A 126355-nucleotide genomic window follows, 5' to 3' on the forward strand; every position below is an offset into this window, starting at 1 on the left:
ACAAAGAGATCATTCTCAATTTCTCCATAAGCAAGAAACTTGTTTGAATTTAAATATAATCTTGTTACTAAATAAAATAAAATAAACATCCTTGCATAACTTAGAGAGAAATCAAATTTCTCCTAAGTTGATTAACATAGACAATCTTTAAGTGTAATGGTACATGTACTAAAATGTAAAACTATTATTCCTATAGTAGTAGCTACAACTATTGTAAATGTACCCATGTAAAGCACGACCTTGTCATTAACCAGTCTTCTTCTTTCTTTCAACCCTTGTAGAGTATTACAATGCATGAATAAAAGCCTTAGATTTAATACACTAACAAGCAGAAGTTGACACATCTTAGGGTGTACCCATTTTTATAAATTTGTTATATTATTTATCTTTTATAAAAAAACATGTATATATATGATGAAAATAGTTAATAAGATACTTGCATTTTTTTTGTTTTTCTTTATTTAAATTGTTATACTTTTTTAATAATTTATTACTTTTTAAAAAGTTAAATTGGATCAGGTCATATCTGAATATCTAACTTCCTCATTGGATTCGAATTTGAATCCCGATTTGTGAGATCCGATCAAATCTTCAGATCAGATCTGGTCTATTTTTCATAATATCAAATCAGATTCGGATATACCATGATTCAAATCCGATCCGATCCGTTTGCATCAACACACCCAACTGCACTTGGTGTCTTGTGTGGTGTGTCACGATGCAAGGCATGTACACACCCAATTGCACTTGATGCCTTGTGTGGTGTGCCTTGGTGCGAGGTATGTGCACACCACAATGCCATTGATGCCCATGTCATGCACCATGATGCATGGTTTGTGCACACCCACAATAACTTGTGACTTTTGTTACTCTTTCATCATCTCACCCATACACCCCATGTTACCACTTTGTTGACCTATCCCCAACTCATCTTGGTGTGTCATTCTTGCCCAAAATTAGCTTACCTTTTCATAGAAGTGTTGTGTGAGTGTCCCCTTTAGATTCTATGCAATCCTATTCCACAAAATCATTTTCTCCCAATTTTTCATAATTTTCTTCATTTTTAGTAATTAAAAATTAATATTAACCCATTTTTATCAATACTTTTGGCAATAAAAGCAGCTTATTTTAGTGTCCAAATTTTGTGTGGTGTTCTCTTAGGTTCCATGTAATCCCCTCCAAAATTATTTTTCCTGATTTTCCAATTTTTAGTCACTTTTAGTAATTAAAATTTAATAAAAATATTATTTTTGTCAAAAATTTTATTTTAATTCATTTTATCAATTGTCATGCCTAATAATTATTTCAAGATAACCCCCAATATGATTTTTCAAAAAAGTATTATTTCCTTTTCCGAGACCCCAAAAGTTTAACGTCCTCTTTAAAAGGGTTGATGCTTGAAAAGAATGTGGAGAATTATTAAAGACTTGAAAAGCATGTAGGCAAGTCTGGATCCAATGATGGGCGGTTACTCCTGGTTTTGGTAGCATGTGGGCAGTTCAGAGTTCAGACTTGAAGAGCAACTATAGGGCACATGTAAGCATGTATCTCCATTTTCTCCGGTCGATCGAGACGGAAATTGGAAACCCAAAAATATACCATTTTAACCAATGATTGCTGGGTCGCATTTCATATTCTTTCCTCTTTGGTCATCTTCCATGGTCCAGTGACTCCAGTCCATCTACAATCAAGGTTCAAAGTATCAATACGATACGAGTTTTGGCCATATCATATCGATATTTGGAAACAGCCGAAATTCTATATTTTTAGTTTTTTTTTTATTTTAGTTTTTTTTAGAAGCTTTTAGCATGTTTTTTATTATTAAAAAAATTGGGGTCTGAAACACCTGGAAACAGGTGTTTCGGACCGTATCGTTTTCAAAAGATACGTTACGATATGCCCGATATCGTACCGATACTTTGAACCTTGTCTACAATCATAGATCTCTCTGTTGATTCAACAGAACATGAATCACAGTTCACCCCAATGTTTTTAAACCGCTGTTGACTGGAAGGTTGGACCGAAAACTGTCTAGGTAATTGGTTCCGTTTTACTCCAAATCCAGTCTTCACCTAAAAACCATTAAATTGGTCAATGATCCATTGACTCATATAGCCGAACCATTAACCTGTTGAACCTATTAAGAGGTTTTTGACTTTTTTTTTTTATTTTTATCAAAACAGGCTATCCATTTAAACCGAGTGGTCTAACCGTTAACCCAAAAACCAATGACTAGAACGATTCCAATTCCAGTACAATTTTTAAAACATTGATTCACCGTAACTGAGCAATTATAAACTTTCTTTATTTACAACCTAAGCATAAGCATGACGTGATTTCCATCTACCAACTATGGAAACCAAAGCCAAATACAATCTGCATTGACGCGGCTTCCACCTTGAATCTCCTTGCTTAATCAATTTTATTTCGTCCTTGAAGGCAAAATTTCCCAATATAGTGCTAGCGTTGCTGGCTAGAATTGGTAATACAGTTCACTTGTAGTTGCAGACTAATTCAACGCTGAAAAGTTACCCAAATAATTGTCCCACCAATCTGTTGTGATGATTCCTTTTTCTATAATGGGTGAAAGACTTAAACCTCCCTTAATATTTCTCCTAAATACAAATTTCCCTTCTCTTTTAATTAAATTGGACTAAGGTCTTTCTTTTTAAAGTTATATCTAACTAAATTATTAAAATGTCTCTTTTATCCTTGCTAATTCTTCAAATTTTTGAAAATAGTGGAATCCGAATCCGAGAGGATGCAAAGAAAGACTTGTGATTTGTTAATTCATCAAATTCTTCAAACTATCGTTGCCATAGCAATTTCACTCTTTCTTCCCAGTTTGAAGAAATGAAAAAAAATAAATAAATAATAACAATAGTAACAACAACAACAACAATAATAATAATATATGATCAAGTTTCTCATTGTAGTTTCACAAGAAGTGAGATTGGGGCATAATTCTTCATGTATCACAAGAGTTTTCTCACATTGTACTGGCCTTCGATTGATTTATCCCTTGGAACCATCATAGAAGTTGTATGTGATTTTATCAATAACAATCAATTATTTCCCAACTTTTAGTTAGGGGTGTCACTTGGATCAGGTCCAGTCCAATCCTAATGAATATTTTGGATCATTTTGAACTGATCCAATTTAATGTATGGATCATCCAATCCATTCAAATATGTTTTAATTTAGATTGATTTCTACCCAAAGAGGCCACGGGTGTGCCTCCACTGATCAAAGGTCCGGGATCCACCATCGGCCCATCAGGGATGGGGTTTGACCCATCATTTAGAATTGGCTTTTCAAAATTAGCTTTTTCAAAAAAAAAAAATCAGTAACATATAATGTTTTTGTCTGCAACCCACATTTTCTACCACAGTGACATGGCCCTGCAATGAAATAAGTAAATCAAAGCCTTTACGTTGCTGGCATGGCCCCACCCTGAATTAGATGAAGTGACTTCTTGGTGGAGCCACTTTAGTAGATCCAAGGCCATGCTTTTATAAAAGTACTTTTATAAAATATTTTTATAAAAATGTTTTCATAAAAATTCTTTCATAAAAGTGCTTTTATAAAAGTAATTTAATAAAAATGCTTTCAAATGGTATATTTTAAAATTTTGAAAGAAAATGAAGGATAAAATAGTCACTAATGCTTATTTAAGTGTTTATTGGAGAAATAGACTACCAAACACCCAATATAATAAGTACTTATTTTTAACTTAAGCACTCCCAAACATGGCCTTAGCCAATTGCAAAAGGAATAAGATGATAAGGGCAAAATTGAGTTTTTCATATGATGCCATATGCTAACTGATCCTAACAGAATGCCAAGGGGGAAGGGAGGTTTTTGTCTGATGATGTCAGACAACAGGGGTGATCTTAGTCTAATTCCAAATTTGAGGGAAGATTTTAATATTTATGAAAAATATGAAGGGAGGATTAAGTCGTTTATAGTTTTAATTACCCATAATACTTTCCTCACTGTATTTCCTTTTTTGTGTGGGTTATTTTCATGGTTTCAAACTTAAAGAAGTTTGTCTCATTCGGTGGAAACTATTAAAAAACTGAAAAAGATTAACGAAAAGGAGGGTAGAACTTTTTCTTTCATGTCTTTTTCAGTCCAAGATGGTGCCGTCGCGTGATCTTGTTCTTCCAGAGTCTTTCATCTAGGACCATTAACATCTTTGGCGCATCTTTCTTTTCCCTGAGACTCAAAAGAGAGGGGATTGAGGGAGAAAGATGGAACCACCATCGACCCAAGAGATGGGCTCAAGAAACAATTTCTCGGCAGGCGAAGATGAGCAAGACAAGATTGTCAACGAATGGTAAGTTGTAATGAACCCAATTCTTCATTTCTCTTTTGTCCGTTCCTGTTTCATTAGATCTATATTTGTTATTATTCATTCTTTTTTTTTCATTGAATGTTTTAATGCAGTTGTTCGTGCTTCTACGACTGCTTGGAGAGCCTCTTCGATTTCTTGTGCTGCTCCTATCTCTGTTAGCTCTATAGTCTTAATGTAGCTCTGTCTTCTTTTTTTTTTTTTTTCTTCCTGATTTCTCTGCAAATCGGAACTCAAGTACTGATCTAACTGATGCTATTTAGTACTCAACTGGTCATTGTGTTGATATTGTTCTTTTCCCTGTGTATGTTTGCTGTCCACCTTCTAAAAGCAAAGATTCAGATTATACAATTTAAGGACCTGAGAAAAGGATGATAAACAAACGATGGAGCAAAACTCTATGGGAATTCCGATCTGGTTTTTGAGTTCTGTTCCATCCATTCTATTCGATCAAAAATGTGAGCCAGGTTGAACGCCGTCGGTTGATAAGCAAGAGAATGCATTTGTTGGTATGACTTGGGAGATTGAAGAAATCATATAGAATACAGAGAGTTCGGCTTCAGTCGGTGTAAGCCTGTTCAAACAGCCTTTACAGCTTAGCATTGGGAATATATCTGTACTTCTGTGTTTTATTTCATGGGGAGATATTCCCCATGTAAAATTGCAAGAGGCTGTTCTGAATGGTGTGAACACGGACTTGCACTGACTGAAGTTGATCTCATTTCTTACTCACTTTCTCTACCCACAGTACACTGCAGCGGCACATCACGGAAAACAAGATGGAGATGTGCGGTTATAATTCAAAGTAGGTAGAGTGTGGGTAGGGAGTTGTGGGCAGGAAATCCAGATTGCAAAAATACTTGGGAGTCCACGGGCTCCGCCTCGTATGTTGATATATAGCCTATGGGTTATGCTAAATGAATCCTGTTCAGTGTATAACATCTTTAAATCGTGAGTGCTTAAATCAGGAGATTGGCTTCAGTCAGTGAAAGGCCCCGTTCGAATAGCCTTTACAGCCTTACAGTGGGAATATCTCCATACTTCTGTGTTTTATTTCATTGGAAGATATTCCCGATTCCGGATCTCCTGCCCACAAGAACTCTGCCCACACCTACCTACAATACACTATCCTCGTGAATTGGAAACATCTCTCCTGCATAATAAATACTATACAGAGGATGAGATGTTCTCCATGTATGACTGAGATAAACATAGGCAGAGTTGTGGTGGGCAAAAGATCCAGACACGATATTCCCAATACAAGGCTATAATGGCTGTTGGAACGGGTTCTGCACTGACTGAATCCGGTTTCTTAAATCAGCTATTACTACTTCAACCCATGTCGTTTCCACTCAATCCCTTCTTTTGGATCATTAAACTTGTAACAGATCACTTCTTCCCATGGGTGCTGCTGTAGAGGATTTTCTTTATGATTTGATGAAGCTATGAAAGTTGGTTTGGTGGCAAAGGGACTCGATCCCAAGTCTCCTGCAAGGCTACAAGTCTACAACAAAGCCGAAATCCTCATATCTATTGGGCCACCAGCCAGTTTAAATTACTAATGGATGTTGAGAAGCACAACTGCACAAGACTCATCTATCAACAACATTAATTGTTTTGAGTCATGGAATACCTTTCAGGTATTGCTATCCCCCATTTAGTGTAATTATTCTCCCTTGTACAACCAAAAGAAAAAGTTCCAAACTTCTCACTCGAGCAAAAGCTTATGGGTTATGAGTTAGGCTTCATGATTTGTGAGATAATTTGGTGCCAAAACCTTTCCACTTCTCCTTCGTTATGATGAGACCGAATCAGCCCCCCACAACATCCTACAGCATCTCCCCGTCGTGTATTTGAAACATCTCCCGATGATGATATTATCATCGGAAGATGTTCTCAATACACAGTGGGGATGTGCTGTGGGAGTTGTGAGGGACAGTCTTGTGGGGGCTGATTTGAACTCTGTTATGATGGTATCAAATTAAACCACTATTCAGTGAGTCCAAACCATGGCTTTCAAGGCTAAAAAAATGAGCTCAGATCTCTTGCAAGCAAAAACTTTGCATATTTGGCATTCAATCAAACATTGGAATCTCTCTCATACATGTATGTTAGATTTATGGGGAGACGTTCCCAATGTGCGTCTGGATATCCCTTGCTTGCAAAGTGTGTAGAGTTTTTGTTCATAGGAAATACCGTAGCCAAATAAACATACTTTTGTTGCATGTCACTATGGTGGATAAAAATCTATTAGAAATTAAAAAGTCTAAGGCCATGTATGAGAATGCTTATGTTAAAAATATGTGCTTAAAAACAATTGCTTATTCCCATAAGCACTTTTTTGCATTTACCATCCAACTTTTTCAAGTGCTTATATTTTAAAATAAGCGCTTATTTCATATTGGGTGTTTGATAGTCTTTTTCTCCAATAAGCACTTAAATAGGCATTTGTGACTTTTTATCCTTCATTTCTTTCAAATTTTCAAAATATACCATTATGAAAGCACTTCTATTAAATTGTTTTTATAAAAACACTTTTATGAAAGTATTTTTATGAAAGCACATTTATAAAAGTAATTTTATGAAAAATACTTCTATACAAAAGCATTTTTATGAAAACACTTTTACGAAAGCACTTTTATAAAAGTACTTTTTATGAAAGCACTTTTATAAAAGTACTTTTACAAATGCACTTTTATGATAGCACTTTTACGAAAGCACTTTTATGAAAGTACTTTTATAAAATTAACTAGGGATAATTTTGAAAGAAAATTTGAATAAGTGCTTATTGTATAAGCACTTAAAAAAATCTGGAAATTTGGGCTTAAAAAATAAGCCCTTATTTTTAAAATAAGCACTTATTTTGGGCTTATTTCCCAAACACTAATATGTGTTTAATAGTATGGTCCTAGCCCAAATAAGCACTTGTATTCAAGCACTCCCAAACATGGCATTAATATAATGAACATTTGAATATTTATTAATTTACTTATTTGTTTCACATTGAAAGTTATATAGAATAGGAAGACAGGGGGAGGCTTCTCCATTCCATAAACCTCCCCCCTCCCCCTACGAAATCAGCGTGAAACAGTGACCCTCGTATTTCTACCTCTTTTTTCTCTGTTTGGAGGAAACAGTGAATGAATAATTAATTTACTATATATTACTACTAATCAATAGAAATTTCAATATTTTTTTTGAAATTTCAATAATTAGTTATAGAAAATTATTAGAATTGTGGAGATGACAATTTTCTCTACAAAATTGGGGCCTTACCCAACCCCAAACGGGGCAAGTTTTCTCAAATCTTAAATGGAGATGGGGCAGAGATATAAAATATTTTTGCCCCAAATTAGGGATGAGGTTTGCATATAATTCCCTGAACCCGATGGTAAATTAGTAAAATATTTGTAGATTTAATATTGATTTTTAAAATACCTCTAAGTTTTCCTCATATTCTTATAATCCTAGGATCCCATAATTTGATTTATAAAATACCCCCAAATTGTCATAATCCAATTCCTAAAATGCCCCCAAATTACACATGTCAACTCACATTTTCTTGGTTGAAAAAGTCGGAAAGAATTTCAAGGCCTCTGTTCTAATCACAATCGGATCCGACAATTGGAAATTCTATAGAAAGGGTTGTATTGCTAAAACGAAGATGGAAGATGCAACTAGGAAGCCGGTCAAAAAAATAGTAGACAGAGCTACGCTCGAAGTTGCGCCTGTCAACTCCCATATTATTGGTAGAACAAGACAAGAAATATTTTGAGGCCTTTGTTCTTATCACAATCGGAGCCAACGATTGCGCATGTCAACTCCCATATTCTTGGTTGAAAAAGTCAGAAAGGATTTCAAGGCCTTCGTTCGTATTACAATTGGAGCCGACAATTGCGCATGTCAACTCTCATATTCTTGGTTGAAAAAGTCAAAAAGGATTTCAAGGCCTCCGTTCGTATCACAAACAGAGTTGACAATTGAGCATGTCAACCCCCATATTCTTAGTTGAATAAGTCTGCAAGGATTTCAAAGCCTTCGTTCTTATCAAAATGGTAGCCGAGAATTGTGCATTTCAACTCCATATTCTTGGTTGAAGAAGTCAAGAAGGATTTGAAGGCCTTAGTTCTTTCCATAATCGGCGCTGACAATTGGAAATTCTATGAAAAGGGATGTATTCATAAAAAGAAGATGGAACAAGATGCAGCTAGGAAGGCAGCCAAAAAATAGTAGACAGATCTGTGCTCCAAATTGCACATGTCAATTCCCATATTATTGGTTGGAGAAGGTGATGAGTGTTTCACATGACAAACAAGAGTTTGTTCTTACTCAAGAGGCCTATCCTAATTAATTACAAAGAAATGATTTAAAAGCTCCAAAATTTCTTGAATGAAGTCTATGTTGATGACAACATTTGCAAGTTTGCAACATAACATTGAATTATGGGCCATTTTCTATTGTGTGTGATGTAGGCACATCTGGTTGGGCCAATTGCAAGCTTACACCGTCAGGCAGCGAAGCACATAGCGGAACCAATTGGGTTGCGGGTAGAGTCAGTGCCCGCCCCTCACCTAGTGCTCCCAAACAATCACACCCTCAGTACGGACTACATCCAGGCCGTTCGAGGTCACCCACCCCCTGGTGGCCTCAAATACAAATAAGAGGTGATCTCCACAAGGTAAAAGATCTCAAAACTTAGCTCTCAAGCACTCTTCTTGCTCTCTGAGAGCTCTTGCTCTTTAGTGGCCTTGTCCTTGGTGTCCGCACCCAAGACCTCATCCACCTTCCACCTCCTGTTACTTACTTGACTGTCAAAGTCTCCACCTCAGGTGCCAACCCAAGGCCTCTAACGAGTTCTCTCACCTCACAGGATTGATCTACCCACCCTCAACCACCTTAGACATTTCGACTTCGGGCACCTCGTTCCTCGGCTTAGGAGCGAACTGATAGTGTTGACCTCGGCCAATCGAAACATCAACAATAGGTGCCATCTATGGGAACGTCGCTAGACTTCCATCAATCTAACTTGCAACCAAGACTTCTTTTAACATGGTACAAAACACCAGGAATGCCCAAAACTTGGTCACCAACATGCAATTCCAAGCGGTCCTAGACCGACTGGACCACCTCACCCAGTGTGTCAGGGAGGCATGTCCCTAGGCAGGAAGCCACCCTTAGGGTGTCCACCCCGCCCGGGCATCAGGCCAGTGGGGGCAGCACATCTACGGACCCGCTAGCCCTCGGCTCCGTCGACTCACACCAGGCCGAGCCCTTTGAACCTGGTAGCAGCCGACATGCAAGCCAACCCCCTTGGCATGCAAGACCTCCTAGCCGAAGGGAGAATGAGCAGTACAGTCTTGCAACTGACGCCAAAGCCAAGGACACCGCCGCCGATAAGAAACGCCACCTCCACATCGCACCTCGGACATTCGAGGCTACCTCGACGACAGATGGACCAAAAGGAACCAAGACGTAGCCAGCCCATCCCACCGCCGAGGAGGACGAAAGGAAACTAAGGTACCCACCAGCCAGCAGAATGCTGATATACAGGCACGGCTTGGCGCAGTAAAGAGACGAACTTCGGTCCAAGGCACATGACACTCGGAGGTCGTATGCCTAGTCGTTGGTCCCCCACCTCGCTCGACAGCCTGGCCATGGTATACAACCTTTACCAAGGTTACATGTCCGAACCAGATGTCAGGCCAAGGCATACGGCCCGCTGGAGGTCACTGAAGGGATGGGAGATCCATCATATGGATGGTCGAACCATGCATGGTGGTTGGGCGAAATTTCAAAAAAAAATTCTCTTCCATCCGGAAATTGTATTCCCATAATTTAGAAAACAGCATTTTCAAGGTTCGTTCTTGAAATAGAACCGAACCATATTTGAAGATGACATAGCTTTTGGTGAGGCAGGATCAATAAGGTGGCTCTACAACAAGAACCATATTCTTGATCAGATCAAAAGTGGAAATCGAACTGGGTAGGGGCAACGAACTGGAGGAGAATTCTACAAATTTTCCAAGTGTATAAAATTGGTGAATTCGCCCCCTATTTATAGCCTTCTTTGGATAACCTTCCTAATCCAATTAGGAAGGAGTTTCTTCATCCAAATTTGATATTTGAATCTAGACTTATAAATGGATAAGACATATCTTATCCTCTTGTTGATCCTAATCAATTTATAAACCAAATTTTCCCCATTTAATTAAGTCACTTCAGCCTAGTTCGAATATCAAGTTTGGATAAAGAAACCTCAGCCTAGTTCGAATATCTTATCCTCTAGCATTTATCTTCACATAAGCCATATGGGTTTGACCCGGCCTCTATTACAAGACCTGGTCGAATTCACTGTTGAAGGCAGTGAGCCCCTGAGCCCATTAATATGGGCTCTTAACAAGCCCAACATTTACAGTCACCTCATGAAGGCGCAAAGACTATGGACTTATGTGAGATTAGCTCATCTGGTATAACCCTAAATGGTCTTACACTTAACCACTCAACCCATAATGATCAAACATTGCCCTACAAGAAATGACATCTCCCTCGGCTACAAGGTACAGTGTTGCACTCTCTACTCACGTGGATCCCAGGAATTATAACATTTTGCAAACATTTTGTGAAACCAGAATATATAAGTATATCTATATTTAAATTTATTTTGCAAAAAAAATTTTAACAAGTTCAAAATTAATTGCCGGAAATTTAGGATTCTATCAGAAATAGTGCATTCCCTGACCATTCACTTTGTTTGACAAAGGGGTTGATCCTATCACTATGAACACCCACTCAGGTGAATTCTCGAACTGCCCCAACATACCCAGGTTTTGACCCTCGCTAAGGATCTTACTAATTGACATATTAAAAATAGCTCAATCTGACACCTAGTGCAGTACCATAATCAAGTCTAGGGGTAAGGTCTAACATTCCAGTTTTGCACATCTATCTCCAAGGTCCAATGCAATATTGGAATTTGGTCTAGTTCAAAGTTTTAATCTAACCCACACTACATGTACTTTAGGTCTGTCCCTGGCAGCTGAAGCCACCCCAACCTTCTTGGCAGCACATTAGTGTCAACCTTGGCAGGATATACCTCCCCAGGTTTATCCATTGGCTGTGAAGATTCTAAACTAACACGAGTCTCATAAGTGTCCAGTTTAAGGGTATTAGACAGAAAACACACCATAATAACATGAATCGATTATGCACTTTATTCAATTACAATAAATGTCAATAAGTACATCAATCTGATTGGAGCTAAGGGCATAACTGTCTAACAACTCCCACTTGCACTTAGGTCAAATCGAGTACAAGTCAGAGTCTCATACTTTCCACGTGTTTTTCAAACACTTTTTGTGTGAGTGCCTTAGTTAATGGGTCTACTACATTTTTCGCTGATGCTACCTTCTAAATCTAGATATCCCCTCTACCAACAATCTCCCATAGTACATGGTACTTCATTTTGACACATTTTGACTTCGAGTGGGCTTATGGCTCCTTAGCCTGAGCAATCGCTCTAGTGTTGTCACACAAAAGTGGAATGGGTGATGTGCTTGATGAAACTACTCCTAATTTCTGAATGTTCTTCATCCAAATGGCTTCCTTGACAGCTTCACTTGTGGCAATGTATTCGGCTTTGGTTGTGGAATCTGCAGTGGACCCCTATTTGCTACACTTCCAGCTAACTACACAGGACCCCATCGTGAAGATGTATCCAGATGTAGAATTTTATCATCTGGGTTTGACTGGAAGTCGGCATCGGTATACCCTTGGAAATTAATTCCCTAGCCGCTTCGGGTGTCTTGTTCACTAAAACTCCTCCACTAGCTGCATCGACCATACTTCTATCCATGGGCTGAAGCCCTTCATAGAAGTATTGGATCAAAAACTGTTCGGGTGTTTGGTGGTGTGGACAGCTAGCAACAAGTTGTTTAAATCTTTCCCAATATTCATATAGCGTCTCACCACCAAATTGTCGAACTCCACATATTTCTTTTCTTATATTTGTAGCCTGGGATGCAGGGAAATATTTATCTAGAAATATCCTATTCATCTCATCCCATGTGCGTATTGAACCGGGAGGAAGAATATACAACCAATCATTTTCTTTATCACGTAAAGTAAATGGAAAGGCTATAAGTTTTACCTGGTTCTCAGTCATACCGTGGGGCTTCATGCTCGAACAGATGACATGGAATTCCTTTAGATGCTTATGAGGGTCCTCACCTAAAAAACCATGAAAGATAGGCAATAATTGAATCAAACTAGATTTCAGTTCAAAACTTACCTCAAAAGTGGGATACGTGATGCATAGGGGTTGTTGATTCATAATTGGCGCAGCTAACTCTCTCAATGTCCTTTCTCTGTCAGCCATTCTTTCTTCTCCTTCGATGATGGGTAGATCACAATCTGAATTCACCTTCTTTGGTGAATGATCCTTCCTTTGTTTTGCCTCCTTCCTTAAATGACGGGTAGTCTTCTCAATTTCGGGGTTGTACTCAAGTTCACCTTGTTGAGAAGCATGAGTCATAAAACAAAAGAGGTTAACAAGAGGAAGGTAATAGCTAAGAAATTAAATTTGCTCCCCGGCAATGGCGCCAAAATTTTGACAGGTTTGTCGAAGCCCTCAAAATTAATACTAGTCCCACAATAAAATATTTGTTGTAAAAGTGGTACTAGGTCGAATCCCACAGGGAGCAAATTAGTAATCTCTTAGTTGAATGGATAAAGTAATTGTTTAGGAAAATTTAATAACTAAAATTAAAAAAATAACAAACTAAGCAAACAAGAGAAAATCAGTCTTATCGGATTCTAGTTCAAGGGTTCGGGTTGAATCGATTGGCCATCGATCCTAGGTACATTTCAGCATTCTTGCAATTCAAGCATTTAACCTTAGATTTATTATGATAGCCATAATAAACCTTGTGTTTTCCTAATTCAGTTGACCAAACCCAGTATTCAATCAACACTTATCACCACTCAACTGGGTACGATAACGTTCCATGTTAAACAATGATAGCATTAAGATTTGTAAAAATAATTAAACCAAAATAACAATAATTGAGATAGCTGCAATTATTGAATTTTGTTCCATCGATTCCTTTAGGTTGAACCATGATAAAACATTGGTCAAAGGATGTCACAAACAATTGACCCAAAAAGATATCAACCTAATTGCTACTTGTACCATTATTCGTGACAATTACGGATCACCGAAATCATGGATAGCAATAGGAAAATCAACATTAATTCAGTTTGTCAAGCTAATTAACATCAACATCCATAAAAATATGCACAAGAATCAATGAATACTTGAATTAGAAATCAAGAAAATAAAGTAACTACAGAACCTCACAATGACACAATCGAACCTCCCCCCTTGAACCAGAAAAAGAAGCTTAGCTACTCATGATCTGCGCAATCTTCATGCCTTTCTTCTCCATAGCCGAACTGCTTCCTTGATCTTCTTGGCCTCTTGATGATCTCTTGGATCTTGGAATGAATGATGCTAGAGCTGGTTCGCCCCCCTCTTTTTATAGCCAAAGGAGATGGCTGTTTTCCAACTCCTCCTAGGAGATCATCTTATCTTTAGGGAGTCTTGATTCTATCCTATCTCTAATTTAATCCCCAACTTCTTATCCTTATAGGATTACATTCAAAGTTTAGATCTAATAAGACTCTCTCCCTCTTGGGATATTACATTCGAATTAGGACTCTAGACTATTGCATCCGAGTTGGGCTTCTCTGCTACTTGGGCTGCTTCCAGGTTCTTCTGCGAGTTAGGCTTCAGTTGTTAAATGGGTCTGGCTGCGAACTTGCTCTGACTTCGGGCCTGGTTTCGTACTCGATGCACACCGAATCAGTCAAAACCAAAAACACAAAAGTTATGGGCCTTTCTTTCTTCTTTCTAATGCTTCTTGAATTGTCCAATTCGGGGTCCGGAATTGTGAGTTAGGCCTAGATCACTGACTGTCGCCGAAACTGTGCAAAATCACCCGAATTTGCCAGTTTCCTTCCAATTGCCTTCTTTATTGCCCTGAATCGAAATACAAGAGTAATGAGTGCATTTAAGTGCTAAGTTAGTATAAAAGGATGAAAATTAGGGGACAAAAATAGGGTTCTTTTCAGCCTTATCATAGGGCGAGCTTGGCCTCCATGATGTCTGTCGAACGGAGATCTACCCGCAAGAAGCACCGAGCTGAGCATAGGCTGTTGCAGCGTGCTTCCTCTTCCAGGACCCCCCTCCCTGTTGACCTGGAAGGGGAGGGGGACCCGATGCATGCTGAGCCAGATTCTACTATCCTTGAGCCTATGCATGAAACAGGCCCTTATCTTTCCAATGTTCCTCCTTTTACTCCTTGTATTCCAGATGTCAAGGTGATTGACCAACTAAGTGATGCTTGGGTGGCATTCCAGATCAGTAGGGGGATACTTCTTCCAGTGGACATGTAGCAGATTGCCAAGATGGAGCTTATGGAGGTTGGAGCTTGGATAACCCAATGTATCATACAGGTGCGTTCTCTTCTTTCCCATTCTCTCTCTCTCTCTCTCTCTCTCTCTCTCTCTCTCTCTCTCTCTCTCTTGTCCTTACCCTGGTTTTTCTTTTCTTATAGGCGAACTCTTATGGCCAAGCCTTGATGGATCATGCCTATTCCAGTCAGAAGGAGCTAGTTGGTCTACATGTGAATGTCGGCTTGCTCAATTCTAAGGTGCAGAAGCTCAAGTTGGACTTGAAGGGGGAGCGTGAAGAGTGTCAACATTTGCAACACGAGTTGTCTGAGGTGAGGTCAAGGTGTTTTCTGAAGGAATGCCCAGGGGCTGAGCGAGCTAGGGTGGAGGCGGTGGCTTCTTACCTGAAGTCTCATGAGTATGAAAGTTAGCAGGCACTGGATGGAGTCCCTTCAATGAAGAGGGGTTTTGAGCTGTGCCGCCGCTATCTTAAATCTCTCTACGCCAATATTGACGTCAGCTCCACACTTCTCAGAGAGTGCCGCCCAAACTTGTCACCCAGGTGGATAACAAGCTGCTAACCCTGGAGGAGGAGGAGGAGGAGGAAGACGATGAAGAGCAGTTTGTTAGGGGAGAGGGCGAAGAGGCTTATGACGGCTCTGACGGTGACGAGTAGCCTGCATCTCAACTCGGCTGAGGTATTTGTTGTGGTGTCTGGTGGATCTTCTTTGTTGTTTTCGGGGGCTTTTTTAAGCTCTTGTCAAGATTTTGGGGCCTACGTGCCCCACATTAGTCCAAACTAAAGAAATCCTTCCCAGTTCGGACTGAGTTTCCCTACTCTAGGCACAAGTGCCATGATTTTCCATAGCACTAGGTCGTCGACTCTGAAATTTCATTTCCTAACTCCAGCGTTATAGTATTGCGCCATATGTTATTGGTACGCTACAGTCCGAATGTGGGCGAGTTCTCTTGTTTCTTCTAGTAGGTTGAGGTTAGCTCACAGCTCCTCCTCATTTGTTCCTTCGATGTACGCTTCAGATCCCAGGGTTGAAATTTCTAACTCTGTTGGTATCACAACTTTAGTCTCATAGGTTAGGTTAAAGGGGGTATCACCTATTTCTATTCGAACGGTAGTCCTGTACGCCCATAGCACGATAGGTAGTTCATCTACCCATAGTTCTTTGGCTCGAGATAATCGAGCTTTGAGTCCTTGTTATATTGCTCTGTTGGTGACTTCGGCCTGCCCATTAGCTTGGGGGTGTGCCACCGATGTGAATCTCTGTTCTATTCCCATTTGATCACACCAATCTTGGAACTTAATGTCTTTGAATTGTTTTCCATTGTTAGATATTAACACACTTGGCAGACCAAACCTACACACTATGTTTTGCCAAAAAAATTTTGGACGCTGTGAGTTGTTATTGTCACTAGGGATTCTGCTTCCACCCACTGAATGAAGTAATCCACAGCTACCACCAAAAACTTTTTTTGTCCCATGGCTGGTGGGAAGGGCCCCGATAGGTCTATGCCCCACTGCGCAAATGGCCATGGGCTGGTCAAGTATCTTAGGTCGGCAACGAGTTAGTGTAGGATGTTCACATTGAAGGGATGAGAGATCCATCATAGGGATGGTCGAACCCTACAGGTAGGTTGGGTGAAATTTCAAAAAAATTATCTCTCTCATGTGGGAATCACATTCCCTATTTTAGAAAACTGCATTTTCAAGGATCAATCTAGAACCCAAACCAGACCAAATCTGAAACCAAAAGAGAGTAGAGGGTTATACCTGATACGAAGTAATAGTAACCACCAATGAAGGTGTTCACGCCCAAGGATGAATCCAAAGACTACTTCTACCGAAGATGACACGGTGCAGGATGAAGCAGAATCAGCAGGATGGCTCTTCAGTAAGAACCTGATTCTTCAGCAAGAATCCGATGGAGGGCGAGTGAGCACGACTTCATATCACCTTTTCTCCCAAAAGATGATATCAATAACCCTTTTTTTATCGCTCCCAGAGTGGAGATCGAACTGGTTATGGCAACAATAGCAGGAGAAGGCAGAGCAGAAGATAGAGGCAGTCCAACTGTATGCTATCTTCTCTCTTGAATCAATACATTGAAGGTTGAACTAGAGGTTCTCCCTGCTCATCTATTCATAGACTTAAAAGGAGCATTTCCTAATCCCACTAAGAGTTTCCTGATCCAAATCTTGTATTTGGATTTAGACTATCTTTAAAAGATAAGGATAATCCCTTATCTTATCACCAGATAAAGATCAGCCCTCCTAATCTAATTAGGAGTTTCCTTATCCAAATCTCTATTTGGATCTAGACTCTCTGAGTGGATAGGGATAATCCCTTATCCTATCTGCTGATCTAAATTCCAGAACTGCCCCTCTTTAATTAATCTTTTTAAGCTAGTTCGAATTGGGCTTTAGGCCCATTAAGTCCATTTTCTCACTTATACTCCAAACTACTATCCAACCTCTATTACAAGGCTTGGCCAAATTCATTGTAGAAGAAAGTAAAGCTGGAGTCCATCACCATGGGCTCTTAATGAACCCAACATTTATACTAAATGGTCCTTGGGTCAAGCCACCTTATAAAAACCCAAGGACTGTGAGCAGATGCAAGATTAGCCCATAATGATCAAACACTGCACGACAAGAGATGACCTCTCCCTCGGCTGCAAGGTATAGTGTTGCATTCTCTACTCACATAGATCCCGGGAACTAAAACCTTTTGCAAACATTTTGAAACCATAATATATATTTATATTTCTATATAAATATATTTTGCAAAACAAATTTCAATGGTTGAAATCGACTGTCGACAGTTTTGGTTTCCTTCAGAGAGAGTGCATCCCCGACCATTCACTTTGTCCGACAAAAGGGTTGATCCTGTCACTATGTTCACCCACTCAGATGAATTCTCGGGTTGTCCCAACATACCCAGATTTTGACCCCCTTTAAGGATCTCACCGAGCCCAATCCGACACTTAGTGCAGTATTATAATCGAGTCTAGGGGTCAGTGTAATATTCTAGTTTTGCCCATCTATCTCCAGGGTCCAGGGCAATACTAAAATTCTGGTCCGCTTCAGGGTTTCAAGAAAACTCACACTGCATGTACCTCAGGTCTCACCCTGGTAGTTGAGACAAGCCACCCCAACCAACTTGGCGGCACATCAGTGTCAGCCTTGGTAGGATAAATCTCCCAAGATCTATCCAACGATTGTGAAGACTCTAAACTAACACGAGTCTTATATGTGTCCAGTTTAAGGGTATTACATAGAAACACACTATAATAACACAAATCAAATATGTACTTTATTAATTTACATTAAATGTCATAAGTTACATCATTCTGATTGGAGCTAAGGGCATACACTGTCTAACACGCATGTCGTTGGCACTGGTTACACCATTGGACTAGCTTGACTACGTCTACTTTAATGGTGGGCCAGTAATATCCTCTTCACATGGCTTTTTGGGTGAGGCCCCTGCCCCCTAAGTGTCCTCCATAGAGGCCCTCATGTATTTTGTAGAACTTGATTTGCCTTAGCTTGTCTTAGGCATCGTAAGTAAGGCATCATGAAGGACCTCCTATAGAGCAGCTCGCCTACTATCATGTAGCGGGTTGCCTATCTCTTTATCCGATGAACTGCATTTCTTTCCGCTGGTAGCATGCCATGTTTTAGGTAATTGTAGAGTGGTCAAACCAACTTGGCCCAGCGGTAGTAATGTTAGTGACCTCCTTATTCGCTTTTTCTATCAAGGGTCGTGGTTGTTCTTCTATGTAGATGGTTCGTTTTGCCAAGTCAGTTGTGCTTGCTAATCTGGAGAGGGCGTCAGCCCCTATATTTTTTTGATCTCGGGATTTGTCGGAGATACCATGATTCAAAAACTGGTAGGAGTTCTCTGACTTTGGTGAGGTATGCCATCATGGAGGAGTCTCAGGCCTCAAAGTCCATCCCCATTTACCTAGTTTACGACGAGTTGTGAGTCGCTGCATATTACCATGTGTTTGGCCCCTACTTCCTTTGGTAATGCCAATCCTACTAGTAGGGCTTCGTATTCAGCTTCGTTATTTGATGCTCGGAATAGAAGTCGGAGCGCATATTCTAGCTTTATTCCGCAAGGTCCATATAATATTAAACCAACTCCACTTCCGCCCCTGTGAGGTGAGCCGTCTACATGAAGTATCCAGGGCTCCTTGTCCCAGCTCGCTATCTCACGAAGTGGGGGTGCCACGCTGGACAAGGCTTTTGTTGTTAGCACCATCTGCCTGGGCAATGGCAAGTTGAAGGTACACTCGGCGATAAAATCTACCAGGACCTGCGCTTTGATCACTGTGTGCGGCTCAAATCAAATATCATATTCACTGAGTTTGCTTGCCCATTTGGGGAGTCTTCCCGAAATCTTTGGCTTCAGGAGAATTTGCTTCAGCAGCTGGTCTGTTAGCACCACTATAGAGTGTGCCTAGAAGTAGGGTCTCAGCTTCTGAGCGGGACATCTGGTTTTGGCGGCCTAGAGAACTTTTGCAAAACTTCAAATACAAGATTTAAGTCAGAAACCAATTCTTCTGAAAACATAGTCTTTACAACCATATCATACACATAGCACTCCACTTTATTACCAATTAACTTTGAAAAAAAACTATTCACTAATCGCTAGTAGGTCGCTCCAGCATTCTTTAGACCGAACGGCATGTCCTTGTAATAGTACAGGTTTGTCTTAGTAGCAAATGCAATCTTCTCCCGATCTTCAAGGTCCATCAGGATCTGATTGTATTCTGAATAGCCATCCATAAAGCTAAGCAGTTTGAATCCTGATGTCGCCCACCAGACGATCTATGCTGGGTAGGGGGAAGCTATCTTTTGGGCAAACACGGTTTAGGTCCGTAAAGTCTACACACATCCACCACTTGCCATTTGCTTTTTTCACTAGGACTAGGTTTGCTACCCAGCTCAGATACTGGACTTCTTTTATGAAGTTCGCAGTTAATAGCCTCCCCACTTCTTCATTTACTACGACCCACCTTTCTAGGGCATGGTTTCTCTTCCTTCGTCGAACTGGTCTAATTGTAGGGTCCACATTAAGTTTACGAGTTATTAGTTTAGAGTCTATTCCAAGCATTTCAGCTGCCGACCAAACGAAAACATCTAGATCATTTAATAAAAAACTTACCAATTCAGATCATAGGGGATCTTTTAGGTAAGCTCCTATCTGTAGCACTTTCTTAGGGTCGGTCTTGGAGTCTTGTACTGCTACCGTGTAATCGGTTGGGCGAGCTCTTTCCTCTGTATTTTTTGGTGGAGGGTCCTGGTTGATGTCGACTATCATTTTTCGCTTAGTTTTCAATGAGGCCACGTAGCACTTCTGAGACTCTAGCTGATCAATGGTATCTGGACACCACAGCTCATCCAAAGATTGCATTATAAGGCGATGATGCAGCTACTACTAAGAAATCATTTTCCAGGTGAACCGTGTGGGGCAGGGAGCCGGCTTCAATAGGTAACCCGATCCTTCCAATCGGGCGAACTACTTCCCCGCTGAATCCCACCAAAGGTATATCAACGGGCTACAAGTCAGTCTTACTCAACTCTATTCTCTTAAAGGCCTCGGCAAATAAAATGTCAATCGAGCTGCCTGAATCTACCAAAAATCTTCTTACCTTGAAATCATTGATTAGCAATTTTACCAACAGTGTGTCATCATGAGGGTATTTGATACCTCGCATATCATCCTCCATAAAATAAATGACCTCTTTCATTCTAGGGCATTTGTGGGGCTGGTCATCCTCCTGTTCCAACTCGCGTATCGCATTTCTTCCAGCAAATGAGGTGTACCCCGCTATAATGGAACCTCTCGTGGTTGAAAGGATGAGAGATCCATCATATGGATGGCCGAACCTTGTAGGAAGGTTGGGCAAAATTTCAAATGTTTATTTACTCCCATCCAGAAATCCTATTCCCAATTTAAAAAATTGCATTTTAAAGGTCCGTTCTTGTAACCAAACCAAACCAAATCTGAAACCAAATTAAGGGAGGGATATACCTCTCACGGAATCTATGCAAGAATGTTCCTCCCAACGTATGTGTTCACGCCCAAAAAGATTATGAAATCCTCCATACATTGAAGATGACACACCTTAGGGTGAGGTGGATCAACAGGTAGTTCTTCACCAAGAACTAGTGATTCTTCAGCAAGAATCGAATGGGACAGTGAGCATAACTTCTAAATTGTTTCTTCTGGCAAAAACGATATTAGGATCCAATCCAAGAACTAGAGATCGAACAGGGTGGGGGGCAAGAGCAGGAAGAAATAGAGCAAAAGAGTCTAACTGTGTTGTTTCTCTCTGTATTCAACGAATGTGTTTTGAAAGTTCTCCCTGCTCTCTTATTTATAGCCTTAAAGAGATAATTACCTAATCCCATTAAAAGTTTCCTAATCCAAATATTTTATTTGGATCTAGACTCTTTAAGTGATAACGATAATCCCTTATCTTATCTATAGATAAAGATCAACCTTCCTAATCAAATTAGGAGTTCCTTTTATCCAAATCTTTATTTAGATCTGGACTCTTTAAGTGGTCAAGAATAATCCTTTATCTTATCTGCTGATACAAATCCCAGATATGCCCCTATTTAATAAATCTATTTAACCTAGTTTGAAATGGGCTTTTAGGCCCATTAAGCTTTCAAGCTCACTTCCTCTTTAATGCTGGTTAGCTTGGCTCTCTTTGTATGGCGTGGACCCTATCATTGATCTAAACATCAGCCACATTGGTTCAGCCTATCCTCTGTTACAAGGCCTGGCCAAATTCACTACTGAATGCAGTGAACCCCGGAGTCCATCACTATGGGGCTCTTAATGGGCCCAACATTTACACTAAATGGTCCTTGGGTCAAGCCATCTTATGAAGGCCCAAGGACTGTGGGCTGATGTAAGATTAGCCCATCAGGTATAATCATCAATGGTCTTACACTTAACCTCCCAGCCCATAATGATCAAACACTGCCCGACAAGTGAGATATTTACTCACATTGATCCTGGGAATTAAAACCTTTTGCAAACATTTTGAAACCGTAATATATATGTATATCTCTATATAAATATATTTTGCAAAACAAATTTCAACGGTTAAAATCAATTATCGGCAGTTTAGGTTTCCATTACAGAGAGTGCATCCCCGATCATTCACTTTGTCCGACAAAGGGGTTGATCCTGTCACTATGATCACCCATTCAGATGAATTCTCGGACTGTCCCAACATACTTAGATTTTGACCCCCTCTAAGGATCTCACTGATTGACATATTAAAGATAGGCCAATCCAACACCTGGTGCAATATCATAATCAAGTTTAGGGGTCAGATGTAACATTCCAGTTTTACCCATCTATCTCCAAGTTCTAGGGCAATACTGGAATTTTGGTTTGGTCAGGGTTTCAAGAAAAAACCCACACTACATGTACCTTAGATCTCACCTTGGCAGCTGAGATAAGCCACTCCAACCAACTTGGCAGTACATCAGTGTCAGCCTTGGCATGATAAATCTCCCCAAATCTATCCAACAGCTGTTAAGATTCTAAACTAACACGAGTCTCATATGTGTCCAATTTAAGGGTATTATATAGAAACACACCATAATAATATGAATCAAATATGTACTTTATTCATTTACAATAAATGTCATAATTTACATCATGCTGATTGGAGCTAAGGGCATACACTGTCTAACAACTCCCACTTGCACTTAGGTCCAATCAAATACAAGTTAAAATCTCATACTTTCCACGTGTTTCTCAAACACTTTCTGTGTCAATGTCTTAGTCAATGGGTCTACTACATTTTTTGCTGATGATACCTTCTGAATTTGGGTGTCCCCTCTTCCAACTATTTCCCGTAATACATAGTACTTCCTCTCGATGTCCTTTGACTTCGAGTGGGCTTGTGCCTCCTTAACCTAAGCAATGGCTCCAAGGTTGTCACCCATAATGGAATGGGTGACAACCTTGGATGGAACTACTCTTAATTCCTAAATGAACTTCTTCATCCATATGGCTTCTTTGGCAGCTTCACTTGTGGCAATGTACTCGGCTTTGGTTGTGGAATTTGCAGTGGACCCTTATTTGCTACTTTTTCAGCTAACTGCATAGGACCGCACCGTAAAGATGTATTCAGATGTAGATTTTCCATCATCTGGATCTAACTAGAAATTGGTGTCGGTATACCCAATGATCTGTAGTGAACTACCATAGAATACCAGACAAAACTCTTTTGTCTTTCGAAGGTATTTCAATATGTTTTTCACAACGATCCAATGCTCTTGTCCTAGGTTAGACTGGTATCTACTTACCACACTCACGGCTAGAGCAATGTCTGGCCGAGTGCATAGCATTGCATACATGATGCTCCCTATGGCAGAGGCATAAGGAACTTCCTTCATGCCCTCAATCTCCTTAAGTGTTTTGAGAGACATACCCTTGGAATGAGTGACTCCATGCCTGAAATGAACATTTCCTTTCTTGGAGTTCTCCATACTATATCTTTTAACTATGCTGTCAAAATATGGCTTCTAATCTATGTACATAAATATGGCTTTTAATCTATGTTCCATTTCCATTTGTTCATCTCGGAGATTTCCCTCCTATCTCAGTGACGGAGACTGCGAACTATGTCTCTAAAAATGTGGAAAACCACATAGGGTGCATGGAGCCAACTGTTTCAACTGCATAACCCCACCACCTTTTGTGAATGATCACATCCACTTATTTCATGAGCTTTCCCTTTGGTCTCTGTCAGACAAAATTCATTGCCATTTTATGTTAAACCTTTCTATCTAGATAGTGCTTACCCATCATATCCGTGAACGCCAAGGTACCATGAGAGAGACTTCCATTTTAGGATAGGCCTCTCTCACATCGGTCTATGACGCCCCTATCATCTTATGAAACAATCCAACAGATCCGACAGCAATAGAAATCGTAGGGTGTGCCAACCTTGGCCCCATAAAGCCTTAATCTCCATCACATGTGCAGCCCAAAAATTCAAAAAAAATATCATAGAACAATTCTATAAATTTTAGAGAATAATAAAGATTTATTTTCTAGACCATCTACTCATAATATGGGAACCAATTCCTAGAAAAAATGCTAATTGCGTAAATCGAGTAGAACGCCTTCTGCCCATTTGTGCAGGTTTAGATCTGTTCTATTTTGGTTCAAGACTGGAACCTGGCTCTGATATCACTGACAGGATGGGAGATCTATCATATGGATAGTCGAACCTTGAAGGAAGGTTGGGTGAAATTTCAAAAATTTCTTTACTCCCGTCTAGGAATCCTATTCCCAATTTAGAAAGTTGCACTTTCAAGGTTCGTTCTTGTAACCAAACCAAACCAAATTAAGGGAGGGATATACCTGACACGGAATCCATACAAGAATGCTCCTCCCAAAATAGGTGTTCACGACCAAAGAGAGTACCAAATCCTCCATTCACTGAAGATGACACAATTTAGGGTGATGTAGGATTAGCAGGTAGTTCTTCACCAAGAACTAGTGAATGTTCAGCAAGAATCGAATGGGACAGTGAGCACAACTTCTAGATTGTTTCTTCTGGCAAAAATAATATCAAGATCCAATCTTGATCCAGTCCAAGAATTGGAGATTGAATAGGGTGGGGTGGCAAGAGCAGGAAGAAATAGTGTAGAAGGCAAGATCAGTCTAATTGTGTTGTCTTCTCTACTCTCTTATTTATAGCCTTAAAGAGACAATTTCTTAATCTCATTAAGAGTTTCTTAACCCAAATCTTTTATTTGGATCTGGACTCTTTAAGTGATAACGATAATCCCTTATCTTATCTTTAGATAAAGATCAACCTTCCTAATCAATTTAGAAGTTCCTTTGATCCAAATCTTTATTTGGATCTGGACTCTTTAAGTGGTCAAGAATAATCCCTTATCTTATCTGTTGATCCAAATCCCAGATCCGCCACTATTTAATTAATCTAATTAATACAGATCGAAATGGGATTTTTGGCTCATTATGCTTTTAGGCTCACTTCCTCTTTAATGTTGGTTAGCTTGGTTCTCTTTGTATGTCATGGCACCCTATCATTGATCTACACATCAGCCACATGGGTTTAGCATAGCCTCTGTTACAAGGCCAGGCCGAATTCACTACTGAATGCAGTGAACCCCTGAGTCCATCACTATGGGCTCTTAATGGGCTCAACATTTACACTAAATGGTTATTGGGTCCAACCATCTTATAAAGGCCCAAGGACTGTGGGCAGATGCAAGATTAGCCCGTTAGGTATAATCCTCAATGGTCTTACACTTAACCTCTTAGCTCATAATGATCAAACACTGCCTGACAAAAGAGGACATCTCCCTCGGCTACAAGGTGTAGTATTGCACTTTCTACTCACATGGATCCCAGGAATTAAAACATTTTGCAAACATTTTGAAACCATAAATATATATATATATATATATATATATATATATATATATATATATATATATATATGTATGTATGTATGTATGTATATCTCTATATAAATATATTTTGCAAAACAAATTTCAATGGTTGAAATCAAATGCCGGCAGTTTAGGTTTGCATCAGAGAGAGTGTATCCCCGATCATTCACTTTGTCCAACGAAGGGGCTGATCCTGTCACTATGATCACCCACTCAAATGAATTCTCGGACTGTCCCAACATACCCAGGTTTTGACCATCTTTAAGGATTTCATTGATTGGCATATCAAAGACAGCCCAATCTGCCACCTAGTGCAGTATCACTATCGAGTGTAGGGGCCAGGTGTAACAATCCAGTTTTGCCCATCTATCTCCAAGGTCCAGGGCAATATTGAAATTTTGGTATGGTTTTGGGTTTCAAGAAAACCCACACTCCATGTACCTCAGGTCTCACATTGGCAGTTGAGACAAGCCACCCCAACCAACTTGGCAGTACATCAGTGTCAGCTTTGGCAAGATAAATCCCCCAAGATCTATCCAACGGCTGTGAATATTCTAAATTAACACGAGCCTCATATGTATCCAATTTAAGGGTATTACACAAAAACACACCGTAATAACATGAATCAAATAAGTATTTTATTTATTTACAATAAATGTCATAATGTACATCATGCTGATTGATGTTATGGGCATACAATGTGTAACAGTGGTCACGTTGATTGTTCCCCTTACCTGTCTTTATAGAGCTTGTTGGATTCTAGCCAGTGGTTCCTGTTGCCTAATACTTTGCAGTGCTTCTCTATTGGCTTCTGTTCCTTGAGTTCGCTCATCCTTGATAAAGCATTGGTTGCCTCGCTCGATGAGGTCCTCGATTTCAATCTTCAAGTTCCAACAATTCTTAATGTTGTGCCTGTAGTCCTTGTGGAAATGACAATACTTGTTCGGATTCCTGGTACTAGGGTTCCCCCTCATCTTGGGAGGCCATTTTACGTAATCATTTGATTGGATATGCATGAGAATTTCTTTTCTGTGAGCATTTAGCAGTGTAAATATTCTGTTGTATGTGGGGGGGTGTTCCCGGTCATCGTCCTGCTCTTCCCAGTTTTTCATGGACCCTGGAGCCAATCCCAAATACCATAACCAAGCTTCTTCTTTCAAGGTGGTGGGGAACGCTATGCACATACTAGCATCATTAGCTCGATGAAGGAGGATTAAAGCTTGAAAGTTGTTAACGTGCTCTACCGGATTCGACTTTCCTCGGTAACATTCCAAGGTAGGTGCCCGAAAGTTTTTAGGATGTGGAGCTTTGAGGATTTCCCGGTGCAAGGGGGTTTCCCTAGTCAGATCGGGTTGCTCAGATAAAGAGATTATTCTCCTCGTTGCTGAGATACATTCTCCCGGTTGAGCTTTGCTCCTCACCCGGGCGAACTATATCTTTCTTCCTGCATGGTGCTTTTTCTTTCTCCTGGTACCTTTGGTGGAGCTCGCCACATTAGATTTGATGGGGGCTTCCGCCTGGCTTTCTGTTGGTCCCTGTTCATTTGGTGCCGCAATGCCTTCTCCATTTGGAATGTGGATCTGGCTATGCATTCATGATTGTGGCAAGTCTTCTTGATTCAGGTGGTTGGATAGGGGAGGTTGTCGATTGTTGTGAGGTTGGCTGCTCCTGGGTGTTGGTAGTCCAGACATCACTGGGTGTCGAGGTTGACTTCGTTGGTGAGATTGTTGGTGAGTTTGTTGGGATTGCTGATGGAACTATTGCTGAGGCTGTTATTGGTGTGGCTGTTGTTGGGATTGTTGATGGAGTTGTTGCTAAGGCTACTGCTGGTGTGGCTATTGTTGGAACAACCGTTGAGGTCGTTGTTGATATGGCTGCTAGGATAGCTGCTGCTACTGTCCAATGATAAATGCGAACATGTTTTCCCATGATCGCATTTGTTCAGTCACATTATTGACACATCATACCATGTCATTAAACTGTCGCACATCCACTATTGTAGGAGGTGTTGTTGGCTCCACAGATGGGGGGGGGGCATACTCACATTCTCTGCTTGCGGTAGTGGAATGTCGATTTGACCAATAGTGACGGTCGGGATTTGTCCATTGATGTTGGTGGAGGGATTTCCCAAGAGTGCCATTTAGAGAGCTTTCTTTCTGGAGTGATAGATGATAAAATAAGAGGTAAATAGGAGGGAACACTAGCTTTTTGCTGCATTTCCCACAAACGACGTCAATCGATAAAGCCAAAAATGGGCCCACCAATAAATGAGGCACAGAATCTATTCACTCCCTCGTGTTTGATGAGGTGGCTCGGACTGAGTTTAGTTTGCGGTGTGAGGCGAGCTATTATGCCGAGCTGTGAGGCCGACCTGGAATTTGAGCTAGGAGCTGAAAGGAAAAGAGGTTAGAGTGCCTGGGTAAATTTTTACCCAGGAGGACACTCTAATGCTTATGTCAATGAGTGGTTCTTTGAGAGATAAAATACAACAGAGTGAGAGCTTATGTGCGCTTACCCCTTGGGAGTTGTCTTGGGGTCCTTTTATAGCTTCTTGAGGTTTAGGTGTTGTAAGGCAACGTCTCTAAGCCTTGTACAGAGCCGTTTCCTAAATCCCGGGGTGTATTGGTAAGTTAATTGCTAGATCCATGCTATGGTTACAAGTCGCTTGCTGGTTGGGAGGCAGTCAACTAGGTGGTCCATTTTCCGAGTTACGGTTGCAGCGTTATCACAGGCGTTGTCCGCGGGGCTGTTTCGGGCAAGATGGGGTTGTTAGCGGATAGAGCTCGCCCTAGCTAGACCGCGTGTCTGATGTCGATTGCCATGTGTTACTCTAGCGAGCTACTCTACTATATTGGACATCGTGGGACGAGCTTATTCCAGCTCGACTGCATACCTGGTGTTAGCTGCCACGTGTCGAGCAGGTGATCTAATTTGTTGAGGGGGATGTTGTGTTGTTGACAACACCCACGTGTCTATCATTAGGTGGGTTGACCAAAATGCCCCTCATCACAAAGTAACTTGATTAAGAAAATAAATGAATAACATCATGATTTTCTTGAAACATAAGTACATGTCATCAGGGTAAATCCAATTTGGAGAGCAAAACCTCTATTTCATCAATAGTAAGCAAACACGAGGGAGTAACAGTTACCTAGACAAATAACTTGTTATTTTTTTTTCCTTTTGAATGGTTTGTTCTATAACCGACTGTACAATGAACTCTAAATTGGAATGGGCATGTGAAACGACCGAATTGTTTAAACTCCAAATCCAAATCCAAATCGATAGTACTCTATCACTTTGTCCCTTTTGTAGGGAAGAAATCTTAAAGGAAATGACATAGAAGAAGAACTGAGTTTGTAGGGAAGAAAAGGAATGGATTTATGAAGGAACTTTTTGTCAGCCATCGGTTGGTGTTGGTCGCCGGTAATCTGGTAACAGGCTAGGTTCATATGAAAGGGTGGCAATAGAGCTTAAGTCTGAGATGGGAAGGGTAAATTGTGTTTTGGAAGCTTCAAGAAAAGGCACATTTTTTTATTTGTTAGTGGCTGGTTCAACCAACCAATGAATTTAGCATCCAAACCCTGTTAATTTGTTGTTAAAACCAATAGGGTTAGTAGCAAATAAGGGCAACTTTTGGGCCTTAATATCAATAAAAGCAATATTTATAATAAAATTTTGAAAATGAATTAATTTTTTAAAATTAATATCAATTAAAAGCAAAAATACTGTTCATCTTCTTCCTCTTGCAATCTATTCAGAGCCACTGTCCATCGCCGCCCGCCATTGCCTCTAACAATGACTCCGTCTACCTCTGCCACCACCGCCCACCTCATTTCGAAACACTGCCGCTTTAAGAAACTCGGGAAGAGGATGAAGAACCTAACAATAATGTCTGCTGATCCGAAATATTATTGTTCTCAGTGATCTTATTCAGCAAAAGCAGCTGCTCCCATGAGAAACCACATTATCTTTTGAAGTACAGGATGGTCTGTGCCATGGAGAATTCACCAGCACCTGCATCAGTTGTTGTCGGTTCAACCCACCGAGCTCAAAACCGACATTTCCTGGTAGCACCTCCCACTCGATGCTCGACTAACATGTTATGGTCTACAGTGCTCTAAGTTGCGCCTTTAGGAATTCTATGTACTTGTACGCCTCTTTCCAGCAACGTTGCCATGCTCATCTTCTTGTCCCATGGCATCAGCTTCAGCAAGCACCTCGTCCTGTCGCCGATCTTCTTCTACCGGTGACGGAGGGCTTCGCTTTGGCGCCTGTAGCCAAGCAATGGAACTAAGGTTCAGTAACGTGAAGTTTCTCACTATAGTTTCCAGTGTGTAAGAGTTGGTTGATGACGATGACTGGAGATTTACCTGAGGAGAAGATTCGACGATGGTGAGCTCGTTTTGCTGCATATGAGAACTAGTCGAAATTACCGGATCCTTAGAAGCTTGTTCGATAGAACGGAGCTTCCATAACCAACGAAATCTCCAATTGCAAAGAGGTAGAGTCTGATCAAAGCTTTCTGATTTGAAGATGCACATTTCGATAGGATTGTCCATCATCAGTTGCTCATCGAATGGCTCGGGTTTGGGAAGTATTATCTTCTGCGAGTTGATGAAGCTGATAGAGCATTTCGGTGGTTGACCTCTGTCTGCATCGCAATCGATCATATTTTTGTTCCGAGGAGGCGTGAGAGAGTCACCGAAGAAGCTGAAAGCCACAGGATCTGACGTCGAATTTAGTGGAATTCCGATATTTAATGGAGTAATTCCTTGATTTATGCCAGATGCAGCGGGGAAATGGAAACCCGCCACCCCTGGGATGTTAAGGTTGAAGAAACCATCTTCGTTTCCTGATCCAGTGAGCGGTAGGCAAAAGAAGGCCAGATGCTTCAGCAACAGAATTTGATGAAATATCTCTCTCCATGTTCCTTGTTCACACTTCACACAGTTCGTAGATGTTGCAGGCGACAAAACCGAAAATACATAAACTTTGGGAAATCAAATGAAGAGATGAACAAGGGATTGTTAGAACTTATTCATATAGCTTAAGATGAATCAACAAACTGGGACCAGTAGTGTCTAGAACTAGCTGCCGAAATGGCAAGCTGTTCTAGAAGCCCACCTAAGGCTCCCATTGAGAGAGGGAGTACATGGTTTTATATCCAATGGTTTGTAAAACAAAGGATGATGGAGCTTCTGGTTTTACAGTTCTTTAATCATGAAGGAAGGCCCCTCTCTAGGCGGTTCGGGCTCTACAAATAGAACTCTATACACACCCACACTAGCCATCCATCGATTGAGAGCAACTGTGACTAGAGAGAAGAATCTCCATTATGCTCTATTTTTTAGACTTTGCAGTTCAGCAAGGAGCAAAGTGTTATCTGGTTCATTTTCTTATAGAGAAAGAGAGAGATTAACAAAGCTAGAAGAGGTGTTTTTTAAGGTCTCTAATGTCGAAATAGAGCCATGGATGCCAACTTCACGTCAATAGCTCAAGATCGGTTTTACTTTCTAGAGCAAATGCTTCTATAGTCATCATTATATCTAACAGAGATATCCTCCTTACTCCTTCCAATCGTATTCATTGTTGAGATTTAAAGAGAGCGGAGTACAAATTGACAATAGAGGGATAGAAAGCAGTGCTAGGAGAAATGGGATAAGTTGATGGTAGAGTACAAGGAGGTTTCTTTGATGAATCTTCTCCGACAATGTTGCTGGAGGCGAAGGCGGAGGTAGGTGGAGGCATTGTAGGAGGTGGGTAAAGGTGACAGAGGTATTGACGGAGGTGACGGCGGACGGTAGTACCCATGAATAAATTGGAAGAGGAAAAATATAAACAGTATTTTTGCCCTTAATATTATTTTAAAAAAATTAACCTATTTTTAAAATTTTGTTAAAAATATTACTTTTGTTGAGTTTAGGGCCAAAATTGCCCTTACATGCTATTAACCCAATCCAACAAGGCGACGTTTGCACTCTGCACCCACACCCACCACGACTCTACGAGCGTTTAAAACCCCAGTTCCCGCTTTAACTCAGTGAAATACTCATCGTCTTCGCGGGAGCTTGAGAGAGAGAGAGAGAGAGAGAGAGAGAGAGAGAGAGAGGAGCTCCTAAAAGCTCGTGGTGGCATTTCATGGAATGGATGGCGTGAAGATCGTAACGATAGCGGAGCTTCTAAAACGCTCTCGCCCCCTCACAGGGGCTTCTTCGATTCACCTCTCTTCTTCCTCCACCACATTTACGAACGGTACACCGACTTCTCGTATTCCATCCGAAAGAAACCGTGAATTCCAACTTCTCGTCGAAGCCCCAACGACGTCTTTTCCATGTCAAAAACCCAACCCTAACGTACTTAGCTCTCTCAACCATCCCACACTTATCATTGGAAATCTAAATCTTCCCTCCAGTGATGGTGGTTCCACTTCGATTCCGCCCTCTTGTAGCTCTAGATACAGTTGCTTTATATTCTCTGATGGCTCATCTACTGTTTGTTGTGATGTTCTGGACATAGATTTTAATATTATCGGAAAGCAAATCCATGTTCTCGCTTGGAATTTTGTTCCTTTCAAGTATGGTGACTGTGGATTTTTGGAGATAGTTAGGTGGAGTCTTCCAGACACCACCGTATCAAACCTGGATGCATTTCCCTTGGGTTCAACTTCTTCTGTTTGCAAAGAGCACTTCAAGGCTGGTTCTCGTATTTTTGGCAGATTAGAATCAGTCAGTCCTGTTTCTGTCGTTCCCTGTATTGTCCAGAATCGTACTTCTGATTCTGAAAGCAATTGTGGCCAAAATTCCAGCAGTCGAAGAAACATGAGTGGATTCCTTGTGGAAATGATGCTCTGTGAGTGTCCCTTGTGTGGTTCCAAAGCTTTGGAAAATGCTCTTCATGACTCAGTTCAAGGAAAGAGTTGTCATGCTTTCCTTCGACCCGTATTTGTGTACCTATTTGGCTCTGCTTCTTCTTGGCATCCTGCACTATATAAGTTGATTGGGAATGTAGTTTTATTTACAGGCCTGAAGAAGAAGTTGATTTTTACAGGGAAAGAGTCTTATGCGATGTTCACAACTACTGACAAAGCTTTATTGCATCTACCAAGGTTACCCGCACTATGGTTGCCATTTCGAAGTACCTTAATGAGGGGGAAGGGTGAGTTGGGTTTGTATACTGGCATTGTCACAGGGGTTTACATGCAAGGCATGGTTGTTGAATTGGACGGGAAAGTGTGGCTTTTGCTAACAGACCTTCTACTTGTCCCACCACATTCTCTAAGGGTGGGTTCTCTGGTATGTTGAGCTTCTTTTCCCTCGTTGTAGAATTTGCATGTATATATTTATATTTGTACATCCGTATATAATGAACATGGCAAAGTTGTAAACAAGGACATATAAAATGCTTACATATCTTAGTGTCAGATTTCTTGTAGATCTCTCTGAAAAATGTTCATTTTGTACAACCAAAATTTTCTTGGACAAAAGTTCTTTTGCTTGGGGCCTGCTATAAGACTTGCATTAATGTGAAGTCTTTTTCTCTATTGGAACCTCTGTGAGTATTACTAACTTGATCGTTCCCCCTTTTTACCGTTTCTGCTAACATAACGTTTCTAATGTAATTCAAGCATTTCTTTTTTACTTTGTGATGAGAAATTATTTGTATGGCAAAATCTACTTTTCTGTTTCAGGTGCCATATCCAGGCTCAGAAACAGAGCTTGTTGCGGAAATTTATAGATTCCTTGGTATTTTCTGCTAGATTATGGTAAAGGGTTGATGATGAGGATTCTAAAATTTTGGATTTACTGATATCTGTTACTGTCCCTCTCATCCAACTGGTTTGGTTTCAGGTTATTACTTATGGTCTCAAGTTTCAGGAAAAAATTTTCAGGGATCTTATCTGAGAAGGATATTTTGGGATCTAAACATGTAACATTCTAAATTGGCTTCTTGTTGAAGTGGGTTAATTCAATGAGAGCTTCTTGATTCATGCGGAAGCTTTTTTTTTTCTTTGTTTCTGCCAAGTTGATATTGGATTTGTGCAATGTGCTAACAGAAAGTGGGACTGGTTCAGATGTATGCTACCTCATACTTACCTCCATGTGTATTTCAACCTCGGGTAAGTTGGTAATAACAGTTGCTTTAAGATCCATGTAGACATATATGACATATATGTTGGGTTTCATATATTTTTTATTTTCGTTTTTCCCCTTTTGGCAGCATGGGGTATTCATGGAATTCTGCAAGCATGATGAGTGTGGCTGTGGCAGTGAATCAAATTATGCTGACTTGAAATTGGTAAATTCTTAAAATTCCCTTTTAAAAGATATGGTATAAAAGCATCCTCAGTTTTGTAGAGTACGAAGCATGGAATTATGCCTTTTGTGTTGGGTTTCCTCCTTTCTGGGAAACACGCCCTTGATTTCTTCTTTATATACAATACAATAATGTCACTTTTTTATTGAGATTAGTTTTGTTTTTTTTAATAATTTGAAATTGAATTAAATAGGTCACCCAGCCAGCAACCTTTAACTTCAATTCCTTTTGTAATAAGCTAGTTATGAACCACATAGCGACTGACCAAGATTTGCATATGGTTGTTACTATAAATCTCAATTTGTGACTTTTAACATTGGAATACAAATAGAATAATGTACCCACTGGCATGACAAAAATTTTGACACATGTAGTGTTGCAAGGACTTATCTCAATTACAAGAATGCCAAAGAGTCATTCTGCTAATACTTTTTTCATGCTTTTAGGTTGTACCCATATCCAATCTTGTTGGCTATTGTGAGGCCATGTGGGTAAAATTGCTCGTGCAAATGGATTCTGATTCTGACATCATGGGGAATAGCAGAAACATTAGTTTATCATGTGAAGGGAAATCTTATGGCAGGTTGATCAGAAGGATTTTTTCAAGTAAAGATATTGGTGTTGTTTTGATGGGCAATCTACAGGTTAAAGTCACTAACAACATATGTTTCCTTTCTTTTTGTTGCTGTTCTTAATCCTTTCAACTACATGGACCTCTTCCTTTGTCTAAAATTAGTTATATCTTTTATTTGGACACTGGGGATATTTTTTTATTTATGTTGCACATACATGCAGAGATGTGCATATAATACTTCTTTTGCACCGCAAACATGGATGCAAAATGGAGATTAAGACCTACTAATTTGCCTTTCAGAATAATAGATGATTGGGCAAAGTATTCAAGATGGACTTCCTGTATTGTGTATCTGTGACTAGATATGTGAATGTGTTCATTTGCCCTTTATGGAAGGAGGTTTTGTGAAGTTGGAATACGAATACCCTAGAACTAGTAACAAGTTTTTCAAGTGTTGGATCTTGGTGTGTCAATGAGGACAAGATAAGTTGCATGATCACTAATTGAAATATAATCGTGCTTATTGTTTTCATTCAGATTTCTCCATCTTCTGGGAGATTGCAACTGAGTGATGTGACTGGTAGCATTGATGTTGTAATACCAGATTTTCCATCAAATTGGGATGTCAGCAGCATATATGAGGTGATATTTTCTGACAAATTCATTACCTGTTCCAAGCCCTATTTCATGTCATTTTTTTTGAATGGGGTAATGGTTTCAGGACAGCTTTTCTGCTGTCCTTGTTAAGCCTCAAAAGTACTCATGACTTCTTAATTTCCTTTTCTTGCTTTTCAGGTTCAAGACTATAGTCTTGTCTTTGAAGGTTTACCCACACAAACTGATTCTTTGGGCTTGCTTAAGGGTGATCCGTTTTCATGCAACAATATATTTCACCATGTTCCATTTACCAGAAAAATAGATAAATTGGCAATTTATGCCCACTTTTATCTGAAAGATGCAAATCGTGTGAATGTTCCCTTACACACTCCATCAATGGGTTGGAGTGGTAATCTCAAAGGACTTGAAAGTGGATTGTTCCACTTGCTTTTTATAACACACAAGTTTCCTGCAATACAACATGTATGGTTTAAATGAATCTGCATATGCAATTGCTGATAATTACATTTCATGTTTCCTTGTGCTTTTTATTTTATTTATTACTATTCTTTCTTTCATTAAATATCTTATATAATGTGGCAGTTGCAAGGTGATCCATTTACTTCAAATATGCCAAGCTTGTTTGTTGAGGCCATGATGTTGCCTTGGGATTTGTTTCTCCCTTTGGAAAATGGAGGTACCCATCCATCCAATGCTCCCATGGCCAAGCTAAAGGAAGACATGAAATATAATGTCACAGAAAATCTCCCAGAAAATTTATGTAATAAGAGACTTAAAATTGCTCCTGCATCAAGTAGGCCTTTAACTTCAGTCTCATTATGTGACCTGGGAAAATCCAGCGAGGAATCATACAATTGCCTGGGTGACCGTTTTAGTCCCTACTGGAAATTTAGCACCAACCAGAAAGCTGGTAACTCAAATCATCTTCTTGAAATGCCATGTTTTGTCACTTCTAGGGCTTTTGACCATCAGAATACACTTAGGTCAGGAATCTTGTACCGCAAAAAACCCTATTCGAAGGATTGTATAGGAGCCAATCCAAGTTTTCAAAAGGTTTTGCTGGAGTTTAAGTTTGAAGGCTTTTTCAATTATCAGGTGTGATGGATTTTCATCCTGTTTATTTTACCATATTACATGTGGTTTTGTAGAAATCCATTTAGTTTTTTGCATGACCAAGCTTTGTAACACAAATTTTGTTCTTTTTTGTATTGCAGTACTTAAGAATTGGTCAATATTATATCTTGAAGCAGTGTATGGAAGAGCTACCATGTAATTCAGAGAACCATGGAAATCTCAACAATGGTCAAGCTCTTATAACTTCTACATCACCTCTGTGGAGCCTTTCATTTTTTCTCCATGGGACTTTGTCTTGTGAGCCACCATATGGGCACCCACCAGATGTTTACTCTAGCAGTAATACTGTGATTCTCTCTGATGGTTCAAGTAAATTGTTATTCCAGGAATTTCCAGGTCAAAGTCCTGAAACCTGTTCTGATGTCAATCTTTATCTCTCTTCTGATGCAATGAACCTCTTGAAGGTAGATATTGAAACATCGGAGAAGCAATCTGGTATGACCTTTGTGACACCAGTAGAGGCTATTAATTTCTCTGTCTGCATTGGGATCAAGATGACTGTACCTGGATCTGCTATTCCAGGTTGCAGACTGCCCGAGGGAAATTTAATATCACTGCATGGACACATAGTGGATGTTCATAATTTTGACTGTAATTCTGTTCAAAATTGTTTACGTTATGAAGCCATTGGTGATATTCATCATTTGAAGTTCTTTCAGGGATTGCCAAGCAACGTTTGTATTCATGTTTCCAATGACTGTAACATTGTAATTATGCTTTTCGTCCCTTATTAATTTTATTTTTTATGTTCCAATTTTGATGTCAAATTTGATATCTTACATGGCATGTCAATTAATTAGGTGAGGATTCATGGTAGCCTATGCAAACTTGCCTTTCCTATTGGAATGGGGCCAGGAGCAAGTGCAACTTTTCACCGTCTTCTTGTATTGGGGTATGCCTATCTTGAACTTATCCACTTGTATCTCTTTCCTTGAATTTAGGTTCTACTTTATATTGTCTTTATATCTATCTTTTAGTGTCATTGAGTTCTTTTTAACTCAATGCAACCTTAAACCCAACTATATGGGGTCAGCTATGCCAGTCCTGGACTAGCACTCTTGGATTTTGGAAGCAAGATTCAAAGTATTAATGCACCCGTATACGGTGCAAGGGGTGTATTGGTACTTCGAAGTTTGAACCTTGTGCCCACCTTTTTTCTAGTTTTTATTTTTCAAAAATAGGTCAGGGAGTAGGCTTTAGACCTGTCTAATTGTCTATCCCCTGAAATAGGCCAAACCCCCAAAGCTCTGTTATCTAGCATTCACCAGTATGGTTGTAATGGCTATAGGGGTCAATACGTGACGAAATTTTGAACCTTGTTTGAAAGTATAAGCACATTAGAAGAGAAGTGAGGCACCTGGCCATGTATCAAAGATAAGTAAACAGTATGGTTGTTACTGTTATGTTGGAGAAAATTCACCCTGTTCATGAGATGTAAAAGAGGATGAGAACATTGGGTAGGCAGCAGGGGCTGGCCTAAAATCTTATGGGTGCCAGGCACACACACACACACACACCATTTGTACATCATTCCTTTTCATAGCATAATAAAATTTTAAAACTTACCAATAAAGATAAATAATGCATTACTTACAATTAGAAAGTTCACCAGTTGAGAATATCAGATAGGTAGAAATGGATTGTGAGTTTGGAACAACAGGAGTAAAAGCATCTATTGCCATACTATATATTAAGAAAATGAAGATTTTTGGTTGAATAGATAACTGATCCAACAGTGTACAAATTTTGATAATACATGTGAGACTGTATTGAAGTGAACAGGATAGTGCCACCAGCTAATTGAACTGAATGAAGTAAATAGATTAATTAGTTAGTAGTTACACAAGGCAATTAAAAAGCTGAAAGTAATTAGTTTCATATTTTTTTCTCAATGGAAGAACTTCTCATAGGGGTCATTGCTTGGTCTGATAGTAAACTCTTGGGCTGACAAGCATGAGAACACAGGTTTGAGTGAGAGCAGCCACTTTGTCCTAGAAATGTCCAAGGTAAGGTATGTATGCAGTCCACCTCTTCCAAGACCCCCAGATTGTTGGGACCAGCATTGGATGATTGCTGTTTTTAATGGAAGGAACTTTTCATGTTGATCTGGTCATTATCCTATGATCCATGTTCTGTGTTGTCATGCTTAATTCTTAGACCATGGTTTGCATGTTAGACTCGCAGTTATTGAAAAAAGAGGCTTTCAATCTCTTGGTATGATCTATCCCTGCGTATATATCATGCTGAACTCTCTATTTATGATCTATCCATGTGTCTATCATGCTGAAATATTTATTTCCACACGTTTTACCTAACATCAGGAATTTCTAGTAGGAATCATTCGAAGATCCTTTTTTTTTCCTCAGGCAGTATGAACTAATGTTGACACCAGTGTCATTCATTGTAATTAACTCTGTAAAGGAAGTCAATCACCTTAGTGATACATGTTCTCATCAACACCCTAGTTCAGATGATTCATATGATTCTTTACTGGAAACAACCCCATGTGGATTAATATATGAACTTCAGTGCTTGGAGAGTAAGACAATGCGGTTCAATTGCAGGGTAAGTTGGCCTTTGGACTGTTCACTTTTGTGTCCTTTTTCTGTGGACCAATATTTTGCATTTGCTCGGTTTTTGCCTTTCTTAATCTCTTATGACTTTGAAGGTTGATTTCTGGTTTCTTGAGTTGGAGATCTTGTATATTTGTTTATGGATTGCCTCTTGGGAATTTGACAGGTTTTGGCAATTAATGTCCTTGTCCTGGAAAAATCCGAAAGAAAGTTTGAGAAATTACCATTAAGGAAGCAGTCCAAGACACTTCTTGTCCGTATTCCACTTGCTGGTTTTGTTTTGGGTAAGTTTATGTTGTTGACACTACAAACACTTGATATTAATCAAATAGGATGATCTATTTTAGGGCCAAAGAAAGATGATTCTAGAACTTAGGTTAAAGAAGACAATTTAAGAACATGATGCAGGATAGGATTTGCGTAGCCATTGAAGAATGTGATGACTGGACAAGATTTGTGTTAGGTCCAGCCCAATTCAGTCGATTCAAGTCCCAACTACTGAGAGGAGCTAGGACCCTTACCCCTAATACCTCAGTAGTTCGAAAGCAGGAAGAAGTTCTAGGTTTCCACATAAGAAGATTCCCTGTCAGAATTCGTTTCTCCCATTATTTGAAGTTAGTTACATGGTCATGTAATCTCTGAGCCAAATATATATGGCTAGAATGATTCCTTTAGGGCATAATAATCAAATTACCTTTTCCTCTCTTCTCTTTCAATTGTTTTTTCTTTTTGATAAATAAAAAAATCATATTCCATTAATTCAAAGATTGGTTACATGAAAATCTCCTTAGAGAGAAAGGTTTAAAATGTCGATGTCGGTGGAAATATCGGCCATCCAAATATAAGAAACATGTCGGAAATGTCGGAAATATTGTAAAAATTATAAACATGGTGGAAACATTTTAAAATATGCAAAATATAGAAAGATGTTTTATGAAATGATTAAAGAAGGATGGGCACACCTTTTTAAATTATTATCTTGCTGCAAATCATTAAACAAAGCTAAGAAACTAAGGTTATAGACAAAGAATATGTTCTGAAGTTGCCCTGTGAACTTTAAGATTCAGAGCAAGAAAAATTTTAACTTATAGAAAATGTAAATGATTGTAATAGACCAACCAAATAATGTATTATACAAACAAAAAAACTAATATTTAATTTCATGTTTGAAATGAATATTGAGCTTGCTCAAAGTGGTAATCATGTAAGTTAGGTGGACAATAATATTGTTACTTAACATATTTACAATAGTGTGCCCCCTTATGTTATAATATTATCTCTTGGACTCTACATAGTATTGGTAGTGTTCACTGGGGAATATGTTGATTCTAGTAAAATTTCATGTCACTACCTATGGAAGTGGAAATGGAAACATGTCATGTTAATTATTTGTTGTACTCCACATGGTGCTGGTAATGTCCATTGGGGAAATGTTGATTCCTGTAAAATTTCGTGCCGCTACCCATGGAAGTGGAAATATTAGGGAAATTAGGGACATTTTAAACCATGGGCGCGAGGTGACATCCTCCGCATTATTTAACCAGTCCACCACTGTCTTAGAGTCCCCTTCAATCAGAAGCTGCTCCACACCCATTTCTTTTGCAAGAAGTATTCCTTGTATTGCAGCTAACAACTCTGCCCGAATAGAGTTCCCAACACCTAATGGGCCAGAGTAGAGTAAGACAACCTCTCCAGCCTCATTGCTCAGTACACCTTCCAACCTAGAGGGACCTGGGTTACCCTGGCTGCTCCCATCAAAATTCAGCTTCAGTGAACCGGGAGGAGGGGGGACCCAGCTAGTCAATACCCTTACCTTGGAGGAGGAACAACTTGCTACTGATAACCAATCCCTCCAGAGGTTATTTGAGTATCATGAGACACCAGAGCATCAAAGAGTTGCCATTAGCCTCCATTCACTTGGATGGAGAGGTGGTTTTGTGCTTTTAGTGGTATAGAAGGTCCCATCCTCAGGGAGTTCGACTTCAGTCAGTGCAAGCCTGTGCTCACACCGTTCGAACAACCTCTTGCAACCTTACATTGGGAATATCTCCCTCTGAAATAAAGCACAGAAGTATGGAGATATTCTCAGTGCAAGGCTGTAAAGGTTGTTTGAACGGGCTTTGCACTGACTGAAGCCGAACTCGTCTTCAGGCTAGCTGGTTGGAGTTCATAGAGGCTGTGTATGTGTTTCAGACCTTCAAGATATGAAGATTATGATGAACATGTAGAAATGGGGTGATGGGACAATGTTTATATTGTACATTGCCTGTATCTTATCTTGTTGTAATTTCTCCTTTTTTTTTCCTTGTATTTGTATTTTCTCTTGTTTGTAAGGGGCATAATTGTCCTTCCACACTATTTAGAGTTAATATAATCTGTTCTTTTCTGGGTGGTTGAAAATACACACCTGATTCAAATTAGTGTCGTTTGAACTGCTCTAACATGGTATCAGAACAAGTTTGACCTCACTTCCTATGAAAACAACTTTCATTCTTGGTTGTTAAGACTGTGATTGGGGCTTTCAAATTGACTTGTTGGAGTTGTTAAAGGGTTCTCTTTGTGATTGTTTTGATCAGTACGAGGTGAATTGCATTTATTGGGAAAAACTTCCTTAGAATTTTTGTTCTTGCTCTCTTTCTTGATCAACTTATCTGTTGGGGCTGAGATATTGCATCTTGGGTTGCCCTAACTTCATTTTTACATCTATAAAATCTCATGGATATAGGATTTTTCCTGAAGGGGTTTTGATTTGAACAAGAGGAGTCACTTTTTTGCTAGAAAAGGACACCCCTGGGCTGGTAATCTTGCATTCTTTCTCATTTTGATGAATTTCTAGGGCTGAAACTGGAGATTTTGTGTTGCCCTAGGCTGATTTCCCTTCCCCTTAAGTCTTGTGGTGATCTGAATTTGTTTTTGATCCCTTAGCTTGACAAATTTAGTTGTCTACCTTTTTTGGGCCTGGAATCATTGTTGTACTTGATTATCAACTGTTCTTTGCTCATTTGTTGTATTGTTTCTACTATTTTGTGATGGAAAAGTTAGATTCTTACCTGTCAAGTTTGATGGAACAAATTACATACTATGGAAAATTCACCTTCAATTTTATGTAGAAGGGGCTTTGGGGTCTGGTTGGTGGTAAAATTAAGAAGCTAGATAGTACTGAAGTTGAAAAATTACAAACATGGAGGGTCAACAATGCAAACATGGTTTCCTAGATTCTTAGTTCAAGCACTACAAGTGTTGCAATACCTATGCGGAGTTTTCATATTGCCAAGGAAATGTATTCATACATGGAGAAGCTGTATCAACACTCCTATCTTTCCCGTTAGTACTAGGTTAATACTAAAAACATTTCCTATAGTCATGTTGAAAGAAGATTGTTATGGGCCTGAGAATGGATCTCGTCATGGGTCGGTCCACGGGGAAAACCTCCTGTTTTCCCTTGTTCCTCCCTGCTCTTGATGAACCTATCTTGGCGTCCTAATGGTGATTTGTCCAAAAGATCACCTAACTCTCCTTGCTCTCTTTCTTGACTGAAATTTTCGATAGTTTTATTCAATATTCTCGGCTCCTTAAATAGGAGATTACAAGAGATGAGAGTCCTACTTTTAGGAAGACTCCTTGCTAATTAGGAAGACTCCCTACTAATCTATCCTATTGAACTGATAAGATAAGATAAGATAAGACTCCCTTAATCTATTCTATTGAACCGATAAGATAAGATAAGACTCCCTACTAATCCATACTACTGAATTGATAAGATAAAAACATTGAATAGATAAGACTCCTACTAATCCCTGCTACTAAAAGCAGATGATGTAAGAATACTGAATAGATAAGATAGGATGAGAACACTAAATTGCTGTTGCTGAAAACACTAAATTACTGCTGCTGTTGTCGGCGCCCACATCATTACTCCCCTCCTGGACTACGAGCTTGTCCTCAAGCTCGAATTCAAGATGGGTGTCTTGAAACACAGTCAAAGGAATCCTAGATAGGTGGAATGATTTTGCCCTCCTGGATCGGGTTCCAATGAAGAGGGTTCATCCTCAAACAGCTATAGTGAGATACCAAGATTTGACCATGCGTAGCTGCATTCTTTGCCGCGGCCAACTGCAGCCTTAAGGTACTTCTGAGATGTTTTGAATTGTAGAGTACAAAGATTGTGAAGGCCAAGCTGGTGCCACCGAACCACATCATCTGGATCCTCTTCTATTGCCTGCTTTAGTGTGTACAGAGCCTGCTCTTCCACTTCCGTCAAATCATTATGTCCAGTTCCAAACGTTGCTGCAATTTCATGCTGAGCCTTGTGAACCATGGCAAGTCCTGCCCATGCTATCTGAAGCTCAATTGTTGCAGAGTCCCCTTCTTTGAGTATTGAAGCCATTTCATTCGCAGCCCATGAAAGTTGTTCAGTGGGATCTTGAGACCTTTCTGCATCCTTGATACGATGAAGTGCAACAGCATATCGAGTTGACATGCAATTAGGCTCCAGTTTTGCTATCTTCTCTAGGCACCTTCTAGCACTTCTATGATCACTAGCCAAATAGTATGCATTAGCAAGATTCACCCAGATATGTGCAGCCCTAGGATCTGATCTGACTGCAACTAACAAACACTCTTTTGCAACATTTGCAGTCGCAACATAAGGCATACAAGCTCCTTCACCAGCACTTGCCCTAGCACTTTCAACAACTTGAAGATATGCAATCCCAAGATTCTGCAACACCTCGACGACACCGGATTCCTGCTTAATCGAGACATTCTGGGTGTTGCTAACCTGCGGTAGGGCAACGACTTGCTGCTCGCTCGACGATTCTGCCACGTCTGGTCGGCGGCCGATTGTGGTTGCAGCCCCTTCTGGGTTCCTTTCCTTGCTGGAAAAGTACAACTCCATCAAGCGCCTTAATTCTCGGACGTCGTCCTTGATCTCGCACACCTCCGTGCTGTTTTCCACGATCTTGAGCTCCAGATCCTGAACCCTAGTTTTCAACATCTCAAGGTCACCCATGACGCCTTGCTCTGATGCCAATTGTTATGGGCCCGAGAATAGGATCTCGTAACCGGTCGGTCCACGGGGAAAATCTCCTGCTTTCCCTTGTTCTTCCTTGCTCTTGATGAACCTATCTTGGCGCCCGAATGGTGATTTGTCCAAGAGATACCCAACTCTCCTTGCTCTCTTTCTTGACTGAAATTTTCGATGGTTTTATTCAATATTCTCAGCTCCTTAAATAGGAAATTACAAGAGATAAGAGTCCTACTTTTAGGAAGACTCCTTGCTAATTAGGAAGACTCCCTACTAATCTATCCTACTGAACTGATAAGATAAGACTCCCTTAATCTATCCTACTGAACCGATAAGATAAGATAAGACTCCCTAATAATCCATACTACTGAACTGATAAGATAAAAACATTGAATAGATAAGACTCCTACTAATCCCTGCCACTGAAAGCAGATGATGTAAGAATACTGAATAGATAAGATAGGATGAGAACACTAAATTGCTGTTGCTGAGAACACTAAATTACTGCTGCTGCTGCACTAAATTACTGCTGCTGCTGCCCGCGCCCACATCAAAGATTAAGAGTACTATGCCGGTTTCATAAATCTCTGTGCTGAATAAGAGTACTATGTCGGTTTCATAATAGAAAGTAATGCATTTCTTAATGCACCTAAGACTGCAGTATGAAGTTATTAGGGCAACTGTTCTTAGTAGGGAAAGTACCCCATCTCTTGAGCCATCCTTGGTGAGTTGTTGAAAGAAGAAACATGTTTGGTTACTCAGTCGATTGGGGTGGAGCCGGTTTTTCTTGCCAATAAGCCGAAATAGAAGTACCTATCAAAAGTGCAATGCTATGAATGTAGATAATATGGACATGTTGCTTCTTATTGAAAGAAGAGTAACCTGTGCACTTATGAAAAACTGCATGGACATATAATTACTGAATGTCCTACTAGGCCACCAAAGGGCCAAAATCAGGGTCACAAGAAAGTTAGTTGAAAGCCTATCAGGCTACGATGGATGGATAGAATGATGATTATGTGATTTCCTCTTCCTTTGGATCAAAGGGTGATACATTTGGTGTTTTCATTGAGTAAAAGGTGCGGCGACTTGTACCCTCAGCCATGTTCTTAGCCTTTGCCTTATCTAATAAGTCTTCTTGGTGTTCTTCATCTAGCCGTATTTGGATCATAGACTATGGTGCTTCCAATCACATGACAGGGGCATACACAAGTTTTGGTTAGTCTCTTAAACCCCATCTATGAATAAACACATTAGTACCAAGGATAAAAAACCACGTATTGGGGCGTATCGGCCGATACGTATCGTATCGGTCTTCCTGATACGCCCCTATAGGGGGTGTTTTGGGGTTTGGTCTAGTTCAAGGGGTAAACCAGCCTTAAATTGACTCCTTTAAACTAGTTCCAAAGAAAAAAAATAAAAGAAAAATAAAAGCGACCAAAGATACAGGCTGATATGCCTCTATCAGCGTATCAGATTGTATCGATATTTTGAGCCTTGATTAGTACTACTAATGGTGAGAAACATGATATAATAGGATATAATGATTTGTACTTGTCTACCTTTACTATTTCTTAGTTTTACTATTTCTTATTTCCTTTTCTCATGATGGTTGCTTAATATAAGACCAACACACTAGAGTGGTAAAGGAGAAGAGGCATAGGTTGGGGTGGTTGTTCACCTTGGATTTTGGATAATCATTGGTTTCTTACTTATTATCTACTACTTTGAACTCTGAAGTTATTTGTATAAATTTATGGCATCTTTGGCATAGACGATTGGGCCATCCTTTTGCAAATAAACTAGAGTTTTTATTTCAATTTGGATGCTTGATTTCTAAGAACATTTCTTTTAACAATATTGACCAATGTTTAAAAATGCAGAGGCGTGACGTGAGGCATTCCATTGCCTAGAAGTGTGAGGTGTAATTCAGAACATAAGAGGCATAAGCCTCCTTAAGAGGAGGGGTGATGAGGAGGAAGAAAAATTTTCTTTATTTTTAATAAAAATCTTTTATATTAAGAAAAATGAAGATGCATAGCACTAGTTGAAAGGGGGGTTGGGGGTTTAGGGGTCGAAGCCCCCAACCAAGGGGTCCGGGCTTAGCCCTTGACCCACTTTCTTTCCCCTTATCTTCCCTCCCCTTCTCTTTCCTTTCCTTTCCTTTTCTTTCTTTTTCTCTTTTTTTTTTTCTTCTCTTTATTTCTTTCTCTTCCCCTTCCCTTTCTTTTCTTTTCCTTTCCTTTCCTTTCCTTTTTTTCTATTTTTTCTTTCTTTCTTTTTCTTTTTTTTTTCCTGTCTTTTTACATGATGTGTGCGTGAAGCGCATGAGGCGTACGCCTCTAGCATGCCTCATGAGGTATGCTAGAGGTGTTAGTGCCTCTAGCATACGCCTCAGGGTGTTTTGGGGGGACCCTGATATTGACAAATCTTGCATTTCTTGTTGTTTGAGTAAAAGTCATGTATTGCCTTTGCCTTCTAATTTAGAGCATAGTAATGTCCCTTTCATGTTATACATAGTGATTTTTGGTTGTCTCCTGTGGTTTATAGACTTGGATATAAATACTTTGTATCATTTATTGATGACTGCATCGGGTACACATGGATATACCTTTTTGAAAAATATATTAGAGGCATTCCTTACATTTAAGTTATTTCTTGTTATGGTGAGGACCTAGTTTAATGGCTTGGTGAGAGTCCTACATTCAGATTTTGGGGGGAGTATTATGATGGAGATTTAAGTGCTTTTTAGACCTTTTTGAAAGAACAAGGAATTAAATCTAGGAGATCTTGCCTTAGTACCGCACAACAAAACAGGGTGGTAGAACACAAGAATGGGCATATTAAAGTTTTGAAAATCATAATTGTATTGTAAATCATAGAGAAAGTTGAATTGAATCAGATCATGAATCATACTTAAATTGTAAGATGATTTACATTTTTTACAAACTTATAAAAATTTAAATTTAAATATACTTAAAGGCTAAATATATAAAGGGATAAGATTTTATCCTATTTTTAATCCATATTTACCATCTATGTACCTAAAAGAGTAGAATTTTGTACTTATACATAGAAGCCAAAGATGATAAAGTCAAGTTTAACTTGAAAGTAAAATAGTTTACATACAATGGCTCTTTAGCCTACATATAATGTAAAACAAACTCAATATTTAGTCTTAAAATAATATAAAATAAATCATTTTTAGTAAGGGATTTAAAACAAGTCTCCCTTAACAAAATTAAATATAAAAAAATAAAGTAGAGAACTAATTCTTAATGGAATTTGTTTGAATCATAATGAATCGTAAGATTTACAAATCAAATCATAAAATTCAAATAAAAATTGTAAGATTTTTGCATGAAAGGATTCAAACATTAGATTCAAATCAACACCCATGGGATTCATGATTTAAGTCATGAATTGTATCATAAGTGGTAAGGTTTTTACAACATTGGGGCATATTTTGAGTGTGGGGAGGACCCTTCTTTTTGACTCCCTTGCACCTAATTCCTTTTTGGGTGCCGACATTGTTGTGTTTCTTATTAATTTGTTTCCTTCGTCCGTGTTATACAATTCTTCACCATTTGGATGTGCTTGTTTTGTTTCATCAGCACACAAGCTTACTCCTTAGGCGGCTATAGTGTATTTTTGTAGGATATAGCTTTGATTACAAGGGTTTTCTTTGTTATGATCCCCAATTTCGTCGTGTGCACATTTCTTGTAATGTACTCTTTCTGGAAAATATCTTTCTTTTAGTAGAAATATGCTGAATTAAAAAATATAAAAGAAAAGTAGTTTCTTGAAGAGAGAAGGAAGAGAGAAGGAGAGAAGAAGAGAAGTTGAAAAGAAAAGAGAGCAATAATCTGGATGCCCCCTTCACTTATTATTTATACTAAAATAATAGAATAGTACAAAGACAACTATGCCTTTATAGGGCGGCAAAACATAAAACAACATATATAACACTCAAAAACATAATAAAATTTGGACTCACATAACTAGTATGGTCCACACCTCCTATCTAATTAACATAAAACATATACTCAGAAAAACATCATAAAACTAATTAATCTTCAACACTCCCCCTCAAGTTGGGAGTGAATGTCACACATTCCCAACTTGCGTAGGTCATGTTCAAACTTGTTCTTTGCCACCCCTTTAGTGAGAACATCAGCCAGCTGCAACTCTGAAGAGACATAAGGAAAATAAACTTCTCCGTTATTATCCTTTCTCTTATAAAGTGTCTATCAACTTCAATGTGTTTTGTCCTATCATGCTGAATTGGATTGTGGACAATATTGATTGTAGCTTGATTGTCACGGTATAACATCATAGGTTTCTCTGCTTTTACCCCAATCTCACTCAAAAGAGATCCAACCCAAAGAAGTTCTGAGACACTATGAGCCATGGATTTATACTCAGCCTCTGCACTTGACCTTGCCACAATCGCTTGCTTCTTACTCTTCTTGGAGATCAAGTTTCCACCTACATAGGTACACACTCCTGATGTAGACCTCCTATCATCTAAGCATTTTGCCCAGTCCACATCTGTATAGGATTCTAGCTTCAGATTCTCATGATTTGAGGAAAGAATGCCTCTGCTAGGGTGCTTTTTCAAATATGTAAGTATTCTCTCAATAGCTTCCCGGTGCTAAACCCGAGGTGCATGCATGTATTAACTCACAACACTGACAACGTAAGAAATATTTGGTCGTGTCATACACAAATACAACAGTTGGCCCACCATTCTTTGATATCTCCCCACATCCTTTACCAATTCACCATCCACACCATTAATTTTGTGATTTGGATCAATAGGAGTGTCTATTGGTTTGGTCCCCAGCTTCTCAGTCTCTCACAGTAGGTCAAGTACATACTTTCTCTGTGAAATGAAAATCCCATGCTTGGATATTACAACTTCAATCCCTAAGAAGTATTTGAGCTCACCAAGATCTTTGATCTCAAATTCTTGTTGCAATGATTTTTTGAGATCATCAATCTCCTCCGATCATTTCCTGTCACCACTGTATCATCCACATACACAATCAAAATTGACACCAGAGCATCTTTCCTCTTCATAAAGAGGGTGTGATCAGACTGTGTCTGTGTGTATCCAAAACGGATGAGTGCCCCTCTGAACCTATCAAACCAAGCCCTAGGTGACTGTTTCAATCCATACAGAGATTTTCTGAGTCTGCACACATTTCCTTTACCAACATTTTCATAAAAGCCTGTTGGAATGCCCATATATATCTCCTGTAAATCACCATTGAGGAAAGCATTTTTGACATCAAGCTAAAACAAGGGCCATGAATAGGTGGCTGCTAGAGATAAAATGATACGAACTGAACTCATCTTAGCTACTGGTGCAAAGGTTTCCAGATAATCAACACCATAGGTCTGAGTATACCCTTTTGTTACCAACCTTGCCTTGTACCTCTCTATCTTGCCATCGGCCTTATACTTCACTGTGAATACCCATCTACATTCGACTGTCTCCTTGTCTAGGGGGAGATCAACTATTTCCCAAGTTTGGTTTTTGACCAAAGCATCCATCTCATCTTGCATGGCTGTTTTCGACTCAGGTTTGGAGAGAGCCTCGGTAACATTCCTGGGTATAGACACAAAATCCAAGGAAGAAAGAAAAGCACAGTAGGAGGGTGATAAGGTATTGTAGGAAAGATGGTGTGAAATGCAGTGGGTTGTACACTTTCTCTTCCCCTTACGAAGTGCAATGGGAAGATCAAGGTCAGTGTGATCAGGGATCAGCTACAACAATGGTGTTAGGGATAGAAACGTTATCATTAGAAAACATAACAGGCTTAGGCTCAAGAGGAATACTTGGAACTGTATCTGCTGAATCTGGAGTTTTAGAAGGACTAACAGAGAGTGGTGTGGGTTTAGGATGTGTGGAGTCAATCATCATCTGTCGGCGCTAAAATTTCTGTGAGACTGCCCGTAGTGGCTCAGGTAATGAAACAGGAAGAGGATCCAATTTCTTATGATGAGGGCCAAGAATGTGAACAAAAGAAACACAACCAAAAACCCTCAGAGGTATATGAAATATCTCTCCATCTAGAAAAAGAAGGCTAAATGGCACCTTAAACCGCAAAGTCCGTGAAGGAACACGGTTAATCAAATGCACGGTTGTAAGAACCGCATCTCCCCAGAACTCCACAGGAACTGAAGCACACACCATAAGACTCCTTGCCACCTCCGCAATGTGTCCATTTTTCCTCTCAGCAACTCCATTCTGTTGTGATGTATATGCACAACTGCTCTGATGAACTACATGTTCTAAGAGATACGTGGTCAGGTCCTTCTCAAAGTACTCTCTAGCATTATCTGATCTAAAAGCCTTAGTTCTCACTCCAAATTGTGTGAGAACCATATGGTGGAATTGTCGTACTAAGTTAGGAACCTCATCATGTGATCTCATCAAATATATCCAAGAATATCATGTATGATTATCCACAAACAAGAGAAAGTAACGGAATCCTTCGATTTTAGGGATTTGATATGACCTCCATACATCAGTGTGAACAATATTAAAAGCAGAAGTACTTCTTTTATTACTTGGTTTAAAAGACTGTCTACAATGCTTTCCTAATTGACAACTTTCACACTCCAAAGTAGATAATTGAACAGACTCAAACAACTTTGGAAAAGACATTTCAAAGAACTAAAAGAAAGATGTCCCAAGCGATTGTGCCAAAGCATAATTTGTTTCACTGACTTTGACTCACTACTATTGCTGCTGCTAACATGATGGCCCAGATGTCTCGAAATCTCATCCAAAAGATATCCTTCATTCACCTCACGACCACTCCCAATCATCTTCTTTGACTCCAGATCCTGCAAAACACAATTATTAGGAAGAAAGGTCACAGAACAATTCAAATTTTTTGTCAAAGAATTAACAGACAGTAGGTTGGTATGAAGTCTAGGGACATGTAAAACAGAAGGTAGAGTTATATCATTGGTCACTCTAGCTGTCCCCTTTCCAGCAATGGGCATATGTGAACCATCTGCTGTAGAGACCGTCTCTACCAGAACACAACTGATAGGAACTGAAAATGGTAGGGGCATTAGTCATATGCTCAAATGCTCCTGAGTCTATAATCCAGTGAGGTCCCTCCTTACCTGAAGTGGATGCAAGATTTGCAGTTGCATATGAAGTACCTGTATGTGCAAAGGAAGTGGTGTAGTTGGCTCCTGCATTCTGCTATCCATCTGGAAGGCTGGAGCTGGGTGAATCTTTCTTACTCATAAGTTGTCCAAACCTCTCCAATTCTATTTTCACTGCTGCTACTGCAATGGATTCCCAATCAGTTTGGGAGAGAAGGGCTGAAGAGTCTCCTGTAGTGGCTACATTTGCATTTCCCTTCTTGTTTCTTATCCGAGCAGGCATAAGATTTGGATGGAGCTTCCAACAAGTGTCCCTGGTATGCTTAGGCTTCCTGCAATAATCACACACCAAATCTTTCATATCTTCCCTTCTAGTCTCACTACTCCCCCTGTCTCCATTCGGCTTAGGTTTTGTTGTACCAACCATAGTTGACTGGTCAATCCCAAGCTGCCTTAGCATTACATTCCTCCTACTCTCCTCTCCAGAGACAAAAGCATAGGCCTGAGAGAGTGTTACACCCTCCCTAGAAAGAATATGCTGCCTAGCAATGTCAAATTCAAGGTTCAACCCCGCCAAGAACTCAAAAACCCTATTCTTCTCTACCAGTTTGTGATAAGTTGTTGCATCATTTACACTTTCCCATACCACAATGATCTATTTCCTGCCATAGGGTTTTCAGCATGGAGAAATACACAACAAGAGGTTTTTCTCCCTGTTTCATACTTATCACTTGATTTCTTAACTGATAGGCTCTGACTTCATTTTGCTTCTAAGAGTAGGTTTCAGTCACTTCATCCCAAATCTCCTTAGCAGTATTAGCCCATAGGATTTTTTTTGCAATATGAGGTAACATAGAATTACATAGCCAGGACATTACCATGTAATTCTCTCGCACCCATCGAGAAGAGTCTGTATCAGGTTTCTTCTCCTCCCTAGTGAGATACCTTGATTTCCACGGGCACCAATAGCCATCTTAGCTGATTGTGCCAATTCCAAATAATTTGTACCATCAAGTTTTACTGTAATAATGATCCCAGACCCAAAAATATCACTACTACCTCCAACACCCAATCCCACAGTATCAGAAGATTTTATCTCGGTATTCCAACTCTCCCATCTTACTTCAAATAGTTCAACAGTAAGAAAAAAATAGATTGGAGAACTTCAAAAAATAATTTAATATCATACACATAAAACCAACCATTCTGGAAGAAGAAAACTCTGGTTGGAGGGAAATCTCTCTCCTCCCTATGCCTCCCAACAGAGAGAAAAGTGAATCGATCACTTTGGGAGGCCCAGAAAATTCCAGAAACCAAATCGCCCTCTTTAGAAAATCAAAAGAAAACTAACAATACCTGGGTGCCCAAGATCAGATAAAAAACAAAGAGTCCAACTTTTCTGGGACTCTTCCCCATACTCCAGTTCTTCCTGAATTTGATGCCGAATAGTAGATCATCTTCCTGATGTCTAGATCCCACCAAAAACTCCAAGAACTTGGCAATCTATAGTAGATCAATCAGCCCTTTACTATTTCATGCAGTCGGCTGATCTAGGGCTGCATGAGAATGCTTCAAGAAACCCTAGCTGATGCTTTGATACTAAGTAGAAATTTGCTGAATTAAAAAATATAAAAGAAAAGTAGTTTCTTGAAGAGAGAAGGAAGAGAGAAGGAGAAGAAGAGAAGAAGAGAAGTTGAAAAGAAAAGAGAGCAATAATCTCACTGCCCCTTCACTTATTATTTATAATAGAATAGTACAGAGACAACTATGCCCTTATAGGGCGGCAAAACATAAAACAGCATATATAACACTCAAAAGCATAATAAAATTTGGACTCACATAACTACTGTGGTCCTCACCTCCTATCTAACAACTAACATAAAACATCTACTCAGAAAAACATCATAAAACTAATTAATCTTCAACACTTTTCTCACATGGAAAAATCATCTACTTCGTCATTTCTTCCTTCTACATGACTCTTCTAGGTCTACATGAAGAGGCATCAAACTACTCCAGCCCCTACACCTTTGCCCCCTACACTTCCAACTATTGAATCTCTGTCTTCTATTGATCTAGTAAGCACTCGACTCTCTTCTACCCCTTATTCATCTCTTACCTTAGATCCATCTTTATGTCATTATACTTATGTTTCATTCCCACCTGATCACTATGGCTTCCCATTTGGCATAGTTCCTTTTCCATTGTGTTGTCTTTTATAGAAATTCCCAAGACTTACCAACAAGCTATGGTTGCCTCGCATTAGATGTTGAAGTTCAGGCATTACTAGAAAATGATATATAGGACTTGGTTCACCCTCCACCAAATGTTTTTATTATTGGCATCCACTACAAAGAGACTTTTACTCTTATAAATGGGAGCCTTGATAGGTAGAAAGCTCATCTAGTTTTGTAGGGTTATAAGGAAGAATATGGCATCGATTACGAAGAGACTTTTGCTCCTGTAACAAAAATGACCACGGTGCATATGATTGTTGCTATCTCTGCTATTAAGAAGTGGGTCATTCATCAAATGGATGTGAAAAATGCCTTCTTGCATACGGACTTGAAGGAGACAATTTATATGAAGCCATCTCCTGGGTATGATGTTGTACCTAAGATGGTTTGTTGGTTGAAGAGGTTTTCGTATGGCCTCAAACAAGCACCTAGGGCCTGGTTTGAGAAATTTAGGTACACCATTACTGATGTTGGGTTTACTCGAAGTTCTATTGAATACTATTTGTTCTCTCTGAGAAGTCCTCATTGGCACCATTTTGTTGTTGGTATACGTGGATGATATTTTAATTATTGAAGATGATATTGATAGTATTTCTTCCTTGAAACAAACTCTAAGTCACTCATTCAAGTTGAAAGATCTCTGTCCTATCTTACTTCTTGGGCTTAGAAGTGTCTCATTCTAAGAATGGGTACTTTGTCAATTAGCAGAAGTATACTCTTGATTTAGTAAAAGCAGTCTCGTTGATGGATGATAACTAGGTTAATACACCTCTTGAACTTAATCATAAACTCTTAAGGAAGATGGTGAATTTCTTGTTTATGATACCTCGTACCGGCATCTGGTTGGTAGTCTTGTATACCTCAGAATGACTCGACCATAAATTTTATTTGCAATTCAGATTGTCAGTTTGTCCCTACCTTGTGGAAACCTCATATGTCAATAGTTCATTGGGTTATCCATTACGTTTGAGGGACCCTGTTTCGTGGCCTCTTCTTTTCTTCATCCTCCCCATTCACTCTTAAGGCCTATGTTGATGTTGATTGGGCTGGGTGCCCTAACACTAGATGCTCTACTATGTGGTGGTGTGTTTTTCTTAGAGATTCTTTGATATAATGGAAATGTAAGAAGCGACAAACTATCTCTAAATCATCTACTGAGGCTGAGTACTACGCAATGTCCTCAGCCTGTAGTGAATTGGTGTGGCTCTGTGCTCTCTTGAATGACATTAGTCTTTCTTATTCTTTCATCCTTCTCTATGCTGATAATATTAGTTCAATCAAGATTGCCTCTAACCTGGTATTCCATGAAAGAACAAAACATATTGAGGTTGATTGCCACTTCATTAGGGATCTATACCTTGCTGGCCATATTACCCTTCCTCATGTGTCTTCTAGTCTTCAACAAGCAGATCTCTTTATCAAAGCTCTAATATGTGATTGCCATTAATTTCTCAGTGACAAATTGGTGCTTATTTCCCAACATTAGATCGAGGGGTGGTGTGTCCGGAAGCATGTCGTTAAACACCCCTAAACACCAATTTAAACATCTATAATTTTTACCGTTTCTCAAACAACTACTAATGTAGTAAATGGGTGAGAACGGGTTGTATCCACAAGGAAGCAAGTGAAAAATTAATATATACTTAGATCTGGACAAGAGAACACAATCGAGATTTGCAGAAAATAAGAAAATATAATCTATTATTGCTGAAATTAAATGTTTCGAATTTAAACAAAACAATAAATAAAAAAACGATTCAGAATCCGGATCCGGTGGCGGTAGCTGTAGATCGGCCAGACAATTTGTAGAAACCCCTCCTGACAAGAAACCAGGTGTCTGTCCTTTCTACAACCCTCGAACCCCTTGAGACACCTTAGCCTTGAACCGGACGAATTCAGATCTGCAAAACAAAGAAACAAACAAGAATTAAATCTAAAAGATTGCAGAAATAAAAATAACAGAAAAGAAAAGAATGGTTGATCAGATCCAGTGGCGGTAGTTGCACATTGGTTGAACAGCTTGCAGGAATCCCTCATGACAAGATCTGGGCGTCCTCCCCTTCTACAACCCTTGAACTCCTCAAGAAACCTTAGCCTTGATAACTTGGTGAATTGGCCAACCCCTTCTACAGGGCCCCTGGGACCCTTTTTGTAGAGAAGGGTGGACACAACTGGAAATAGGGAGAAAGATGAGGGGGCAGCAATTGGGATTTAGCAAAGTTAGGGATGCCCTAGGGTTTCTAATGGATGGCTAAGATGGTTTTGAGGTGATCCTTTGGCTGAAAGTAAATGGAGAAGGCGCCCAATATGATGTAGGGCTGAGATTTGGGCGCCCAGAAATATAGGGTGTAGATTAGAACATCTAGGGTTGAAGGGTTAAGATTAAAAGAATAGGTGGTGCCCTAGATTGAATGGTTGGGATATAAGATGGAGGGAGTGGCTGAGGTTTGGAGGTGAGGGGCTGAATGGTGAGGATTAGTAGAATAGGTGGCGCCCTAGGGTTTAAAAGGTATAAAGGAGAGCCCTAAAATGAGTGGTTGAGATTAAAAGAGGTGGAGGGTGGAGATTAAACACTTAGGGGCGGTTAGGGTTTGCTAAGAGTGAAAAGATTAGGTTAAAAAGGCTCCCTAGGGTTTGCTAAGGAGAGGGGAGAATGGTAATACAATAGGATGGGCGCCAGCTGGGTTTAGCAGATAGGAGGCGCCCTCTTGTCCTCAGTTCTTTACAAAAACACCCCCTCTCTTAACTGGTCTTCACACCAGCTTCCCAAAAACTGCACTTCAGCCTAGAAAATTTCCCAGTTTTCTACATAATTTGCACAGAGACCTTCAGAGGTCACATAATTGTTTTTAACTGGAAAAATGGTATACTTTGACTATTCTAAGGCCGAAAATACCCCTGAATTGATGCCCTTAAGGCATCAAAATGCAGGGTTATCAAGGGGGTGTAGAAATATGGGCTGATGATGTTTATATTGTACAGTGCCTGTATCTTATCTTGTAATTTCTCCTTTTTCTCGTATTTGCATTTTCTCTTTATTGTCCTTTCACACTATTTAGAGTTAATATAATTTGTTCTTCTTTGGGTGGGTCTTCATACACACCCGATTCAAATCAGTGTTGTTTGAATTGCTCTAATAGAACAACTCTCCAAGCTGAAGCGTATTGGCTTTGTTAGGCTTGCTACGTTGGTGTTTGGATGGCCAAAGAAGGCTTTGGTGGGATGTTTGATCAGCAGACTAAGGGATGATATCCACCTAGAAGTGAAAGCTATTAGCTTTGTAGTCAGCTACTATTCTAACCACATCTGGTCTGGCCCAGTTCCAGGAGTGGCTTGACCAAGGCAGGTTAATCGATCCTTGGGCCCCATCCTCAGGACTCCACCCAAGACCAAGTCCAATAACTCCAAGCCCAATGGAGGTTCAGCTAAGTCGGTGGGAATTAGGCCTAATGTGCCCTTCAAGTGCCTTTCCTGGGTCGAGATGCAAGCCCAATGCGAGAAGGGCCTGTGTTGCAATTGTGGTGACAAATTTGGGCCAGGGCACAAGTGTAAGGCTCATCAAGTTTTAATTATGCAATTGGATGAGGAAGAAGATTGGCCAGACGTACCCAGTCTAAGGGCCAATGTGACCAAGTCCGAGGGCTAGACCAGGATAACCCAAAGATCTCTCTCTAGATTCTAATGGGAGCCTATGTTCATTCCAGTCCATGAGAGTGAAAGGGAAGTTGTAGGGAGGGTGTATTTATTGACTGAAAATGGGTCTTCTATGAATTTCATCACCCAATTGTGTCTGTACCCGGTCTATGGTTCATTAGCTAGGTATGACTATACACCACATTTCCCCGTTCTTTCTGCATGTAGCTAATGGCCAAAGAATTGTTTGTGGTGGAATCTATAAAAATGAAAAGATAATGATCCAAGGACACACCATCCATGTGGACCTCCATCCCTTGGACCTCTCTAGAGTTGTTGTAGTCCTAGGCATCCAATGGCTATGTAGTTTGGGCCTATTGACTTGTGATTGGACATGTCTGATTATGGGTTGTGTTGGAAGGTTCACCTTGCCACCTTCAAGTATTCACTCAATTGTTGCAAAGAAAGTCTTGGGACCATAGAATCCTACTCTTGCCCGGGTCCAAGCCCATTAATGCCAGGCCCCACCGCTACCTAGGAAGGTCTTGGGACCATAGAATCCCGCTCTTGCCCGGGTCCAAGCCCACTAATGCAGTAACGCCAGCCCCTAGTGCTACCTGTATTTTCAAAAGATTGAAATTGAGAAGATAGTGGGGGAACTGCTCAAGAAGGGGTTTATTCAGGCCAACAATAGTCCCTATTCTTCTCTTGTTCTCTTGGTCAAGATGGGACATGGTGGTTTGATGAATTGGGCTGTCATGGTTTTCTTTAACATGGACTTGAGATCTGGGTATCACCAAATTCAGGTACACCCTGAAGACGTTCCTAAGACAGCTTTTAGGATGCATGACAAGCACTATGAGTTAGGGGTGTCAATTGGACTGGATTTGGTCCAATCCGGTCCAGTCCAAGGTGAATCCATTACAAATGGACCTGGTCCAATCCAGTCCAATAAATATTATGGACCATTTTGGACCGGTCCAGAGACTGTTCAATCTGTTCAAATTCCTGTTAATTTAGATTGGTTTTCACTCAAACCTGGTGCATTGACACCTATGTTCTTATCTTCTATCAATGGACCTGATATTGGCTCAATCCAATATAAATTCATTATGGACGGACCAGGCCCAATCCAATATGTCATATTGGTCTGCCCAGTCCGTTCAAATTAAATGTCTTATTGGTCTGTCCAATCCGTCCAAATGGATTTTGATTTGGATGGAGTCCAACCCAAAACCGCTCCATTGACACCCCTACTATGAGTTCCTTGTCATGCCCTTTGGCCTGACGAATGCACCATTCACCTTCCAAGCTATCATGAATGAGGTGTTCAGACCATATTTAAGGCATTTGTATTGGTGTTTTTGATGACATCCTTTTCTTTATGAAAGATTGGGATTCCCACTTGCATCACCTTCAGCTCACCTTACAGTTATTGAGCCATCACCAGCTCTGTGCAAAGCTGTCCAAGTGCACCTTCGGCCAAACTCAAGTACATTACCTTGGGCATGTAATCGCAGCAGAAAATGTATTGGCTGATCTGGACAAAGTTGTTGCAATGCAAGAGTGGCCCAGGCCACTACGGTAAAGGCCCTATGAGGCTTCCTTGGCCTCACAAGATACTATAGGCACTTGCACTTCATTAAAGGGTATGGCCTCATGGCCTCAAAAGGCATTTGAGCTTAAACAAATCATGTCTAGCCCTGCCAGTCTTGACTTTACCAGGTTTCTCCCAGCCATTTGAGTTTCAATGTGATTCTTCCAGGCTGGGAGTGGGAGCAGTTCTCATGCAGAAAGGATAGTCAATTGCTTATTTTAGGAAGGTTCTCTCTCTAATAGCCCAGGCCCAATACACATGACAAAGAATTAATGGCTATCATGCTAGCAGTTCAGAAGTGGCATCCGTACTTGTAGGGATGTTTGTTTGTGATCTGGACTGATCACCGCAGCCTTAAATACCTCTTGGGACAGAGAGTTCACACCCCGGAGCTGCAAAAATGGGTCAGTAAATTGTTTGGTTATATGTTATAGAACACAAACCCAGGCCCAACAATCAGGCTATTGATGCTTTCTCAAGGATGGAGGAGTTGGCCCACCTCATGTGCTCAGCCCCACTATTTCATTGTTTGATGCTATCAGGCAAGAGGCTAGAGCCAATCTTGGCTTGTAGCAAATTCGTTCACAGCTCCAACAGGACCCCAATACAACACTTGGGTACACTTTAGTGGGCCTGGATCTTTTTTACAAGGGGTGGTTTGTAGTAGCCCCCCAATTGGCCCACAAGTCAGAGTTTCTTCAACTTTTCCACAATTCAGTATTGGGTGGACATTCATGGGACCTTCAGACGTCAGACTCTTAGGTGATTAGGCAACCATTATTATTGGGCTGTAATGCATCGGGATGTTATGAAGCATGCAGCTGAGTGCACCATGTGCTAACAACATAAATATATGGCTCAATCTCCAGTAGGTCTCTGGCAATCCCTTAAGATTCCAGAGCGTGTATGAAGCTATATCCATGGACTTCATCACAGGTTTTCCGCACTCATCAGGAAAGTAGTGACCAATGTTTTAAAAGGTGTGGAAGGCGTACGCCTAGAGGCGCGCCTCCAGGCGAGACCTCCCCCAAACGCCTTGAGGCGTATGCCAGAGGCGCTGACACCTCTGAGGCGTATGCCTTAGGTGCAAGAGGCGTATGCCTCATACGCTTTTTCGTGAGGCGTGCTAGAGGCATATGCCTCATGCACACCTCATGTAAAAAGATAGAAAAAAACAAAGAAAAAAGAAAAAAAAAAGGAAAGGAAAGAAAAAGAAAGAAAAGTAAAGGAGGGAAGGAAAGAAAAGATAAGGGGAAAGAAAGTGGGCTGAGGACAGCCCCCAGACCCCTTCAGCTGGGGGGCTTCTCCCCCTTTTAGATGCAGCCCAATTTGTTTTTTTTTTGTGTTAGGGGTGATGTGCATCTTCATTCTTCTTAATATTTAAGTTTTTTTTATTAAAAATAAAGAAAAATGAGATCCTTCTTCCTCTTCTCCCTCCTCCCTCCTCATCCTCCCTCCTCTTAAGTAGGCTTACGCCTCTTTGTGTTTGGGAGGCTTACGCCTCTTACGTTCTGAACTATGCCTTATGCCTCTAGGTAGTGGAATGCCTCGCGTCATGCCTTCGCGTTTTAAAACATTGATAGTGATTATGGTTGTGGTTGATAGACTATCATTTTTCTTCTCTTCCACACCCCTATCCTGCTTCAGTGGTAGCTGAAGTCTTTGTTAAAGATGTTGCTTAGTTACATGGGACCCCCAGCTCTATAGTTTCAGATCGGGATCCCACTTTTCTCAGTCAGTTTTGGAAAGAATACTTTCATCTGCAAGGCACTTGTCTATACAACTCCACCAGTTACCATCCATAGTCGAATGGCCAGACGGAGGTCTTCAACCAATGCTTGGAGACTTATACGGTGTTATGCAGGAGAGAAACCAAGGCAGTGGGCCACCTGCTTCCTTGAGGGCCCATTTATCTGTAAAATTTGGCTCCAACCCTACCAGCCATAAAAATGAAATCAAATGATAAAAAAAGTAGAATGTGGTCATCAACAAAACCATGTTCAGGTTGGTCAACACAGATGCCATGGCCATGTGAATTCTACCCATGTAGAAGCAAAAGACCAATTCTTTAAACCAGCTAGAAAACTAATCAAATATTGTTAATCTCAAAGTTTCTTATCAAAGAAAGGTTAATAAAAACCATTAATTTGAAAAACAATGATAAACAAAAGAAGACATAAAAGGGTTCTGATTTTATAACTGCTGATTGATAAAAAAATCATGCATTTGTTTTAGATGGAAAACAGAGCAACCATATAACACCCAAACACTCTTCAAATTGTAGTTTAGGGGTTTTGAAAACTTTAAACAGCTGAGTGAGAATCTTTTTGGAAGTTAACAGGTGGAATCCTAATGGAGGGGGTCTTTTTTGCAAATGAAAGTTCGGGGGGGAGGGTTCACTGACCCCATAGTACCGGGGGTGGGGGTCTTTGTAATTTACCCTTTTACATACTTTCTTGCCACATGGCTCCAGTCTGTCCATCCTTTGTCCTTTTGGACCGGCAGCTTGCATCGAATAATATCTTCAACTTATCCACCAGGCCATCCTCATCTGCCCTCATTTTTATGGTGGTTTTGTTTTAATTGCCCAACATTCTTCTGTTTAACCTATAAAACGTCCTCTTTAACTTTGTAGTAGAGGCATTTTGCCCTGAAAACACATCTCTATTTCATGATTTCAAATACCTTATTCTAGTTCTATGAACATCTTCTTTTGTTGTCAATCTAGTTCAATCTTTCTTTCCTTATGGATAATTGAACCAAGATACAGAAAATGATAAGTTTGAAGAATAACTTGGTCAATGGCCACCAGTCTTATACATCTTTTTTTGTCAGTGAAGGAAATAAAAAAGCATAACTAGTTTCATATTTGTACTGCTACACTTACTATATACCTTAGTTCAGCTTGTAAAAATATCCCAATTCTTTCCTTTTATTGTTCTACCTTCATATTGATTCCTCTAGTCTAGTTAAGCAAAAGTAAGTCAATTACACAGATGTAAATCAAAAGGTTGCTTTTCAACATGCCAGTCAATTACTCAAATGCAAGATGATATGCACCAGTGTTTTTTTTTGTTGTAACTTGTTGCAATTGGAAACTGACCTTCGATCTCCTTTACTAGTGTTGCTTCATCCGTTTACATATTACTGGTCATTATACACTTGAAAGTTGGAGCATAGAACCCAAATATAAATGGATGCATGTGATTGGAGAACCCCCCTCCCCCCAAAATAACTATTTGTGGGACTCATGGAGTTTTATAAGTTGCATGCCTATACTCCTTGAAGAACCAGAATATTAGAAATGACTGTTCTGTAGGGAAAAAATAAACTTAGAATTGTTGCATTACTTAAGGCTATGGGACCTCATATGACTTCTTGGCTTGGGTTTTGGCTGAGTGGCTGATTTCTATTAGTACTTATCTCAAGGAATGCTGTGGATGGATGTGCTTTCCTTGTGCGTATTGATGTAGGAATGATATGAGAAGCAATGCTGTGGATGAATGTGCTTTCCTTGTGTGTATTAATGTAGGAATGATATGAGAAGCAATGCTGTGGGTGAATGTGCTTTCCTCTGATAGCTGAAACCCAAGGTGCCTTCATTGGGGGAAGATTGGGACTGCAAAGTTGGAAAACTCTCTTCCTAATATCTGGGTATGCCGTTGGGTGAAAACTGCAAGTCCAACGCTATTTGGGATTCCATCATAGAGAAAATGGACAAAAAATTGGCTTCATGGAAAAACAAATATTTGTCCAAAGGGGGCAAAGTAACTCTAATCAGAAGTGTGTTGTCATCCCTTGCTGTTTTTTACTTGTCTCTATTCCTGATTCCGGCCAGGTGGGCAGCTGTGTTAGAAAAGAAGATAAGGGACTTTCTCTGGAGGGGTTGGAAGGAGTCAAAATGCCACCTAGTCAACTGGGGAAGGATCTGCAACTCCAAGAAAAATGGGGGTCTAGGGATCAGGCCAGTGAAAGATATCAGCACAATCATGTGAGGAAAGTGGTTATGGAGATTCAATGAGCAACTGAATAGTCTGTGGAGATCAATTGTGGCCAATACGGTTCAAGCAGAAGAGAGTGGGATACTGAAGAAGCTAGAACATCTTATGGATGCTCCCTATGGAAGGCAATTCAAAAAGTTCAATATCAGTTTTTGAAAGGAATAAAATATGAAGTTGGGAATGGCCTCAGGGTGCTATTTTGGAAGGATTTCTGGTAAGGGGGTGGCCCTTTAATGACTCTGTTTCCTGATCTATTCAAGATCTTGGTTAACAAGGGGGCAACTGTGGCTGATTGCTTGGAAAGACAGAATGGTCAGTGTATCTGGAATCCCCAATTCAGGAGAAACTTGAATGATTGGGAGGTGGCTTCTTTGGTCAGGTTATTTTAGTTATTGGGTGAAGCAAAGATAACATGAGTAGGAGAGGACAAGAGGAAATGGCTCTTCAAGAAATCAGGCTCCTTCTCTGTGAAATCCTTCTCCCATAGCTTGTCTAGGGAGGAGCCCTCTGCTTTCCCAAGTGACAAAATATGGATTAGATCTGTTCCTTCTAAGCTGGCTTTCTTTGTTTGGTCAGCAATGTTGGATAAGATTTTAACAAAAGATAATTTAGTTAGAAGAGGTATAGAGGTGGAGGACTTGGGCTGCATCTTATGTGATGGAACTGTGGATCCTCTAGTCATTTGCTGATCCACTGTAACTTTCATTGGATTTGGATGATAGTGCTGAATCTGTTTGGGGTTAAGATGTGCTTGTCAGCTGATGTGAAGGGATTTATAGCAGCTTGGGCACTTGGAGGTTTATCCAGCGCTGGAAAGGTAGCATGGAGTATCCTTCCTGCAGCAGTTTTTTGGGCAGTATGGTGTGAAAGAAATAACAGGCTATTGGAAGACAAATTCTAAAAGAAGTTTTTAACAGAATTATGGGGATGACACATTCTTGGTTGGCAACTCATCAGTTATTCAAAAATAGGCATATGCTTTCCTTTTTTGATTCAGGCTTCCTATTTGTAAGGAACCTATAGTCTTTTTTTGGTCTTTTGGAGGGTTGGAAAACTGTGGATAACTGTTTCCTTGGTTTACAGCTTCTCACTGTACAGAGGCTTCTTTGTATTTTGGCTTTTGATATTAATGAATTTCTTTACCTTAAAATACACTCAAAAAAGAAAAAAAAAGAAGCAATGAAGTTTTTATATCTTAAAGTCACGGTATTAAGGCAAAAAGCATGAGGTGTGTGTATTAGCTGCAAAGTGATAGTAGATAGTGAGGCTGGGAATATCATACCTCACAAGGCACAACAAAACATAGCTTCAAATCAAATCATATTTATTCCATCTCTTATGGTGAAGCCTTACAATAAAAGTCCAGGGTAAGCCAAGCCTAGGCTTTCCTTAACAAACTCAAATAGTTGATGGCCAAGAATAAGATTTCTTCAAACTAGATTATGTGACACCCAAGCAGTTTTCTGATTCCACATGAATTCTTAAAAGCAAGTAAGAACCACTTCCTAACATAATCCAAGGAAACCATAAATTACTACAAATAGTAAATCAGGAATTACTTAAATAGTAATTCCAATAATTGCCATAAATAGTAAGTTTCTTTTTAGTAAAAATAAAATAGCAAATTTCTAAGACTGAAATTTAGCACCACAACCACCTAACTCCCAATAAATTTCCCTTTGTCGGCTGCTGAAATTGTGGACCCCCATTGAAGCCCAATGGGCATTGGGCCCCATGATGAAAACTCCTAATTTTCTACAGACTTCTAAATTGCATATAACCCCTTGATTTTTTTTTCCTTCTTTTCACCTGCATCACATATACCTCCTTGGTTTGTTTCCTAATCAATTTAAGTGAACCTTTTGTCTTTTAGACCTTTCTAGTCAGAAGTCAAAAATCATCTAGTGCTGTTTTTTGGTTTAATATAACTTTCCTCAACTTTGTGTTTCTCTCTTATTATCTATCAAACCAAATATAGCTGGAAAGAATTTTGATTGTGGTTATTGTGTCGAGCTTTAAAGTTGCCATCCCAATTGGTTGATGGGTAGCAGTATGAAATTTCATTGGGGTTAGTGCATGTCCCCATGATTCTTCCGAATTAAGCTAACCACATTCTGTAAGAAAACTAAGGTTGTGTTTGGATAAGCTTCAGGATTTATGCTTTTGAAGTCCAGAAGCACAAAGCCCAAGAGGTTTTTTTCTTTGTGGCTTAAAAGTGTTTTGGCTTTACGTTGATTTGTTTTTAGAAATAATTCTTACCAAATGATAAAAACATTTTTTACTCAAATTTGTTTTTCACATCCCAAAGCTCAAATTCCAAAGCTTATCCAAATGGAGCTTAAATAACAACATATCTTGTTCACCCTTAGTTCATGATTCCATCTCTAGCCTTATTTGAGAGTCTTAAAGGCAAACCCTGGACTATATGTCATACAACTTTCCTGTACATCAGGTCACCTTTGTCTTTTCCTAACAATTATTTTCTTTTTCTTGTCTCCCCAATTGTTCATGCATTATCTATAGATGATGGGTCATCATCGTTTTATTGCTGGGCCAATGCCAAGAGAGCAGCCACAATGCTTAGGTTATATGAAAAAATATCAGACAAGGCACTCAATAGCAGTTGCTGGAGATTGAAGAGAACTCAAACTGACAAGGCCACAAGTACTGCCATCTATTATTTGGATAAGATCTTAAGCAAGTATAACAGAATCATAGTGAAGAATTGCGGAGCAGCACTTGATTCGCCATGCCAAGACCTTACCTTTTCAGTCACTTCAGATAATGTCTTCAGCAGCTCAGATGAGAATCTCCTGAAGTTCATCATTCTTAATGCTTGTGGTGGCTCTGTTTTGGTGAGTTTTCCTTTTCCCCCACCCTTGGGATCATGTATTAAAGAATGTTGAAGAACTTGGATTTGATTCTGAGGTCATTTTTTCCAGTATATGATCTCGCTTGCTGCCCTGTATAATTTGACTGAGTTGGACCTATCGTTTAGGAAGCAGAATTTAAGAGTTGGTATTTGGAATCTATCCAAATCTAAACCCCTGAGAAGCTCTGGGTTAATTAAGGAGTTATTGAACATTATATTCACGTTCAAGCACATTAGCATGTTTATATCTGTCCTTAAGTTATGTGATGATACATATAAAAGGCCATTACCTAATTCTGGTCCTGACTACCTGGGGGTCTTGGGAGTGGATCACCACCAAAGTTAGGTCCATATCCACTTAATCCCTCCCAAGACCTGGGTAGCTGGGATCATTGTTGGGTAGTGGCTCTTGTCTGCTGTGAGAGAAAAGAAAAGAGAAACAGAGCATCTACCTAGAAATTGATAATTCCTTGCTTAATTTTAACTTTTCTTTCCAGAATGTTGTAGGCAGTGTGATGGATTCAGATGCTATAGTGAAGTTACAGAAAGAGATTTCGGATATGGAGACACTAAACCCTTCAGTGAAACATATATGGGCCAGAGAAGTTCGGCATTTGAATCATCTGGAAGATGCAAGGAACAAGATGAAAGAACTAGTTAGATAAGGATCATTTGTTACTTGTAAATTAATCAAGTTCCATTTGCCTTTCTGTTGTATTTCCATGTGTACATTTTTTTTATATATGCCATAATTTATTATTTCCAAAGCTTTGAAAGCATTCTACTAATTATTACCTCTTATTGTAGACATGCCTGATTTTATTATCAAGATCTACCATGAACTATAAAATACTGAGATCAGAGAGTACTTATTGAAAAGCATGCCAAACTGTATGCCATGGCCTGTTTTGTGTTGATATTTGTCTGGCCAGACAAGTTTTACACTATCTCAAATAGTTTTATGATGTTGTCTAGCTAGGTGATTGGCCTGCTAACAGAATCAAAATGATCGGACCTGGCCCTTTTCTAATTTAGCATATGGTACTCCGTACTCCTTGATAACTTTTGAGTGGCAACAACTTTATGAAGGTTAATAGAAGCTTTTGTTAGAGCAGTGTATCTTCGATAAAACATGCACTAGAACTGGCTTCTTGTCTTTCTTTACCTAAGAGGGAGCCTCAGAAGTCGGAACAAATTAATCTGGTCCAGATGGACCAGATCTAAACATATTGAAAATGAATTAAGCTTTTGAATTGGCAGAAGCCACATAATTATCATGTGGGACAAAATTCATAATGGAGTTCGAATGAACTCCCCACCGCACGCCCCACAGGCACATCGACCCGTGTATATGGAACATCTCCCATATTTATTAGGGAGAGATGTTCCAAATTCATGGTGGGATGTGCTGGTGAGGTGTGTGGGGCGTGCTCTGTGGGGCATCCATTTGAATCGTTCGCAATGGACCCGTTACAATGTATTTGAGTTAAACATATCATCTGGCACATCTTTAACTAGCAGCCTCTGAAGTCTTATGGGCTTTGATTTTCCTGAACCAGGACCTTCCTACACGTACCTGGATCTAAGCAATCTTCCCTTTTCTTTTTCTTTTTTGCGGGTTAGCCTATGATACCAGAAAGACATGATGCCAGAAAAACGTATATCCAAAAAAGAAGTATATAAAAGTAGTAATCAATCATGTTTTTCTTATGGCTGCAAACAGATCGGATTGGACTCAATAAAAGTTGTATCTGTTTCGATCTGAATTCGAAAATAATCTGTTGGATTTTTAAAAACATGATTCGAATTCGAATATCTTATCAGATGTCCAATTTGAATCCGATTCGATTAGCATTGTAATAAAAATTATGATATAAAATATCAATAATATACAATAGTTCATAACTAATGGATCAGATTGGAGTATTCCAAATTCGATCCGTTAAACGATTGAATTTCCCGATCCAATCTGATTTGTTGGGATCGAGGGAGGTATCCGAATTCTGCTCTTATTGGACTGGATCTGATCCTACTTATTTGCAGCCCCAATCTTCTATCTGGCAGCATAGATTTTCCCTAAAAGGCTATTATTACCCAAAGTTAATTCAAGGCTCCCAGCCATCTAGGGTCTTGGGAGGGGTACACATTGATTTTATGTTGTGGATAGAAATAGATTGTATTGGGGTGAACCAAATTTAATTCAACTATAAATGGGTCAAAATTCAGATACCTTAATCAAATTGGGTTCCAATTCAAATTCAGGATTCAGACAAAAGGGGTAACAATTGCAGCCCTACTTCCATCAATTATGTGCAAAAAAAGGGGAACATTTATGCTGCTGGTGGGCTGGATTATGTACCAACTACCAACTAGCTTGAAGGTCCCTAAATCCCCCTCGCAAGAACTAATAAGGAAATAGCGCAGCAGGAAATAGAGTACCAATGTATGTACAAAGAGGAAGAAAAGAAAAAAAAAAAAAAAAAAAGAAATACTCACAAGAGCTACTAGGATTTTTTTTTTTTTTTTTTAACGTGGTAAAACCCCAAACGGGGAAACTCCACGGCCAATAATGGCATTAAATTCCACTGTTAACAATCCAAGAAGAATTAGAATCTTAAAATGAGCATGGAGCACTTACCACCATTGATATTAGTGTCCAACACTTCAAGAGAGCCAAAAATAAAACTGTTTTTTCCCCTTCTACTCCCACATACCAACACCAAAGGAGGGAGGTTTTTCTTCAAACTGTCTTCACTCCCTCAAGAACTAAGGACGTGGGGTTGTGGGAAAGGCCCCACACGTCCTAATCCACTTGGGTTTTCACTTCAGATCAGCTGGAAAGACATGATACCGGAAGAGCTTTGAGCCTTTGACCAATCAAACCATCCCCTCTCCAGTGAAATTTTGATAAATACATGAACATGATTGGTTATCATAGTCTAACCCATTTATCTAGGGAACTGGTTTGAATATCATGTGCCTATTAAGGACTAAGGAGTCATAAATTCAAGTCCCAAAAGTTATTGTCAATTTAAGATTTTAGTTCAAGTAAGTTACCAAGTTATCATCCTTCCATACCTTCTACTTTTCACAATCTCACCTTCTTTGGCTTCAATCAAACCACCCTGATTGAAGCCAAAGAAGTTGATCTTTGTCAATAGATCCAGCTATCAAAGAGATATGCAACGTTGCTAACCACCCTGATCTTTTTCTCTCCTCCATTAATCCCTACTTAACAGGGAAGGTAGATCTAGTTTCCGTCCTCGAAATGCTAATAAAAGCTTGTAGTCATGATGCACAAGCTGCATTGGCAAGTCTATAAAAAGATCATCTACAACCCGAAATCCTCCTCTCAACTTTCTACCTACATGGATGTGTGTAGAAAAAGTTATACTGATGCAATAAACAACCTTCAAAGTGCAACAAATGCAACCCTAGATCATAACCCATTAACTTAGTGTCAATCTGTATTACCAACTCGTATGGTAGAAAAAGAGGAGATTTTCCTAAGAAAGTATAGATAATAAATGTGTAGGTTGACAAACTTATTGAAGAAGATTTAATACAAGAGGTTGACTACCAAGATATCAGGATGGTGGTGAAAAAAGCTAATGAAAAGTGAAGAATCTGTATCGATTTTACCCCACAACGTCGACACTTATGTAGATGACATGCTAGTGAAGAGTCTCAAAGCCAAGCAGCAACCTAGAAGAAGTCTTCAGTGTCCTCCAACAATATTAGATGAAGTTAAATCCGACCAAGTATGCCATTGGCATGAGTTCAGGTATATTCTTGGGATTCATGGTGACTCAAAGAGGGAGTGAAATTAACCCGAAAAAAAAAATTTGAGCCGTCCTGGACAAGCTATCTCCTTAGTCTATCAAGAATATGCAATAACTCACAGGTCGAATTGCAACATTCAATAAGTTCATGTCTAAGCCCATTGAGCAATGCCTGTCTTTCTTCAAAGCTCTTAAGAAGGTGAAGAGTTTCTAGTGGACCGAAAAGTGTGAATAAGACTTCTAACAATCAAAGTAGTACTTGTGCTTGCCTCCCTTGCTGACCAAGTTGAGCTCTAGTGCTTGACTGCTCATGTATCTCTTAGCTGGAGACGAGGCTGTCAACTCTGTCCTTGTCAAGGAAGAGAACAACATATAGAAGCCCATCTACTACACTATCAATGTACCATAGGATGCAAAGACTAGATACCTAAACCTAGAGAAAAGAGCTTTAGCCCTTGTGACCATGGCACATAAATTTTGTCCCTACTTCCAAAGATATGACATCCTCATACACATCGATGAACCTCTTAGATAGTTGTTATGAAAGCATGAGACCAGTCAACCTGACCCAATAATGACTAAGTATTTCCTCAACCGATTCAAGAAATAGCTCATCTTCCTCGTTCTTAGGAGTAGGGGCAAGTGATGTTGTCAAAAGTCATATAAGGGTTGGATCACAACATGGACCAGTTGGAAGACTACAAGTAACTGAGTCGAGGATTGCCATGTACCCTAGAGCCTAGACGATCCAAGGACCAACGAGGCGGCACCTGCCCATACGGTTGATGAGCTAATGGTGGTGTACATTGTAAATCTCAAACAAAGGGGACATGTGATGCCTCTTATGTCTACAAACCCTTCATCATGCCTCTTGTGTGATACATATGGAGCACACCCCTGCAGCCTCGGTTGAGGGCAACCTCTGAACATTACATGTGTTCCATAAATGAGGAGCACAATGGTTCTATGATGCCTATAAAAGGGCATACCACCCAAGGTGAAGACACACACACACACACACATACACACACACACTTTTGGCTACCAAATTCCTCTAGCTCACTAGCTTTTGTAAGCTCTTTAGCTTGTTTGTCTATGACTAGCTTGTCACAACTAGTTTGGCCTAGTCGACCTCTTCATTCTCTTTATTGACTTGAGCATCAGAGTGCTCCTCCCCAAGTAACCACCTCAAGGCCTCTTACCCTCTATGTATGTAGATAGTTGGATCCATCTTAACTCGTTCAATTCATTGGGACACTTCATTTGCTGCTTATCCACCTTGGCTCAAACAACATCAAATATTGTGAGCTCCAAAAAGTTGGTGGCTAGCTCAAAACAAAGACTCGCCACCCATTTTTTAGAGGAAATGGATCCTCTATAAACTTTGAAAAATAGTGACTCCATTTATCCATGAGAAAGACACTCAACCAAGAGTTTGTGGATTCAAATGGATTAGGATAGGGAAGCTATTAAGCACCCATCTCTCCAAGCTGTTGTAACAACCCAATATGGAAGTTGTTTAGGATTAAACTTCACAAACTTCAATTTAATAAGATGTAATTCTAAAATCTTGTAAAAAAATCCCTTCCAACATATTTTAATCTTGGTTATGAGGGGATGTTACCAGGAATTATGTGCTAATTTCCTTAAAATCATCACTTCTCTCCCTCTAATGCCAAAATTGCAAGAAGCTTGAAGAGAAATTTCCAAAGACTTGGAGTGTCAATCAACCAAAACTTAAACTACCTAGATATGTTATAAAAAACAAACCAAATAAACAAGAATTAACTAAAAAAACCAATATAGGTTAAGAGACTTAGCTTTTTAACATATCCTTGATTGAGCTTGACAAAAACTATTCTAGAGCCTGGGAATGGTGTTTTTAACATTTGGACCAAGAGAAAGGTTTGTAGCTCCTTATGCAAAAGAATGAATACTTGAAAGTTTTCTACTCTTTTTTTTTAAGTAAGAATATGAATACAAAGAGAAGTGGGCTGATTTTGGCAAGTTTTAACTATATACTTTGAATTTTTCTTAAGTTCTTGTTAAAAATGGTTGGGGATTCGAATGGGGGTTATCTCTTTCATTTCTTTCTTCTTAAAAGTTACTTCTAGCGCTCAGTTTCTATCTTATTTATAGAGAGGGAAAGTTGGAAATGTCTAAAACTTGTCCACCAAGTGTCATAGGGTTTCAAAAAAGCCTAAACATGTAAGAAGATTAAAAAATTCAATTTAATAGGCTTTTCCAAAAGATCTCCAAGGGTTAATCAATCAAACCAAGATTTCTAAGATTTTTTCTAGGGTTTCTCATGCCCAATGGGGTTATTTTTCAAAACTGTCTAATGGGCCATTGGGTTTAAGTAAAGGTATGAATCAGCCCCCACTCTCTTGAGGTCTTAGGTTGAGACAGATAGAGGGGTGATTTAATCTGGTGTGTTGAAACATAATTTTTTTCTTTAACAATTAAACATGTGAATTGGGTAGTGAAAATTGATTTATTAATATAATTTGCTAAGACATGCTCTAATTAATATAATTTTCTAAGACATGCTCTAATTAAAGATGGTGATGTGGTCTGATTGGTCCAATAAAAGCTTGGATGATGGATATCTATGGCTTGACATGCTCTAATTAATATAATTTGCTAAGACAAAATCTTGGCTTAACGATAGGTCAAACGAGGGAATTTTAGAATGAAATTTGGTGGGTAGACATTTTAAATGTCCTAAATCTGATGGAGGAGGTAAATCTTTGATTGGAGATATGGATTGAAAGATTTGGTTCAGATCAAGATTTTTAGCTTATGGCTCATCAACCAATAATAATGCTTGAAACAAAATCTTGTTTGTCTAATGGTCAAATGAAGAAATTAGGTGATGAAACTTAATGTACTAGGGTTTTTTTAGGTCTCTAATCATGGTGGTGAGGGTTGATTAGTTGAATAAATCTTGGATGATAAAGATTTATGGCTTAACATGCTCTAATCAATAAGATTTGCTAAAATAAAACCTTGGCTTGACGATGAGTCAAATGAGAGAATTTCGGGATGAAATTGGGTGGGTAAATATTTTTGAATGTCTTGAATGTGATGGAAGAGACAATTTTTTTTTTTATCAGAAAGGTGGACTAAATGATTTGCTTCAAACTAAGGTTTTAGCTTATAGTTCCTCAGTTAATAAGAATATTTGAAACATAACCTTACTTGTTTAGGAAGGAAATGAAGGAATGTAAGGATGAAATTGAATGGATGGGTTATTTTGGGGATTTTGTCTTAATGAGAGGTGTTTGGTTTCTTGGACTATAACTTCTTGTGTGCTTTAATCATAAATGTCAAATTGGAATCTTTGTTGATCGAATGGTTAAACAAGAGAATTTTTAAATGAAATTTGGTGTATGGACATGGATTAATATAAGAAGTCAAGTGAAAAGATCAAATATAAGAGAAGAATTTGTTAATCTTAGTTGTCTATTTTTATTCGTCCAAAGTTGTTGAAATGGAAACTTGGTATTTTTATGGTTAATTGTCGTAGATTTGATGTGAGATTTAGAGGTTGATTATATTTTATTATCCTTGAGGAAAGGGATGTGCCAAATTTCATTTCATAGAATCAAGGTTCAAACATTGCATAATAACTAATCAGAGTTACCTTGAGAATCAATTTTGATTAGAATTGAACTCAAACCAAGCCTAGTCAACCTTGAGCCCAAACTATTCAACTGTAGCTCGATTGATAGAGATTAACATCAGAGTGGGAGAGGTGGGAGGATAAGGAGAGCATAGCACTATAGTAGTGTTTTTATAACAAAGTGAAACATCTATTATTGAATAAAAAATTAAATGGGCATGTCTCATCAATCAATTTTCAAGATCTATTTTAAAGCTTCTCTTACCATCTCTTGTTGGGATCTATCATCTCTTTGATTCTTTTTGAAAATTTAAAAGAATATAAATGGTAAAACAATTAGAAACTATCTTTAAGACCCCCTAAAAAAACTTAGGGTGTCTTTAAGTCTTTTATCCTTACTATAATCTATAACTTTTTGGTACAAGCATTACAAGTGAGAAGATCTAAACCTAGCATTTCAAAAAAAAAAAAAAAAATATGAACCTTGGTCCATAGGTTGAAAGACGATAAATTCACCACCTACACCATGTTTCAACTTGTCATAGTTGCATGAATTTTTAATCTAAACTTCTAATTTTCTCTTCCTATTGTATGTTTGTCGATAAATGTTACAAAAGTTTATTATTAAAATTTATATATTTATGAATATTAACTCATATTCTATTTACTTAAATTAGAAATGCTCATTTTTTCTATCGTTTTTGCTTGTTAACGATTATTACTTGTGTTTTGATGGTTCACACTTAACATAAACCACTAAAGTATTTGCTTCTTATATGTATACGACTTATTTATTTAAGTTTCCTAACATATCTGATGGTGTGCAATCTAGAGGGCCCTAGCTGGAGTACAACTCGAATGCTGGTTGTCTAGCTGACTGATCAAACTACAAGACAAATGGATCAGAGAACTAAGGGTGGCTAACCCAGCGAGGTCGCTCCGATGCTTAAGTTAGTAATGTGAGTGGCGAGCTAGAAATTTGTGTACTATTAGGCTAGAGGGCAGATAATCACGCGTACCTGGGTCTTAGGGGTTGATGCCCTTATATAGCTAGGCTACCGTATGTCTCGCGGAACGCTCCTGGGATTTTCGGCCCGAGCCGTAGAGATTCGTTTCTAGAAGGTGGAAATCCCGCTAATTGACGAGGATTACCGTTTCCCTTCGATTCAGACGGGATAAAGTAAATGCTTACAGTTACACAACGTGATCCTAAAAGGCCCGGAGACCGTTGTTAGGCTTCTAGATATCTTCCATGTGTCACTTTGGCAAGCTTGGTCATCCCGAGATACCTGGGCTTTGGTGCTATCCTAGGTGATTAAAGCACCCAAGGTAATCTGACCTGCCTAGACAACCGAAGATGTTGACCCGACTTGCCGAGGTGGCTGGGGTGTTGACCGACCTGTCGAGGTGGCCAGGGAGGCTGAGTCAACTTGCTAGGTGGTCGTCGAGGATGCTGAGTCGTACGTCTATTCACTAGGTTGTGTCCACATGTCTGCTGCTTACTAGGTTGGGCCAAATCACCCCTCATCAATTTCCCTCCACTCCCTGCGCCAAGGGTCCTAACCTGCTGCAGGGAGGTCACGACGAGGCTAGGTCAATTTGGCCTGGCTTCTTCTAGGTTAGTACCCAACTCAGTGGTCCGTCGTCAGCAATCCGCCTGGTTCGACCGCATACCCAGATCGCGTATTAGGAATGCACGAACGTCACGTTGATTCCAAAACTCCGTGGATGTCAAAATACACGCTCAATTGTTTTCATCTCAAGGAGCGCGTGACCGGTTTGAACGAGGACCGTTGGATGCTTTAGATCTGGACCATCTGAGATTGGTTATCTTGGATATAAATAGGGGCCTTGGGGTCCCATTTTGTTGCCTTGCTTTGGAGTTGTCGTGTTTGGAACTCGCGCTTTGGTGTCCAGGTCAGTGGTGTCTACCCTTGTGCCCGAAGTTGCTTTTCCTTTTTTTCCGGGTAAGCTCTCTTTGCTCTAATTCGTTTCTTTGTTCCAGCATGAGTGATAGATTTTTACTTAGTAATAGCTAGTCCGCCCAAACCTGGGAAACCACCTCGGCTAGCAAGGATGAGTCCAATCCAGCCAAGGTGACCACCTTGGCTCAGGAGCACGAGGTCGGTGCTATAGAGGTAACCACCTCGGTGAGTGATGAGACTGAAAAGAACCCTATTTTTGTTCCCGAATTTTCATCTTTTTAAATCACTTTAGCACTTAAATGAACTCATTACTCTTGTATTTCGATTCAGGGCAATAAAGAAGACAATTGGAAGAAAACAGGGCAAATCGGGTGATTTTGCACAGTTTCGGTGACAGTCAGTAATCTGGGCCTAACTCTCAATTCCGGATTCCGAATTGGACAATTCAAGAAGCATTAGAAATTTGAAATGAAGGCCCATGTTTGGGTTTTGATAGATTTGGCACACATCGGGTACGAAAATGAGCCCAAAGTCGGAGCAAGTTCACAACCAGGCCCATTTCACAACTTAAGCACAACTCACAGAAGTACCTTGAAGCAGCCCAAATTGAATTCAAGAGTCAAGAGTCCAAATCTCGAATGTAATCTCCAAAAAGAGAGTCTTATCAGATCTAAAGTCTTGAATGTAATCTTAAAGAGATAAGAAGATTGAGATTAGATCTTTAGATAAGAGATAGGATAGGATTAGTTCAAAGAAGATCAAGACTCCCTAAAGGTAAGATGATCTCCTAGAAGGACTTGGAGAACAACCCTCTCCTTTGGCTATATAAAGAGGGGGGCAAACCAGCTCTAGCATTACTCTCTCAGATCCAAGAGATCATCAAGAAGACCAAGAAGCTCAAGAAGGCAGTTCAGCTATGGAGAAGAAAAGCATGGAGATTGCGCAGATCATAAGCAGTAAGCTTTTTTTTCTGGTTCAAGGGGGGAGGTTCGATTGTGTCATTGTGAGGTTCTGTAGTTACTTTATTTTCTTGCTTTCTAATTCAAGTATTCATTGATTCTTGTGCATATTTTTATTGGATGTTGATGTTAATTAGTTTGACAAACTGAATTAATGTTCATTTTCCTACTGCTATCCATGATTTCGGTGATCCGTAATTGTCACGAATAATGGTGCAAGTAGCAATTAAGTTGATTTCTTTTTGGGTCAATTGTTCGTGACATCCTTTGACCAATGTTTTAACATGGTTCAACCTAAAGGAATCGATGAAACAAGATTCAATAATTGCAGCTATCTCAATTATTGTTATTTTGGTTTAACTGTTTTCACAAATCTTAATGCTATCACTATTTAATATGGACGCTATCGTACCCAGTTGAGTGGTGATAAGTGTTGATCGAATGCTGGTTTGGTCAATTGAATTTGGAAAACACAAGGTTTATTATGGCTATCCTAATAAATCTAAGGTTAAATGCTTGAATTGCAAGAATGCTGAAATGTACCTAGGATCGATGGCCAATCGATTCAACCCGAACCCTTGAACCAGAATTCAGTAAGACTGATTTTCTCTTGTTTAGGTTGCTATTTATTTTCTTTTCTTTTAATTTCAGTATTTAAATTCTCTCACTCAATTACTTTACCCATTCGACTAAGAGAGTATTGATTTGCTCCCTATGGGATTCGACCTAGAACCACTTTTACTGTAAATATTTTATTATGGGACAAGTATTAATTTTGAGGGCTTTGACAATCCGTCAGTGAGCCCTACAGACTCTAGCTCGGCCGAAGAAGTCCTTGTTTAGGAGTGTAAATCATCTATAGGAATGCGTCCTCCTTTGGACCTCCAAAAAAGACATCCAGGCCGGCAAAACGTGCCAAGAAATCCTGGGTTCCCGAAGCAGTCCGGTCTCCAGTACGCCAAGTCACTACCCTCGGGGTTGGCTCCTCTAGTGAGGGCCTCAAGCATCTTGAATATTCGAACCAGCCTTATGAAGAGCAAGGATGCGGTCTTCCCTCCCAAAGTCTAGAAGTTTTCCGGGCTACCTATCGAGTAATTGTTGTCATGGGGTGCGAGCAATTGCATGGTGGTATGTCTCCGATTTGGACTCTTTTAGGTGCTTTGGTCTTCAATACATGGCCTAATTCTCATCTTTGTAGGTGAATTCTATACTACACTCCCCCGCCCAACAATCTGAGCTACATCAGCAGGAAGCCCGAGCTACCAAGGTGATGGATGAAGAAGCTGACCAAAGGGCCTTCTCTGCCCAGGTCGAATTGTCGAAGGCCTGCGGCCACATCCATAAGCTTTAGAATGACGTGCGGGCCCAAAAGGATTTGCTTGAGCATATGATGAAGGAAGCCAACGAGCTGAAGAAGACCATGAAAGAGCGTGAGGCCGCCGTTGACGAGGAAATAGAGAAAGCTAAGGAGGTCGTTGTTGCTGAGTTCTAGAGTCTAGCGAAGTTTCGGGAGCTGAAGATGGAGATTGATACTGGTGCTTATAGAATGGGCTTCAAGCTATGCTGGTGGATGACCAGGCGTGAGTTCCCCGACCTTGACCTTTGTGCCATCACCACTATTAGAGTCACTAATGCCATGGCAATGGAGGCCGAGCAGGAACCAGACTCGAAATAAATTAGCGACGATGACCTTGGTGAGGGGAGAGTGGGGTTGATGGTAGTCGACGAGGTCGTAGGGACCAATGAGGTTGCTGCCGTCGAGGACACCATGGAGATTGAGCCACCCAAATTTGTCGAGTGTGCTGAAGGTGGGAGCGAGGAGCCCCAGGGCAACGGACTTATTGCCTCTTTTCTTGGACCTCTTTTGTACATATACCATGTACCGAGCCTCCGAGCTCGGTTTAGTAGATTTCTCTTTCCCCCCTTTTATTAATGTATTAGAACCATCCTTTTTGCAACGAAGTAATGAAGCACTTTTTGTTCTTCTAAGTGTAGATTATCCCAAGGTGTCAAGCTGGTGAGCTAGGCATAAGTAGAAATAATCCAAAGTTGGTATGTGCCGAGGTGCGCAAACACTATAGGGCATGTTCCTGACCTATCTGCATACTGATGTGGCTGAACTCGAAATATTTGGTTTTGCCTATGCGGAAGAGGTGATTAGGCCTTATGTTGCCCATGTTGAGGAGGTGATTGGGTTTCATATAGTGTCGAGATCTTTTATCAGCTAGGCACCTTAGCCCTTAGGCTCTGGGAGCGACTCATAGTCCACTCTCATGTGCATGCCTTGACCAGCTCAGTGGTCTTCTGGACTTAAAAGTTTTTTTTTGTGGCTCACTGGCTCATATGTAGTACCTCCTCAAGTTGTTAATGTTCCAAGTGTGGGGTATTTGCTTCCCTTCCATCATCTCGAGCTCGTACATACCTTTGCTGAAAACTCATCTCATCCTGTGCGGACCTTCCTAGTTCGGATTGAGCTTGCCTACATTGGGCTCAGGTACCATTACCTTCCAGAGTACTAAGTTGCCAACTCGGAACTAGCGTCTCTTGACACGAGGCATTGTAGTACCGAGCTACCCGCTATTGGTAGGCCATAGTCCGGATATAGGCTAGGTCATGTATCCCCTTGATTAGGTCAAGGTTGTTCCTTAGTTTATCGTTGTTAGCTTCTTCGCCGTATGCCTCAAACCGCAGGGTCGGTACTTCAATCTCAACTGGAATCATGGCCTCCGTTCCATACGTCAAATTGAATGGCATCTCTTTTGTTGCGGTCTTGATAGGTGTTCTGTAGGCCCAAAGGACGTTGGGCAGCTCGCCCATCCACAAACCTTTAGCTCACGCCAAGCAAGCTTTTAGTCCATGGAGGATCGCCCTATTCGTCACTTCAGCCTATCCGTTCACCTGAATGTGTGCCACTTAAGTGAAATTCTGCTAAATCCCCATCTCGGTACACTAGTTCTGAAACTTGATATCTTCGAACTGCTTCCCATTGTCTGATATTAGCACCTTGGGTAGTCCAAAATGACAAACTATGTTTTTCCAGAAAAAGTTTTGCACGTTTCGGGATATGATTGTGACCAACTACTCGGATTCCACCCACTTCGCAAAATAGTCCACTACCATGACTAAAATTCTCCTCTGCCCGGTTGCCAGTGGGAATAGACCAAGAATATCTATCCCCCATTGAGCAAAAGGCCTTGGGCTAGTGAGATACTTCAAGTCGGTAGTAGGTTGATGGAGGATGTTGGTGTGCCTTTGGAATTTGTCACATTTCTTGACGTGCTCGAGTGCATCTACTTTCATGGTGGGCCAATAATATCCTTGCCTTAGAGTACCTGGTCTGCTTTTGAAGGCCGCAAGCAACGTAAGTAGAGGAGTGTAAAGGATCTTCTATACAATCGTCCATCGATAGTAATGTATTGAGCTGACTGACGCTCTACCCTTCGAGTTGTGTTACGGTTTTCTGGTAGGGTCTCGTAGAGCAGATAATCAACAAACAAGTCAACCCAGCTTGGTTCTGCTGGCAACACGGGAGCGACCTCTTTGAGAATGTTGGGCCGAGGTGGGTCTTCTATGTATACCATTCTCATGATGTTGTCACTCGTACTTGCCAACCGTGATAATTCGGCAGCCTCAGCATTCTTTGACCTCGGTATTTGTTGGATAAACCAGGAGAGGAAATTCAGTAAGAGTTCCCTTACTTTATCCAAATAAGCTATCATGGTCAAGTCTCATGCCTTGTACTCGTTGTTCACATGGTTTACAACTAATTGGGAGTCGCTACATACTATGATGTGTTTTGCGCTGATCTCCTTCGCTAAATTCAGCTTAGCTATTAGTGCCTCATACTCTGCCTCATTGTTCGATGCCTCGAATTCGAACCGGAGAGCATACTCCAGCTTCACTTTGCTTGGACCATATAGTATGAGTCCAGCACCACTTCCTCGCTTATTAGACGAAGCATTTATATGGAGGATCTAGGGCTCTTTGTCCCAGGTCGGGCCTTCTCTGACTTGGACCAGTGCCGTACTGGTTGACGGCATGCTGAACGTGCATTCCACCATGAAATCTACCAAGACTTGAGCTTTGATTGCTGGGCATGACTTGAAGTGGATGTCGTATTTGTTCAATTCGACGGCCCAGTTCATCAACCTGCCTAACACCTCGGGCTTCAGTAGAACATGCCTCAAGGGTTTGTTCGTAAGGACAACAATCATGTGGGCTTGGAAGAATGGGCGCAGTTTCCGAGTTGCTACTACCAGTGCATAGGCCAACTTCTTGATGTCGGGATATCTGGTCTTGGCTGCTTGCAAAACCTTGCTTACATAGTGGATGGGTCGTTGGGTTCAGTCTACTTCTCTAATTAGTACTGAGCTAACTACCTTGTCGCTTGCAAAGAGTTATACCTTCATTCCGTCTCCTTCTTTAGGTCAGGTTAGAACCGATGTGGTACTTAGGTATTTTTTTAGCTCATTCAAAATGAATTGGCACTCTTCGGTCTACTCAAAGTTTTCATTCTTTTTAACTGCCTTAAAAAAGGGTAAGCACCGCCCTGTCGACCTCGACATGAATCGGTTTAGGGCAGCTACCTAGCCAGTTAACCTTTGAACTTCTTTTATTATTTTGAGGCGGTTTCATGTCCAATATGGCCTTTATTTTGTCTGGGTTAGCTTCGATGCCACGTCGGTTCACTATATAGCCAAGGAATTTACCCGATGTGACCCTGAAAACACACTTGTTCGAGTTGAGCTTCATGTTAAATTTCCTTAGAATTTGAAAAACACAGTTCAAATCATCAACTAAAAAGTTTGAAAGTTGGGTCTTCACGACCATTGTCATCAACATAGCATTCAACTTTATTACCAATCAATGGTTCAAACACTTTGTTTACAAGATGTTGGAAGGTTGCTCTAGTGTTTTTCAGTCCGAAGGGCATTACTTTATAGCAGTAGAGTCATAGTTCGGTTACAAATGCCATTTTTTCCTGGTCGGCTAAGTCCATCCTAATCTGGTTATAGCCAGAGTAAGTGTCCATGAAGCTCAGCAACTCGTGCCCCAAGATCACGTCTACCAGGCGGTCTATTATAGGAAGGGGGAAGCAGTCCTTTGGGCAGGCTCTATTGAGGTCGGTGTAGTCAACGCACATGCGCCACTTTCCATTGGCCTTCTTCACCAGCACAAGGTTGGCCACCTAGCTCGGGTATTCGACATTGGTGCTATTTACCTTGGTATTGTCTGGCACCTCACTCTGGTGCGCTCTCGTTCCAGAACACTATCTCGAGGCGAGAGTTGGTTCCTATTTCTTGCATCTTCTTGGACGCAAACTATGTGCTGGCCACTAAGAGGTACATAGGGGTCTCGGTGTGAGTTCGTACCTCTTGCCCCGAGCGGGCAGTTACTGACTTGGGGGTCAGTTCTCACATCACGAATGCTGTTGCGAGTCGGTCCTGGTGTGGCGGCTGTTCTCGGGCCAATCTTTCTAACTTGCCACCTGAGAAGGTAGGGGTGTGCATTGACCTTCGACTCTATCTCGAGGTGGGGTCCGAACCCAGGGAGGGGCTAGGACCTATGCTATCTTTGTGCCCCAGGGAAGAGATCGATGCACATTTTGCTGATGCTGGTTCTGATTCTGATTTTGGTTTGGCAGTGGTGGAAACTACTGTTGATACTATTGGTAGAGGTAATACTACTGTTATTGCTGGTACTGATGCATTTGCTGCATCTGAAGTTGCATGACTTGGACACTCTGGACAAGCTCATCAAACTGCTGGTGCTCGACCCCAGGAGGGAGTACGGAGGGCTCCGGGACAGAAAAGGTGGTATCCACCTAGGGTAAGGGGGCGTATAGCAACTGGGTAGTGAAAGTCTATGCCTAGCGTGTCTGAACCCTCGGGATGGTCAGGGGAATGGTAATCTGGCCGATAGTCACCGAAGGCCTTCAGGGTGAACAATAGTGTGGTCATGCCCCCAGTAACACCCATATCAATGCCCTTACTGGTGTTGCTCGATGATGCCATTGAGTACTGTAAAAAATGAAAGAATAGGAACTTAGCTTTTGTGTAATGTTTCTCACAATTGGCGCCAATTGATGTCGCACGATTTGGAGGCTCGTAGCTGGAGTACAACTCGAACGCTGGTTGTCCAGCTGACTAATCAAACTACAAGACAAATGGATCAGAGAACCTGGGGTGGCTAACTTGACGAGGTCTTTTCGATGCTTAAGTTAGTAATGTGAGTGGCGAGCTATAAAATTGTGTACTAGTAGGCTAGAGAACAAATAATCGCACGTACCTGGGTTTTAGGGGTTGATGCCTTTATATAGTTGGTTTACTGTATGTTTCGTGGAATGCTCTTGGGATTTTCGACCCAAGCTGTAGAGATCCATTTCTAGAAGGTGGAAATCTTGCTAACTAATGAGGATTACCATTTCCATCCGATTCGGATGGGATAAAGTAAATGCTTTCGGTTACACGACGTGATTCCGAAATGCCCAGAGACAACTGTTAGGCTTCTAGATATCTTCCATGTGTCACTCTGGAAAGCTTGGCCATCCCAAGATACCAGGGCTTCGGTGCTATCCGAGGTGATTGAAGCACCCGAGGTAATCCGACCTACCTAGACAACCGAAGATGTTGATCTGGCCTTCCGAGGTGGCCGGGGGTGTTTACCTGACCTATCGAGGTGGCCGGGGAGGCTAAGTCAACCTGCCAGGTGGTCGAGGATGCTAAGTTGTGTGTAGTAAATAGATTGTGTCCACGTGTCCATTGCTTACTAGGTCGGGCCAAATCGTCCCTCATCGATATCTATCATATCTCTTAAAATTATCCTTCTATTCTCTTTGCATTTTTTTGGACCTGCTTGGTAACATGAACCCATGCTCCCGTTGGGCTTTTGGACCTTTATTTTTCGATTCCCATGGGTTTTTAGTCCCCTTGGATAGACCTCTTTCAGTCTTTCTTAAAAAAAAAAAAAAAAAAAAAAACTAAAAGATAGTCTAACAATAGGTTGAAATGGGCAACTTTATCAAGAGCCATAAGTCCATGGTTGTCACAATTGCAAATTAGTTGCAATTATAGTGGATAATGGAACTCGCATCACTTGAGCATTAGAGATTGTTGTCTTAATCAAGGTTTGATTAATCTCAATGCCTAAAAATATTAATTTTCATTTTCATTTAAATATTTTTCTTTCTTTTTTGCATGATATAGTAGTGATAAGGGAAAGCATATCAAAGTGCTTAAAATGTTAAAAGCTAAAGGAGATATTTTCTTTACAAGTTTATATCATATTTTTAATAGATGAGGCTTTTAAATTTAATAGCAGACTTAAAAGGTAGGAGTTAATGGGGTTGGAATTGTTATTAGGGGAGTTAATAGGGTCATTTCATGCGAGTGGGTGGTGTGAGTGAGAATTAAAAAAAAAAAAAAAGAAACAGTGATATTAAATTATAAAAAATGGGTCAGCTTTTGGTTTGTACCATCCAATATTACCTTAAAGGCTTAAACCATAGTCTTAATACTCAAGTAGTTCAACAAAAATGAGCCTTTTTTTATTTGGTCATTAAGAGTAATGTATCCGTACCATTATAAGAATGTGAACAAGAGTGTAGGACTTTTGTTTGACTAAAATACCCCAATTTTTGAATTTGGTCTCTCTAGTTGTAGGGCTAAAAATGTCTATAAATAACCCCATTCAAATACCTCTCATTAAGTCTTATATTTAAGGCATTAGCTCTCATTAACATTTATTGAATCTTATTCTTGAATAGAATACCCCAATTTTTGAATGTGGTCCCTCTCTAATTGTAAGGTTACAAAATGTAATTTTCTCCTTATTTAATTCCCTCTCACTAAGTCTTATATTTAGGGTGCTAACTCCCATTCTTTCATTGAATCCTATATTAATTAATCATATAAAATAAAAAATAAGTGTAGCATAATAATTGTTTTTATTGATGATAGAAATAACATACAAATTTAAAACCAACTCAAAATGGAGTTTTCCTATTTGGCCATGAGTCAATGAAATGTGTTAACCCTTGATGTTAGTTAAAATAATAATAGAATTTAAAAATATGAAAATACACAAAAATATAAAAAATACAAAAAATGTAAAAAACATTTGGGCACTTCTTTAATATCATATATTCATCTTATTAAACAAAAATAAGTGTGGCAAGTAAGAATAATTTTTATAGACATAGAAATATAAAAAAAAGTAGAAAATTTTGGAAAACATAGTATTTACTATCATCATTAATTAGGGGTGCAACTTAGGCAGATCTAACCCAACCTGAGCTTTTGCAAGGAGTGGGCTTGCGTTTTTGGGCTACAGGTTGGGCCTGGACCAGAGAACTCAGGCTTGACTTAAAATTGGGTTGGGCTTCGGTTAAGGCCTTGGGTAGCCCGAGCCCAACCCATACATGTGTGTGTGTGTGTAGATCAGTATATGTATAAAGTAAGCATACCTTTGTAAATGAAATTTGCACATATTTTCAATTAATTCTACTCTTAAATTGAATCATAAAGCCCACTAAAAGATGAATATGTAAAAATATGTATATGAATCCCTTCAAACCTGACCAAGCAACCCATGCCTAACTAATCCGACCCAGTCCAGCCTGAGCCCAAGCCTAAACCCAACCTAAGTTGTTTTTGGGTTAAGCTCAGGTTGGGTCTGGTTGATAAACTTAGGCTTAACATCGGGTTGGACTAGGTCAGAGCCCAAGGTTTTCACCTTTAGGGTTAGGTCTGAGTTGACCTTCAACTCGACCCAACCAACCCAAATTGTATCCCAAATCATAACCATAAAAAATTTCCACGTGCAAAGTACATGCACAATTACTAGTAGAGTATAGTGAATACTAGCGGGGACCCGTGCCATGCACAAGATTTATTAAATGAGAGCTAAATAATAGAAACACATAAAAGTATATAATTGTTTTATATTTTTAACTTTTTAAATAATTAATAATTATTTATATTTTATATACTACTTTTAAATTTTTTTTACAATACAAAAATAATAATTAATTTCAGCTAAGGTTGTTTATCAAATTGATGAACCCAACCAACTTGATCTGAATTGGTCGGTTTTCTAGTATTTCTGATTGGCTTTGGTTCAACAATTTCCCAACCGACTAGGTTGGATCAATTTCACTTTAGCCATTTGTAAATCGATCAAAATGGAATGACTCAACCATATATATATATATATATTTAATATAAATTTTTATTACATGAAAGTGGAAAAATTACCACATTTTTTAGTCTAAAATATTATATATCATAAATTTAAGTTTTAAATTTATTTTTAATAATGCCATTGTGTTTTTTAATTTAAATTTACTAGTTTTAGTTTAAAGTTTTTGAATCGACTACCCAACCGAAAATCGACCCAAACCAATACAACCTGAGTTGGCTAGTTTTCACTAATGGTTAGTCGTTTTCGGGTGGCCAACTTCCCAACCTGACTAGGTCGATTTGGTTGGACAAAATGCCTACAATTGAACTGAACCAACCTGTGAACATTCCTAATTTCAACTAAATTAATAGTCTAATCTCTAATAAATAATAATAATTTAATCTCCAAGAATTATTGAAAATTTATAGCAAAAATGTACAATTATTGAAAATATATTGATAATGAAAATACAACATATAACTAATAAAAATACTATAACTACAAAAATACAATAAATACTAAAAAATATATTAAATTAGCCAATAAATAGTGTAATCTCAAATAATAGTTTAATCTCTAATATTAACCAATAAATTATAACGACCATACAATAAGTACAATAAATTAAATTTAAAAAGTTAAATAGTAGTTTAATCTCCAATAATTATTAATTTTTTTGTTAAATAAAAAAAAACAAAAATAGATTTTTACATAATTATCGAAAATGTATTTATCACAAAAATGTATTGTTTAGTATATATAAATATATAATAAATATAGGGGTGATGAGAAAATTTAAGTGGCTAACATCCAAATTAACAATTAGAGTTCAGTGGGAAAGGAGATCAACTAATGGGATGACAGATCTTCTTGCCAAGCAAGGGGTTCACATGGATCAATTGTTCTAGGCTAAGTTGTAATTTTGCGTTGTTTTTTGATGCAGTACCCCGTGCCTCTCTTTGGGATCTCTATTATGTAATTTTTGTTGGCTCATATTAATCATTCTTAATAAATCACGTTATTACTTATAAAAAAATAAGTATGTATTAAGATTTTAAAATTATTATTAATAAATATTACTATTTTTGAAAGTTATTTTCTAGAATTATTAATTGATATAAGTGAAATTAGTTACATAATTGTGTTATTAATTTTGTAAAATATTAAATTATTATTAATTTGGATATTATGTTATAATTATTTTTCTACTTTTAAGTTTTTTTATTTATTTTTACATAATTTCGTTATTTTAACTTTTAAAACCTAGTTATGTTAAATACTTCATTATTTAAAATATTAAGTTTATATATATATATATATATATATATATATATATATATATATAATAAACAAAATATTTCAAAGTTTTCATTATTTGGATTTTATTTATTTTATATAATATTAAATACTTTGTTATATAATTATTTAGCTATTTTCAATATATGTCATTTAAGATATTTAGTTATTGAAATATTTAAATAATCTTTTATTTTTTAATGTTAATGTTTTATTATTTGAATTGCATTTAAATTGAATGAATCTATATTGTTAGTACATAATTTCGTGATGAATTATGTAAAAATATAAAATTATGAATAGTATGAATATTATTAAATATATTATAATTATTTTTTGTGTTTTTAGTAAATAATTTTAAAGTTATTATATAATTTTGTTAGAATATTTAAATAATTTTTAATTTTTTTAATTAAAACTTTCTTTAGATACATATAAATAAAAAGTGGGGGAGAGGATAAATAGGAATAAGAGATAATTTAGGAGAGAAAATCTACTAAATTAGAGATAATGTAGGAAATAAATAGGAACTATAGATGATTTAGGAGATAAATAAGAATTATAGATAATTTAGGAGAAAGTAGGGGGAGGGGGAGGTAGCTTAGGAGAATTTTAGGAAATGATATTATTTAGGTTATTGGGAACGTGAGAGAGAGAGAGAGAGAGAGAGAGAGATTTTAAGTACTTTTATAGGGAAAGGGGGCATTTCATTGGTTGTATAAAAATGACATGAATTAAAAAATAATAATTCAAAAAAAAAGAAAATTTCTAGACTTTTGTGTTTTAGTGTGTGTGTAGCATTGAAGACTAAACTGACTAGCATATGTAATGCCTAGTCTCTTACCGCAAGGATCTGTAGAAATGTCATACCTATCTCAACAGGGAAAAGGAATAGAACGGTCATATATATGTTACACACCCTAGCCGTGTGATGATTAAGTGGCAACCTGAGTTGATTTATTCCTCTTACCTATTGGGTAGAAGTTTGGCATGAGTGCGGGGACAAGGAAGACGATTAGACAACTTAGGGTCCGTTTGATTCACAGTCGGAATCGGAATTGAAATTGAAATTGGGATCGGAATAGGAATAAGTATCAGAATAGTCTATTCCCATAATCTGTTTGGTTCAGACATGAATGAGAATAAAAATTAAAATCAGCATGAATAAAATTTCATTCCCAAGTGAAGGGCAGGGAATGGCCATTCCCTCAAATGGGGGAATGCCATTCCAGCAGGAATGGAAACAAGATTCCAATTCCGCACAACCAAACGGGGCCTTAGAGGCTAGAACTCTCCTTAGTTTAAGCAAAGATTTTAAGCCATACATGGGGTAGGAGTTGCACATCCCATGGCCTATGGGCTTTTAATTTCAACGAGCATGCCTCACCAGTCACCAAGCAAAGGGGCGTCTGATCAAGAGTTGATAAGTGGGCCTAGTTCATATCGCAACATCTCGTTGAACGGTTCTTGACGATGACATTTAGCAAACCCACTTAAATGTCAACAGCACAGAGCAGAGAGAGAGAGAGAGAGAGAGAGAGAGAGAGAGGATAAAATGGATAACGTTAGCCATCCATTCCCCTCGCTGCTGCTGCCCCACGTTCCAAAGGAATGGAAGCGAGTGCGCTCCCTTCCCTCTACCCAAAACCTTCAACGCTTTTCCTCATTAACAAACCCCTTACCACCCAAATTTTCCTGCACACTGCTCCCCGGCGTGTTCAGCCTCTGAGAGCTGGGCCAGATGGTAGCAGCGGTAGCACTGGTGCCAACGGCGATGGTGGCGATACTCCACCCGTCACACCAGCAGTTGCACCGCCAGAAAAGGTTGAGATCCGGTTCCGACGGGGATCGAGAAGAAGGTCAAGACAACAGGGCGGCAACAGTGCCGGTGGACTACCCAAAGCACCTGTGCCACCAAAGGACTGGGAATCAATGACCATCACTGAGAAGGCAGTGGAGTTGTACATGGGGGAGAAGGGTGTGCTGTTTTGGCTCAACAAGTTTGCATATGCGTCCATATTCATCATCATCGGAGGATGGATCCTATTCCGTTTTGTTGGTCCCTCGCTCGGCCTCTACCAACTCGACTCTCCTCCTTTGCCCCCCTCAGCCGTGTTCAAGGGCTCATGATAAAATCAACGAATTGAACAAGTACAGAGAAACAATGTACATCATCAATACCATCTATCTATCAATCCATCACCTATTACTCCCGTCTATTTTCTTACTTTACATTTGCTTCTGCAACCAACAAATTGCCTGAGATAAAAGATAACCAGAGTAGCCGAGAGTACTTTCCTAGCGGTTTGCTGCAGCTCTCGTTTTCCTCAACCTTCCACGTGTCACCCGGATGGTTTCCTCCATGACTGTCTCCTGTTGAGGGGATTTCACATTTCCATTAGCTGAAGATGAAACTTGTTCAATGACTTCAATCTGCATTTCTTCTGCTTCTTTCTGAGTTGGTTGGCTGGTGGCTTCAACTGCGGGCTGATCATTGAGTGTTGTTTGTGAACGCACAGCTGCAGCAGCAGAGGCTGCTCTTGCGGGAACAGGAGAAGCGCTAGCTTCTTGTGGTTCAAGTTGCTGCTCAGTTGAAGACGCACTGGAAGTTCGTGATAATGGCTGCTGGACTTTATGTTGCAGTTGCTGCTGCTGTGCATGCACAGCTGGTTCGCCAGTTGGTACAGAGGGTGGAGTTTGACGAACCGCCCCACCCTGCTGTTGCTGCTGCTGCAATGTTAACACATCATAGTTTCAGCCCTGTAATTTTGTTCTGTTGAGTATCAATGAGCAAACCACTTAATTCCTTAATATTCCAGTACTTTCCTTGGTTTGTATCCGTTTAATGTCATAAAAAGCACGCGCAAATGTGTTATGGAAGCATGGTCGACTAGTTTTGCATTTATGCACTTCTGAGATTTTGATATTTCAGAGGAAACACTCAAAATACCGTTTAGTGGAAAGCTGAAAATAATGATCTGCTTAGAGAATCTACAAAATAAATCATAAATTGAGATTTCAACTTTGGCTGATAGGATTGATATGCATGTAGTTGATGCATTAGAAGTTTAGAACCAACAGTCATCCTGCTACTGCATCAGCCTCTACAAAAATTAATTGAAGATTTGTGAGACGTTTATTTTTCCCTTTATGATGCCTGCAGCTTACCAGTGGATCACTAAAATATTGTGCTTTGATTGCTTCAGGACCGAAAAGCTCCTGTAAGTATGGCCTTTAAACAGTGGGGGTACTGTAAATTATTAGTTTTCAAGATATTGTGTAGTGGATATTCCAATTAGTCCCTGTTAATTGTTTTTCAACTCGAGAGATACTACCAGCAGAAATGGAATTAAAAACCTGCTTTACCCTGAACAAATGGTTCACAATTCACCTAAAGAGGGCAAAGTAGGGCAGACCTTATGATGAAGCTTCATAAAAAAGGCTTATTTATGCTATTATGCTTATCATTTGGTACCTGATTAGGCCGTGGTCTTGCCGTTGATTGTGATGCAATATATTGTAAAATCTCAAAAACCCTTGTCTGACCATAACTTGCAGCTCTTTGCCAATACAGAAGTGCAACATCCCCAGCTCTTGCCCTCAATTCCAACAAGTTACGATCAATTTCGTTCTCATGCTTTGCAAGGTATGGCCGAAAGAAAGAATCATAAACGTATGCTGTTCCCTGAAAGAACAGAAGTAAAATAATAGGGGCAACAATTCAGAGTTTCAATAAACTTACAACATCAATCCTCCAAAACCAAGTAGATTATATACCTTTGTTTTAGGATACCACAAATATATGAAGAATGCCAATTTCGCCTCACTGTACATTGGCACCCTTTCAAAAAAGTATTAAATAAACACCATCAAGATCTGGAAAGACCCAAAGAGGTGTACAACAGAAAAGATATGGTCTCCATATTAGAGTTAAAATTCCTTACCACGAAATAAAAGTGTCACCCACTCTCTCAAAGACTGTCAGGACTGCAACTAAAATCCTAACATTTGACAAAAACACTTGTTAATTCTGGAATTTTGTCCTAAGTAGTGTCACTAAAAGCTCAATCACAATAAGATGCATGATATTAAGAACTTCAGCATCTAATCCTGATGAATTAATTTGCACAGTGAACACGGTGGAGAGAATGGTTAATCATACAACCTCATTCCTCTCATACAAAGTCTCAAAAGATGCAGAAAAGGTGAACTCACTAACCAGTATTGGCACCAAAACCGCAGTTGCTCAATTTCTGGTTTATTCTTCTCCACAGTTTTAAAGCACTCGTAAGCGGGATAGGCATAGCCAAAAACCATCCTGTGAACACACAATCCGAATATTCAAGTATACAACTTCTCCAGCAAATAATGCAAAAGGTAAAACAAAAGAAAAAGCACGGGATTCCAGAGAGCAACATACACAAGCCCTCTTGTAAGAAATGAACCTATCATTTCGTCTGGTTAACAACGCAAAGAAAAAAATATTCTCCTCTTGCTTCTCAAGCTCTCAAAACGTGTATTTGGAATTTGACCCCCACAGATGTTGTCTTTCCAATTGGTTACTGTCAAAGAAATTTTGATTTTCCAATCAGACAAATAACACAGCTAGGGGAAATGGAAGATAAAAAATTGTAAGAGATCCGGATACAAGTAAGGCATCGCGAAAAACTAACAACAAAGGGAGATTAACAGTCAGAATCCACTGTTCAGAAGCACGAGAAAAGAAGTAAATCACACTTGAAGTTGCCGCAGCGACCAAAAAATTCGTCAAATTACAAAAAAATTGCCAAGGCAAATCAACCATTATTACAAAATAACTAATAAAAAAGAGCTCTGCAAGTGCTAAATTAGGGCAAAACGGTATCGATAAATCCAGTCAAACGAACTGAACAGCAGAAAATAACAAAGGTAAAAGGGAAAAACTGAGACAAATTTGGGATTCAGCTAAAAACAAATAAAAATACACATACATTATTGAATTGAAACATAAAAGTAGAGTTGTTAACCAAAAATCTAGATGCCAGAAAAGCAAAATCCACGATCATGGAAACAATAATCATACAAAATAGAACCAGAATTCACAAACCACAAACCCAGGCCAAGGCAATATTTACTTCAAAAAAAGACGAGCTGGAAGAAAAGTAATTGACTAAAAGGAGAATAAAACAAGAAGGACACGATCTTAACCTTTTGATAATTTCCGTGAAATGAACAGAGAACTCTTATAACGAAGAGCTTCAGCAAAACTGGAGAAACGAATCTGCCGTTTTCAATAGAGAGTTGAGGTGGAGAACCGTCCTATATAGCCTTTGCTTGCTTCCGTACAGTCGAATCGGCGCGGCCAGAGCGCCACTGGAGGCCAATTCGGCGAGAGAGAGAGAGAGAGAGATTTATCGTTTTGAATTTCTTTTCTGACGTTCTCTCCGGGCCCCTGATGTGTTTTGAGTTCTGCGAAAGGAAAATATAGGCACGTGTGTTGAGAAATCTCTTATCGTTTGATTGATGTCTGCATCACAGCGTTCAGGCTGAATCCAACGGTCTAGGTGCCCCACATTATTTGAAGCCGAACAGGTGGATGAATATGTCGTAACTACACTAGCGAAACTTGAAATCATTTAAATCTCAAATATTTAATTTATTTTGTGGAAAATGGATAAGGAGAGGATTAAATAAAAGCGATTTCGGACAAATAGAAGATTACCGATTAAAGACAAGTATCTTTGCATTTTAAATGTTAAAGTCATTACTCTATTCGTTATACCAATTGAAGGGAAGCAAGTTAAAAAAATTTCCGAAATTCTGGCCATTTCGGACAAGAATCTCAAATTTCGGTCGAAATTAATACGCTCCAAATATTTTAATTTTTCATCAACGTAAAGTATCCTTATGAACAGGTTCAGTAAACTGATTAAGGTGCCGTTTTGAAAGTCTTTTTGGGAAGATATTCTAGTTACTTCTTACCGTTAAAATACCTACTGAGTTTTTGCATTAAGATTTTGAGGAATATATAGTCCATTTGGTTAAGGCATGTCTTATCATGTATCTTTTTACATGAAGATGAACATAAAAAAAATGCAAAAGTGTGTTTCCTATTGGGCTTTTCATGTCTTTTCACTGTATTGACTTTTGGCGACTAGATCGATCCATCGCAAACCAAATGAGAAAATATCGAATCATAATCTATCAAGCTTGTAAATAGCTAAAAAATTGCTTGAAAAAAATGCATCAAACGGGGCCTAACTCTATCGCATAATGTCTTTTACCCTTAAGTTTTTCTTGATAATTGTCTAAAACCTCCTTTGCTGCTAACTTTTGGTCACACTCTTTTCACATGTGATATCACATAACTGATATATTTATGGATAAAATACAAAAACCTCCCCTAAACTTTTAAAGAATTTGACCGAACCTCCCTTCCGTACAGAAACGTCAGACTCGTGCATCGGTTTTTTTGAAATGTCCATTTTACCCTTTTGTAAGTTAGTTAATATACTTTTACTGAAATACCCCCATTTGAAAATTGACCAAAAAAACTCCCTTCAACCTATTTATCATTTTCTAATCCCTGAACTCAACCGTACGAGGAACACAGCTTTTTTATCTTTCAATGTCCCTTCATTCCATCGACTCAAGAAAAGGCAACCGTTGACTCTTTCACCATTGAAGCTTACTCCGATCAAGTAAAGAAGGAACATTCGATGCTTGGGACAATGGGGTTTCTTTGAACTCCATTGACCTCTCTGACAACTTACTTCAAGGTGGGTTTTTCATATTTCTTCACAAACATGTCAAGTTTATAGAAGATTAAGCTCGCAAACAACTAGTTGAGGTCGAACATTTCAAAGATTGCATTACCAGATGTGCTTTCCTCTATTGATCTCTACTCAAATCAACTCCATGGGCCACTATCAATGCTTTTAGGTGCTATCAAAATCAGATTTCTAGAGCTTGTAGACATCTTAAACAATCAAATCACAGGTGAGATTCCAGAGTTCAGTGAAGGTTCGAGTTTGAAACTATTGAACTTTACAAGCAATAGAATTTCAGGTCAAATCCTAGATTCAGTCTCAAACCTGATCGAACTAGAAAGGTTTGATGTTTCAAGGAACCAGATTAAGGGCACCATCCCTTTAAGCTTAGGCCAGTTACCAAAGTTGCAATGGGTCGACTTGTCCACCAATGCTCTTAGTGGCAAGAAATCAATGCTCTTAGTGGCACCCCAAATAGATTTCTAGGCCTATAGAGTCTTAGGCATGCAAGTTTCAGGACAAACAAACTTTGTGGAGGGATACCACAATGGAGGCCATTCAACATTTTCCCTGTGGTTGCTTACACCCACAACCAATGCTTATGTGACAAGCCCATGTCACCTTGCAAGATAAACAACCTACAGGGGTAGGGTCAGTGAATTCCTTTATTTTTCATGCCCTATCAACATTTTTAGATCAAATTAAGAGAGAGAGAGAGAGAGAGAGAAAAAGAGGATGTTGAATTGAAATTGGATTGCTATTATGAAATGGATTCTACTAACAAAACCCAATGATCACAATTGGTTTAGGCATTTATAGATGGCAGTCAACCCATACATTAAGGTTACTCAAAATGGCCTCCATGAGCTTTTGCTTCCACTTCCTCTTCCCTCTCTGAGCTTCCTTGCTCCTAGTATAGTAAACAGGCATTTACAATAATGTTATTAATAGTATGACATCAAAATGAGAAAAATCATAAGCAAATAATTCAGTGTGTTAATAGGGAAAAGCAAATAAGCACGGAAGTACCCAAATTCATCTTGATCTTAGAATCAAGGCTACAACTATGCATATCGATAAGCACCACGGGGACATCCTTATTACATTCTTCACTGCAAATCAACAACAACCCAACTCCCATCATTAACCAGTAAAAATTAAGAAGCCGCCTCAAGCCCAGCACTTGAGTAGTGCTAGTAACAATTTAGTGACATTAGAAACAGATCTGCATGGAATCAAAATACTATGCATACTTCCTCCTAGAAACCGAGAAAAAACAGAAGAAGATGCACAGAAACAAATCACAAGGCTTAACAAATAGACATTCTAAAAACCCAAAAATCTCAAGTGAAGAAAATAACTAAATAATAAATGAACTACTAATTGAAAAGATGAAACTTAGCATCTAATGAAAGCGCTTCCATCCTTGGCACGTTTTAGAGTACTTTTCTGCATTTCAACCCTCTTTCTTGCTCTTGGAGTAGAAGCCTAACAACGATTGCCGCTTCTTCAGTTGTTGGAGTTTGAAGGGACATTGAAATAGGAGGAAGAAAATGACAAGGATTACTCTTTCCTTGAACCGATAGTTTGGATGAAAGATCAAAGAGCTACATTTCTTATATAGTTGAGTTCAGGGATTAGAAAAGGATAAATAGGTTGAAGGGAGTTTTTTGGTTGATTTTCAAATGAGGATATTTCAATAAAAGTAGGGGTGGATTCGAGCCAAGCCAAGTTGAATACTTGGTTATTCAAACTCAGCTCGTAGGAATAGTATCAGGCTTGAACTCGAGCTCGAGCTTGACTCAGCTCGTAGCTCACAAGTTCGAGTTCGGCTCGGCTCAATCTCGACTATAAGACAAGTTTATTTTTTGAAAAATAAAAATTATATGTATAAAATTATTTTTTTTATTTTTTAGACAAAAAACTAAGAATTATAAAAATTATTTAATATTATATACAAAAAATAATTATAAAAATTATTTTCTATTATACATGAAAAATAAAAATACTATATCAATAAAGATATTGTTATATATAATAAATTTATTTATTATATATATATATATACATGTATATATGTATCATGCATGTATGTATGTATGTATGTATGTATGTATGTATGTATGCATGTATGTATGCATGTTTGTATGTATGTATGTTTATATGTATGTATGTATATAATAAAATTATTTATTTAATACTAGGCCCGTGAGCCTTATGAGACAAATTTCACTAGGCTTAAGCTTGGCTCGATTAGCAAATGAGCCTATATATCATGCTTGAATTCAGCTTGAAGCTCGGTTTAAACTGAGTTGAACCGAGATTTTCACAAGTTGAGCTCAAATAGTTCATGAAAGGCTCAGATCGTGGCCACCCCTAAGTAAAAGTATATAAACCAACTTACAAAAGGGTAAAATGGATATTTAAAAAAATTGATGCACCAGTTTAACGTTTTTTGTTTGAGTCAATGACGAAAGGGAGGTGTTTTTCAATTCTTTAAAAATCTAGGGAGGTTTTTATTAAAGTAAAACTAAAGGGGATGTTTTTATGATTGTTAGAAACTTTAGGGGAGGTTTTTGTATTTTATCTTATATTTTTTTAAAATTCACAAAATATCCTTTTATGGTTATGATGTCAAATTGTATCAATTGTTATGACCAATATCAATTGTTCTGTAACTATCTCTGGCCAATATGGATGGTTTCCTCATCAATCAATCGAGCAACTTTGAGCAAACCTAATCTCTTTGGAGAAACCTAATCTCTTTGGAGAAACCTAATCTCTTTGTCATGGATTATCATTAGTATCTACTTTTCCTTTTCTTGGGTCTACCAATTTAGGTTTCTATTAAATTTGGGAATTGATTAAATAATCAAGATGGTTCCTCTATTTTTCTGAAGCTTTATTGTTATGGATGTGTTTTCCACCGCCAAATTGTTTTAAATGTTTTGAATTTGAGATATCTTATTGTTTTCTCCAACTATGATAAACTGATAAACACCTTCCCTTTCTAATGTAATGTTCAAGTTGCTAAGCTCCATTATGGATGATTCTCAATAATTACAGGATCAAGTGAATCCATATTAAGATGAATCAATCAACTAATGATAGCGAAGAAAGTATGCTTTCAAAGGATTAGATTGATTTACCATCTATTGATGACAATAGCTATGGAAGAACTAAGGGTGGAGGGGTGGTTTTAAAGAAAGGACCATGGACATCAGCTAAAGATACAATTTTGGTGGACTTCATTAAGAAGCATGGTGAAGGAAATTGGAATGCTATGCAAAAGCATTCAAGGCTTCTTAGATGTGGGAAAAGTTGTTTACGCTAGATTTCTGGACTTGTTTGAGGTTTTCAAGAGTCGGTTCCTGCAAATGTTTAGTTCTTAGGTTTTTGTATTTTGAAATTGATGGCCCTTTTCTGGTTTTTGTGACCAAACACAATATCGATTATGTTTAGGTAAGGAATTCCGGTTCATTTAACATAATGGAACTATAGTTTGGATATTGATGGTTTTTCATAATCTAAGCAACCTTGACATCAACTAACTGAGGACGGTGATTCAGCCTGTTAGCCTTTGGGCTTCTTTAGTGGACTTCGGAGGTTGCATATCTAAAATTTCCTTAATTGTTTCAGGGTTGGTTTTGATGCCACATCAGGTGGCTATACAGTCGAGGAACTTACTCGACGTGACACCGAAGACACACTTGTTTGGGTTGAGGTTCATGTTATATTTTCTTAAAATGTCAAAAACATATCGGTTAAATCAGTGGTAAGAGAATCAAAACTTATACTTTTTGCAACTATGTCGTCTACATAACCTTCTACTTTATTTCCATTTAAATTCGAAAAAAAATTATTTACAAGATGTTGGTAGGTTGCCCTAGCATTCTTTAGGCCAAAAGGATTGACCTTATAACAATAAAGCCTAGTTTCAGTTACAAAAGTGTTCTCTTGGTCCGCTGGATCCATCTGGATCTGGTTTTAACCAGAACAGGAGTTCATGAAGCTCAGTAGCTCAAACCCTAAGGTGGCATTTACCAGTCTGCCTATCATTGGTAGAGGGAAGCTATCCTTTGGGCAAGCTCAGTTTAGTTCGATATAGTTGACGCACATACGCCACTTCTCATTTGCCTTTTTGATGAAGTTGGGTACTCTTCTTCTCTGATGAAGTTGGCATTGAGGAGCTTCCCAAGCTCCTCATCCATGGTCCTCCATCGCTTCAGGGCAAAGTTCTTTTTCCTTTGCTTTACAAGTTTAACCAAAGGATCTACATTAAGTCTATGGGTAATAATAGAAGGGTCAATAGCTGGCATGTTGGCAGGTGATCAAGCAAACACATCTATATTAGAAGCGTAGAGGTTCATTGAATCAAGACCCGATTTGGACCATCTTCTTGGGCTCAACATCAAAGATCGACACTAGGATGGCATCTTCTATTAGGCGAGCTCTGTCTTCGCTAAGCTTTGGGAGTGGTTCAAGGTCAAATGCTAGCTACAGTTTTGTGTTGCCTTTCAAGGCCGCCATGTAACACTTTTAGGACTCTAACTAGTCCCTGTGCACTACCCCAATTCCGTTATCAGTGGAGAATTTCATGGCCAAGTGGTATGTGGATACCTTGGCTTGGAGTGCATGGAAGATGGGGAAGCCAATAATTGCGTTTTAAGGTGATGGTGTATCAACAACTAAAAAACTATGGTTGAATGAAATCCCATTCGGTGCGGTCCCCACTGTAACCGATAGGCTGATCTTTCCTAGAGGTTGAATGACCTCCTCGCTGAAACTGACTAGTGGTACATTGGTAGGGGCGAGGTACTTCCTCTACAACTACATCCTTTCAAAGGCTTCCAGGAAGAGGATGTCCATCAAGTTGCCACTTTCCACCAGGATGCACTTCACCTCATAGTTGTGAATGATGAACTTCACTAGGAGGGTGCCATCATGGGTGTAGTGAATCCCTCTCATGTCGTCTTTAGTGAAATAAATCACCTCCTTTGTTCTCCGCCTTTTGAGGGGGTCTCCTCTTTGGTTCTCAGGTTGTGCATCATGCCTTTCCAACTGATGAGCTGCAACTCGCTACTACCAACCTATTGGTGATAATGTTGATCACCCTAGCGAGTGGCTATTCATTTTGCTGGGGCTGGTCTCTCTATGGGTTCCCCAGTGGCTTGGTCCTCCTTATTGATGAATTTCTTCAGATACCCTCATTGGATGAGCTCTTCGATCTCGTCTTTTAGGTTCTAGCAATTCTCAGTATCGTGCCCTTCTCTTCGTGGAAGTGGCAGTACCAATCCTAATTTTAATTAGTTGCATTTCCCTTGAGGCAAGGTGGCCACTTCAAGTAGTTGGTCAACTTGATATCCATTAAGATCTACCCCCTCCTCACATTCAACAGTGTGTAATTCTTATATTTCATGGGGAGGTTCCGGAGCTTCATGTCAACAACCTAGAGCGACGTTTTGGTGACCTAGAGCACTTGAATGACTTGTTGTCTCTACAACTGTGCTTGCTACTGCTTTCGCCTCGGATGTTGTCATGTTCCTTTCTCTTGTCGGCTCTGGTGAGCTCTTCATGTATGTAAAGTGTCTCCTCAACATTCATGTACTTCTGGGCTCATTTGAGGAACTTCCCCATGTCCTTCGGGGGGTTCTTCACAAGCGACCTTAGGTGGGGGTCTTGGATGTCATGGATCACTGTGGTCATCTATACGGTGGGGTCTAAGTTTTGGATTTGTAGTAACTCTAGTTTGAACCTCCACACATACTCTTTAAGGTCCTTTTTAGAGTGTTGGTAGACCACCATTAGGTGGAGAAGTGTGTCGTAAACAGATTGACGAACCGGTCCTAAGTTTCAATGGAGCCCGGGGAGAGGCAACTTGGGTGAGGCACAGGCTTGACTCATTTGCTTCATATAACTGCATTATGGCTTGGAAAATGTTGGCATGGTCAACCGGGTCAGTTGTTACGTCATAAGTCTCTAGGTTTGGGCCTTAAAGTCCTTGGTCTAGGGATCATCAAGGATCTTGGCTACTAGGGGCATAGCCCGGGTGAACTATGGCACAATCGAAGTGTTTGACTAGTTGACCACAAGGATCTCTACCCTAGGACTGAGCTGGCTTCTAGCAGGCTCACACTTGGGGTTCCTCCAACACTTGTTCCACTTGGACCCCAATGTTGAAGCTATGTTGTCCGACCTGAACGAGGTGGTTGCCTGTCTAGTCTCATCATTAGGGACATAAGTGGTGCCCCATGCTTCGGAGGTTTGGGTCCTTGTTGGATTCTTTGGGACATCAATAAGTCGACGCCTATCCTCCAGCGGGGTGACCGACTTGTTGATATTTTGGTTATGGGTTATAGGTTATGCCTGTAATGGCACATGGGGCAGCATTGGCTTGAGAACAACAAAGTTGTACTCCCAGGACTACATGCACAAGTCCATGCTTCAGACATACTGCATTAGCTCCTGAAAGGTGACTGATCCATTGAAGGCTCAACTACCTGAGTTTTCCCCGAGCGAAGGTTCCTTCATTTTGGTTGTTCTTTGAAGATGGGGAAGACATGTTGAGATCTAGACTAGAGCGGTAAGAATCTGAACTAGCTTTTCGTTCAGTTTCCCATAGATGATGCTAATTAATGAAGGACGAACCACCCAACTTCCTTGCTAGAGGACAACTCAGACAAATGGTAGTTGAGGTTGGCAAACTGATCTACAAGAAACAGGATCAAAGTACCCGGGGGTTTGGACCCAGGCTAGGCACACCAATGCTTAAATTAGTTACGCTAGAAAGCAAGAAAGTGGAAAGATTTGGGAAGAAAGAGAGATGGTTTTGCACTTAATCTCCTATACCTTGTGAAGGTGTAGAGGTGCCTTTTTATAGGCCTCGGGATCCAAGAGTCATGTCCGAGATATCTAGGATCGATAGGCCTTATTGGCCCATTATGTTTAGGGTGTGTTCTATTGGCATTGGTGCTGATCCTCATCTAGACTTTCTAAAGCGTACAAGACTAGGGGTCATCCCTACCAAGTGGATGATGTGTCACCATTTGTTTTGGAACCAATAGGTGTGCTAACTAGATATGGATAGCCCACCATGTAGGTCAATAGCTTAGAGATTGGAACGTTGAAGGGCGATTGCCACTAGAAATATTAGTCTTTAGTGGTAGTCAATTAAAACTACCGCTAAAAACCAAGTGATAGCCACTAAAGAAAAAACGTGAACTACCTAGGGTTTTGCAATTTCCTCCCCCACACCTCCTCCTCTTCCCGCCCTCTCTATCTCTCTCCTCTTCTAGCCTACTCTCTCTTCTCTCTCTCTCTCTCTCTCTCTCTCTCTCTCTCTCTCTCTCTCTCTCTCTCTCGCTTTGCACTCCATTTGGTTAGTGAGCGTACCAATTATGTTAAGAAATCTTTGGTTTTATTCATGTTATTATCATTTTCTAAGATTAACAGGGATCTACCATATATTTGTTCCAAGATCTAAGAGGAATGGAGTTGATTGCATTTTTTGTTATTTAAAAGACTTGCACTTCAAATATGATCACCTCAAATGAATTTGGCTTTAATACTATTCTATTTGATATGATAGCACAGTCAAATTTAGCTTAAATTGTCCAACTCCATAGCAAAATCTAGAAATATTTATACATTTTTGTTAATAAACTCCCTTATGGATATTTATAAGTCCTCTCCCTTATTGAATCCTACTCCATCAAATGTTTGGAACCCTAACTTTCTCCAAAGTAAATAATTGCAGAGTCTGCAAATGTGTTCCAATTGTTAGTTAATTTTGTGATTATAACCTGTTGTATTGCGGGTGGGATATTCTGCACCTACCCAGTTTGTCATAATAACTGATGTTGGGTCTATCTTTAATTGAGGTTCTTTCCTTGTCTCCATACTTGGTCTTTATTATGTGATTTAATTGATCAATTGCCACTGCCATTGAGTAAATTTAGTTTTATGTTAGAATCACGCTAAACTCATTTTTTTAAAGCGAAATGTGGTTTGTTGTTGTTAGACAAAATCATGGACGCAAATGCGTGGTACGCTGCCGTATTGGTGTGTATCAGATCTTATCGCCCGATACTATACGATACACATTGATACAGTAGTGTATCAGACCAATACACATGACTAGTAGGATCAATATCCAGTTGTGACATATCCTGTGCCAGTGAGGTCCGATACTGATATGATATGCCCTGTATCGGGTGTATCGTGTCAATATTTTAATCTTCGGTTGAGACGACCCTGCTTGGGCTATCGCCCTCCTCTATACAATGGCCTACATGCACCTCATCCTCTCTTCCTCGTTGACCACAACCATATCTGCCAAAGAAAGAATAGTTAGTCGAGGCCGAAGAGATGAAGCAACACATATAATATATATATACAAAGTGATAGATCAGTCGAGGGCTTCATCAGCCCGACATGGATCAGCATTGCGGACAAGGTGTACTCCTGTACATCTAACCTCACTATTCGCCTGACAACAACCAACTCCTCCCTAGATAGCTCGGCCTCGGTCGACACCTTCACCTTGGTCTTTGAGATTGACAACTCAATAGGGAATGGCCAGCCTCAGGCAACGCATGAAGAAGAACTCGTCCTTCTAGTGTTTCACCAAGGAGGGGGCTCCAATGAGCACCTTGTTGTTCTGTCAAGCCAAGAAATAATAGTAGCCCTACAGGTGCTTCTTCAGGTGGAGGAAGTATGTGAACATCAACAAGGTAATGTCCACGTTGTGAACCATGTAGTAGCAGAGAAGGCTGACTAGGTACCCAAAGGAGTTGGGCACAAGCTGGATCGGCTAGACGTGGTACTAGCTCAGCATCGTTGCGATCCCTGCGCTCAAAGGGAACCTTAGCTCAGCTATACGTTGTACTCATAAATACAAAGCTCACCCAGCTAAGCTAAGGTGGCCCTCTCACTTATGTTGGGACATCTCAGCTCATACTCTTTGGGGATACAATTGAGGTCTCTAATACAGGCCAAGTCTCGAGGTCTTAAGTTACATGGAGAAGAAGTGAAGCAGCTGCCGAACTGTGCAAAAGTGTCAAGCCCCTCTTTGGACACCACCTCTATGTCTACCTTGGCCTCGTTGGTTTCCTTGACTTCAGCCTCCTCCGTTGTGGTACTCTCACCCTCAAGCCCCTCAACTTCGGCCCTATGGGTGTCAGTCTTGCAGAGTATGAGCCCAGTGGCCTCAGGGTAAGACCCCAGTTCGGATTCTCTACCTGACGTACAAGAGTTAGACGAAGAAGAGGAAGAACAAGAAGACGAGAAGGAAGACATCTTACCGAAGAGTAATACTGCGGAACACCTTAAACACTAGCCAAAGACTAGCACCCACCGAGCTCGTATGATCACTTTCACCCAAAATGACAAAGTGAAATGGCTCACTACCTCCCTTTATATAGAGGTAGCCAACTGTTCAGATCAATCTAGATCAACAACGTAGAACTCCTACCGCACTTCAAACATGCATACACCTTAGGAAGACAAAACGATGCGTTTGCCGACCCATAACGAAAATAGCATGAGAATCAAACTGCCAGTCCACCCACCAAACTGGTCTTACCTCAGACAACCAACTCAAGGACAGTAGAGTTCCTCAATCGAGGAACCAGGACTCTTCCTCCCAGTCACGATCGAGCACTACATTCATCGACTTCAGAACTAGGGGAGTGGTTTTTAGGTTATTGTCAATCTGGCCTGAGGGCACCACATGGCAGACTTTGTGGCCGCCCCTTTGGACCACATCAGCATCAGTTGTGTAACAAGAGAGCATGACTAGGAAGGAGTGTCCCACATGAACCTTGAAGCAGATTCCGCCAGGGATGAGGGAACCCCCCTGAAGACCTTGGTGGACAACCTCATCCCAACAACCCCGAACACCCAACCCGACCAGAACACAGACCTTCAACTATAAATAGGTATGGCATGCTCAAGGTAAAGGACTTTTGGACTCAAAACTCAATCAAGCACCCTTCTTGCATTTACCTTGGTCTCGATTAACCCACATACCTCGGTTCGTCTTGACCAATCTCTTTACCACTCACTAACTTGAGCGTCAGAGTGCCTTCCCGGAGAATAGCTTCTCATGCCTCTGACTCTTCCTGTGATTGCAGATCTCAGTGTACGACGACGTCCTTCCACCTCGACCTCGTCTAGTTGGCATGACTATCTAACTACAACCTCGGTTTAGAATACCTCGGATTGGATAACATCACTAAATGTCCTTATGAGGAATCTATAGAAACCATAACAGAAGAATTGGAAGTTGATCTAATGCATTTATTTTCAATATATCTTATTTAGCAACTATTTTTGTTTGTAAGGGGTAGGGATTAGTTCATGGGCTCAATTTGAAGGCCCATAGGTCCCGGTCTAGGAATCAATTCCAAAACAAAGGGGTTACTACCCAATGATTGTTCCAGCTATTTGGAGTTTTGGGAAGGATGGAGTGGATATGGACCTAATATCTATTTTTTTTTTTTTTACAAAATGAACACTATTAGACTTAAACATGTGTTCTAATGCTTGTTTGCTTGGTATTTTACTTATAAAATGAATAATTGAGAATTTTAAATAGGGGAATGTGGAAATTTCTATCCTAGGGTCTGTTTGGTTTGAGGGAATAGGAGACTGAAATCGGAATCAGAGTGGCCATTCCCATTCCGAGTGCTTGGTTGATCGGAATGGGAATCCCATTTTTCAAAACTAGAGGGGAGGTTTTATGATTGTCTTAAACGCAGCTTGATTTATTTGTTTCTTGTTACAATTATTTATGTTCAATATTTACATGTATATTGATCATTAAAAATTTCACGAGTTGTTAATTCATGAAGTGCCTAATAAATAAAGATTAATAGTGAAGATTCAGATTTTACTGTAACGGTTGTGTTTGGTTGGAGTATAATTTTATTTGTATTAGTACAAATGTATAAGAGTGCAAATAAAAAAAAATGCAAAATTTTGTTTAATTTTGTTTTGGATTTTACTTTATTCTTCTTTAGGTCTTATTTTATTTCAGCAATTAAATAAAATAAGATAAAATTTAAAATAAAAATAAGTAAAAAAATTTGCACCCAAAACATTTGCACTGCCATAATTTTACATAAGTGAAAATAAGTTTACACTGCAACCAAATACAGCCGTCATATGAAAAATCCTTTTCTTGGCATCTTTGATTGTACCAAGGATTCCAAGGCAAAGCTATAAAGATAAAGGCATAAAGGTGTGAGGTTAGTGGTCCAAAAGTCCTTCAGATCTTCACCACATTGTCACCTTACCGACAACCCTTGCCACGTGAAAATTATTTATTTTTCTATTTTTTATAAAAAAGAATAAGAATTCAATAATTGGGATTGGTAGAGGATTCCAAGTGTGGGTTGGGGCACTGAGCAGCTTGTAGACAATGTAGAGGCTCTCCCATCTTTTCTCATATCTTCTTTGATTGGTTCATGTCGTTCAACTGAAAATATCATCAGGTAGGGTCCAACTTACTTTGGATAGGTGGGTCCAGCCCCACCAAAAACAATGGATGGATACTCAGAAAATGTAGGGGCTGTTTGACAAATTTAATTTTCTAGGTAAATCTTTCAACAGCCCAGTAGATAAGAAGGTTTATAGAGATTTGGGATCTTTTCTTTAGAGATCAAAACTATTTGGTTCACATCATGGTCTACCAAGCAGTTGGAAAGGCTATTTTCAACGCGAAAAAGCCAAAAGCTTCATTTGAAGTTTCCTGTTTTCTTTTTTTTTTTTTGTTTTTGCTTTTTTAGTCTTTTCATGTGTGTGCTTGCCTTCACGTCTTTCATTCTACATGATACTAAATAGAAATACACTATTTTTTGGTCTTTCAAACTTTCCACATACCGAAAAATATGCCAAAAAGATATGGCAAATACCACCTTAAATAGTTGCAGCAAAGAAAATACAGAACTATCAGAAGTTGATTTAACATCAAAGCATACAATATCAGGCCCAAAGTGATCATGCACACCTAGAGTCGTGAGCCTTTAAAGAAAATGGGGCAAAGGCACAAAGTTAATAAAATTAATTAAGTTGCATGTCATGTGCTCTGGGTCAAATTTGGGTTTGGTGTTAGGTATAGAGCACTTATCCTCTTAAGAGGATAATGTTTAATTGTTAAAAGAGTTTAAATCTAATTCATATCTAGATAATCTCTTAATTAGATTAGGAGAGTGCTCTTTTAAGAGATAAAAGAAGAAGGGGGCGAATTATACTTGGACATCTCTCTCTCTCTCTCTCTCTCTTGTTCTAACGACCTAGGCTTTCAAAGCTAATTTTGATCAGTTTTTTTCTCTGTTTTTGCAAAAGAACTCAGAGGTTCAATTACCCCACTCAATCCAAACAAATTGGATAGCAGATTTGTTGAAAACAAGTGTTGTTGAACCGGTTCTTTGTGCACTGCGCCATTTTTAGTTGGAGAACGATTTTGATATTGATATTGGGCATAAACCACCATCTTGGGAGTTGCAATTTGTGGTCTCCATATCAAATATAATCCCCCTTCTCTTTAGTTTCAAATCTGGTCTGATTTAATGCAAGAACAATTCTGAAATTTCATATTTCAATTTATCAAGAAATTGCTTCCCAAGAAGGTTAGAAAAAATTTTAAAAAACTCGACTGGCCATTTTGCATGATTCGACCATTCATCTAATGAATTATAACCATATTCCAACATATGAGTCTTGCACAACCTCAATTAAATAGGAAGATCAAGTAATCAAGATGCTTGGATTGGATGGACCTCTCTCTATCTATTTCTCTCTCTTTAAGTCACAAGACTATATTTGCCCGAAAATCCATATTTCGTTTTTTCCGATTAACATTTGACATTTTCGTGAAGGACATGGCCAATGATGCTAGTATTGTCTATTTTCATGCACCACGTGATGTTAACTTCTGTAAAATTAGGTTCAACTTGCATTCATACCTTATGATAACCGAAGATGTGTCTTGAGCAGAAGATGTTGAAGGCTAGTCAAATTATTGAAGAAAAGCCAGCGGTGAATATATCGAATCTATATTAGGTTTTTACGCTTCATAAGACCTGAAATTTCTTTAAGAGGATATATTAGGCTTTTTATTAAAGAAGGGATATATTAGGTATGACAATGGGATGCCCAAGGGGGCACCCCACAACGCTCAGGAGATGTTCCCAATTCAAGGTCGGGATATGTTATGGGGCATTGTGGGGCACCCCTTCTGGAACGGTAATGTGAATTCATAGGATGTAGCATTTAAGTTTTATTAGGCAATATTGCGATTAAGGTTTTAAAAGGTTTAAGGCGTAGTTGAGACGTAATATTTCAAAAATGTAAGGTTGAAGTGTTAAGGCATTGCTTGATAAAAATAACATATAATATACCAATTTAGATGATAGAAGGTGTAAATATCCATAAAATAAAAATTTAGAAGAAAGAAAACAACTTAATTATTTGATCTATGCAAAAATAATAATAATAATAATAATAATAAAATAAATCCATTAGAAAAAGAAATGAGAAAAATAATAACAACTTGGGGTGTTAGATTTAATGTAATAAGAAAAATCGCTTGATATACCAGCCAAGAGAAGCTAAGAACTTGATTGACTCTTCCTTCATTGAACTCTCCTAAAATACTAAGAGAAACTAATAGAACTTGATTTCCCTTATCGGTTTTTCATTTTTATTGTTTTTATTTATTTAGCTCATATATAATTATTGTAGTGTTTCTTTCATATATTTTGAATTATAAAAATATATCAAATATATTTTTTACATTAAATCACTAAATAATTATTGATACTTGACGCTTACAACTTTTTATGCCTCAAGAGGCTTACGTCTCATTTTGACAAAGGCTTAAGCCTCACATCAAAGTTCTAAGACTTAAGCCTTAAGGCAAAATCTGTGTGTCTTGCCACAAGTCTTAAGCCTTTTAAAACAATGGTGGCGAAAATGGTTTCCCTAGGCATTTCCATCCATCTAGTTCAAGTTAAGGGTGTACTGGGCCACGATACAACATTTGAGAAGGATCATTATATCTAGGGTTGCAAATAATGGATTAAATCAAATAGGATATAGGCATATCCAAATTTGATTTGTTTATATTCGAATTTGGATCATATCTAACCAATTCAAATTGAATTTGAATTGTAATTAGATATTAAACAATATAAATAAATAGACTAAAAATTATCAAAATTTTATATATTATTAATAAGATGTGCTAAAAATACCTTTCATATTATATTTTATTAACAAAATGAATTGAAAATTACTTGTATAAATCTTGAACCCATGTCAATTTAGTGGAAATACAATATTGAGATCAACTTCAATGACAGATATAATATAATTTTTATGTGCATATGAGAATATATATTTAAATTGAGTCGAATCAGATAATATTGGATTGGATAGGGATGGATTCATATTTGATCGGATTATAAATGAATCAAATTCAGATCACCATTAATAGAAGCGCATTTGAATTTGAATAATCTAGTACCATTTGCAGCCCTAATTGGATCCAATTTGAATAAGTTATTTGAAAAAAAAAAACAAAAAGTCAACAATAAAAGAGATCAAGATTAAGTCTTAGGACCATCCATCACCTTATTTCAAGTTGTGTTAACACTATACAAACTATGACAATACCTAGTGAGTTTTAATGAATTTTCATCATTGATTAGTATACACCAAGGATTAAAGTATCGATATGGTACAGCTGAAACAACTCTATGTGTATCCTACCAGTCGTGTGTATCAACACAATACCCCATTGTATCCGTGCATATCATATTGAATCAATGGTTATGGCTTGATACTCACCAAAAATTTAAATATTTATCTTAAACTATTTATATATTTTATTTTATATATAAATTAGATGTTAAAAACGAAAACATATTTATTATATGAATAAGTAGAGTTATTATTTATATAAAAATACAAAATAAATTTTCTAGAAATTTAATAGAAATTGTAAATTATAATTATAAAAACTGAACTAAATAATTTAAGTGTTAAATTTTCCCCAAAATTTTAATAAAAACTGAAAATTATAAAAAAAAGAAATTTATCTATCTTAAATGAGTTATATGCTTTATTTTAAAATTATATGTAAAATAAACAACTATATGTTAAAAATAAAAATATATTTATTATTTTAAAATAGATATTATTTATATAAAAATAATAGATAAAAAATTTCCCAAAATATTATACAAAAATTATAATTATAATAACTGAAATAAAGTGATAATTATTGTATGATATGCACATCTTCTAGAGTCCCAGTATTTTTGTTTGCAATGTTTCTCTTCAAATCTATATATCTATATATACTAAAGTAAAGCTTGCCATGTCAGCAGTCCTCTTCAAGATTCCCTCTAGAAGCATTACAAGTTGCCACCAAACATTGCTTATCTCATTTTTTTCCTCTCCTTTTTATTAAAAAACTAACTATCGCCCACTTTCTCCTAAATTATCTCTATCTCTCCCTAATTCTCGTATATCTCCTACATTATCTCTAATTCCTATTTATCTTTTACCCAAATTTTCATCTATATCTATCTAAAGAAAGTTTCAATTAAAACATTTAACAATTATTTAAATTTTACAATGAAATTATGTTAATAACTTTAAAATATTTATTAAAAATATAAAAAAATATATAATAGGCTTAATAATGATGAGGGTGGATTTGGTCCCCCAATGAAATTGTGACACCTGACACCTCATGCAAACCAAGTGCAGCCTCTTGACAACTGGGCAGCTCAGGTAGCTCGGCATAGGCAACTCGGTATAACTAGGGCAGCTCGCCACAGGCAGTTGGCCACTCCGCAGTCAGCCTGGCGTCTTACGAAGAGCTCGCCACTTAGGGGCAGCTTGGCACTTACAGGTAGCTCGACATAGGCAGCTCGCCACAGGCAACTGGCCACTCCGTAGGCAGCCTGGTGTCTTACAAAGAGCTCGCCACTTAGGGGCAGCTCGACACTTACAAGCAGTTCGGCACTTGGGGGCAACTCGGCATATCGTAGGAAGATCTCCTGCTTGACAACTGTACCTAACAGATTTGGAGACCTAAGCCACGTCTCTCGCTAGGCGGCGCCGTGCCTGCCAGTCCTAAGAGTTGTCCCTTGACTGGCAGAGCCGTACTCTGTAGCAGTCGCCTACACCCGCCACCTCAGCTTGGACAATAATGACTGCGGCAAAGAGACAGAGGCAGTTACACCTGACTTGACAGAGGCTGTTATGCCTAATTTGACAAGACACCACCATATAAGGACTCCGACCCCCAAAGACAAGGAGGAGAGAATGAAAAAATGGAGGTAATCCTTGCTCTCTAGCTCTCTCATTTCTCTCCAAGCTCCTACAATCAGAATGCTAACTTAGGCATCGGAGAGTCCCCGCCGGGAAAATACCCCCGAGTCCTCTGATTCAGTTCTCGCAGGTCCCTCAACTCCCACCGCCTGCAAATGAGAGGAGATCACCTCATGCAGAGGGCAGTCGCATTGCGCTACACCAGGGAGCTCGTCACCAGGTAGCTCTCCACTAGGGAGCTCGTCACCAGGTAGCTCTCCACTAGGGAGCTCATCACCAGGTAGCTCACCACCAGGGAGTTCGCCACCAAGTAGCTCATCACCAGGCAGTTTGCCACCAAGGAGCTCCATCATCCTCTGAGTCACAGGCCACCTGGGAGTAGGTCAAATGACGAGGTACTTAGCCAAAAAATTGGTATGTGACCAGAAACGGTTACATCAATTGGCACCGTCTGTGGGAACACGCTACAGAAAGCTAAGTTCTCATCCTACAAAAGCTAAGTTCTCATTTTACAAAAGCTAAGTTCTCTTTTCCTAGAAAGCTAAGTCCTCACTTTTTAGAAATTAAAGCTCTCGCTCTATAGTTTACATTTTTTATGAACTCAAAGACTATGCAGGGAGCTAACAAACTAAGTAATTTTACTTTCAATTTGGATAAAGCCTCATCAATCCTCTACGCAAGGTCCCTCCTACAAAGATGAGCTCTTCGTGGCTTCCGTGGGAGTTGGCAGCCAACAGACTACATAGGTGCCCTTACTGGTCGAGCCTTCCAAGGCTCTCGTGTGAGTTGGCGACCTAAAGTTAGTAGTGCTGCCCCCGAAGGTCGAGCTCCTAGTAGCTTCTTGTAGGAGTGGGTGACCGGCATTACGAAGTTAGTAGTGCACCCACCTGGTCAGCTTGGCACCTCACAGGTAGCTCGACACCTGGTCATCTCGGCACCTCACTGGTAGCTCAGTACCTGGTCAACTCGGCACCTCGAAGGTAGCTCGGCACCTGGTCAGCTTAGCACCTCACTGGTAACTCGGCACCTGGTCATCTCAGCAACTCACAGGCAGCTCAGCACCTGGTCAGTTTGGCACCTCACAGGAAAAGCCTACAAGCCACATTACTACTTAAGACCCAGTCGCCTCTTCGGCATGGGGCAAAGTCAAAGAAGAGTGGACTACGAGTCGCTCCCAAAGCCTATGGGCCACATTACTGCTTAAGACCTAGTCGCCTCTTCGGCATGGGCAAAGTCAAAAAAGAGTGGACTACGAGTCACTCCTAAAGCCTATGGGCCACATTACTACTTAAGACCCGGTCGCCTCTTTGGCACAGGCAAAGTCAAAGAAGAGTGGACTACGAGTCGCTCCCAAATCCTACGGGCCACATTACTGCTTAAGACCCAGTCGCCTCTTCGGCATGGGCAAAGTCAAAAAGAGTGGACTACGAGTCACTCCCAAAGCCTACGGGCCACATTACTACTTAAGACTCAGTCCCCTCTTCGACACGGGCAAAGTCAAAGAAGAGTGGACAACGAGTCACTCCCAAAGCCTACGGGCCACATTACTACTTAAGACCCAGTCGCCTCTTCGGCACAGGCAAAGTCAAAGAAGAGTGGACTACGAGTCGCTCCCAAAGCCTACGGTCCACATTACTGCTTAAGACCTAGTCGCCTCTTTGGCATGGGCAAAGTCAAGAAGAGTGGACTACGTGTCGCTCCCAAAGCCTACGGGCCACACTATTGCTAAACACCCAGTCGCTTCCTCAGCATGAGCAAAATCAGCAAAAGTGAACTATAAGTTGCCCCTAGAGCCTAAGGGCTACACTACTGAACTGGCAGAGACCTCCTCACCTTACAGGCAGCTTTCCATTGGCAGGTAGCTCACCACATATAGGCAGCTCCCAAAGCCTAAGGAATTGGATCAACACTTACTAGCTCGTCGAATTACGGGCCAAAAGAAGAAATTCTCTCAGCTCGGGAGTGGGGGGCAAATGATGAGGGCGGATTTGGCCCTCCAATGAAATTGTGACACCTGGCACCTTATGCAAACCAAGTGCAGCCTCTTGACGACTGGGCAGCTCGGTATAGCTAAGGCAGCTCGGCATAGGCAGCTCGCCACTCCGCAGTCAGCCTGGCGTCTTACGAAGAGCTCGCCACTTAGGGGCAGCTCGGCACTTACGGGTAGCTCGGCATAGGCAACTGGCCACTCCGTAGGCAGCCTGGCATCTTACGAAGAGCTCGCCACTTAGGGGCAGCTCGACACTTACAGGTAGCTTGGCACTTAGGAGCAGCTCGGCGTATCGCAAGAAGATCTCATGCCTGACAACTGTACCTGACAGATCCGAAGACCTGCGCCCATGTCTCTCGCTAGGCGGCGCCGTGCCTGCCAGTCCTGAGAGCTGTCCCTTGACTGGCAGAGCCGTACTCTGCAGCAGCCGCCTGCACCCGCTACCTTAGCTCTAACAGTAACGGCTGCGGCAGAGAGACAGAGGCGGTTACGCCTGACTTGATAGAGGTTGTTACACTTGATTTGACAGGACACCTCTATATAAGGACTCCGACCCCCAAAGACAAGGAGAGAATGAAAAAATGGATGAAATCCTTGCTCTCTAACTCTCTCATTTCTCTCCAAGCTCCCTACAATCAGAATGCTAACTTAGGCATCGAAGAGTCCCCGTCGGGAAAATACCCCCGGGTCCTCTGATTCAGTTCATGCAGGTCCCTTAGCTTCTGCCACCTGCAAAGGAGAGGAGATCACCTCATGCAGAGGGCAGTCGGGTTGCGCTCCACCAGGGAGCTCGTCAACAGGTAGCTCGTCACTAGGTAGCTCACCACCAGGGAGTTCGCCACCAAGTAGCTCATCACCAGGCAGTTCACCACTAGGGAGCTCCATCATCCTCTGAGTCACAGGCCACCTAGGAGAAAGTCAAATGACGAGGTACTTAGCCAAAAAATTGGTACATCACAAAAAAAAATTGGTATGTGACCAGAAACGGTTACATCAAATAATATTCATATTATTAATAATTTTATATTTTAATGAAATTATGCAATAACAATATAAATTATAATTTTATGGATTATTCAATTTAATAACTAAATAATATTTTAAAAACATAAATAAAAATTATTTAAATAACAAAATATTAAAAATAGCTAAATAATTATGTTACAAAATATTTAAAATTAAAGCATAACTTCAAAGAAATAAATTTTAAATAACAAAAATGAATAAATATTTTAGATATTTAAATGTTTAAATAATGAAATATTTAACATAATTAAATTTTAAATAGTTAAAATAATGAAATTATGTAATAATAGTGTAAATTATAATTTCATGGATTATTAAATTTAATAAAGAATTAATATTTTAAAATTTTGAATAATGATATTATTCAAATAATTAATTAATATTAATAACTAAACCATATCATATTAATAACAAAATTATGTTATAACTTTAAAAAACTATTAAAAGAACAAAAGTAATTATAACTAACGGCCCCATGTGATGCATGGGATGTGGCACCCCTCCCTGTCCCTCGCCCCTGTAGTCAAGACACTCTACCTCATCCCCACCCCATCCCTGGTGGCTGGGCGGGTTGGAGGCAAGGCACCCATTCCCTGTTAGGGATGGGGAACCCCAAAATTTTCCCCACCCTGATGCAACCCCTAAAAATACTTTAATTTATGGATATTAGACAAATAGGATAATGGGAATTTGGGGTATTTTAGGAATTTGATTATGACAAATTGGGGGTATTTTATAAATGGAATTCTGGGATCCCAGGATTATAAGAATATGAAGAAAAACTTAAAGATATTTTAAAAGTTAGTATTAAATCTACTGATATCTTACTAATTTACCATTTGATTTGGGGAATTATATGCAAAGCCCATCCTTTCCCGTTCGGGGTGGGGTAGGGTATTATTTATGTTTTATATACTATTTTTAAATAAAATTTAAATGATTTAAATATAAAAATTGAATACTAAATAATATTTTAAACATTATTTAAAAACAAAAAAATAGAGTAAATAACAAAAATTCTACAGTAACTTCAATAAGAGTAAAAAATATAAATAAATGAACAAATAAATATTATTGAAATAGTAGAAGTACATCAAATAACTGAGAGGAATTAAACTATTGTTATTTGTTAGAGATTAGACTAATAATCTAGCTGAAATTAGGAGTGATCACTAGGCAATTTAGTTCGGTTGGAGTTGTTTGGCTAGCCAACCTGATTTGGTCGAGTTAAGGAGTTGGTCACTTGAAACCGACCAACCATTAGTGAAAACTAGGTACCATTGGTTAATTAATAAATGTTCAATTTTTTTATTTTTACTGTAATTTACATTAACAATTTTAGTTTAATAAATTTTCAATAATTTTTTACAAAAATTATTTATTCAAAAAATTTATTACTAATTGGCGTAATTTACTAATTTTTCGTAAAATCAATAATTATAGTTAACAGTTATCAAATAATTTAGGCAAACTCTTTAACTAATAATCCATAATTTTTTAAATAAATAGTAATTAAAGTTTTGGGAAATTTATTTACAAAACAAATTCTCCAAAACTATTTAAATAATAGTTCATTATTATTATTCAACTAAATAATTATTAAAAAATTGGAAAATTAAATTAGGAAATTAATCTATCAGAATTTGTTCCATATTTATTTAAATAGCAATTCAATATTATTATTTTAATAAATAATTATGAAATAATTTAGGAAAATTATTAAATCTATTCACACCGGTCTAGACCACTTGGTTGACTTCAACCACTCTTGGTTTTTCATTAATTAACAACAAATGATTTAATTTTAATTAAAACTAATGTAATTTACCATAATTACATTAATTTACTATAATTACATTGCATTGATTAATAATAAATAATTTAGGCTTAAAAGTAAATAATTTACATTAATTGGCATTAATTTATTATTATTATTAAGAACTAATTTACTATACATTTCTACTAATCAGCAACAATTTCAATAATTTTTTGAAATTATCTTAAAATATTATAATTTATTTTTGTTTAATTTACTATTAGTTAATTAGTTATAGAAAATTATTAGAATTGTATGGATAACAATTTTCCCTGTAAAACTAGGGCCCTATCCTGATCCACCCTAAACAGGGTAAGTTTTCTCAAATTTAAAATAGGGATGGTGAAGAGATAGGGTGGGGACGGGAAAAATATTTTTTCTCCAAATTAGGGATGGTGAAGGGACGAGGTTTGCATATAATTCCCCAAACCCGATGGTAAATTAGTAAAATAACTATAGATTTAATATTGATTTTTAAAATATCTCAACGTTTTCGTCATATTCTTATAATCCTAGGATCTCGAAATTCCATTTATAAAATCCCTAGATTCCCATAGTCCTATTTGCAAAATATCCACAAATTAGATTTTTTTTAGGTGGTTTCCTCAAGGCAGGAAAAATTTGGGAATTCTACATCCCTGATAGGGAATGGGTGCCTCGCCTCAAACCCGCCCCACTACCAGGGATGGGCTAAAGTCTTGACTATGGAGAAGAGGGACATGTAGGAATTCCCCATCCCATTCATCGCACAGGCCCTGCTAGTATACTAAAGTAGAGCTTGCCATGTCAGTAGTCCTCTCCTTGCTCCCTTACCCAAACCAAGCAATTCTAAAGGGGGTGCAAGATTCCTTCTAAAAGCACTAGAGTTGAAACCTAACATGGCTTATCTCCTTTCTTCCTCTCCTTTTTATTAGGAAACTATCCCCACTTTCTCCCAAATTATCTCCATCTCTCCATAATTCCTATTTATTTCATAAAGTATCTCTTACACCAAATAATCTCCATCTCTCCATAATAACTATAAATAAATAAAATTTACATAACAAAAAGGTTAAATATTCTAAATATTATTCAAATATTTAAAGAATGAAATATTTAACAAAACTAAGTTTTAAATAGTTAAAATAACGAAATTATGTAATAAATTAAAAAAAAATCTTAAGAGTAGAATAATAATTATAATTAATTTCATAACTTCTCAATTAATAATAATTATATATTTAAAAAAATTAATAAATAAATTATGTAATAATAGTATAAATTATAAATTCATGCATTATTAAATTTAATAAATTATTAATATCTTAAAATTTTAAATAAAAGTATTATTTAAATAATATTAAAATTTTAAGTAATAATTTTATATTTTAAAAATTAATAAAAAATTATGTAATAACAATATAAATTATGATTTTACGGATTATTCAATTTAATAACTAAATAATATTTTAAAACATAAGCAAAAATTTATATAAATATTAAAATATTAAAAATAGCTAAATAATTATATAACAAAATATTTTAAATTATTTAATAACTTTAATGAAATAAAATTTAAATAACGAAAAAGGTTAAATATTTTACATATTATTTAAATATTTAATATAAATGAATTTTAATTAGTTAAAATAACGAAATCATGTATTAAATTTAAACAAAATTTCTTAATAGTAGAATAATAATTATAATAGATTTCATAAATTTTGAATTAATAATAATTTTATTTTTACCAAATTAATAATAAAATTATGTAATAATAGTTTAAATTATATTTTCCTAGATTATTAAAGTTAATAAATAATTAATATTTTAAAATTTTTTAAATAATGGTATTATTTAAGTAATTAAATAATGTTCTAAATAACTAATTTTTAATTACTTTAAATATCAAAATATTAATAAATAAATCATATTTTATATGCAAAAACAAAAAATAGATTAAATAACAAAATTATGTTATAACTTAAAAATATATCAAAACCACATAAGTAATTATAACTTGTGGGGCCCCATGTGATGCACAGGATGTGCAGCATCCCTCCTGGTCCCTCGCCCTTGTAGTCAATACACTCTACCCCATTCCCACCCATCCCTAGTGGCGGGGCAGGTTGGTGGCTAGGAACCCATTCCCTGTTGGGGATGGTAATCCCTAGATTTTCTCCACCCCAAGGCAACTACCTAAAAATAATCTAATTTGTGGATATTTTACAAATAATGGTTGGTCAGTTTCGAGTGACCAACTCCCTAACCCCACAAGATCAGTTTGGCTAGCCTAACAATGTCCAACTGAACTAAATTGCCTAGTGAACACTCCTAATTTAGCAAAATTAATAGTTTAATATCTAATAACAATAGTTTAATCTCTAATAATTATTGAAAATTTATAATGAAAATACACAATTGTTGAAAATATATTTATAACAAAAATAAAATAAATAACTAATAAAAATCTTTAATACCTCTAAGTTAATTAATCTACTTCCAGTATTTCAATAATATTTAGTTTTTCATTTATTTATATTTTATATTCTTATTAAAGTTACTATAGAATTTTTTTATTTAATCTATTTTTTGTTTTTCAAATAATATTTAAAATATGATTTAGTATTCAACTTTTTTATATTGAAAACATTTAAAATTTATTTAAGAATAGAATATAAAACATAAATAATTATTAAAAATAGTTTATAAAACATAAATAATACCTTACCCTACCCCGAATGGGGCAAGTTTTCTCGAATCTTAAATAGGGATGGGGAAGAGGTAGGGTGAGGGTGGGGAAAATATGTTTGCTCCAAATCAGGGATGGGGAGGGGATGGGGTTTGCATACAATTCCCCAAACCCGATGGTAAATTAGTAAAATATTAGTAGATTTAAAATTGACTTTTAAAATATCTCTAAGTTTTTCCTCATATTCTTATAATCCTAGGACTAACCATTGGTTAATTAATAAATGTTTAGCATAATTTACATTAATCATTGTGATTTAATAAATTTTCATTATATTTTTACAACAGTTATTTATTCATAAAAGATATTACTAATTGATGTAATTTACTAATTTCTATAGAATCAATAATTATAGTTAACAAATATCAAATAATTCATGGAAACTCTTTAACTAATAATCCTTAGTTTTTAAATAAATAATAATTAAAAAGTAGGAATTTAATCTATGAAAAAAATATTCTTGAAAACTATTTAAATAATAGTCCATTATTATTATTCAACTAAATAATTATTAATCTATCAGAAATTGTTTCATATTTATTTAAATAAAAATAGGTTATTATTATTTTAATAAATAATTATGAAATAATTTAGGAAAATTATTAAATCTATCCACACCAGTCTAGGCCACTTGGTTGACTCCAACCATACTTGGTTTTACATTAATTAACAATGTACAAATGATTTACTCTTAATTAAAATTAATGCAATTTACCATAATTACATTAATTTACTATAATTACATCACATTGATTCATAATAAATAATTTAGGATTAAAAAATATTTAATTTATATTAATTCATATTAATTTTTTATTATTGTTAATAACTAATTTACTATACATTTTTACTAATCAACAATAATTTCAATAATTTTTTAAAATTATCATAAAATATTATAATTTATTGTTATTTAATTTACTATTAGTTAATTAGTTATAGAAATTTATTAGAAGGGTAAATTGTCTAACTCCTCCCTTGCTATTAACTTTGGGTAACACTGTTAAAATGTGACATCATGTGATTAAGAAATTTTTTGAAATACCTAAAATATTCTTATTATTTCTTATCTTCGCTCTGGCAAACCACTCCCATCTTCGATTGCCGTCAAGCCGAAGACAACTTCTGAGTTGCCTTTCGCCGTTTTCCTCTGCTTGCCCCAAATCACTATTGCAAAGGATTTTAAATCCACATAATTTTGTGGGAACCTTGTTGTGGGTACTAAATCCAAGTTCTAGCTCCAATGCATGACTGCAAGGCTGTTCTTTTAGCAGTGGAAAAGATTACAAATGAATGCTAAAGCTGCAACCCTTCAAAATTTAAACGTGTTTTCTACTTCAAGTCACCGTTCGATGTCTTCCACCGAAAAAGAAGAATCCCCCAACTCCAGTCTCCCCATGAAAGATGAACATCTATATCAGTTCTAGAAATATTTTTCAAGTTTTTTGTTTTTTATTTGAGGTGATAGACCGATAAACAACGTCTCTTTCCCCCTCACCTTAGGTTAGTTGTGCTGAGACGACACAGTAGCAGTCGCGCTCTCTCTCTCTCGCATGTTCTCTCTCTTTCGCCTCTCTCGCCTATTCTCTCTATAATGGAAAAGAAGCAGCAGCAGAGGGAACCAAAGGAGTCCGACGGTCGCTTGTTCTCTCTCTTTTTATCTCTCGATTTTGGATCGGCTAAAATCGTTGCCGCCGCTACAACTTCCGACGGCGGCGGTGATCTTCCTCTTCCTCCACCCCCTTCTCTATCTATTTTTCAATCGATAAAATCGCCGCCGCCGCTGCCTCCATCCTCTTCTCTCCTCTGTGTATTTTTCAATCGACCAAAATCATCGCCATTTACCGTTAGCCACCCATCTCGGGTAATGGACCTCTTTGATGAAATTGGCTACGAGAAACTTCCCAACTTCCTCGTCGACTACTCTCCAGCACTCCGGGGCTATGTTGCGTTTCTTCTGTCTAACGGGCCTAACTACAGGATCAGTGTTCAACTTGTGAGTTATTATTTTAGGGTCTATGCCGGGCATCTCTGTTACGGATCATGCAAACACATTTAAATTTTGAAATAAAAAGCTTACCAGCTAAGAACGCAAAGGCTCCTCCATCGATGCGCCGATTTGGAGAGTCCTGGTTGGGTCTTCTGCCGAAGCAGGTATAAGGACTGTCTCTTCTATCGGTGAAGCTCGCTCCTTAGTATACTCCGTAGGTCGTTCTATTTCGAGGTCGTCTGCTACCTTGGCTTTCCCTTTGAGGGCGGCGACATAGCACTTGCGAGACTTGAGCTGGTCGTCTCGCACTACCCCTACTCCGAAGTCTGTAGGAAACTTCATGGCCAAATGATAGGTAGACACCACTGCGCGAAGAGTGTGGGTGATTGGCTGACCTATTATGGCGTTGTATGAGGAGGGAGTTGCGACTAGACCTATTCATGGGCCGGGTCGGGTCGGGCTCGGGTCGGGCTTTCACTTGTCACTAATGAAAATATTCTAGGCCCAAGCCCGAGCCCGAGCCAACCAGCGGGCCTATAACTTGGGCCTGAGCCCGGCCCTGGTAAAAAGCCCGAAGCCCGAAGCCTGACCTAATTGAAAAAAAAAAACAATTTTCCCTATTCAAATTAGAATAAAAAATTCATATAGTATTTTTTTTCTATTTAAATGAACAATGGGCCTACAAGATGGTATTTTTCCCTTTCTTTTATATTTTAAAACACAATTTTACATTATTAAATCAAAAAATTTATTCAAATGGACATAATCACATAACTAATTTTAAGTTTAATATTAGGTCGAGCCGGGCCGGGCTCGGGCTGGGCTATTTTGACAAAACCCGAGCCCGACTCGAAATTATTGTGGGTTGGGCTTTTTGGCCCGAATTTAAGCCTGTAGGCCTATAAGAATATCCAAGCCCGTCCAGGGGCTGGGTCGGGACGGGCCAGCCCGTCAGGGCACCCGGCCCATGAACAGGTCTAATTGCAACTATTAGAAAAGTGTGATCGAACCTCGCAATACTAGGCAACGTACCGACCTCTACAGGTACTGTAACTCGTCCTAGGGGCCTGACTTCCTCTTTGTTAAAGCCTTACTAAGGGGGTGTTCACAGGCTTGATGTCGCTTTCCTGGAGCTACAACTTGTCGAATGCATCCTTGAACAAGATATCTGCTGAGCTGCCTAAGTCGACCAGGACGCGCTTCACTTCGAAATCATTGATCCTTATTTTTTATGACAAGCACGTCATCGTGGGGGTACTGGATTCCACACGTCATCTTTGGTGAAGAATAAGGGCTCTTCTAACCTTGGCCGCTTCAGGGGGTTTTGCTCTTCTCTCTCTAACTCACGAGCTGACATCTTCACCGTGGCTGATGTGCAGCCTGCGACAATCGATTCACCGGTGATCATGTGAATTATCCCTCGAACCGGTCTTTCTTCGGGCAGCTGTCTCTGTGACTGCTCGCTCTGCCTGTTGTTGGATTCGGGAGCATCTCTACCTTGCTCCCCCTGCCGATTTGTTTGGTTTTTATTTTCTTTTAATACAAAGTTCTTGAGATATCCACGACGGATGAGTTCCTCGATCTCGTCGCGGAGATTTTTACAATTCTCGGTGTTATGACTGTGGTTTCTATGGAAGTGGCAGTATACATTCCTGTTCCTGGTATTCGGATCCCCTCTCATCCGAGGTAGCCACTTCACATAAGAAGCGTCCTTGATCGCCATAAGGATCTCTGCTCGCTTCGCGTTCAAGGGCGTGTAGTTTGTCCTTTCAACTGGAGGAGTTCAGAAAGGCTGATCTGGTTTACTTTCTCCTCTAGCCGGTTCATTCTTCTTCCGCTTATTATCCCCGTTGGTTGAGGCTTCACCTTCTCTCTTCCTCTTCTCTGGTGGATTCTCGCTTTTCTGGTTCATCTCTTCTTCTGTTCCGATGAATTGGTCAGCGAGCTTGAGGAACTCAGTAACATCTTTGGGCTTGTTTGCAACCACGTGCCACTTGAACTCTTTGTGGGTGATGTTTCTTTTTGCAGCTGTGAGTCTCACAACAGGATCTAAGTGGGGGATCCACAAGCATGCGTCGTTAAAACGCTTGATGTAGCTCCAAATTAATTCTCCCTCCCTCTGGACTATGCCGAGGAGGCTTTCCTGGGACCTCGGGCACCTCTTGCTATTGATGAAGTGCGAGGTGAAGATCTGTACGAACTGCGCCCAACTCTTAATTTTCCCGGCACGAGGTTTCTATACCATGTGCGAGCTACTCCTTTAAAGGTTGTGGAGAAAGCAATGCACATGCAGGGTTCATCAGCCGTGGCTAGGTGCATCTATGATTGAAATGAGTCTACATAGTCGTTCGGGTCGAATGACCCATCGTACTTGTCCAGGGGAGGTACCTTAAAATCTTTGGGCATTGGGACAGCCAGGAGCTCGGGGGATAGAGGAGACGGCATGGAGAGGAGCAGGGTGGTCTTCAATGTTCCCGAGCTCGCATCTTCTTTGCCTTTGGGCTGTTCGGGTTGACTTTGGACTGCAGCTCAGCAAGCCTTGCAACGTCGCTTCTGTTGCTTCTTCATCGGCTCCACGTTAGTGCTGCTAGCTTCGGTGTTGTCAGGCACTGTTCTTGTAGGGAGCTGCTCAGACTACCGGTGGCGACTGTTGTGGACTGAGGGGCCTTGTCTAGAATCTACGACCAGGATCCCGAACCAATTTTCTGCAAGTGGAACCTCGAACTGCAAAGGCCGAGGTGAAGCGACTCTTGGTGGGCTGGGTGTCCCCCGACCTATTCACTTGTTGTGAGGCGAGAGGAGTAACTTGTCTCTCCCTCCAATCGCGGGATGAGACCTGGCTCCCGAGAGGGTTCTGGATTTAGGAGGTCTCTCTTCGACAAGGAGGGCGTTCGCTCTGACAGTCGGGCTTGGTTCATTGTGTGGCCGGATGCCGAGGTGGAACTAGCTGTTGATTCTGAGGCAGCGGGGAAAATTGCTGCTGTAAACATGGTGCAGGACTTGTTGTTAGTACAGCTGAAACAGCTGGACCTATTGCATTTGGGCTTGCATGGCCCGCATGTAGTGTACCAGGTCGTCAAGTTGACCCTGTCCGACCACCGAGGGAATGGCAGAAGGTTCAACGAAGGTTGCACCCACCGTGAGAGGGAGTGGAGCATTCACCAATGCAATGACCTGAGGCACGTTCAGAGTGGAGACCCCGTCCGCAAAGAGAAGTACGGTGAACTGTCTGATGCACACTGTTGGGACCTGAAGTTGCCCCCTAGAGGTGTTCATGTTGGCTTCCTGCCCGACGTTACTGGAAGATGCCATGGAAGTTGAATTTAGGATGCTTGGTGGAAAAAAGGCTTTTCGAAGTGATTCTCACAGACGACACCAAATGATGCGACGCAATCTGACTGCTCCTAGCCGGAGATGATTTGGCTTCTAGTAGACGACGGAGCTGGTTGATCTACACAGAGAGAATCAGAGAACCCAAGGGTGCTTACCCGACGAGGTCGCTCTGATGCTTAAGTCAATAATGTGTGAGCTAAAGATAGTTTAGAAAGCAAGATAGCTAGTAAGCATTGATTACGCGTACCTTTTCCCCCGAAGAGTTGAAGTCTTTATAGACTGGAGTCCTCACGGGTTTTTCGGAGTGGCTCTGGGATTCTTGTCGTGATGAGGCCCGTATCCGTATTAGCAGGAGATAACGCTACCAACCTATAAGGCTTATCGCTTCCGCCCGATTCGGGTAGGGGAAATAAGGTTGGCAGTTATGAGGTGTGATCCCGTAAAGCGCAGAATCTAGTGGCGGTATCTTTGGGGGTAACATGTAGAGGTCGATCAATATTACCCGAACTAGTGCCCCTTGGGTTTGTCCTGGTACGAATGTCAATATGTCTTTAATCCAAGGTGATCTTGATGCAATCATGCCCCGAAGTGAACTTTTCCCGAAGTGGACTTGCTTCCTAGGTGGACTTGCCCCGAGGTGGTTCGGTTATCCGAGCTCGGTCCGTCGCAGACTTGGGTACGTCGAGATGAGGTGTCATCCTGTCAGTTAGATCGTGTCCACGTGTCCCCCTATTATTAGGTCGGGCCAGATCACCCTACATCAGTCTCAATAGCAGCCACGAAGGGGGTGTTAGAAAGCGAACTTGGGCGCAATAGCAGCCACGAAGGGGGTGTTAGAAAGCGAACTTGGGCGCAGAACTTGAATGGTTGGACATGGGATGTGGGTTTCGCCTTGCAGATGCATCCGAACCTTGATGAGGTCAAGTGGGCAGGTGGAACAACCGGCAACAATCAAGGTGATCCATCCTTCATTGAAACCTTTAAGACCCATCTATATCCCTGATTTATGATCATCAGCGGGATCCCTAATTCACGACCATCAGCGAGAAAAGAAGATACGCTATAGGATGCAGAGACGACCTGTGTGTTTCACCGCCGGAAGTGTTCGGAGACGAGGTCCATTCCTCTGTCTTTGCATTTCCTTTTTTTTTTCATTATCTTGCTTTCAAAACAGCTTCTAGTTTCATTCGGTTACAGCAAGTTCAACATGAGGAACGGAAGATTTTTGTATATATGGAAGATGGTGGATTCAAATTGTCATATCTAAATCGTTGGTGCTGCCGGAGATGGATAATATATTGTCCTATTTGCTTTGTATTTTGAAATTAAGGGATGCTAAATTATAAGGGTAGTTTAAGAAATTTACCCTTATTAGAATTGTAGGATGACAATTTTCCCTATAAAATTAGGGCCCTACCCTAGCCCATCCTAAATGGGATTCTCGAATTTTAAATAGGGATGGGGAAGAGACGGGATGGAGACGGGGAAAATATTTTTGCTTCAAATCAAGAACATCATTTGCATATAATTCCCCAAACCCGATGATAAATTAGTAAAATATCAATAAATTTAATATTGATTTTTAAAATATTTCTAAGTTTTCCTCATATTCTTATAATCCTAAGATCTCATAATTCTATTTATAAAATACTCCCAAATTGTCATAATTCGATTTCTAAAATATCTCCATATTCCTATAATCTTATTTATAAAATATACACAAATTAGATTACTTTTAGGTGGTTGCCTTGGGGTGGGAAAATTTTGGGGATTCTCTATCCCCGACGATGAATTGGTACCTCACCTCGAACCCACCCCGCAACTGAAAATGGGGCAGGATGGGATGAAGTGTCTTGACTACGGCGGTGAGGGACAGGGAGAAATGCCCCATCCCGTGCATTGCACGGGCCCCTCTAGTCTTCTAGAGTACCAGTATTTTTGTTTGTAATGTTTCTCTTCATATAACCTATTAAAGAATGCATGTCTCATGTATTTATACCTCATTAATAGTTAATTTAACTTTAGATTTAGTGTTATTAATATATTTATGTAATTTATATACATTTCCCTAACGTATTTAAGTATTTTCACATCTTTTATCTATATCAATGTATTTCCAAAATATATATATCCAAGCTATGATACTTGATACCGATATTTTAAGGCATAAGTGCAGATCCAATAGCTAAGCCATCTTGGAGGAATTACTTCATTTGTTATTAGCACTCTAGATCACTGCAAGTCCGCAATTCGTTTCGGTAGGGAAAGTAACTGCCTCTTATATATGCTCGTATAATTAATGATTTAAAAGATGATCTTTTTATTATTTTATCTTTTTTATTTATGCGGAGATCTTCCAATGCATGAATGAAAAGAGTAGGGAGAACAGTGTAAGCATCATATCCATTTCTCAAATGATACACATTAGGGGTGTCAATTAGACTGAATTTGGTCCAATCCAATCCAGTCCAATGTGAATTCATTATAAATGGATCAGGTCCAATCCGGTCCAATGAATATTTTGGACAATTTTAGACCAGTCCAATTCAATGTCTAGACCATTTAATCTGTTTAAATTTTTTTTAATTTAGATTGGTTTCAATCCAAATCTGGTCCATTGACACCCATATTCTTATCTTATATCAATGGGTCAGATATTGGCTTAATCCAATCCAATCCAATATAAATTTATTATGAACAGACCAGGTCCAATCTAATCTAATAAATATTTTGGTCTAGATTAGTCCAATCTAATGTCTTGTTGGTTCGTCCAATCCGTCCAAATTAATTTTAAACTGAACAGATTCTAATCTAAAATCGATTCATTGACACCCTTAGGCACATACTTGCTAAACCTTAAACCTTAAACCTTAAACCCTAAATTTAAAAATCCTAACTAAAATTAATTAAACCTAAACCTTAAATCCTAACTTCAGTAAATCTTAATTAATTTTAATTAAAAATGCATTTGATCGGACACAATTCCTCTGACAAGGTAAGAGCCAATAATTTCTTGTCAAATGGTGGGCCCTTGGTCCTTGGTCATATGACTCTTCTCTACTTCTTCGGCATTGTTTCTCGGGCCCAAAGTAACCTCAATAGAATAAGAAAAAGAAGAAAAGTAAATGGGCCGACGAGTACGTTTTGCATTGATGATCCTGACAGTGGCCCAAGACATGATACTAGTCCATCACTTTGCCTTGGGGAGGGTAGGGTGTTGAAAACTTTTGTTTAGAAACTCATACTTTCAGCTAGGGCTGTTCATAAGAAAGCCCAATCTGACCAAACCAACCAATTTGGACCGACCCAACTAGAATCGGCCAGATTTTCATCAACACGAGTCAATTTTGGATTGTGCAAATTCCCAAACCGATGATTTGGGTCATTTTCGGTTCTTACACAAGAAAACCAAAACTGACCCAAACTGAACCGACTTAGTTCCTAGTTCAAACATGAAGTTCCAAAGCCCATTAGGCCACCTAGTTTTTGAATGGTTGCAATAAACTTTGGATTAGTGAATAGTGATTAATGAACAACTTTTGTGATTAACTTTTCATTTAAATTTTATCATACGAGATGGCTGAAATGATGTTCAATTTATGACAATTTTTAAAATTAGCAAGATTTTACCACAAAGATGAACTTAGAACCGAAGCCAACCCAAACCGACCCAACCCGACTCAAACCGACTAGGTCGGTTTTGCTTAACACTGGGTCGATTGGAAAAACCACAATAAACCAACCCAACCCAACCTGTAAACAACCCTACTTTCAACTCATGCTCCCGGACTAGCATGTCGTTACTCTCTGCTTGGGACCACGTGGAATCCCATCATTTGGTGCAAGGTTTTTAAAATCAACCCAAAGAACAAACCGGTCAGGGTTTGGTTTCCAGGTTGAACGGTCTAATTGTTCAAATTGAATGATCGATTTGTTCTGACAAAAAAATAAAAAAATAAATAAATAGTCAAAATCATTCAAACGGTTAACCATCTGAGCCAGCATTTTGTTGATCAAAATCAACGATTTTTGAAAAAAAATCCAGTTTTGGGAAAAAACGGAATCAGTCATAACTGATTCCGGTTTCCTGTTTTTCCGGTCTGACCATCTGGTCCAATTTTGAAAACCATGATTTGGTGTTTGTTGAATTCAAGGTCCAAAATTTTGAGGCATATTTTATTGTACTGGCTTAACGATACGTTCTTATAGGGGTTGTATCGGAGTATGACCTAATTCAGGGGTAGACCAGCCTTAAACAGATCCCTTTGAACCTCAAAGAAAAAAAGAGTGGGCCAGCTTAATCAAAATTTTAAACCTTAGTCCAATTCGCAGATACATGTTTATTTTATGGGTCCTAAATCTAAATCATACTCTGAAGGTTTCTAATCGATACTTCATTTTTCTTCTAGAAAATTACTTAAAAAAGGAATGACATGATCAATTTCTCAAGTTTCAAAGTTTGTAATTTGGATTCGGTTCGGTTCTGTACTAAAGTGGAATTCAAAATTAATGGGAGCAGAGACATTTAACCGAATTGGGGCAAATAAATCATTTTCATGTCTGTCTCGTGATTAAAAACAGAAAAATGTAAGCCCCGTTCATGCCG

General features: G+C 39.1%; 3 protein-coding genes and 1 long non-coding RNA gene across 8 annotated transcripts; 3 read left to right on the plus strand and 1 right to left on the minus strand.

The window, feature by feature from the left end:
- Nucleotides 1-4052: 4052 nt before the first annotated feature.
- Nucleotides 4053-4640, plus strand: LOC148848965 (uncharacterized). The gene is made up of 2 exons (XR_016100379.1): nt 4053-4339; nt 4450-4640. It is a non-coding gene; the product is annotated as an uncharacterized LOC148848965 (long non-coding RNA).
- Nucleotides 4641-31287: 26647 nt separating this feature from the next.
- On the plus strand, nt 31288-65882 carry CTC1 (conserved telomere maintenance component 1). Of its 4 annotated transcripts, XM_088948398.1 has the most exons (17): nt 31288-32583; nt 32724-32842; nt 32979-33053; nt 33139-33217; nt 33345-33407; nt 33509-33586; nt 34051-34248; nt 34716-34820; nt 34974-35258; nt 35379-35891; nt 36011-36334; nt 36590-36637; nt 36731-36822; nt 38297-38495; nt 38670-38787; nt 64652-64983; nt 65498-65882. In XM_088948398.1, exons 1-17 carry the CDS (start codon nt 31435-31437, stop codon nt 65663-65665), a joined length of 3945 nt encoding a protein of 1314 aa, XP_088804524.1. In that variant the 5' UTR covers nt 31288-31434; the 3' UTR covers nt 65666-65882. The 4 variants fall into 4 exon arrangements, with proteins under 4 accessions (XP_088804524.1, XP_088804523.1, XP_088804525.1 ...); XM_088948397.1 differs by having other exon boundaries at nt 36011-36637; XM_088948399.1 differs by lacking the exon at nt 65498-65882 and adding an exon at nt 41243-41301 and having other exon boundaries at nt 36011-36637; nt 64652-64779.
- A 21496-nt stretch (nt 65883-87378) lies between these two features.
- LOC148848967 (uncharacterized) lies at nt 87379-88578 on the plus strand. The gene has a single exon (XM_088949093.1). The coding sequence runs from the start codon at nt 87379-87381 to the stop codon at nt 87895-87897; it is 519 nt and encodes a 172-aa protein (XP_088805219.1). The 3' UTR covers nt 87898-88578.
- LOC148848968 (Abscisic acid-responsive (TB2/DP1, HVA22) family protein) lies at nt 87895-91230 on the minus strand. Of its 2 annotated transcripts, none has more exons than XM_088949091.1 (7): nt 90955-91230; nt 90188-90329; nt 89987-90085; nt 89712-89768; nt 89545-89608; nt 89243-89452; nt 87895-88497 (listed from the first exon to the last, which is right to left on the minus strand). In XM_088949091.1, exons 2-7 carry the CDS (start codon nt 90217-90219, stop codon nt 88066-88068), a joined length of 894 nt encoding a protein of 297 aa, XP_088805217.1. In that variant the 5' UTR covers nt 90220-90329; nt 90955-91230; the 3' UTR covers nt 87895-88065. The 2 variants fall into 2 exon arrangements, with proteins under 2 accessions (XP_088805217.1, XP_088805218.1); XM_088949092.1 differs by having other exon boundaries at nt 87895-88494; nt 90955-91218.
- Nucleotides 91231-126355: the final 35125 nt, after the last annotated feature.

The sequence above is a fragment of the Nelumbo lutea genome, chromosome 6 (genome assembly GCF_056320005.1).
Source record: "Nelumbo lutea isolate HS-2025 chromosome 6, American lotus-T2T, whole genome shotgun sequence".
Classification (NCBI taxonomy): domain Eukaryota; kingdom Viridiplantae; phylum Streptophyta; class Magnoliopsida; order Proteales; family Nelumbonaceae; genus Nelumbo; species Nelumbo lutea.

Bases quoted from the DNA above. Each gene is read 5' to 3' on its own strand.
- CTC1 (XM_088948397.1), top strand. From the start codon at position 31,435: ATGGATGGCGTGAAGATCGTAACGATAGCGGAGCTTCTAAAACGCTCT. The intron at 32,843-32,978 runs GTGAGTATTACT...TTTCTGTTTCAG, and splicing joins TTTTCTCTATTGGAACCTCT to GTGCCATATCCAGGCTCAGA. The intron at 33,054-33,138 runs GTAAAGGGTTGA...GTTTGGTTTCAG, and splicing joins GTATTTTCTGCTAGATTATG to GTTATTACTTATGGTCTCAA.
- LOC148848968 (XM_088949091.1), bottom strand. From the start codon at position 90,219: ATGATAGGTTCATTTCTTACAAGAGGGCTTGT. The intron at 89,769-89,986 runs GTTAGTGAGTTC...GTCAAATGTTAG, and splicing joins CGGTTTTGGTGCCAATACTG to GATTTTAGTTGCAGTCCTGA. The intron at 89,609-89,711 runs GTAAGGAATTTT...CTTTTTTGAAAG, and splicing joins GGTGACACTTTTATTTCGTG to GGTGCCAATGTACAGTGAGG.
- LOC148848967 (XM_088949093.1), top strand. From the start codon at position 87,379: ATGGAAGCGAGTGCGCTCCCTTCCCTCTACCCAAAACCTTCAACGCTT.